This window comes from Hippoglossus stenolepis, chromosome 14 (assembly GCF_022539355.2).
Source record: "Hippoglossus stenolepis isolate QCI-W04-F060 chromosome 14, HSTE1.2, whole genome shotgun sequence".
In the NCBI taxonomy this organism is placed as follows: domain Eukaryota; kingdom Metazoa; phylum Chordata; class Actinopteri; order Pleuronectiformes; family Pleuronectidae; genus Hippoglossus; species Hippoglossus stenolepis.
Genome location: NC_061496.1, coordinates 5573764 through 5712416, shown reverse-complemented (window position 1 = coordinate 5712416; position 138653 = coordinate 5573764). Strand labels below are relative to the sequence as shown.

General features: G+C 42.9%; 3 protein-coding genes across 3 annotated transcripts in view; all 3 read right to left on the bottom strand.

The window, feature by feature from the left end:
* Positions 1 to 1067: 1067 nt before the first annotated feature.
* On the bottom strand, positions 1068 to 9397 carry si:ch211-262h13.5 (uncharacterized protein LOC571127 homolog). The gene is made up of 7 exons (XM_035176848.2): positions 9114 to 9397; positions 7318 to 7428; positions 6789 to 6876; positions 5523 to 5689; positions 4921 to 5028; positions 4121 to 4207; positions 1068 to 2142 (listed from the first exon to the last, which is right to left on the bottom strand). Exons 1-7 carry the CDS (start codon positions 9336 to 9338, stop codon positions 1642 to 1644), a joined length of 1287 nt encoding a protein of 428 aa, XP_035032739.1. The 5' UTR covers positions 9339 to 9397; the 3' UTR covers positions 1068 to 1641.
* A 36331-nt stretch (positions 9398 to 45728) lies between these two features.
* Positions 45729 to 117041, bottom strand: LOC118121441 (ephrin type-B receptor 1). The gene is made up of 20 exons (XM_047342961.1): positions 116201 to 117041; positions 101361 to 101476; positions 100355 to 100645; positions 98996 to 99214; positions 98716 to 98896; positions 89968 to 90123; positions 85130 to 85392; positions 83762 to 83837; positions 81906 to 82030; positions 73461 to 73626; positions 72973 to 73078; positions 72436 to 72494; positions 72161 to 72358; positions 66686 to 66933; positions 63042 to 63109; positions 62585 to 62732; positions 59975 to 60124; positions 53750 to 53946; positions 53504 to 53662; positions 45729 to 51110 (listed from the first exon to the last, which is right to left on the bottom strand). Exons 1-20 carry the CDS (start codon positions 117039 to 117041, stop codon positions 50990 to 50992), a joined length of 3888 nt encoding a protein of 1295 aa, XP_047198917.1. The 3' UTR covers positions 45729 to 50989.
* A 13986-nt stretch (positions 117042 to 131027) lies between these two features.
* Positions 131028 to 138653, bottom strand: part of LOC118121471 (glypican-1) — a 35833-nt gene continuing 28207 nt past the window's right edge. Inside the window, exons 4-10 of the mRNA XM_035177369.2 lie at positions 138467 to 138640; positions 136760 to 136925; positions 135873 to 136003; positions 135079 to 135216; positions 134397 to 134527; positions 132787 to 132962; positions 131028 to 132426 (exon numbers count right to left, since the gene is read on the bottom strand). Coding sequence (XP_035033260.1) covers positions 132254 to 132426; positions 132787 to 132962; positions 134397 to 134527; positions 135079 to 135216; positions 135873 to 136003; positions 136760 to 136925; positions 138467 to 138640 — 1089 coding nt within the window. The 3' untranslated portion in view covers positions 131028 to 132253. The remainder of the gene's footprint in view (positions 132427 to 132786; positions 132963 to 134396; positions 134528 to 135078; positions 135217 to 135872; positions 136004 to 136759; positions 136926 to 138466; positions 138641 to 138653) is intronic.

Below are 138653 nucleotides of genomic sequence, written 5' to 3'. Positions count from 1 at the left end.
AAAACACAACATAAATTGAGTATTTGGAATTAGATATGATTACTTCATTTTTATTTAATTGTTGTTATCCATCATGATAACAGTTTTAAACATATAAGTTGTTATTTGGCTTTAGGCTGCTAACTTCACACATGTCTGTAGTGAACGATGTATATTATCTACACATTCTCTGTATTTGACTTTTATTTGTTAATTGCCTATTTTCATTCTAATGCTGCTCTCCAGCGTGGGATCTGTAAAGTTGACTGTTACTATTTTCTTGGGCCCCAGTGGCCCCTGAATGGGAAGGTCGCCCTTGGAATTTTTTACCGACCCACCCAGAAACCTTCCAGAATACAACGGAGCAGTGGATCCGAGCAGAATATTAATGTAGAGCATCTTCCATTTTGTTAAAAGGACGGACATTTCAGCCCTGTTTCATTCATCTTTGTAACCATCTGTCCTAGAATGTGAACTCTGCTGTTTGAATCGTCCTTTAAATCAACACTAGCTGCTGCATATTGATCAGTTTGCTCCGTCTTCTCCATGTTTCCTCCTCTGATGTGTGGCTCTGTGTCGCTGCTGCCTGGTTCACTGCAGATCCTCCACAGTGCGACACAGAGCCACATGAGAGACGGGTCCTTCACATCCTCCTCCCTCTCGCTCTGCTCTTGCTAATTGCTCCGGTTGCTTTGCTGACCAAAGCTCACTTTGAGTCGCTGTGAGCTTTTAAAGCTTCAGATGTTTGCACTTGTCTTTCACTTCAGTGCAGTTTGGCACCGACTCGGCTCGGCTGAAGAGTCCGATAATAAACCCAGACTTCCACTGAACTTCTTTGTAAAGCTGTCCCCAGCCAAGTGCTCAAGTTCTCTTTCTCTGTAATGACTGCGGAGGGTGAAATGTTATACTTACCTCAGTGTAATGGCCACAACTATTAAAATAAGACTCACTTTGTAAAATACAATACCAGTATTTTCCTTTAAATCTGAGACATGACAACAAAATATTGTAGAACTTGGACTTTGTAGTTCCAGAAATTGATTTATAAGAATTTCTTACCTTGAAAAAATGTTTCACAGACAAAAATGAAGAGTGCTTCTTGGAGTTCGATCCAAGTAAAATACTATGTTTTTATTCATGCTTCTGTTCTTCGTTTCCTTCGTACAGAACAATTCTACACAATCCATAGATACTCAATTTAGAAATATATAAAATACACAAAAGTAGGAAGCCATCTCATTTGTGAAAGATTTATATTAATATAGTTTATGCACTTTTTTCTTCAAATGACTGAAAATAAAATAGCTTCAGATTCATTTCCCTTCACTCAGCTAATTGATAAAGCAACTAAGAAAAATCAAATTGTTAAATATTGATCCGCTTAAGTATTATAGTTCTTTAAAACAATGATTTACTCAAATTGTTCAACTATTTGAAGCCATTTTCTAATACATGTGTTTGAACTCGTGGCTGTTTTGTCTGCTTTGTACCATTTGCAGCAGAGAGGTCATTTCAGGGCCACGGGAAAAAGAAGGAGCTAGCATTCGTCTCATTAGCACAAATTATTACAAGCCTGCAGTGACGGGGAGCGCAGCAGTTTATTGCCGCACCGTCTCCGTGGATAAATTAAAGATGAACAAATGGTTTCCTAAGCAGCGTCGGTTAAACTGTGGTGTATCGAGCGGGACCGGGACAGGAGCGGAAAGGAGAGCGGCCACTGGGGAAATCAGACAGGAAGACGGGGCTGTGCGTGGTGGAAGTTTCCATCAAGGCCTGGCGTCTCTTGCGCTCACGCCGCTGGTAGTGGAAGTCAAAGGGCGGACGCAGCGCCAGGGGGCCACCAACCTCTTCAGAGGAGGAAGCGAACGACTCAGGAGCTGGTGCTGGTTGCTGTTGCTGGTCGACCAACCCTTCAGACGACTCGCTGGAGGAGGAGGAGGAGGAGGTGAGCGGGTTAACCGCCACCGAGGGGTCAAAGGGCTCGGGCTCAATGGGTGCGGGGTTAAACGGCGCTGGTTGAACAGCAGGGTGCGATGTCGGGTCAGAGGGAAGGGGCTGTGGATCAGTTGCTGGGTCATCGATCGGAGGAGCGAAGGTTAGGCTCTCAGGGTCCGGAGGGAGGTCGTGACCCTGCGGCTGCAGCGGCCTGAGGACGTCTACGTTCTGCACACAAACACACAAGGTCACACAAAGAGGAGATTTTACACTCACTCCACAAGCTGGAAAAAGTAAGATGGAGTATCAGGGCCACTTAACAGGAAAAAACAACGAGATTTTTAGAATAAAGTCGTAAATTTACAAGAATAATGCCTTTTGTTTCAGGTTTAATGTGTCACGTTAGAGGGAGAAAATCAGAAGATGAACCTGTTGTCTGCAGTAAAATGAGGAATGTGGAGAATATAGATTTCACAAATAACGAACTAGTTAATTTTTTGGGGGTTATCAGAACCATAAGTATCAGCAATTTAAAAATGTCTATTCCAAAGAAAGAACCAGAGAACTTGGGGGAAATTGTCTTTTTTGTGGAAATGTTCTTCTTCTGATTTTATTCTTGTAATATTACAACTTTCTTTTCATTTAAACTGCTTAATTCCAGATATATTAAAAAATGTAAAGAATTCTCATTAATCTTTGACTTTTTTCATGTAGTATTACTTTTTTCTAGCTAAATTATATCTTTGTTCTCTTAAAATTACAACTTTTTTCTCATCTAATTTCAACTCTATAGTCTATAGACTGCCTTCTCAATCATTACTTTACTTTTGTAATATTACAAAACTATTCTTGAAACCTCCTGAATTTTCCAGAATATGTCCTGAACTCTCCGTCGCACAGAAGCGTTTCACTCATGCAGTTTTAAATCAGACGCCACAAGTCTAGAAACAAGTGAGAAGACGACATAATTATAGCACAAGAGTCGTACAATTTAAAAACACACACACGAGCACAACACAAACTCTGAGACACGAGCACGTGGAAGATGTGACAGAATAATTATACGACTGGAAGCTTCCATTCAGACGCACAACATTCATCACAAGTAGGTCACACGGTGGCTTATTATCAACTTACAGCCCCACAGCGCGTCTCCTCTTTACTGTCGACTTTACACTGTGTGACTCACGGCTTTTATTTCAGATGAATGTTCAATTATTTCTCTCCTTCTTGCACAGACGCTGTTTTCTTTAATTAGCTATGAGAGTGAAATCTCTGCTGCTATTTTCCGGTCTGCGAGTTAAAAATCACACAAGGACGTGGTTGACAGCTAAAATATTATTTACTCTTCGTGTTTGTCATGTTTTATATTTTCGGACGTGTTGATTGTGTGTTTTGTTGTCACTTTGTGGTTTGATTAAAGCAACACTCAGCAACTTTTATACCTTAAATTAGCAGCTTTAAAAATGATTTGATTTGACTGAGAGTCACAGCTTCAACTGTCAGAATCAGGTTCAGCAAGTTGAAGAGTTAAACTGAACTTTAGATCAGTTCAAAATACAAAAAATCTCCAATATTCAGCAGGAATCTTTTTCAATATGAAGAATTCTGAACAGAGTTTGGTGGATTTGATACAGCAGCAGCTCTTTTGGTTCAGGAAGCAGAGGATCGTGGGTAATATCCAGCGTTCAGTCAGAGCTCCACTCAACACATTGAGAGGAGCCCAACAGAGATTAATCACATGTGTGGCTGCAGGGGGCGCTGTTGCTCTGTAAAAGCTACATAGCGTTGCTTTAAGAACAGCAGTCAGTAGAGCGGCACCAAATGACACACACTCATAAATATTACTCCCCTGAATATGTCAGATTTTTTTACATCTAGAACCATGAATTATTGAATGGGAAATCATGACAATGAGAAAACAACGACCATTGATTTAAAAGAATCCTGGAGACGCCCCTTTTTCCGTATTCACGCCAAAATTTAATGGGATCTTTCTTGATCCATCTACAAATTTCCAGAGAAATCAGCTCAGGAGTTTTGGGGCTTAATCCTGTTGACAAACAAACCAACGAGCAAACAAACAAACAAACAAACAGAAAACGGCAAAAACATAACCTACATGACTGGAGGTAACGACTGCAGCCATTTTGGTTCAAGTGGCTCAGATAGAAGAAGGTGAACGTTTCCTAACTGTGTCTCGTACCTGTAGCTTGAACATCTCACAGGACACCTGGACTTCAGGATGGACACTCATGTCACCTCGAACAGATCCGGCACAGAAACCTGCCGTCTGAGAGAAGAACATTTTATTCTTTAATTTCTTTTATATGATTAATAAAAGGGGCAGAATGAAAAGAGCAGAGAGGGGGAAAGAAATGTACAAATTAAAAAGGAGGAGCAGACGTGTCAGCAGTCGTTGATAAAAGAATCAATTACTGCAGCTCTTAGATTTAAAAGTAGAAATGAATCTGTCATGTCGTCAAGTAGCACTTCCCGGAGCCGCTGCAGCGACGGTAAACAAGACGCTGGCGGATCGATGTTTATTTGTGATTCTAGAACAACATTAATTAATGTCATAACAGTGTCAGAATGCTGACATTGCAATCTATTATTTTAAAATTAATGGTCCGCCTACAATGATGTTCTATGATTTCACTGATTTCAGCCTTTGTGCCTTCTTGTCTTTCTGTCATGTTCGTCTTTATGGATTTGAAATCAAAACTGAAAAAGTTCATTAGGCCTGAAATGTTGACTTTTTGTTTTTCAATGAAATTTATAAGCAACATGAGTTAAATAAATCAAATAACTTGAGATTGATATTATTAAATAAAAGTTAAACTTATAACTTATATGTTTGTGTATATATATTTATCTTAATTTAGCCTTTTTCTTTAATTATATGCAACTGTTTTTTGTACTTTTGTTTCATAAACATCTGAAGCTTAATGAACAAACAACAACCAGGTTTATTTGTCTGATTTTTAACTAGATGTCGACTCGTACCTCCGGGTCAGAGAGTGGTGAGCGTCCCCGGCAGCTGCCTCTCTCCGTCACTCCCTCTGGACACTCTTGGACGGTGTACTCCACAAAACTGGCTTTCTCCGGCACCACCTGAAATATAAAAATAACAAGGTGAGAGAAAGTGTAAATTGCACAAATGAGCACAAAGATCACATTTGCAGTCAGATACGGAGGCGACGAGGCTTCGTGCTGTAACTTAATGATTGTCAGTTTGGATTTAGAGCATTAAATAAGTTACCTAAGCTGGACAATCAGAGGCAAAGAGGAGCAATACAAGGATTATTTCAGACCCCAAGTGAGCGATTCAGTTTCTCCTTTGCCCGGCCAGACAGTCACGTCTGAGTCGCCGTCAGTAATCCTCTGCAACCTCTTGCATCATTATGGTTTTTGTGGAGCAGTAAAAGCTTCTCATCTGGTGCACGGGAGCTCAGGGGTGCAGTCGAACGTCTGCTCATTTACACCCAGAGATTAATCTCCAGTGTTATTTTCCAATAAACACATTGTTGTGTGAATGATGGAATTAGCCCTGGGAGCTTTCTTCTCTAATCAAAGTTCACAGCTGTGTGTCCTGTGTTTTTTTTTACCTGCGCCGCAGCTCTGGTGATCTTCTTCAGCCCGAGTCCTGCACCCAGCGTGGAGCGTCTCCTGTAGGATGCCAGGGTGACCTGCGCTGTGTTCACGGCCTGTGGGTTGTCTGTGGACAGCAGCAGGGGACATGTGGGACAGACCTGCTGCAGCTTCTCTGGGGGATCTGCAGGGACCACGCAGGCACGGGAGAAATGAACATTTACACTGAAAACACAATGAAGACAATATTGTGTGCAGATTGTATTTAGTATAGATTTCACAAATAAGGAAATAGTTAATCTTTTGGGGTTATCAGAACCATAAGTATCAGGAATTGTCGATTCCAAAGAAAGAACCCAAGAACTTGAGTGAGGAAATATCTAGAATATCTTAATTCTAGATATATTAAAAAACCTTCTCATGGAATTACAACTTTATTCATTTAATATTACTTTGTAGCTAAATTATAACTTTGTTTTCTTAAAATGTATTATCATAATATCATGATGATTATTTTTGCCTTCTCAATGAGGACTCCATTTTTGTAATATTACAAAATTATTCTTGAAATCTATTGAATCTTTCTTTGATATGGCCCCAACACTCAAGTATATAATACATGGACATTGAATTTTCTGTTGTTTGAGCTACAGGTATTAAATTACTCGTTAGGGTGTTCAGGTCCTTCAGGCGATCAAATAATAATAAATAATATGTAAAAACCAACGGACATTGTCATGTTCAACATTTTAATTTGTTGAAGTAGAAGACAAACAAGTTTAATAATTACCTTAATTGGGGATCATCATTATTAGTTACACCTATATGTTAGAAATTATAAATGTCTGTTTGATGGAAACATTTTCCTTTGCTTTCCTTCTTCCCTTCTCTTTTCTTTCCAGAGTCAGAGCAGGTGATTAACCAGAAGGTTGGTGCTTTTATGTTCTCGGGCAAAAACACTGAACCAAAAACTTCTGATGGTTCTGCCGACAGTGTGTGAACGACATGATAGGAAAGTGCAGAGTGAATGTGACTTGTAGTGTGAAGAGCTTTTTGTGGTCATGAAGACGAGAAAATATATATAAATACATCCGTTCTATAAATATTTGTCCAGTTCTTATGACTCTGGGTTTTGTTGAGGAATTCAAACCAGACGCAGCAGTTGCAAGATCCACAGCTACATGTAGATTCAAATACAATACATTACATTTAGAACATTGATAACAGGATCTTCATGGTGTTTAAACTCTTTTGTACAGAAGTGTTGAGTGTGTGGATGTTACCTGGCACCAGGGTGCAGTCGTAGCTGTACAGGTAGGAGAAGCCCTCTGGTGTGTGGAGGATGGTCGTGTTACAGTTACCAGAGATTTGCTGCAAATAAGAAAAACAGTGTTTGTCACAATCGACAATTATCACTGTCGTTAACAGAGGTGATGAAAACTAATGACTTGACTCTAATGTGTGTTTGTTCTTGTATTTATTGTTTGGAAGTGAAGATGATTGTGGGAAAGACTCTGGTGTCAAGTTCAAATTAGGTTTTAAGTAGGAAACTACATTGCATAAACAAGAGTTAAACTGTTATATATTCTGATTGTTGTAATATTTGCTCGTGTGACTTATGGATATTGTGAATATAAACCCTGACGCCTCCAATATTCAAGGCACTTGAAAATGTTACTTTCTTTAACTGCATTTTTGCAGTGTATGGGAATTCATTATGGCGGTGAGGGTACTTACAAGTGTAGTACAAAGTACAAATGTATGTTTGTCTCTGTGTGTGTGTGTGTGTCTGTGTGTATGTGTGTGTCCCACCGTCTCCATGAACGGTCTGACGTCACAGCGTTTCCATGGTTTCGGGCTGCCGATGTGACACTTGGTCTCCAGGACATCCAGGTCCAGGTAGTACACGTTGCCTGCCGGGCCCTGACGTGCACAGAGCAAACACAAAACACAGAGAGACGAGGAACAAACAATGTTCTGCAGTCAGAATTTTTCCAGCAGCGAGAAAAAAACATCCATCACAAAATATAGGAATTGCACAAAAAGCTCATGTAAATCAGTCACGCTCCTGAGTTGAGTTTGTGCAGATGCAGCTTCGGGGAACCATTGATGAGGTTCTCTGTGCTGGAACATTTTGGAAGTTGTGTTTTCATCCGTGTCCGTTTGTTTGTTTGTCACATGTTTGACATTTTTTGACATCTCTCAGAGAATAATTCATTGATCTCGATGAAACTAATGCAGAGTGATATTTTACTTTCTTTGTTTTTCCGCAGGATTACACAAAAAGCTGCAGAACACATTTCCAGGAAACTTGGCATAAGGCGAGGACAAGGCCCATGAAAGAGCCCATTAATTTTTTGCGTGGATCTGGAGAGAGGAGGCAGATCCAGGAATGTTTTTTATCACTTCCTTTAACGTTGCTAGATGAGGCGTTTATGGGTTTTTGTTTTTTATTCGATTTCCAGGGAATAATTCCTGGACCTTGATGAAAACGATCAGGCATATTTAGGGGGCTGATATCTGTGAGTGTGTAAATACAAATCTAGATCTAGAGAATTGAAATGTGGTTTCATCAGGGGTATAGGCGTAGTTGCAGCAGCTGTATGGTGACAAATGGGGCTAGAGACGTGTAACTAACACCAACGTGTGGCTGAGAGAATGTGAATTCACTCGTGCATGAACACTTTACATGTCTCTTCAACAGTTTAAGAACCGTGTCCACGTAAACATGACAGATTCTGTGCGGAATTGAAGGGGACTCGAGCCTCGGAGACGGTTTGCGCTCGACTGAGTGCCACTCCAGTTCAATATTGATTCGGGCTGCAGCACTGAAAACAAATGTCAACACTTTGAGCAGGTGTAACGGGGCCTTTTCAGGTCATGAAGCCGAGCTGAGCCTCTTAAAACTCCATCTATCCCACAGTCGGGCTACAACAGCCTTCAGCGGCTGACAGCATGAAGTTCATAAAGCCCTGTTGTGCAAGGTTTGTCCCGGCGGTGCTGGACCGGAATGACCTGGGACTTTATTAACTGTCGCCTCGGTAAAAGGCCTTTCTTCATGAGGCGTGAAAGAGGACGGCTTTCTCATTTCACGACAGAACATTATGTACTTCGATTTCTACGTCATATTTATTGGAAAGTGACACTCGCAGCAAAATGCAGACGGCAAATATTCATTGTTTTAAAAGTCTTCAGTGGTTTTGCACTGATGTACCTGCAGGTTTTCGTTCATGTCACTGATGTCTGATAAGTCCTTGACAAGCAGAGTTTAATTCTATCATCAGTTCCCTCCAGAGAGACGGAGTCCACTCATTGTGACGATGTCAGAGGAGGATTCCTGATTAGAAAATTCAACTGTGCACAGTCACAGCCAACAAAACATAAATCTTATCAAATGGAGTCCCACTGACATGCAGATTGGCCACGGCTGGTTACGTCCACCAGCGTGTGACTCTCTGCTCTCAATGTTTGGGTATTTCAGGGGGAAAACAACCTTTACACACCACAGCCTCTGTGAAACATGCACAAATCACCCCACTGCCACGATAGAACAACCCCCCCCAGGCTGCCTTTGCCCCCCTCCACTGAGCACTGCTGTTTGCACTAACCTGAGCCTGCAAGTGCACGTTTGCAATGCGGTTGAGGGCAAACTTGTAGCCGTCGGTGCGGTCCTCATTGATGTAGGTGAGAGCCAGACGAGACAGCTTCTCCACCGCCTTGTCATTACAGGGCACGGGGGCGAGTTCAGCCGGCACCAGCGGGGAACCCTCAGCGTGCACGGCCGACAGGAGGGACGACAGCAGCAGGAACATGGAGGGGGACTCGGTGGCCATGATGGCTGAGGTTCAGGCAGGAACTAAAAGACAGAGCTGTGTTTAAAGTCAACTTTGTTCTCCCGTGTTTGCCTTCAGTGACTTTTGGAATCAAAACAGGAAGGAGATTTTGGAACGAAGCCAAGGACAAAGTTGACCTGATATTTGTGAATGAATGTGCCAGTCGTTCATTTTCAGAGACAAAGACAACTCCCTCACCACTTTATAACACATTCAAATGACTGTATATATACACCTAAATATATATATATATATATACATATACTGTACTTATGTCATGTATTGTGGTGGTGATGTCAGTGCCTCACCACTAGGGGTCACTGTGACTCTGGTGTGCTGTAGTGAAGCTGCAGAACTGGGGTTAATGATCCACTGATCAATTTAACTACCTACAGAGTTAAACCTGCTGTTTTCTTAGGAACAGGAAACTCTGATATTTTCTGCATTGACTTTAGTAAAAGAAAAGAAAAGAAACAACAGCCCTGAATGTCACTGAATTTACTCCATCGTGGTAAGTGAGCATGGAAATTATACATTTTTAAACTGATCCACATCGTTGTGTTGCAATGTGCACAAAAAATAATTCAGAAGATTTTCTTTCACATGGGATGTACAGGATGTTTTTTGCAGCATGTTTATATACTGAAGTCATTGTTTTAAGTTTTATATGAAGACTATTATTATGAGACAACAGTTGATTATTTCAACATATTCACTTTTTAATGTGTTAAACAACAGTGGACATGTCACCTTTTATTTGAAAACAATTCAATTTGAATGAGCAAAAATACTAGAACATGCTACATGTGTTTCTTGTTATAAAAATGTTTAATAATACTATATTTCTACAGCCCTGATCCAACAAGGTCACAAAGTGCTTTATAAAATACATGAGAATAAAAGGACAAAACAAAAATCTGAAAAATAATATATAGGAGCATTTAAAAATAAACAACATCCATTTAAGCAGTTTAAAAACCAGTCAACATTTATACATTTAAAGGCTTGCAAATAAAAATAGGTTTCAAGCGATGATTTGAAACCAGGGAAAGTGCCTGAAAGCCTTATCTCCTCAATATGGTAAAAGTCTGTTCACCCTTAGTTCCCAGTCTTGACTCAACCAGGTTGTTGCTCAGCTTTACCTCTGAAACAGTAAACAGCTCTGAATATCTGCTCTTAGTTTGAGCCTCGTTGTTGACCCGTGAAGACTGCATGAGTTGTTTGAAGAGGATAAACCAACACGAAGACCAGAGAGCTGTCAACAGTAACGAGCCGTCTCGCTGTGCTCCTGCGAGAAAAGAAGGAAAAATCGATCCGACAATCTGCAATGTGCTGAAAGAGAAAGAAGCTCCTGAAGTACAGAGCATCAGCCATCGAGGAGGTCGGCCAAGGTCAACAACAACAGCAGCTGGTGACAGAGTGACGTCACCACCAGTGTCCACAGGGGGCAGAAATCCAGTCGAAGCACCACAAGGTACAACTTCCTCATCAGCAGGAAGAATCTGAAGCTCGTGATGGAATTTGAAGAAGTTCAGAGATGAGACGGAACACGTTTTTCTGGACTGAAGATCTGAAGTGACGGAAAAAGGCGAAAAGAAAGGATCTCCGCTCACGATCCAGAACAAACCAGCTGATCTGTGAAGCAGGAGCTGGTGACACACGACTGTGTCTCATTCAGCATCTCATTCATCTTCAGGGATGATATCACACATGATGATATCACACAGGATGATATCACACATGATGATATCACAAACGATGATATCACACATGATGATATCACACACGATGATATCACACATGACGCTCTGTTCGTCAGTTTAAAGAGAAATGCATCACACATCACAAAAGAGCAACTTCCTTCATGAAGCAACACAACAAGTGACTCAATCAGAATCAGAGTGTGAGTCAACGTTTACATGGACGCCAATAATCTGAATAAGACACTGTCATGTAGGTTGCGTTTTCTGATTGCCTCAACCAGAATAAGCTCATATACCTGGAATAAGTAATAATTAAATCAAAACATGTGAAATATTCCAACCTCAGTCGCATTATATCAACATGCACATGTCGTAAATCACATTATAACGTCCTATTGGAGTTTTCAATACCAACCGCGTGTAGAAAAGATGGAAAAATAAAAAGGGGCTGTAGCTGAAAGTTAGAAATCTTCAGTGAACCAACACAAACACACAAACACACAAACACACAAAGAGATTAGACTGTTTTTCTTCCTTCAGAGCAGTAGCGGGGTAACCAGGGTTGACTTTGTGTTAAAGGAGGGGTTCACACTTGTAGGAGTCAGACTGTTGTTCTGTTCATGTTCAGGAGTGATCACTGTCTGTGACTGCACACACACACACACACACACACACACACACACACACACACACACACACACACACACACACACACACACACACACACACACACACACAACGTTTTACCTCCGATAGACTAAAGCTCGATGCAAATTTCAGATTTTGCAGAGATTTGTTTTAATGTGAAACCCGAATCATTTCATAATCTAAAATAATCAGGTTTTTGTGGACAGTGTGGAACCGACGTGTGATTTACATCAACGCTCAAACGTTCTAGTGGAGAGTCGATGAGACGACTAATACCGTCGCCATCTGTCTGTTAAATCTGGAGGGAGGGAGACTTAAAGAGCGAAGTGGAAAAGCAGCAGTTCGCTCCGGGTCTGTCTAACACCAGCCTCTCTTTAGATCGCTTACTAATATGTTGTATCCTATTTGTTTAATCCAGAGAAATAACAGCTCTTCTGTTGCACAGGGGATTATGTGTCAGACCAGTTGTTGGCTGGGGGCATTGAGTTCAGCGTCTCCACTCGCAATGGCAACATATAATCCCTTGTAAAACAGTGAGTTGTGGTTTATGTACTTTGGATTTTTTGTGGATTAAACAAAAAGAAATAAGAAGTAATTATTATTTTAATCTATTATTATCTAATTATCTAATATTTAGGGTTGAGGGGCAGCTGCTCGGGCTGTCCAATCACATGGTACGATACATCACGATATGTCACAATATACTGCGACACAATACAATATATTACATATTGCGATATATATATACCAATACTCTACATATTTTATAATTGTTGTGTGTTTGGAAAATTTACCAGAGCCAACTTGATAGATTAATATGTACATCACATAATATTGATAACTTGCTGGACTCAATTCCAATTCCAATTTATTAGGAAAAACATATTTGCATTGCATAGTGTTACTGAACACTGAACTCATATGCACTTGCCAAACCATAATACAAAAATAAAGTGCATATTGTGCCACTTAAATGAATAATTCACAGCTGGGATGATGAGCTTTGAATACAATTTGAGTATTTATGCAGGAGAAAGGTGAAAACACATTAAAAATAATGCAGCATAACTGGGAAAAAACAGAGAACAAGGACTGTGTTATTCCCTTTTGCCCAAAAGATAGAAATATGTCAACACCCAGAATGCACTGGGCCCTTCAAGGCCTTTTGCTATTGGATGATTGACCTGAGATTGGGATATAATTACAAAAGCTGCAGAGCCGAGGTGCATGTACCGCTCAGGTGTGAAAAGAAACTCAGCATCTGTTTTTAGTCGCAGTGGTTTCGATGCACATTGTGGAGTGTAGTTCTCTCCAGCACGGATATCAATGGAAATGCTTTGGCTTTTAGGTGAGAGTCTATGTTCTCACCTAAAGCTCTACAGCAACAAAAAAAGCACATTTCCCTCATTTCTATGCAAGTCTGTGGTGTTTCTGCTCGGCTTCTTTGGTGCGGTTAAAATATTTAACATCAAATTGAAGAGTAGCGGTTTCTTTCTGCAAGTGTGTGTCCGGGGAAAGTCGTTTAATCCATTTCAAATATTCAGAGAAGCAGGTTCAGCTCCGAGCAGATGCTGGAGGAGACAGAGACAGAGACAGAGAGAGAGAGAGACTCACTCAGCAGAACAAATTCTACTAATATCAGAAGAAGGGGAAAAAAGAGCTGCCTCAATGTTGTGTGTGTGTGAGTGTGTGTATTCACACAAGAGAATGTGCACTGGTGTTTGTTGTGTGCACATTTGACCGTGCAGAGCCGTGCATGCATGCGTCAGTGTTACCGGCAGCCAGTTGTGTTGCAGCAGAAAACAGAAAAGAGTCTGTTGGGGAGAGATAAGAACGGCGAGGCTGCTCCAAGGACTCGCTCCACCAGCACGTCGCCAGACCCAAGTTAGACAAACCTCGTTTGATGTGAGCAGAGTAATCTCCTCTTCTGCTCGCTGCACAGAGAGAGACGCCACAATGTAGTGATGATGCCCGGGCACAGATAGGACGAGGCTGCTGCTGCTGCTGCTGCTGCTGCTGCTGCTGCTGCTGCTGCTGCTGCTGCTGCTGCTGCTCACTGGGGCTCCTTCTGTTCCCTGTGTACAGCCATGATGGGCCTGAGGTAAGAGAGGAGAGGAGAGGAAGGAGGAGAGGAGAGGAGAGGAGAGGGAAGTTGAAGAACTATTTAGAGATGGGAAAGGAGGAGGGCAAAGAGAGGAAGAGTTGAAAAGTGCAAAGAAAGAAAAAAAGAGGACAGAACAAGAGAAGAGGTGAAACACTAAGCAGTGTAACACCGAGCCGCTCTTCATGATTCACCTTTTCACCCAGAGACTGTAAATAAAGACGGATGATTGCGTCTCCACTTCCTCCCACGATGAAGAAATGAAGCAGAAACGTCCCAGATACGAACTCTGCCGTCGTGCACATGAAGCCCATTCACACAAGCAGAGAGAGAGAACATGCAAACTCCACACAGAGAGATCCGTGCTCATCCCTGCACGACCGTAGAAACATTTTACAAATCTTTTAATTGGCATTGGTAAATGTTCAATTAAAACCAATTATGTGTTACACCTCCTTGAATGCGCCTGCACAATGAATTAGCAATGTATCAATATGTAGATTGAACCTTTATTATGATAAATGATATTGCAATAATTACCTCTGCCAAGGATCCCATGTTTTCATGTTTGTTTGTTTGTTTGTTTGCAGGATTACCTACTCAACCAATTATCATGGAGTGGAAATTTAGATGTTGTTAGTTCGGATCCAGATCAGGGGCCGTTCTAGTTGTTGTTGTTTTTAACACAAAAAGAAGACGAGACGAGAAGAGAAGAAGTTTCCGGTGGAACCTGTTTTGAAATGTTTCCCCACCACAGTTACTCGTCTTCCTCTGACACCGTCTCTTCCAGTGAAGTTAATTAGTGTTGTTTTCAGTGGAGAATTTCATCCTTGTCAGATTTTTTATGTTCCACAGACCTTCCACCTCGCCAACAACACTTTTCTCGGGGAAATCCTGGCAGGAAATCTCCTCCTGTGTCACATCTCCTGTCAGCAGGAGCCGAAAAAGAATCGCTTTCTGTACCGAGCTGCACATTTAGCACATTTCTCCTCTTCCTCTTTCCGATCACATCCTACCTGGGATTTGTGTGTGTCACAGTCCACAGCATTTACATTTTGTCTGTTATCATCACTCCGTCCATCGCCCACCGATACGTGCGGATGAATAGAATAAAATTGCGGGACAGCAGCCAGCTTTTATCTTTAGAAAATCCCCCTCTTTATCTCCATCACACATTCACGTCCACACTTTCTGTCCTTTTTGCTTTTTACCTCTCGCTCTCTCTCTGTTCATTGTTTCTCTGCTTTGTTTTTTGTCTTTCACACGATGGGATTTCTTTATCATCTCATTGGTCACAGTCTGCACCGAGCAGAGGAGATGTTAAGAAGGTGGAGGGATGATTCTCTCATTTAATTGCTTTCAAACTTTTTCTTTCTCCCCTGTTTTCTTCACTTTTGTGGCCAAAACATGGACACTGATGCTGAACCCATTATATTTCACTGTAACTGGTCAGACTGGTGCTTATTCTCTTCACGAATCCCATCTTCCTCAAAGAAAGTCCACAGATTTAGACTCTTAATTTCCCCGTCATGCTTCTTTTCTGCAGCTGCAGGAAGTAAATGAGATGTGGACGCTTCACTGCAACATCAGAAGTAACACGAGGACTTGTTCTCGTTATCGAATCCTCATTTCGCTGTTGGTTTTCTCTTCGCCTTCCTCCCACAGTCCAAAGACATGCAGATTGGAGTTGGGTTAATATGGCACTGTGTATATTTACCCTGTGATGTGCTGAAGACAGGCTCCAGCCCCCTGACCCAGAAGAGCAAAGGGATAATGGACAGATAGATGGATGTTAATGTCCCCACTCCACTGGAGAAGAAAAATATCATCATCATCATTTATCTATATAATAACCCTGCCCCGTCTATCTCAAAGGAAATGATCTATCCATCTATCCATCTATCTATCTATCTATCTATCTATCTATCTATCTATCTATCTATCTATCTATCTATCTATCTATCTATCTATCCATCCAATTATGATTCAAAATGATATGGCATATTAATAAATACAGCATTTGCAGCCTGAATACAGAACATAACTTTGTAACATTTAATATTATGTTGCTTTTTAATGTGGAGGTGAAAGGAAGAAAGAAGGAAAACTGTACCTGTACTCGATCTCTCCTTGTATCAGGTAGATAAAATGAGAATAAATCAATGGAATAAGAGCAGAGAAAATACAGAAATAACTAAATAAAGCAAGGAAACATTTGAGTAGATAAATAAAAAGGATAACTTAGTTTAAATGAGAGTCTGGACTCAACTATTACTTAATGATACACAAATATTCTGTTCACCCCCGACACTGAGCTGCAGAGCGGCCGATCAGCAGAGCCGGAGCAGAGGGGGGTGATAGCTCCTGTCGACCCCCTGTCACCACGGATTCATTTTAAACATACATGTTGACGATTCAGTTTCCTGTGACACTTGGAACAAATCAGAGTGAGTGAGCAGAGGAGATCCGAACTTCACTGATTCAAACACATCCCAGACACACAAGACGAGCTGCCGGGCCATCAGCGCCGCCATGAGCACAGAGCGTCGGTTTGAGTCCCAGAGAGAAAAATAAAGGGAACACGTCAGGATGTATTACAGGAACCCAGAGCCGGGATGATGACGCACAGTGTGAGAGAGCGGCTCAATCACTGAATGTGATTGAAGTAGCATGTGTGCTCCTCCAAACTCTGGCTCTCTCGTGATGCTTTCCCCACTCGGCCTCCTCTGCCAGCTCGGACACGTGTCCCAACCAGTCACCTGCTACCCACCGGCACCTGGACGTCAGCGCCAGCCTGCTGACGGAACAATAATGATTTGGCAGTAATGTTGCTGCTGTTTGGAAAATGGGATCAGGTCTGTTTGGTATTTATACACCAGGCGCGTGTGTGTGTGTTGTGTGTGTGTCCAAGCTGCATGTGCTCAGATGTATCTGGGTTCAGTGTTGAGCCGTTTGAGCATCAAATACATTTCCTTTATATCAGCCGGAAGTTTCCCTCACTAGTTCAGCATTATGTGTAACTAGTGGAACAACGACACTACTAGTCAACCTTCTCCGCAGCTTAGTCCAGCTAGTTCATACACATGTGCTCAACTCACTAGTTGACTAGTTGGCCTCTGAGCATTAGAAGTTTGATCTAGTGGTCCACTATAGTTTGTCAAAAAGTTGACTAGCTGGGAAACTTTTGGTGACTAGTGCTGCAGCCAGTATTACTAGTACGGCCTGTGTATGAACTAGTAAAACAAGCTAGTTGCGGATAAATTAAGTTTGTTGTGTTGCAGCAGCAAAGACGACAGTGAAAAAAATCAGTAATCAGTCAAATTCATAAATAAGTAAACATGCACTATAACAAATAAGGAATTATAAATGTGTACACAGAACAGTGTGAGCTAGACTAGTGTGTATGTGTGTGTGTGTGTGTGTGTGTGTGTGTGTGTGATCAAGTCTCCAACTAGTGCTGACAAAGACCAGGTAAAGGAAAATGAAGCCAGATATCAAGGATAGATCTAATAATTCCATAAATATCAGTCTGACAGAATGTGGCTCGTATTTCTCAAGAACTGTCGATCCTGTCGGCTTCACACTTTGTGCGTGTTAAGGGCCCTGAACCTTAAATCAACAGGTGAGCGGCTCTTTGTGCAGCAGCTCTTTGTGCAGCAGCTCTTTGTGCAGCGGCGGTGGTGCAGCCTCAGGATTCTGTGGATTGGACTGAAGCTTGTCTTCGCTCAACACGGCTTAATTACTGCAGGTCACTTTTTCAGTTTTTAGAGAGAAAAGCTGCAACCAGCAGCCTCACCACAGGCCAAACAAACAGCCCATTCCAGACAGGCACTGCACCAAAGTATTAAATGATAGAAAAACGGCTTTTTCATGGTGCTTTTTGCAGTATTAAAGCCAAGTGTGCATGTACACTCCTGTGTGTGTGTGTGTGTGTGTGTGTGTGTGTATATGTGTGTGAGAGAGGAGAGAGAGAGAGAGAGATGGAGAGGGGTTAGGCAGAAGTCAGTGAGTCAATGCATGACCTTGTCTAACCGACTGGGTATGAAACTCATGACAACTAAAACTTTTTTCAGCCCTAAAGCCTATTTATACCCGTACAGGCCTCTTTGATGTCTGCACTTAAAAGCACCACTAACTCACCCTGGAGGAAGAGCCTGGCACACAGAGGATGCTCGGGACGTCTCAGCCTCTGTGTGTGTGTGTGTGTGTGTGTGCACGTGTGGGTGTGTGTGAGAATAGGTGCATGCACGTATGTGTGTGTGTGTGTGTGTGTGTGTGCACGTGTGGGTGTGTGTGTGTGAGTGTGTGAGCTCATCATCCATGTTCAGCTTCATGATGACAAATCATTTTTTGGACTTTCATATTTCTAGACTTTACATGTCTCTTCTCTTTCATGTCCATGTGCAACAACTTTGTTTGGAGCTGAAATGTTTCACTCAGAGTTTTAGTCTCAACCTGCACTAGAAGTAGTTCCTGTGTCTTCTCCTTCAACGAGCCACTGAGCTACCAAACTTCTTCGCCCATCTGGAAGCTCCCTGGCATCTCGCCATTTCAATTATCTCTCTCTTTCACTTTCTCCACATTAATCTTTTAATCTTTCCGCCATTCAACCTTAGTCTCGGCCCAGTCTTTGAAAAATCACACGCCATTTTCTTCCCTCTCTTTAAAGTCGATCAAATATTGAATCTTTTTCATTCCGACCGTGTGGCTTGACACAGCCGAACGCTTCATCGGAATATTCTCTGACATTTTCTTTTTCAAAAATATTGCTCTTCTTTATCTCTAATTGAAACGACGCCGCGGTAATTCAACCTTTAGCAGGTGTCGTGACGGCTTTTACATCCGTCGCCTCTCCTGGTGCTTGTTGTGATTCAGGTTTGACTGATCAGTGTGAGGTATTTTGTAAATTAGATTTTTCTACATGAATCAGAGGAGCGAGGTTCAACCACCTGCATGAATTTACACTTTGGGTAAATGAAGGTAGGAGCAGTGCAGAGGAGGAACGTTAACTCTGCAGATCAACAGGTGGTTTTTCATGTGGCAAATAAAAGAAGCACAGCAGCAAGCTGCAGAAATGATGAGGACTGCAATCTGAAAAATATGTCAGTCAAAGTATTTTACATCACAGTTCACATTCACGCACTGATGGTAGACCAGTCAGGAGCATTTTGGGGTTCGATGTTGCAGAAGCACTGTACAACAGACTGGAGGAACCAGGAATCAAACCACCAACCTTTCAATTTGTGGACTTTCCACTCTACCTCATGGGCCACCAATATGAAGGGAAATGTTTTGGGTTCCATAGAGAATATCTTTCCAAATCTTGTGACGTTAGTGAGCTTCTGATTCCATTTGGAGCCCGAATCTGAGCAGTAGTGATCATAGTGTGGAGCTGCGGTGTCGGGGTCCCACCATGACATGATCTCGACCATCATATATATCATCAAATAACAAATCAACCAAACAACAATCGGTGTGATAGGAGCAACCTAAAAAGATCTTTGAGAAAAATGTATTTGACTTTTTATTTTGGTCCATGTCCCATCTGCTAACATAGCAGAGTTTATGACCTCTGCTGTAGCACCCCCTAGAGGCGACTCAGAGGATTTGGCTTCAGTTGTGGGGAGTTGTCATGTCGTCCATCTTTAAATACAGTCTATGAACCAAACCTTATTGCATGAAAGGTTTATTTTCCAACATTTAAAGTCTTGTATCCGTGGCATCTCTTCTAATTTAGGAAACATTAAGAGAGACGAGGGCTAAATGATTAATCTGTTGGTTTAGGCTGGAGGACATGTTGTTTCCTTCAATTCAGCCGGATCGCTCCAGGTTTGATGTTTGACTGAAGACGGTCAGTCGGGGGGAAAATAAAAATTCAGGTCCCGGCACCACTCCCACACAGTCTGTCTCTTTGTCTCACTACCGCTGTTTGCTTGGCTGCCTCTGACCAACTATCTGCCTGATTGCACTCACTCTCTCTCTCTCTCTTTCTCTCTCTCTCTCTCTCTCTCTCTCTCTCTCTCTCTCTCTCTCTCTCTCTCTCTCTCTCTACCCATCAGATCAGTGTTGCTCACAGCCAGGAGAGAGGAGGTGTGAAAAGCTCATGCAGAGAGAGCAACCCCAGGAAATGCCAGCCAAAGAATGACTGAAACACAGAGAGGGTGTCTGCGGGCGTGTGTGTGTGTGTGTGTGTGTGTGTGTGTGATGTGAGTTACACGTCATGCCCGTCTCGTTTTCCACTTGTCTGATTTCCTTCAGTTGATGGATAAGACGCTCGGCCCGACAGCGTTATGGTTTTAATACCTGGCACGAATATGAAAACTCTGTTGTTCTGGTCAAAATGGGATTCCTTTCTATATATATATATATATATATATTTATACACACCCACACTCACATGCAGCAGAGTGCACAAGCTCCCACACACACATTCTCCGAATATAGGACACATTTACATTTAAGTGTAACAGTTGCATACAGCAGTTCAGGCCTAAACATGAAATCCATTTTAAGACGTGTGTGCAAACCTTTCATGATGCTCCTGAGGTGGTTGTCGTCAGTCGGGAGGTGCACGAGGATTTAAATCAGTTCAACACTTTAATCATAGATGTTTCAACACTTAAAAGCTGCAGGAGAGGAAATGGAGAAATGGAGAGCTGTGCCCTCTGCCAGTGATATTAAGCATTAATGGATAAGAAAAACAGAGTGTATACACTCACACACACACGCGCACACACACACACACGCGCACACACACACACACACACACACACACACACACACACACACACACACACACACACACACACACAAGCTCCTGAGAGGAAGAGTTCTCCAGCTTTATCAACCCTGAAATGGGAAGTGGTTTGTGGTATTAAAAACGAATACGTGACTGTGGCGAGCGAGTGGAGTTGGTGAGGAGGAGCAGGAGAGAGAGGGAGAGATGATCTGTGGGGTAAACAAGGTCCCAGTACGTCTTACCTACCCTCCCATGATGCATTATTCTGCTCAGGAAATGATGCCAAAACGTGGAGCGGCAGACTCCTGGCTTCACTTTCTACTTGTTTGTTAGGACACGTCACCCACGTATTAGCACCTTTAGTCCTAAAGAGATTTAAACATGGGAGGAGGTTCTGGTTGTGGAAGTTAATTTGATTTTACCCTTTTAAAAATCCCATTTTAGTCATTTTCATCATGGGAGAAATGCACAGACAAAGCCTTTTGGATAATAAAGTGATAACGGCTTTGTGATATGGTCACTGGTTTTAATTATTGTGAGAAAAAGCTGCGTCTAATATCGTTACCTTGCACCTCAATCGGAACAAAGTAATTTATTATGCAGGAGCAGTAAATTGACATTTGGGGATTTCAAAGGACAAAGTGCAGTAATATCACACTGAGTTGAAACAGTAAATATAGTGCAGTGTATAATACACAGTGATTACAAACACAGAAATACAACAAAATCAATGAATCTCAATTGAAGTTGATTTAAAGATGAGATGCTGATTATAGCAGCAAAAAAAAGCTCCAGTGTTGTTTATTCAAAAGATCCATGTTTAGCCCAAAAGATGAAATTACGTGTTTCCAATACTTGATTTAAGCTTCAAAGCAGCAGCGTGACTTCTTTCCCTAAAGTTTTTAGATACACAAGCTTGTACCTTTAGAATAAAAAATGGTGTTTCAAATGCACTTGTTCACTAACAATGTTTATTAATGAAAAAACTGCAAATTTAGACTTTTATTTGTACTTTGGATCCATGAAAAAGATCAGAATGACACATATTTCCTCTTACTAACACATTTACATTAACTGGATCCAGATTTGTAGTTGGATCTGCACCAAAATGAAAACACTCATAAATAACAAATCCCCTTAAGATATAATTGATCCATGAATTTTCTCGGAGAAATCAATGAAAATGTTGAAAAATGCCGTCATCTCACAACCTTTAAGAAGCTATTTCCCGGATTCCCAATTAAAATGTAATAGATTCTTACTTTTCTTCCACAACATATCACAGAAATTGATTGAGTAGCTAAATATCAAACTAACGAACTAAAGATATTAAGACAAAAACACAACATCTTTATTGGAGGTTTTGCTCCATTTACTTCTTGAATTGACTCTGAATCTGAACACAGACAGAATATCTCCTGGGGAAATTGAAATATGACGTTAATTCTTCCCCCACACTTTTACCTCAGGCGTCAACAAATAAAAAAACCGCCCTGCTCTTTTCACCCGCCTGTTGCCTGCGCTGCACAAACACTCAAACCTGTCCCACACGTTTGTAGTAAAAAGCTGTGAAAACACCTGAGAGTCCCGAACATCTCCAACCAGATGTTTATTTGAGGAGCAAAATGGCTGCCGCGGGGTTGGCGCATCAAAGTGCGACCACAGGTGACAAGACAAGGGGGTCGAGTGTGGTTCATTGTAATGAGCTGCGGCCATTATGCTTCTGCATGTATAATACGTGTGAATAATGCTGCTGAACTGAGTGGGCACCTCCCTCTGTGGGTCCCTGTGGAGCCAATCCAGTGCTCTCACATCTGGCTCCAGCTTTGAAGTGGCAGGTGTGTCATCTACATGCCACACACACACACACACACACACACACACACACACACACACACACACACACACACACACACACACACACACACACACACACACACACACACACACACACACACACACACACACGCTGGCATCACGTTGGCGAATGACAGTGGGAGCCAGGTCTTTGTTTGGCAAAGTACAAGGAGCATGCACATTGTCGTTTTGGTGTTCGGGGACAGTTTGTGATGGAGCGTAATCAGATTTGTGCGTCTTCGGTTGCAGCAGCTTTAACGAACAAACGGAAAAACGGGCTTAAAACCCACATGGCTGTCAGGTGTGAGTCACCGGAGACGAGCGATGACTCGACTCGAGTGTGAGAGACCTGATCTGACGCAGTTTCTCCTCCCAGAAGCACATCAGGACTTTATTTCTCACAGAAAGAGGAAATTTACACACATGCACACACACATGAAAAAAGAGGACGTGATGTTATGCACGAGTGAAGCGAAGCCACAGTAGAATAAGTCAGAGAAGTCTGGTGTCACTGCACCACTGAGGCTCTCGCACATCAGTCGTGTGTGTGTGTCGTGTTTTCAGGGCTGAAAAGAAAAGTTTGACTAAACTACCGAGCTAAACAGAAACTAGTTTCTCCTCCTCTGGAGATGCATAAATGTTGAAGCCCTGAAAATCTAATGTGAAGATTTTTTCCCAAATGTATGTGTTGTTTTTTTTATCTTCGGTTTATTTTGCATTGCAGGGACATAAAGGCTAAAATAATAAAACTAGGGTCTCTGAAAAACATCTATAAAATCTTTTTAATTGTCATATTACAAGTGATAATCCAGCACTCAAGCTGTACTTAAACAAAGTACAGAGCAATAATCAACTAAATGTACTCAAAGTATATAAAAAGTGCTCATTCTGCATATATTATTATACACATGGATGGATTATGAGATTGTTTTAGATTTTGTAGCTGGTCGAGGTGTCGCAGTTCTTAACTAAAGCACACACAGTTCAAAGTAAGAGGTGAGATAGAGATAGAGTAAGAGGAACACTGAGTTCTGCAAAACAGATCTGTTTTCAATTATATTTGCTTTTATATTTTTTTTGTGAAATACCGGAAAGTTTTAAATCTTTAGATATTGAAAGTTATTAACTTTGTTTATTAGAATTAAACCTAAAATCTTATTTTTATTGAATAAAATCTTCAGAAATGAACCTGTAAAATGAACAAGGTGTAAAATGATCATATAAACCAATTATTGGGACTCAATTAGTCGATCATGAATAGATTCATAAATACGTGGAATCAACAAGGTCCATATTATTCAATCTGTTTTCAAGAATAATATTTTCCAAGCTAATAACATTATTGTAGATAATCTTAATTTCTTACTTTGGGGGCCCCAGGCAAAAGGAAACTGGGGGCCCCGTATCAAACCAAACCAGTGTATGTGTGTGTGCGTGTTACTAATGACTCAGGGGCCCCCCTCTAAGTGCGGGGCCCCGGGCAATTCCCTGCTTTGCCGACCCTGTTGCCCACCCCCCCCCGGTACATTGCTATTTGCATACTGTGACTCCTCACCTGCCTTGTTAGAAACAATACACAACAAAGAAAAACAAGATGGTGGTTTCAAAACTGCTGTAAACTACTTCTGAACCTGTCGTCCACCGTTAGAGACGGGAGATCAGTAACTTTTTTTTATTTTACTGAACAGCCGGGCGATAACCATATGTTCTGCCTCTGATTAAAGGTTATAGGGAAAACACACACACACACACACACACACACACACACACACACACACACACACACACACACACACACACACACACACACACACACACAGACAGAGAAAACACTCTGAGACAGTAACCATGGTTTAAAAATAACCAGTCTAATTAGTTTTCTGCTTTGCTTAATGTTTGTGTGTGTGTGTGTGTGTGTGTGTGTGTGAGGCTGCAGCAACAGAGTAATTAAGAGAAACAAGTCTTTGATCTTAATGAGGTTTTTCCTCCTCGTCACAGAGTGAGGGAATGTGTGTGTGTGTGTGTGTGTGTGTGTGTGTGTGTGTGTGTGTGTGTGTGGTGTGTGTGTGTGTGAGTTCATACTTTCTTTAAAGAAACAACCCCGTCTGAAACGAACAGTAAACTCCAATCCTTTGCGAACCAGCAGGAAACTTTCATCTCCGCCCGCTGTGGTGACTCTCTGCGTTTCTTCGGTCGCAGCCTCTGTGTCACTTCTTTGAAAAAAAACAGATTTGGGTCATTCCGAGAGAGAAAAAGAAAAAAAAGAAACATCCTCCGTCAAATCTTTCTTCTCAACTTCATGACTAATTGACTGGAAGATCATTTGAATGCTGAACAGTGGCGGCGGGTGTCCAGTGCGTTCAGCGGTGAGATTGATGCATCTGAACAACACCAACAAATCTGGCCCGCAGTCCCTCCAGAGGGGCCGCTCCACTGAGAACATCATTACACACGCCGTGTTGTCTGCTAAATCAAAGCATCTTCCTCGGCTTTGATAAAAAAAAAAGAGCCTGATGCCGACCGGGGGGTGGGGAGTTTGCCCGCTGGGTTTACCCACATGGAAACCGCTCGATCGTGCACCAATACACCGAAAGAAGAGCCACGAAAAGAAATCTGTAGATTCCAACACGTGGAAAAGGTTTCTGTGTGGTCATCAAGAGAAAGGTCCGGTCGAAGCCACGAGATGATTAGTGAAGCGATGTTCAAATCAAAGAGAATAGAATAAGAATGGAAATGTTCTGCGCAGCCCTTTCAAACCGAATGAAATATGACAAAGTGCCGGAACTGAACAGGACCTGGTGAGTTCAAGTTCAGTTACCAGTTATTTATAAAGCCAATTCAACACAAACGTCCATCTCCAGGGACTTAATGCGGAGATAAAAACAGAGAACACCTACAACGCAGCCAATCAATAATCAATCACAGGAAGAAGATGATGCAATGCAGAGTCCAACGACAGCAGAGGAGCAGGAGGAAGCACAGAGGGAGTGTGGAGGAGTCGGTGACGTTTAAAGAGTGGATGTTCATGCTCTCTAGAAAGACAAGTAGAGAACTGTTCCAATCTGGAAAGAGGACATGGTGTCACATGTGAATTTTAAAACCAGGACGACTTGGACAGTTAGTGGAACTTCATTGTGCTTGTGACAACAGTCAAGACTTGGTTAAGGCTGTAGACTGATAAGGAAAATGTATGTTAACGTAAAAACCTCAGATAATCAAAGTCTATGATTAAAAATATTAATTGGACAGAAATGAATGGTTCAATTTAACTGCAGGAAACATTTTAGGAATTCGACTCTGACGGCAACTTAGTTTTGAATCGATAACAAACGTAAGGAGAGCAACGTAAAAACATTCTGTGAAATTAATTTCCTTACCATCTATCCTGAATAAATATCCCAGCATGTACATATATTCATTAGGACAAATAAAGTGTGTCTCCACCTATTTCATATAGAAGACAAGAAATATTACATAGACACAATGGAAGGAAACCAGAAGCCAAAAATGGAGAAAAAGACTGAAAAAAGGAATTAAGCTTTTTGGCTCAATAAGCCAAATTTACCCAACTGAAGATTATTATTATTGGCCACTTAAAACCAGAATCCATGTTAAATAGAGGGCAGCTGTTCTGAAACTCATGTAGGAAATAAAGTGGGTGAAGTCGAACATGAAGAACTGAGTTTCTGCAGCATTAATTTTATTTGACCACAGTTTGTACCAAAAATATTAGACTCATAATGCATGGAAACCTCTGAGACTCTATTTGAGTATTAGACGATCATTTTGTTGTGAATGATTTCAGATTGTTTCACAGGACAGGAGATAGTTTTCCACTCTGCGTGTTGGAAACCACCACAGAACCTGGTGGACAGGACTTGAGAAATCGATTTCCTGTGCTGCGATGACAGTAAAGGTCGTGAGGACTCGTCTAGAGAAGAGATGAAGGTTGAGAGAGAGAGAGAAAATGTTGCTGCTTCCTTAGTGTGTCTTTACACTAATTTGAAAAAAACTAATATTTCATGCACAGATTGTATTTTCACTGGAAACACGTGAGTACTCGGTGATTCAAGTTCTCCTTTCAAACAGAAATGCTCAAACAGAGTGATTTCCTGAGTGCATGAGTGTGAAAGTGCACAGACACACAGAAGCGTCCTTGGGTCTCTTGAAATGCACTTTATAAATTCAAGTTATTATCATTATTATTATTATTAGATAAAGCAGTACATTGACACAACAGGACGATGATGTACTGGAGGGAGATTTGTGACTTTGACCAGTTCCACAGTTCACATCAACAAGGACAGAGGCCACACACAGCATCAGGCCACACACACACACACACACACACACACACACACACACACACACACACACACACACACACACACACACACACACACACACACACACACACACACACACACACACACACACAGCGTGTCGCTAAGCATGACTCACACACTCATTGTTGGGCCGTGCACAGACTCCTGTAGCGATGCATCGACCAGGACTCAGACCTTCACCTGCATCCAGCTGCAGGTTTCCATGTTAATGAGCTTTAAACTGAGGCAGGAGAGAAACTCTGGAGAACTCCTGAGCAGAGAGAAGCTGGTATCGTCTGTCACATGTTAAACATAATGTAGATAAATACTTAAAGTTGTTATAGTTTAATGACAAAGTGAAAAAGGTTGTTTGTATCAATGGACCTACAGAGATATTATCAGCTGCTTCCCCTCGGTTTCATCGGTTTATCATCAAACTTCAGGCAACTGAACTCAAGGGAGCATTTGACAGCTTGGGGGATCTAGGGATATGATTCTCACTTTGAGGTTCGAAAGGGTCCTCGGTTCAAATCCCAGACGAGCCCACACACAGTAACCACTTTACTAAACAAGAAAAGTTCGATATAAGCAAACCCTCACATATGGCTCCTGGCTCTTCAACTTTCAACTTTTGTTTCTCAGGTATTGATGGTTGTGTTTCACTATATATCAACTCGGTGGTGGTGGTGATGTTCAGTTGTAGTTCACAGGTTTTAAAAATATTTTTTATTTGCCCTGAAGTTCTAACTGACCAGAGCTATTTTGGTAAATTTAGGAAACTGCTGCTGAATTCAGCTTTAAGCATTTATCATTATTCACTGGTTTGTTTGCAGCTTGAATTGACAGAGTTTACTCAAACCTTTATTTCCCTCATGTTCTTTGTCACCTCACTGTGTTATCCAGTCTCCTATGGCTGTGGTGTAAAGGTGCACAGTTCCAGTCCGTTGTCAGTGTGTTCAGGGCTGAACTGATGTTGTAGAGAATCATCAGAGATGATTTGAGCTTAAAGGATGAAAAAATGCAGCGCGGCCGCTCAGAGGACATTTAGAATACGTCATTGTTACTAAGAAATCATAATAGGATGTAACTTTTGGTCAAATGTTTATTTATTTTATTGTTACGCTGATGTAATCACAGTTTGTGCCTTATGAAATTGACGCCATTTCATCTCACCACAGTCAATGGAATTAAAGATTTTAAATTATCACTAGTTCCCACCTCTTTGCTTGAGGACACACACAACACGACCGTATTTCTAATTCACGAGGTCACGAATTTGGGGACGTAAAAAAAATTGCTTGTTAAAAATCCGGAAGTGAGATCTTATCGTGACTGATCTCAGAACCACAGTTTACATTAGAAAACACACTCTGATTATCTTCTGCAGAACGAGGCAATCGATGTCTTGGGAACAAATATTCACACGCTAACTAACACATTCAAACTTTCGAAAACACATTAAAATACTGTGTGAAGCGAAGGTGTCAGTGGGCAAACGAACAAACATTTCTCACTTGTTGAGAACTTGACCTTTTATGGGAGTTGCAGTTTGTTTTGTGGGACGCAGGAGACGGGCGTCTTAATCAACGTGGAGCAGTTGGTCCGGGCGGCCACTGACAGCTTCAGACAGTTTCTCATTACTGAGCTGGCATTTAGCATTTAGTCATTTTAACATTCAGTTCCACTCCCGTCTGCTGAGTCAGAGCACAGTCTGTACCCTGCTACTCCAAAGACACACACACACACACACACACACACACACACACACACACACACACACACACACACACACACACACACACACACACACACACTACAACGGGTCTTTAACAAGGTCTGAAAACACTTAATGAAACGGTTATTAGTCATAAATATGAAGAGTGACAAAGTTTCTTTTGCTTGGTTAGTTTTTCTTTTTGGTTCATTCGTTTAGTTAATTCACTTGTTTGTGGCTTTCCCTTTTAGTATTCGTACATGCGTGCGCACACACACACACACACACACACACACACACACACACACACACACACACACACACACACACACACACACACACACACACACACTTGCTCCCCTTTTCTGCTCTGAAGAATGTCATCATATCGCTCCTGTAACCCTTCGTTCACGCTGCCATCAACATGATCAACAAGTCACTGGAACAGTATCAGTTTCCTGTGGAGCTGAGTAACCAAGCTCGGCCGCTGCACAGTAAACAAATAAACTCGTCAGGAGCCGAAAATAAAAGTTGGTCACGACTGAATTCCTGTCAATCAGCGATCAGAGTGTCGACAGCCGACGGACAGAACTGACAGGAAGCTGATTACAACCAGTCAAAGCTTCCCAGCTTCCCACCGCTGTGACCTGCAAAGTCTACAAGAAGATTCTGACACTCGCAGAACGACGGCAACGATCACTGACATCATTTTAATGGAAATCTCAACTGTGATTAGAGATTTCACTCATTTCCTGCTTTATCGTCATCTTTTGTATGAAATATCTTCCTGTTTTCTTCATTAATATTTCAAAATACACACTGTTGTGCGTTGTTATCATGTACAAAGGCAACACAAGTCCTCTGTAATGATTCCTACAATGTTACAGTTACATTTTTTTGCTGCATGACCCTTTGCTCAACTCCTCTGCGTCCACATCTCTCCCTCATTCTGAAGCATGAGGGCTTTAACACAGGGAATCAGTCTAAACGCAGCCTCACCCCCGGTGTGGTTTCATCAAGGCCTTCCCAGTCCCCGCCTCTGATTTTGGAGACAACAGATTGATCGGATTTAACACTGGAGGTGAGGCCTTTGAAAGATTTGGGCACGCACTGGGAGATTTGCACTGGGAGATTTGCACTGGGAGATTTGCACTGGGAGTGTTTAATATAAAGGATGCTTTTGGTTGCATTGTGGGAAACGGTGGGATTAAGCATTTCCGGATCTTGACCCGGAGTAGGGGCTGGAAATCAGGACCCCGACATCCGCTTTGGTGTTGGACATTATTCTATCGTGGTTTTAATATGATCAAAAGCTTCAGAGCAGCCAGTGAATGAAAGTCTTTGTAAAACTTACTTTTACTTAGAGGTTGTTCCCAAGGTCAAGAATGAACTCTGATTCTCAGACACTGGTTTATTTATATGACTAAGAAAAGAGAGACGACCAGAAGTCTACAAAAGATTAAACCAAAGATCTGCAGTCAATTTCTCCCCTTTGGTCGAGCAGCGGATGAAAACCTGGCATTGATGAGTCAGGAGAGTGATCCCTCTGCTAAAGATGTGCAATGATCGTATAGTTCTTATAGTAGAAATATAAAAGAAAAAAGAAAAGGGCCTGATAACCTGAATTATTTTTGTGCACTGCTCCCTGACAAAAATGTGGAAAAATGCGAAAGAAAACAAATCCTAGATCTGCCATTTATCCCACAGCAACATTTCCCGGGTTCTTCCCAGGCCTCCACCTCATCCCTCCACCAAGTTCGGCGATAATCGGTTTAATAGCTTTTGCGTAATCCTTCTGAAAAACAGACCAACCAACAGACACATGCAGGTAAAGATGCAACCTCCTTGGCGGAGGTAAACATAATCCATCCAGCTCAGTACTCTGAACCTCTCCTGCTTCCACGTCTCACAGCGACTCAGTCGGGGGGAGAGCTTTACTCGCTGCACTCTTGTTGGTGACCCCTGCTTCTCTCAGGTGCAGTAATTTGAAAAATCCCACAGCAGTGAGTCCGTCTTATTGCCAGGAAATGGGACTTTTAAATGATTACCAGACGCTTCCTGCCCCGTGCAGCCCTGCTGCTCGACAACACAGTATCAGGAGATTATCCCCCGGCGTACAGTGAATCCTTATCTTTACGTTGCAGTTGGGAATATTTTATTTTTGCACAGGGTTTTGGAGGCAGCGGGAGGGGAGAGGCATCGGTAATGCAATGAAAGCTCAGCCCATAAAATTAAAAAAAATAGACTGGACACCCATTAGGACGCTGTATCATCAGATTTTTCTCCAGGTCGACTGCGAGAACATTCGGCAAATGTAATTTTTTATGGAGGTCAGATTTATTTCTCCTGTAGACACAGCACTTGACTCAGCAGCGACACAAGCAGCGACTGGATCCCTGAGCTGAGAAACTCCTCTGGCAGCTCATCGGGTTCCACAGGAGAAACGTAAACCAAGACGGGTGGAGATGTTTCAATCCAACATGCGTCGTGTGAGCAGGGGAGTTGTGTATTTATCAACTTGTGTGTGCAGCCCTGTGTGTATATCTGTGTGTGTAACAGAAGGGGGGAGCTTGACTCCCAATAGATGTCATTATTTTGCACTTGCACACTCTCATCTCAGCGGGAGTGCAGAGGTATTTTTTATTATTCTGTCTGTGTTTTTCTGCGCTTGTGGTACTGGGAATGATGGGGGACATGCATTTATCTGTGTGCAGTTATGCGTAGGCGCGTGCTTCACAATATTTGTGTCTCTAAAAAAAAAAAAAAAGTTCCAGGCACTTTCTGGTGCTTTGTGGTTGGCTGACGAGTGCGGAAAATCAAATTTCCGACCGAATCTTCTTCTGCAGCGAAGAGGCCACGGTGCATCAAGTGTCACAGCGTCAAGGGGAATCGGTTCAAGCCACCTCCACGAAACACAATCTTTCATCTCGTTCGGGAGCGAGCTTTTGAATTAACTCCGCATGTGGCGTGACTGTCTGTCAGGCTGGCAGGACAAAAGTCTCGTGTTTTGGAGAGTGGGATGGGATTCGCCCCCGCCCCCCCCGAGAGGAAAGAGACGACACGATCAGTTGCGTCAGCGGAAAGGTTGCAGAAGGCGTTAAAGACAAGCCGCACCTGGATGAAGGCAGCCGAGCGTCTCCGAGTCAGCTCCACGGACAGCACCCTGCTCGCTGCACCGTGACCTCGGCTCTGATCCCTGACGTTCATCTCAGTTTTTGACCGAGCCGTCCAAATAGATTCATTAAAGGGGGAAGATTAATGAATGCATCCGAGGGTCTTCACAGCCAAACTAATCTCCACATCGAGTGCGAATGCTGCTGCAGCAACTCAGAGCGTTTAAATCTTCCCCGTGGCAGCGACTCAGGCTCCTGTCAGCTGATATTTCACCTGAACAGAAGGAGTGTGGCGATCGGCCCAGTCACTCAGAACCTGAGAGAGTCCAGCTGTGAGGTGTCCAGCCTCCTACGGCGAGACACTTCACTTAGGGTCAATGCGTTGACTGTTTCAATATAATTTTGTCTCTGGCAAATTTCTGTGAATGTGAAGGCCCTGCAGAGAAACTTCAGATGTTGTACCTGGAGCCACTCTCCCAGTTTGCAGGTCACAGCCTCCAGTACTCCTGTTACCACGGGGACCACTTCCAACCTCAGCTTCACATCTGTTCCTGTTGTTCTTTCAGCCCCTGGTACGTCTCCATCATCTCCTCCTTCTTCTGCCTGATGTTACTGTCAGCGGAGATCTCCACATCCATCACTGCTCCACTCTCTTCTGCTCCTGTCGACGATGTGTGGATGGTTCACCAGCAGCTGTTTGTCAATCTGAAACTTGAAGTCCCACAGGATCTTGGCTCTCTCTTCCTCCTGATGTCTCCATGGAGGATCCTGGTTTGATCCTGGTTTGATGCTGGATCGTGGCTCTGACTCTCACCAATCCTCGTCCTCCTTCTTCTCTTTGCTCGTAGAGTCTCAGGAGGATGGACTTTGGGAGAAGTCCTCCATGAATTGTGAGGAGATTTTGTATTTTTGAACACATTTACCTCCACCAATGACGTTTTGTTAAAATTTCTGATCAGATTTCCTTGAAACTTGGGTGAAAAGAGCCAGTTAAATTTTTTTGTAGTTCCGCAATATGGGGGATATTGCAGAACTTTTTTTTTAACAACCATCTCGAGGGCGTTTTCTACATTTTCACAAAATTCTCATTAATGGATCTTTTATGGGACCCATATCTTTGAGTGTGTGAAATATTTGGTGCAGCTTGATTGGATTTCAGGCGACTGTTTAGCCTCTGCAACTCTTTTGGCCTTTTAAAGAAGCCTACCAGGGTTTTCATTAAGGACAGTAGACTCAGTGGTTTTTAGGCGTTTTGAGGACCTGCAGACGCTCCGTATAAAAAAGAATTAACTTGTCAAGGACGGCAAATAACATTTTTTGTGAATCTACTCTCTCAGCGACCCAATTTGCATTCCTCCGTCCTTTCTCTCCACTTTTATTTGAGTCTCTTTTGTATCTCTGCCCTAATAACTTCATAGTTTGTGCTACGAGTCGTTCCCATTCAGATGAAATTAAACTCAATGTCTCTTCTTTCATTTCAGCTCGAGTCAAATCAAATAAATGACGTTCCCGGCTATTCACCACCCGGTTAATGTTTGTCGAAGGAACCAATGCGCCGAGGTCTCTCCGTGAAAAACACAAAGACGAGAAGATGAGTTTTTAAACATCCCATTTAGCATTTCACATCAGCTTCCATTCTTTTTCCGGTGGAGTTTGAGCTGTAATGACTTTGACGGCCCTTCTCCCATTCAAATCAAGGCTTAGAAGTTATTTTACTTTGCTCTGAATCTTCAGGAAATAAAGAAGGAATAAAGTCACCGCGGGAAACTAAAAAGTGAGGGAATGCTTTTCAAACCCTCCTCACCCTCTACTCCATCTCTCTCTGTCTCTGTCCGCCCCTCCGTCTTTGTTAAACCTGCGACCGGCTTCATGCCGAGTAACTCCCGGCATCACCGGGGGCGACAGAAAGAGACGGACAGAAAGAGAGATGAAGAGAGCAGAGTCAGCGGAGAGAAAGGAGGAGAGTGAGACAAAAGGGAAGGAGAGACACAGTGAGATGGATAATGAGGACAGACGGAGCAGAATACTTTTCACCACTGGAATATTTCACACTTCACATAATATTTCATTCTTACCATCAGATTTCGGGGGGTTTGAGATTCTACCCAGGGCAGACGGATTGACAGACTATTTTTCATCAGCCGAGCGTTTCCTCCCCAGCTCCAGCGACTGTAAACCTCCCGCTAAATGACCGCCATAAATCCTCCACAAATCCACACACATTTCTGCCCTATTTCTGGCAACAGCTGATTATTTCTGCAGCGTTTAAAGTGTGTGTTCAAAACTAGTATTAATCTAAGTAATGAAATCAAATCGAAAGGGTTTATTATTGCTTCGTGTGTGTGTGTGTGTGTGTGTGTGTGTGTGTGTGTGTGTGTGTGTGTGTGTGTGTGTGTGTGTGTGTGTGTGTGTGTGTGAGTTCAGCTGATATAATAAAGTACAACAGGTCGTTTACAACACACAATAATTCGAAAGAAATATTTCCTGAGCTGGAAAAACTTAAACATTCCATCAAAATGTGTTTAATTTATCATTTGAAATGGTAGAACTACAGGAAAGTTCCAGCAAAAAGTAGACTTCCTTTTGGCTAAACCTATTAAAGTGTATATTGTCACACATTTACAACTAGACTGGAAATAAAGACGCACAACAAATCTCCATTTCCTCTCACTGCATGAAATGAAGCCAGAATATGCCGGATACTGATGCTGCCATCTTAAATTAACACTTGAACAAACATCAGTGTGATCATAACTACACCTAAAATGACGTAATCAACCTTTGGGGAAAATAATTTAACTGTTTGACTTTTGATTTTGGACCATTTCCCCTTTTCTAACGCACTGCTGCCATCCACCAGGGGGCGATCAAGATAATTTGGCTTCACTTTTGTCATTTGGTCCATCTTCATATTCAGTCTGAAACGTAATGAATGAATGAACATCCCTCTTATCCATAAAAGACATTAGAAATAGAGACATTTGTCTGAGCTTCAGAAATCCATCCTGGAAATCATAAATAACAAAGTGAGATTATTATCATGATGAGCTGCCTGTCTTCTTTGACCTTTGACCCGTATTTTACCCCTGAAGCAACACAATCCCAGGAGACCTCATTATAATCTGAAAGAGCAGAATTAAGAATAACTCCGTATAATGTGTGATCTGGTTTTTTCCGAAGTGCTTTGCTGGATTTCGTCCTTTGTCTTCCACTCAGCAAAACCTTCATGACAGCGTCTGGAGCTTATTGTACAAATCCAGAGCTAAAAACGATGAAGTGGTTTCATGAGAAGGTTTAAATTCTTTAAAAAAAATCATTCAATCGTTTCAAAATAATCGGAGACAACCTCGTTTAATTCCCATAAAAAGGATGATTGGTTATCAGACCAGTGCACCACTCGTGTTTCTGTCTCTGCTAATGTTTCTCTCTAAAAATTTCCCACAAACCAATAAAGTCTAAATCTTTTCAAACAGGAAGATAAAGTTCTTCTCATAAAGAAGATGTTTCCTCTGCAGGCAAATATTTTCTGCTCTTCTCTACCGAGGAGGATAAACAGCTAGGAAGTGTTTTTTTCCGTCTGTTTTTCTCTTCTTCTACCATCTGCCCGGGAAGAAATGAAAACTTTCAGCGTCTGAAGTAATAGAGACAGTATCCTGTCAGATTTGACCCCAGAGCCTCACGGTGTGGAGCGCAGCATCCGTTGCAGGCCGTCAGTCTTCTCACTCATTTACGGTGAACGTCCCAGGAAGCTGCAGCTGGACGTTGGCGCACTCGGCTGTTTCGGCACCAGGAGGCCGAGTGTGAACCAGCTCTGTATTATCTGTGAGATTTGGTTTGGGGGTTGTCATGAGAATCAGATCCAGTTAACTGCACTAACGCAGGACTCACACATGAGGCTTCAAACCAAGCACTGCTCATTCAGTTTGTATTGGGGGGGGGGTGGACAAACACTTGAGCACTGGCGTTATTCAAGAAGGAAGAGAACGTGGTGTGTGTTCATGTAGTTGTGTATTTTATTTCCCATTTACTTCTTTTTAGCATTGTATATGACCTCGACCTCGACCTTTAGCATGTTGTGTGTCCCCAGAATGAAACTGTGATTGTTGTCGTTATGACGACACATCTGGAACAACATCATAGACTGTTAAGAACATGACGGCTCCCAAAAAGGGAAGCCAAATCATCTTGATTGCCCCCTGGTGGCTGGCTGGAGTATAGGTCCTAAATGTTAGCAGATGGGACATGGGCCAAACAAAAAACTAAATATTCTGTCATTTAAAAATTCGGTGATTAACAAACAAACTATGATGTCACCACTATTTAACAGACAGGACTTCAGGCCGTCTCATTCACAATATGATTAAAACTACTTGCGTCATCAACAAAATAAAGTCTGTTTTGTCTGAATCTGTAGTTCCTATTTTAAATCACTTTTTTTTTTAAAGCCGTGCTGGCTGACCCTCTCTCGTCATGGTCACAGTCATGGAGCCACATTGGAACAATCAGTGTGTCTCTACTCGAGCCCTCGGATGAGCTGGTTAATATGGAAATTGGGTCCCGGAGGTTAAATGAGGAGAAGAGTTTCCTTTCGGGAGAAAACCAGCCGTCTGCTCTGGCTTCTAAGCATGTGAAATATTAACAAGGCCTGGGACTGAAGAGGCTGCACAGCCCTGGCCTCTGCACAGAGTCAAGATAAAGAGACGGCACAGAAAAGAGACAGAAGATAAAGGACAAGAGAAAGGGAAGAGAAGGAAGCATCTGACGTCAGTGTGTTAAAACAAAAATGACATAATTCAGAGATGGGAAAACTTTAAATAATAGTTTTATGAGTCACCCACAGACCTGAACCATCGTCTCAGAGAGTCCTATACTGACTGAAGTGTTCAGCAGGTGGTCAGAGATTTAAACGTACAATATGTAACTTCAGCCACTAGGGGTCTCTCTATCAAAACATTGACAAAAAACATAGTTCGATACCATTGTGAAGCAGCGTGGGATCATGGGAGTTGTTGTCTAAACCACCATTGCTGATGAAAACCGACCTGACGTCATTCTCACGGATGAGGTGACGTATTAAAGGTGTATTCATGTTATGCTGCGAACATCAATGAATAATCATGACCCATTTTACCTAATGCCATTTCTGCTTTCCCTTATGCTAACCCTTAATTTCTAACTATTTTATTTGTTGTTCCTTTTCTTTGTTCGGTTTATTTGTGTGTTTTTCCTTCGTCATACGCTGTTTACCCTGGAAGTTACAGAGACGGGCAAAGCTACGGCTAAAGCAGATACGACCCAATTCATATCGAACAGGACGAAACGCCTCTTTATCGTGAATTAAATTTGGGATTTCTGAGTTTAAGCTTTGTTGGAAACATTTTGGATCATGTAAGTGCACAAGTCAACAAAATATACAAAGATTTTTAGACATTTTAATAAAGAATTTGTACCCATTGTATCTTTGAAACTGATTAAAAGAATTCTTCCGAGTCCCCAGCATGAGTCAGTGTGAGCTCAGCCGTTAAGTCAACTCCAACATGACGCAACAGTCCTGCAACTGGAACACACACAGTTAAATATATGCAGAATACCCTGATTAAAGCATTAATCATTCTTCTAAATCATATCTTGCTGGTATTCGTTTTTATTTCTCTTCAGTGAACCGGAGGCAGACTCACTCCTGATGTAGCATAAAGGCTGCCCCCTCGAGAACTTAGCATGATGCTCGTATCAGCGAAAAATGTTGGCTTTCTCAACTGCTGCAAAGCAAAAACCTGAATTCATAACAAGGTTACTGGACATTTGTGTTGTGGAGAAAGAGAGAGACGAAGATGGAGATAAGGGAGAGAGGAGAGGAGAAGAAGACAAACTATGTAGATTGGATTTCAATCCATCATATTTAAAGTTTACCGTGTGCCGGTGATTGTTGTTTTTTCCTGCTCCTGCTTTTAATCTGGACTTTTCTTCCAGCCAAGATTCAACAAAAGAATCCACGGACTTAAATATCGAATTGAGCCTGCGAAGGAAACCCAGACGTCTTCAGGGAGCAGACGTTGACTTGAGAGCGAGAAGTATTCTGTGGTACACACGGAGACGGGGGGGCCAAATGAGGCAGACTGATTGCTATTCTGAAAGGTGGCGTTGTGCAGAGAGAGGAAGACAAGGCCAGTGCGGAGAGAAAATCTATACGCTGACAAAAGAGAAAGTGAAGGGTGTGTGTGTGGGGGAGAGAGAGAGAGAGAGAGAGAGAGAGAGAGAGAGAGAGAGAGAGAGAGAGATAGGCCACAGTAATTGTAGAGACTCATTCTCATACTCAGTCTTTCTCTCTGTGTCTCACACTCACACAGATATTGTCACTGAGCCGTCCCAGCTTGTCAAAGATGATTTAAAAAGAGATTTAAACAGACGACCAGATTTCTCCACCATCCCATGTTGCTATGGCGATACCTAATTGAGTCTCTCCCTCTCTTTGTCCCCCTGTTTCTCTCTCTAACTCTCCGGCTGCTTGTTTTGGTCAAATCATCAAATCAACAAGTAAGTGTAGTGCTGAACACAGAGGCAGGGTGTGTGTGTGTGCAGGGTGTGTGTGTGTGTGTGTGTGTGTGTGTGTGTGTGTGTGTGTGTGTGTGTGTGTGTGTGTGTGTCCTGTTATCTCGCTGCTTCTCACTTGCTGTTGTTGTTGATTTTATGCGGCGACAATGATGCCGCCTGGATGAGTCAGTGTGATCTGATGTCAGGGGCTCCCTCCACCCACTCAGCCTAACGAAGGTTTATTCCTCTGCAGTGGTGCAGCACAAGATCCGGGGCCCCCTGCATCTGCAGCCTCAGTGGGGCCCCTTCATCTTTGAATGCACTGGCTGGTCATGCGTTCAGATACTGACAATAACAGCAGGAAGACACAGTGGTTGTTTTCGAGGTAAACAACAATGAAGGGTTTCATCAATTGATTTTCAATCAATATGCTGAAATTGCTTTGGAAAGCTTTAACTGTGATGTTTTAGAAAATTACAAACCATGATTTATCTTTTTTTGATGTGATTATAGTCAAAACCAAAGAAAAAGTGGGAAAAAAACTTAATACAGAGGCCGAACAACCCAGAAAGGATCAGTGTTATTAATTTTCTAATCTAATTTTACCATTTTAAATGAACTCCTCAGCATAAGCACAATCATTTTGTCCACCTACAAGTTTTCTATATATCTTGCACTTTGTGGATTCATGCATACACTTCATATATATTTGATTTATTAATTAATTTAATATTTACAGTAACACAATGTAGTTTAACAAACTGATAATTGCTCCTGGAGTTGCACTCTGACATGTCGTGCAGGAACACTTGTGACATGCTTTACATCAAACAACACAACCCTGCCGCCTGCAGAGGATGGTAAAAACTTAATAAACTGGATTATTTATTGGGCCGTTGTGATTTGTCCCTGTTCTGCTGTTGGTGTGTTTGTGTGAGAGTTTAGCAAAGAGGGACGTTCACACCTCTACAATCAATTAGCATTAGATTTCATGACCGACTTCACCACAAAAACAAACACACTATACATGATATCTGTGTATTATCCTGTAACATTCACCCTGTCAGTCGACATTGTTACACCGTGCTGCTGGAACACTGATCTGTTGATATGTAAACCCTCAGTGGGTTAGAAGCTTCCCTGTGCTGGGGACTGTGTTGGTGTTCGGCTTACAGCAGTGACAGGTTTCTTCTTCAGAAAATATAATTCAGTGAAGAGTCTCGGTCCGTATAAAATACGATTATACCAAACTACTTCCTCCCAACACTGAGGGCGACCTCGGAAAGCAACACAACCACTGATCCCTCCAGAAGAATCACGTCTAAATTTAGACTTCAGAGGCGTCGGGGCAGAAAAGAACAATGGATGCAGGAAACAGAGGGATGGTGGGGGGGGGTGTAAGGTGGGAGGAAGAAAAGAAACCGGACTGAGGAGGAAGGAGGAAGAGAAAAGTGTGAAGATGCAGACAGAGCAGAGACGAGGAAGCGTTTTGATCCTTGACACTGATTCAAACTTTTTTCTTGGAATGGAAACATACTGTCGAGACAAATGCTCAGTATTTTAATCTCTAATATCACAGATAGAACACGTCTAAAGTTTAAATATTAAGCAATATTTAAATTTTAGAATAAAAAAAAGTGCTGCACCTGAAATAACAGGTTTATTTTCACAGCGTCGTCCCATCAGGGCTGAAGTTGTTTATCTTACCTCCTCATCGACTTCAGGGATGCTTTAAGGGGATAATAAATTCACATGAAGTTAAAAGAGTCGAGCATCAAAGTGAAGTTTGACCTACATTTTTCAATTCAAGATGCTTCAAGCTAAACCCTAAAAATATGCATTCGTTCCATTTGGTTCTCGTGGCACGTTGACGCTGCTCAAACTGCAGGAAAACACTTCCTGAATTCATTAAGGTGCTCGTGTTAAAAAGTTTCCTGCAGAGAAAAATTGTACAAGTAACCTGCGTGTGTTTGGATTTTACCAAAGTGATTTCCACCGAACTTGGCGTAGGGATGAGGCCTTTGACAAATAAAGCATTTGGTTTATTAGATTTACTTACTTTTTCTGTTTTATTGCTACTATAACAACAAGATGTGTAGGATTTTGTAGGAAAAAGTCCTAATATTCAGTTGTGTTTTGACACATTTGTCTTTTACGTGTATGGAACCTCTTTTTAATCCTGAGATATTTGTCTTTTTCCGTTTGAAACTGTCACAGATGTCACGTCTGCTTGTGGTGAATTCTGCAGACATTTTCCTTCTGTATTCTCACGTAGGTTCACTCAGACATTGGACTTGGGAAATGTACCAAACAACTGACTCTGACATTTGCGTTCTCATATAAAGCCCCTCTGGGAAATTTCAGGAAAATGTCCGGACTTCAGTGCAAGTTAAACCATTTCTGTTTCATCGGCCGAAGAACCACCTCTCTGCAGCGATAACTGGTTTGAGAATGGCAGCAACACTTTGCCGTTATCATACCAAGCTGAACTGATGTCAGGAGCCTAAAAATGAATTTAAGGAGTAACACTGCAAATGACACAATGTACTCCACCATTGGTACTAACACTGCTGGGAGAGCAGAGATGTTTACACACAAACACAGCGACACAACTCCAGCACAAGCAGCAGCCCAGAAGTAGCATCGAGGTTTTTGATTTGCTTTCAGTGGAACATTTTGTGCCTCATTATTTACCAAAAGTCATTTCTGAGCTTTTTTTTTTGTACCTTTACTGAATCCACTGTGCTTCTGGGGGGAAAAATCTGCATAACTGAGCATGAAAGAGGTTAAAGTTTAAGATATTAAATAACAGGTCAAAATATCAGCACCTCCACTTTACTTCTTCTTCCGTTTGTACCTTCACTTCAGTCACGACCCTGCTGTAAATCACTGGACTGAACTTTTTACCGTCTCACCGAGACATGATGAGGTCAAGAGTGATTGAAGCTCCGACGTCGCTGTGGAAGTTCACAGCTGAAAAAGGCAGGAGCGCCGTAAACTTCAGCTTTTTTCTAAACGTGGTGTTCACTTCCTGCTGGGGTCCAGTGACCATGAACTTACAGCGTTGTTGTTGTTGTTTGTGGAACTTCCTCAACACGTCTCCAGAGGTTCACACTGGAATGTGAATGTGACGCTCTAAAACAGTGACGTGAGGTTTGTCCATCACATCATTGACCCCCACAGAGTTGGAATTTTCTGGCGTCTGCCATTTGAAACGTGTGTGTGTGCAGCCCCGCCCTCGTCGGTGCACCTGCCTTCATCTGTTGTCAACAACATGATCGATCAGAACATGCAGGGGGATAATTATTAGTCACGGCTCGTGGGTTGTCGTGTGATTTCACGGGAGCGTAACTTGTGTATGGATTTAATGAACGACTACTGGAGTGTTTGTTCTGCCAGCGCATTCAGCTGAGCAGCACCCCCTCATTAAATCTGCCACCAGGCAACATGTAGTGGAAACTGCTCATCCAGATCTCACACACATTTGTAAAGAATGTTTCCCTTTTTATTTCAGCCACATAAACAAGGTTTTGGACTAATACTTTTTCACTAATGATTTTTTCCCACATCCAGGAACTCCACAACTGATTAAACTCCTGATCCCCAGATTGTCCACAGTCCAGACTCGTCATTTACAAGTCCATCAATTCCTGAATCTGACTCCTCTTCACCTCACGGCTGTTTCCTTCCCTCCTTCCCCTCCCTCTTCTCTGTTTGTCCACATTTACCTGGGTTTGGATTCATAGTTCCCGTTTTTCCTCCAGCTAACGTACACAACTATAATCCCCAATCAGCTACTTGAATAAAAACCTGGGGCGTGTCTGAAATCACCCACTCGTTCACTAACCCCTACTTTACTATATAGTGACTTCTATGTAGGGGACTGTATAGTGAGCCCCTGGTCGGGGAAGCTAGAGTCATCTGAGCTTCCAAGAAGAGCCACGTCTCTCAAGACAGCGTCTGATGATAAACTTGCGTCTGGGAAATCTAATGCAGTAAATGCAGAAGGTTCAATGACAGAGATGAGGGAATATCAACATTTTCCTCAGATGTGTTTTTGAGTTGGAAAGAAAAACTACACACGACTATGAAATATGCATTTACCATCCAAGAAAAAATAAACTTCCTTTGGCCTCAATCATTTCTGCAAATGTTAGAAAACATGTAACATTCAGAAAAGTGTGAGCTGCAGCACGAGTGTGAGCTGGGAGTGTAGTACGCACACTTCATGCTGGGGTCTGAACAAAGAGAAACCAAAACATGGAAACAAAGATGGTGCTGTCAACACAGAAGTTTCTTTCCTTTCAGTCACTCGAGTTTTTTTTCCTCCACGTGTGAAGTGATACTGCACAACAACAACAAGAAGAACAAAAAAAATGATTTACTAGTTGCTTTGAACGACGGTCTTGGCCCGGTTTTGTCTTCGCTGGTAAACGTGTAACTCTGAACGCTCGGCGCTCAGAGAGCTCAGTTCAAATGTGCAAATCTCTCCAGTGCTGTGTCATATTTATTTCAGCAGCCGAGCAGAGAGATAGCTGCTGCTGACTGCTGCTGCTCAATAATACATAGACGCTCATTCCTTTTTAAAAAAAAAACACTCACTGCTCATTGTTTCCTGCAGAGAGTTCTGCCGGAGACAGAAAGAGAGAAAGAAAAATGAAGAATTCAGGAACGAAGACCTCAGAGCAAAATGCCTCACACCAGTGGACCAGTGTCAGAGAAGATCGTCAATTATTTATCCAGCTGGAGTTTGTTGGGGGAGGAGAGGAAAGACAGATTTGTGCTGGTGAGGTCGTGTGAAGATGACTCACTGTGTCTCACACACACAAATAACACACACACACACACACACACACACACACACACACACACACACACGTAGGATCTGTTGGCTTTCATTCGCCTCCTCCTTCCTCCGACTTCTTCCCTCAACCTCCTTCTGTCACTCTCTCTTTGGGCTCATGATGAAGTCATGCCACCGCGCCCCGGTGTTGTGCTCCCCCCACCGACATGCCTGGCCAGGCTTCGGTCTGTTACCACTGAAAATCATTAACCCTTGAAGCACGGGGGGGGGGGCGACCCACACAACACCACTCATAACACATGAAGTCCATTTACCATCTCTGGCCTGTTTCCATCAACTCTACAGAGACTGTGTAATCGAGACACAGACGGCATCTTAAAGTAAAGTAGAGATGAGTGGTTATAAGGTGAAACTAAAACTAGACTAATGTGGTTCAATTTCAGTGCCTCAGTGTGATGTCAGAGGTTTTCCACTTTGCTCTAGAGCTGCAACGACTAGTCAGTTAGTCATCCATCCATTATCTATACCAATCATCCTTTAAAGCTAGGGTTGGTAATCCTGGAAAAGATCACAAGAGCAGGTCACACTTAGAAAAAAATGCAACCCCTCCCCCTTCAAAGCCACGCCCCCTGTGACTCGCTCGCTAACTTCTGACCATCTCTGCTTCAGCGGTGTACATCTCTCTGGCGGATCGACTCCGGTCTTGCAGCCAGCGGATTATTTTCATGTTTATTCCAGTCCTGCCTGGGCCACAGACAGTCTTTGTTATTTCAGACGATTTTCCATCTTTATTTACTGATAGCTATCGGGACGTGAGGAGGATTTATACCAAGACAACCCAAGCTGGCTTCGGGTGAGAGGTTCACTCTGGACCGGTCACCAGTTTATCACAGGGCTGACAGAGACGAACACCAGAGTGCCCACCACACTCAAACCCCACATAGAAAGACCCTGGCTTATAATAATCTGCAACTATTGTGATACTACAGTGGCTCGCTAAACAATCACATGCCTGGAAGAAAATGTAAAGACCATGATGATGAAATTAAATAAAATAAAATGAATACTGTAAGACATCTGACCAGGTAGAGAGTGCTAAAGGAAAAAGGAAACTTACTGTCTGCATGTTTGCAGGAAGGAAGAAACCCAAACTCTCAATGCAGGCGGCAGAACTCAGGAACACTGACAGGACCGATACTGTCGAGTTAAAAGTGACAAGAAGGACTGAGGACACAGAGACTGAGACACCAGGGGAGACAGAGATGACTGGACACAGGTGGAACACATCAGGGAGAAGCAGAGGAGGGAACAGGTCAAAGACGGGAAGTAAAAAAATGATAAAATAATATGAAACAATACGTTTAAAGTCCAAATCAAAATGTGCAATAGTCCCTGTGATCTCCAAACAAAGGGGTTTAGACTCAACAGTTTCTCCTACCGACAGTTTCTATTGTTTTCTTTGAGTAAATTCAACTTGAGAAAGTCACGGGTAGCCGTGGCTCGGGGGATAGAGCGGGTCATCCACTAACCAGAAGGTTGACAGTTGGATCCCAGTCTCCCCCCCGGGGGGCAAAATACTGAATCCCAAAATGTGCAAGCAGAGTGCAAGTGATGTGTGGGGCAGAGATAGAGAATGTGCTGCACATACACGCACTGCGTATGAGTGAATTTCAAAAACTGTGCCGTGAAGACTAAATCCAGAGCATTCACCCCCAAAAGACAGGATGTGGCAAACAGCTCCAAGCTCCTTTGTTTCTCTTGAGGTGGGATGTGAGTCAGGGCGGCATGGTGGTGCAGCGGTTAGCACTGTTAGCGCCTCGCAGGAACTATCTTCCTGGTGCGAATCCCTGTTCAGCCAGGGTCGTTCTGTCGCATTGTGTTTTCTCCAGATACTCTCTCAGAACTGGTTGTTCCTCTGTGTGCGTTGGCCCTGCGACATGTGGTGACCTGTGTGTGTCCCACCGCTCGCCATATGTCAGCTGGCGTTGGCTCCAGCTCCCCGTGCAACCCTCAGCAGATAAGCTTGATGTTCACAGTAATGGAATAAATAATTTGACTGTATACGGAAGAAAACCGGCTGTAGAGATACACAGAAATATATTTACTCAGGATAAACAAATGTTTGGCTCCAGTGTAGAATACTACTATTACTGTTTTAAATGTTCCAGTTATTTATAGAAAACCTGGAAGAAGAGATGATCCCATTATAGCTGCAGCACTTGATCAGAAAAGCAGATTTTTGATTTGTCATCTTCGGCAGCTTCATATCACACAAGAGCTGCAGTTTGACTTGCATATTTTAATATATCTTACAGGCTTCACTTCATTGTCATAAAATATATTTCACCATCACATAGTGGCAGGATTTTGTCGATCATTCTCCTGACGTGTTTACGAGGAACTTCCTTTTATTAGTGAATCTAGATTTTAATGTGATTTAATTCACCCTCGTGTTTTTTTATGCATCTTTTGTAATTTCTTTAGTTGTATTAAATGAATCCAACGCTGTGAGGAGACACTCGGTATAATTCAAAGTCCTTCTCACAGGTTGTAAACTTCACCGTTCATCAATGAGGAGTCACAATCGCACTCACGCTAAAAAGACTCTCGCTCCGCTGAGTGATTACTTCCGTGTGCTGGCATAAGAGAACTCATTATGGAGTTTAATAACCTTTTTTAATTACTTTTCTCAGTGCAGATCGTCTTCTGAGCTCCTTTATCGAAGAGAATATCATAAAACATCACACAAAGAATAAAGACGACTTCTGTTTATTGTTGTTGTTGTTGTTGTTGTTGTTATTAGTGATGTGGCTCAACCGTGTCCCGACTGAAAATGACATGTTTACCAAAGCTGATCAGTTTGATTGATTTGTCTTCTTTATTGACAAACAGTGCATTGTAAATGTAATATTCAGAAAGTTCACGGCTACAAACTCACACACGCACAATGTACAAACAAGTTACTGTACACTGAACAGCACGCACACACACACACACGCAGGCGTGCGCATACTTACATTATATTACAGTGTTATGATACATTACAGTGGGATGCTCTGACTGAACGAGCACTAGAAACACATATAAACAGAAAGGCAGACGACAGCAGATTAATGAGCTGTTTTTCTTTTCTCAAGAGAAACGAACATTACGTACAAAAGTATCGTCATAGAAAAGCCAATAAATTAACATTGAAAATAAAACAGGAACAAGACCGAGCTCTTAAACCTTCGTGTTCACAGTTTTGAGATTTAACTCCTCAGAAAACTCAAAAACAACTAAATACTGCAGTAATGTTTTGTAGAGACCAACAAGAGATAATACTTCAGCACTGCTGTGTTTGAGCTAAATGCTAATGTCAATATCAAAATTGCCAATGCTTTCTTAATGATGTTTAACAAGTAAACGTCTTTGCTTTGGTGGTATCTGGTTAAACCATGTATGTGTTGGACAAAATGAGATGTTAATTTGATCGTGACATCACAGGAAAGATTAAAACGTCGCACGTGGACTGAATATAAAGATGGACGACGTGAAGGCTCCCCGAAAGTGACCCCCTGGTGGCTGGCTGCGGTATTGGTCGTAAACCCCACCCCTTCCATGTGAGCAGATGAGAAGTTAAAAAGTCCCACACTATAAATCAAATATATATTTCTCAAAGGTTTATTTAGGTAGTTCATCTCATAATACTGTGTCTTCAAGTGTTCATGTTTCTGATAAGTTTGGTTTTAATGAGTCATCATGACTGACAGCTGAGACTGACTTGAGGCCACACCTCCCTGCTGCTCCAAAACTACGTCACCAGCGCAAGATGGCGGCGCCCTTATCCAGAATATTTTGATTTCATTTTCGTTACAGCGGCAGGAAGTGGAGACACGTCGTCCATCTTTATTTACAATCTAAGTGTCACGAACATGTCATCCAACAGGCATTGAGACATTTCACTCATAACGTAACAAGTTAGCCTCATGGTGGCGCTGATGAAAGCTTTAACGTTTTGGGATCTTGAATCTATGAACACAATTACATCACAATCCATCCAGAAAAATGTCAGTTTCAAGAGGGACGACAAGAAGTCAAGTTGGAGTTTGATGAGCAGTGTGAATGTAAAATAAGAACATGTAAGGTAGAGAAAAAGTATCGTCTTGAAACTGAAACTTTCCAGATATACTTCAGATGCACGTTGAACAGGTTCGTGGAAACAGTGCATCTGAAATAGAAAGATTGCTCGACTTTAAAAGCCACTGTCGAAGGCGCCGGTGGAAACGCAGCCTGGAAGCAGAGCGAGTCGCTCAGAGAGGTTCGGGGCATCAGAAGAAGAAAGAGGACGGCTGGGTCGAGCAGGGAGAAGCAGAAGGAGACAAAAAGAGAAAGAGTAATCTCTCCACGCCCCAGCCTCATTTTTATTCAAACACCAGAGTCAGGCTTTGCCTCTCGTGCCCCCCCCCCCATCTCCCTTTTCTCTGTTATTGTGCTTCCTTCCCGTCTCCATTACCTATTCCCTTTCACTTTTCTCTTCTCTTCATAACTCATCTCCTCTCATCTCCAGCCTCCCCCACGGTATCTATTACAGCAGAGCAACAGGAGAGAAGAGCCGGGTTGGTCCAGCTTCCAGAAAATAACTGCAATTAAACGATCAATCCACCCAAAAGCACTCAGAGGAGCTGCCGCTGATGCACCTTGCATTTCGGGGGCCTGTTTTGCATCAAAGTGGTCCATTTGTCCCATTGCCGCGCTTAATTGGCCAAACATTATGCCACATCATGTTGATGTATGTCCAGCACGGATACAGTGGAGTCTGGATGTAGTTTCTTTATCTGAAACATCTGCAGTAAATGTCAGGTTTTGGTGTCAGGCCCTCAGAATCAAACACTGAGCTCTTTTGTCGGCTGCTGCCGCTTTTACCTCCGTTCAACGATGAATGGAAAGAAATCCATCCATCGACAGTATGACCCCAGCAGACCAGAATACAATAGGGTTTTTTACAAATGGTCATAGATATGGTGGCAAGTTAATTTGGGAATTCAACTCAACATATTCAGGTTCATAATCCTAATTTGTGTTATTACTTAAAAAGCTTTTCATGGTCTAATGCTCAGAAAACACTTTCCTCAAACTGTCCGTCGCTGCAGCTCCTCTTTTCAGCCTCTGTCTGAAACACTTTGAGGTTTTAGCTCCTGTCTCTTTAAATTTAATTCATCCTTTAACCAGAAATGTTCGGCAGTGATATAATCTGACCGTTCATTAACACCGACTACGATTCATCACCTAAACCTGTATCTGTGTCTTAAGGGGCTGAGGCTGGATTTAACGTGGACATAATTAAGAAAACTCAACTTCAAAAACACTTTTTCTCCATAAACTCTTAAAGCACTTCATCTCTATAGTGCAGGATTTAACCAGTGCAGCAGCGTGGACAGTGTATACCTGAGATATTGTCTCTGTGGTAAATATTTGTGCTCGTTCGTCGCGTAAATACAAGATGTGCTGTGCGTCGTGTCGTCTTTTTCACAAACACTGACAACGTGAAATGTCTGAAGAGTCACATCGAACGTCGTTAAAAATACCAGAAGACAATAACACGGTATGAAATGAGGAATAGACACTCAGCCGCAGATGTTACATAATGGATTAAGATTCATCTCTGTGTTGATCGCCTGTTTCCTGTGCATGACATATCTGTTAAGGTGGTGTTTAATATGAGCTTTTAGGCACACGACTCATCTCACTCTTTATTAAACCCCCGAGCCAGAGCTGAAACTCTTCTTCCAGAAGCATCTATTTACAACGAATTAAGCCTCTGAGCCACTGACTCGCTCCCAGTTGATCTCAATACTTTCTGATAAAATTCTCAATAAGCTATCGTTGCCAGGGCAACAAATGCAATTGCGGCCAATGCCGGCGTTTTCGGGCCGAAAAAAGCAGAAAACTGAAATGCTTGGAGGGTTTAAAATAACTGCGGACCTCTCAATGTCACAACTTTCATAAATAAAAGTCGTTGGGGGCGTCCCAGCAGTCGAGATCAGCGGCGCGAGACACAAACACACAAACACGTCGTTGTGTCGGACACGCCGCGATGAGAGCAAACAACCCCGACGCTGCCACTTCTCTCATTGTGAGCACGGCTCACTGCGGATGACAAACAGAATCGTGACATCCAATCAGTGCTGCAGGCGGGTAATCCTCAGGATGTGGGTGCACACGCATGACCAGAGGTTTCGGTGGCAGAACGGGCCGGCTGTTGTTCCACAGCTGGTAATCTGCTCAACGCTGAGATAAAAAGAGATCTCCCATTGCTGCTCCACCCCGAGCGCCCTGCAGTGAGCTCAGGCCTTCATTATATCATATTCCGTGAAGCCTCACGAGCCGGACGTCACGTTTGAAGTATTAACGCATGATAAATAACCCCCGCTGGTTTCCTTCTTGACCTCCAGCATTTTGTATTTGCGCTGTAACATCTTTTTCTCCCGACGCGTCTGAGGAATCAATCATTGTGGGGTTTGCGTTGAAAAGGTTGTCGCGCGCAGATGAGAAACACGCATAGGTCGCGTCGTGTCGTTTCATCTACGAACTGACACAACGGAATTTAATCAGCGCTGTCAGTTGGGAAATGTGACTGTCAAAACAGAGTCGGACGACGGTGACATGTCTGGCAGCCGATGCATAACAAAGAAATACAGATGAATTAACACCGGGGACCCTGCCTGCCTGCGTGCGTGCGTGTGTGTGTGTGTGTGTGTGTGTGTGTGTGTGTGTGTGTGTGTGTGTGTGTGTGTGTGTGTGTGTGTGTGTGTGTGTGTGTGTGTGTGTGTCTGCTGCAGAGCGATGATTAGCATCTGGACAGCAGCCATGCACTTGATTCCAACGCGTGAACAGAACACGAGCGTTGGTTTGCTCGTGTGCTCAATGCTCAACTGGCAGCCGGCGTCGGAATCCGCAGCCAAATCACAATTTATTTATTATTGGATGACGACACATTTTGCTTTCTGCGTCCGCAACAGGTGCCTCTCAGCAGCTGGTAACGCCTCCATACCCACAGTCCTTCTCTTCTTCTCTTCCTCTAAGTACGCGGCCGCCTTCCTTCCTTCCTCGCCAGGGAAGTAAGTTGTCACGCCGCCGTGGTGCAACATTTCCCTCGGATTTTGATGCTGTTTTCTGATCCATAATTGGCTTTACTCGAAGGGCATTAGTGCTGATTGTAAAACATCATCCATCAGGAGTTTGCTCTGAGGACTCTGGGTATTTAAGTAGGACAGGCATCTCTGGCTCTCTGCATGGAAGAGTTTATCCTTTCATGGCTGCATGGAAAGTACAAAAAAACCACTATGAAACCTGTTTTCCAAATTTTTTGTGTGTGCGCGGTCCACAGCACTTCAAAGCCGGTTCCAGTGATGAGTCAGGCAGAGGGAGATAATCACAGGGAACTCACAAACACTCCAGTGACAATTAATTGTCCGATGCTGTTGGCAGACGTGAAAGCAAACGAGCGTATAGGAAATAAATATCCCAAAATTACAAGATGTACAGACTCTTCAATATGAAGAGAGATTCAGAAACATGCCGTTAAAACCGTCGACTCTTGTCAAACGGCGGCGAATTTCACCAACAAACTAAACAGAACAGACAAGAAGATATCAGAGCCTGTGGAAGGTCTCGTGTCAAGAAGCTTTGTGGAACGCGAGTCAGGCTTTTCGGTCCAGTTTGCTCGCCAACATATAAACACCTGACCACAGTCTCTTCACAGTCTTTGTGTGGGTTATCCGTAAATAAAAAAAACAGGCCAGTTCATCCTTGAATCAAACATGTCGGTAAAAAATGGTTTCATTTCCATCAGTAAAATGTACAGAGTCTTCATGGGAGTGGATGTAACTGTAGTCACTGAAGAAATCCAAATCCTCTTTACTCCTCTTTTTTTTAAGTTAGGAAGCCACGTGGCCCGGAAGAGGTCGGTCCGATGATTAAAAGAGATCTGCTGTCAAATCTGCTGTCAAATCTCCAGGAGCAGCACTGAGCAGTGTGCAGGGGAAACACAAGTGTAAAGACAAAGTGTAGAGTCTGGTTGTTCCAGACTGGGCACCCGGTCACAATATTCTCTTAGTGCATCACTCCTGTGTGGTTACACTGATTCAGTGGGAGACTGGTCGTCATCGTCGTCGTCGTGATGCCTCATCGACTGAACACTGGTCAGGATCTTCTTCTGGTGTCCGGCGAGAGACACTCCGATTCTCTGGAGATCTCTGAAGGAAGACAAAAACAGACATGAGGCGGCTGCATCTGCATCATCACATTATCAAAGGTGTCATGTGCAGGATTTAAGGACCACAAAGTCAATGTTACAATAAGAGTAAACAGTGCTTGAAATGGAATAAACTAAAATTACTGCCCTTCTGTTGTATGCCTCTACCAACTGCTGCAGTTTCAAGCAAAATAAAGATTCCAGATTCAAGGTCACTGTGACCTTTGACCCCTGCAATTGAATCAGTTAATCTTTGAGTCCAACTGGTCAAAATTTGAAGAAATGCCCCTAAAGGCGAACTTGAGATATCATGTTAAAGAAGCCAAAAACATGTTTATTTAGCGTGGTTACCTTGAACTTTAACATTCGATCACCCAAATCGAACCAGTTCATCCGTGAGTCTACGTGAACATTTGTGACAAATTTGAAAGGATTCTCTCAAAGCCCTCTTGAGATATTGTGTTGTATTGAGTATTGTAAGATAGGCTGTTTATTGTAGCCCTTTGTGTCGTCATTCTAATAAAATATACATCTCACATTATTATATATGGTTTTAAACTGTTAATCTAAAAGGTATATTCCTCTAACTGGAGGAGCAACTGTATGCTTCACATCATTCATTTTATTTTACTGATCTGATTTGGCATCTGGGGAAATTTGCTTCCAAGCACAGCGACGATATAGAACGTTCATACATTCCTCATAAAGTCAAATGTGGTCTGTGTGGGCACATAACTTTTCACAGGATCTGATGTGGGCTTATATTTCTAACACAAAAAAAACACCCACATTGAATTTGTGTTTGCAAAGAAAACTATTTAAAAACCCAAAGTGGTAATTGTCCTCATACCAAAATTTCCCCCCAAGTAGTGGTGCATTCTGCATGAAAAGGGTCTGACATCAATTTCCCCACCTCACACCCGCTCTTATCTGCCGTCTCCACATGGGCACTATGTTAAAGTCGACTTTATTAATCCCAGTGGAGGAATTAATCCTCTGTGTTTGACCCGTTCTAACTAGTGGGGAGCAGTGGGCAGTCACAGGGCCGAGCAGTGGGACCGACTCCGAGTCTGTCGCGGGTGCCTTTAGTCAGAGGTGATGACAGGAGCCTCTGGTGGACAATTTATTGACCCAGGAGTTTGGAGGCCGGGGCTAACGGCTCATTTTGTATCCGCAGAGTCAAACCACACGCTGCTGCAGTACTTTCCTCCTGTGAAGGTTTGTTCAGCCAAGAAAAATAGCGATCAAACCATTTACTGAAATAGCTTTCGACAAAAGCACATTAATTGCTGAGTAAACGAGGCTTAAACTCACGGAATTTCCCACCGTGACAGATGGTGTGGGGACTTCAATAACACGAAAAACGGATTATTTGAAAGACGAGACACATCAGGCAGAAACACAGACGTGCGAGGTTCTGAGAAGATGTACCTGGAAGCTGGAGACTGTGGGAAAGACGGTCCTTGATTTCAGAAAGAGCTGCTGATACCACTCAGATGACGGTGGTTTCATTTGTGTACAGATCAGACTATTTGTCGCTGGTTATTTCACAGTGAAATATTGATCTTTAATAATCGTGATCACAGCATTTTTACACCGTGATTTAACCAGAATTACTGTCTGGAGTGAAGTGTTTATCCCAGTTCAATTGACTTATGGGATATGAAATGTCATTACCTTATCATTTTATCTTTATCGAACATTTGTGTGAGATTTTGTCGAATTCAGCTCATAGACTCTTAAGAAATGTGCTTTTTGAGTTTTGAGTCATCAAAAATCCAATAAATTGAAGCTGTAGACTGCAGAGAGCAAACTGAAAGGAGACGGTCTGGTCTACGCAGGATTTCCAGTTCGCGTCTCGCTCTTAGTGTTGCATCCTCAGCTACTCAGCTTCCCGCATAGCATTAGCTTCGTCAGTGGCACGCAATAAATCGTGGGATAGGTTGGCCCGAGAAGGATTCACCCTTTGTGATCATTCGTAAAAAAAAAAGGAAGGAGGCATTTGTCAGCCGCATTTGAAGGAGCCTTCAAAATGGGAAAACCTGGCAACCTGATGTCTTTGTGTGCAGCCGCTGAAGGAGGCCGCCCCTGAATTGAGACTCAGCTTTAATCCTTGAGTCCAATTGACCGTTTGAACTGAATTTTAAGTGATTCCCATCGGGCGTCACTGGGATATAGCATCCACAAGAATTGACAGACTCCTCCTGCCGTGGCTGTCGCTGGCGTGAAGGCATAAAGAGGAAGAAAGGATGAGATACAGACAGACGGTACACATGGACCGATCCGTCAGCCAACCAGCTGCCCTGCCACTCATCCAACTAACAAGACGCCGACTTGGCAGGTGGGCGAGAGACGCGGGCAGAGAGAGAGAGACACTGTAATGAGTCGACTTACTCAGCTGTGATTTGTGTGACGAGCGGCAAAGACGTGAAACCGGAGCCCAGGAAGGAGTCACGATACTGGGTCATCTTCAGAGCGGCCAGCCAGTCCTCCACCGAGCTCAGCCTGCTCAGGTCCGGAGCTCCGCGGTCTAACAGGGGATGATGGGACGGACTGGAGAGAGCGGAGATAAAGAGCTCAAACACCAGCGTATCTCTGACTGTTTGCGTATGTAAATGGACTTGTTGTATCTCTGCTCACCCAGGGGCCATGTTGTTGGTGCCGGCTTTGAGAGAGGCAGGGTTGCGTATCATCTTGTCCAACATGCTGACAATATCGGGGAACTTTGGCCGAGCGTTCCTGTCCTTCTGCCAACAGTCCAGCATCAGCTGGTGCATCACGACTGGGCAGTCCATCGGCGCCGGCAGCCTGAAGTCCTGCTCGATGGCGTTTATCACCTGGGACACAGAGGGAGAAAACGGGATGAAAACAGAGGAGACAAGAGGATTGATCGATCTATTTATGTTTCGTTCTTACAACTTGCTCCGATGCCCACAAATTAAATCTTTAGCTTCCATTATGTGACAGAAGTATTCATTGATTTGAGATGTGAAAGTGGGGTTTAATTTATAGAGGGATTTGATCGAATGATGCAGTGTTGTGTTAAAGTGGCCATTACATAGTGAGTGAGTGAGTGAGGCTGCCTCCACACTAATATGTTTTAGATTTAAAATATCAATCAAATTTATATTTCATGATTATCAACTACACTGAGCACGTGTGTACCTGTGTAAACAGGAAGTAAGCTTTTACTGACTGTGTTAACAACGCTTTGATGAGTAGCAGACTTCAGTAACTTCACAAAGCATCGAGCTACAGCCACTGACTGTCTGATAAGACCCAACCAGGAAGCGAATGCTGGACACGGCATCATTATTTCTAAATGTCACGTTTTTTTTTTACTTTTTCTTTGATTGGACACATTTGAGTTGTTTTAAGAGAAAGTGGGGAGGATTCACAGGCAGCTTTTCAAAGGTTCTCTGTCTCAGAAACACTGACATTCTGGAGTAGTGAAGACACCGGGCGTAAACGTAGCAGACGTGATGGGTTTTACAACTGAAATATTTAGTGCGGGTGTAGCAGGCTACATTCTGGAGAACCACAGCTGAATACAACCCTCTGTTCACACATAAAGGGATGTCTGCCTCCATCCACACCTCCATCACCGATGGTGTTGAATCAGGAAGCAGAGCGCAGGGAGACATGAATACATTGGAATCATCCGTGGCCGTATCGTAATGTAATGCATTTGCAGCATGATAGCGAAACAAATACTTCCAACCTGGGATATTTCCCGGCTACAGCAGTTTCCATGACAGAGTACAAAGTGTGTTTTATGTCACTGAGGGGGTTCGCTGGTCGCCCCAAATTGAGGTTAACTCCTGTATCCCTGAGTGCAGCAGAACATACAGCTCACTGCTCAGGGTACGGCCCCTTTGAGATTGTGGCTGATAAGACCGGTGTTTATTTCTTTACAGAATTTGCATCTGAACGCTTCCTCCTGACGCAGCGTGCCGTCAATCAGTGGATCCAGATATTCATTGCTAAGCAGCAGTGACGCCTGCAGCCGACTCTGATGTGAAGGCAGGTAGCTGCACAGAGGAGCTTCTGATTTCATCGTGCCAGTGCAGGCGCTGATCTTTCCATTTATTTCCGTCCTGTGAAAACTTTTAAAACAAGAACTCTGTATTTCAGAGAGGTGGTGCTAAATATGGCAGCGTACCTTTGGGTGTAATTATCCTGAACATCACAGAATTCAAAAACTCCTTCCAGTGAAAGAATAAGTAGCTTCCTCGTCACGTACCAGCAAAAATAATCAAAGAGAGGAAATATTAAGTTCAAGGATTATTGTCTCCAATTATTCTGCCCTCGGTGCCGGGAATATGAAAACACTTTTTTACACGTCTGCAACTCTAATTGTGATGGTTGCAATAGTTAAAGTTCACATTGTGCTGTGGGTGTGATTGGCTCCAATAGCAGAACTTAACATGGTCTGTGTGTGTGTGTGTGAAAAAGCTTTCAGACTGTATCTCCACACATCCCACATCCGTCTTTTCACCCTCCACTTAAATCGCCCCCAAAGCCAACACCACACTTTTGCATAAAAAGAGCAGATATTCCAGATGTGCTATACAATATGTGGCAAAATGACACTTAAAGCTTTCTGTGGAAGTTTCAAGGAATCGTAATGGAAATGACATTCATGCAAAGATGTGCTTCACAGCATGAGAAGACAATACATCAGACTTCAGTGGCTTGCATTGTGCTGTGCAGAGCGCATAATGGATAATAGAAGCATTATGAGTCTCAGTGCTGTGGTGTGGCTGAAGTCCTGATTGGAGGACAACATTGTTTTTGTAATTATTGTATATTTAGACGTACGATATGTAACTACAGCCACTAGGGGTCACTGCAGCGTGGGATCGTGGGAGTTGTTGTCTTACCGATGAAAAAACTCAAAACCATGTTCACAGATGAGCTAATGTATTTATTATTATGCAAATAAAAGGCGACCAAAATAAAAACGTCCGGTTACCTTGAATAGAATTGGGGGTTTCTTTGGGTTTGAACATTGTTGGAAACAGCGTTAGGTCACCATTGGCCATCTTGGTTTATTGAAACTAGACGTAACCATATTTGGAGTAGCGGGGGTGGAGCCTAACTGAGAGCTCAAGGTCACGCCGCGGACACCCATACCATTGGATGGTAGCAACTGTCAATCAAACGATATCCACGCAGTGCCTTAACGTCTATTTGACTCTAAAGGATTTAGAAAATTAACATCATGCTGTATTGAAAAGGATGTGAAAATACAGATTGAGATCATAACGTCTTTATGAAAATGTTTTCTGACGTAAATCAAGTGAGAAGTCATTTTCTCACAGAATTCTACAGAGAAATAACTTATTTCACCTTCTGCTGGTCATTTGAGACAAAACAGGTTTCAGGCCCTTCACCATTGGCTTCATTTTCCCGACCCAGCATCTACTTTCATCTTTCTAAACAGCGTAAGCCTCGGTCATCCCTTCATCACCTGACCTCCACGTCCCCCTGCACACCTGCTCCTCATTATCCTTCCTGGTTCACCGGCATGCGCTGTGGCTGCAACCCTGCCAGATTTCTTTCTGCCAGAGCATTCCAGCCTTTTGTCTCCATATCCTGCCTGCTTCAGTTTATGACCTTGTTTTCCCACCATCCCTTTTCACCCGCCCCCCCCCTGGACTTTCTCTGCCTGTCCTCGCTTTGATCGTTGACCTAAAACTCGTCTCAACTTCCCCCTTTTGCTTTGAGATTCAAGAATCCAAACTCACTGTACTGTGTATTTTGAGTTTTTGGTACTGGGTCACATTTTTTTTTACCAACGGTGAAATGTCGAAAACCTCAGCGCTCGCCACTTCTCGTAAAATGTAAAACTTGTGCGACCGCGTAAGTGCAAGTGTAAGCCTATTTGACGGTTAGCTGGGGAGGGGGGGGGGAATTGCTGTGCTTCTTCTACTGTACCCGCAGTGCCGGGGCTTTGTCAGCTCGCAAAGAGTGAACTCTACCTGACCCCGACACACTTCTCAGGCTTTGTGCCACATAAATTCTCGCTAAGCACTGCTGTCAATCACAATAGCAGCGAGTGTAGTGAAACATCACAGGTCTCTTTCATGATTAATTCATGTCGAACAGAGCACCTGTGGCGGCTCCGCTGACAATTTCCCCCGTTCCATGTTCTTTGAAATTGTGTGTGAGCGAGTGTGTGTGTGTGTGTGTGTGTGTGTGTGTGTGTGTGTGTGTGTGTGTGTGCCCTTACACGTCTACTTGCATGTGTGTGCGTGTGTGTAGCATGTGTGAGTTTAGGGTGTCAGGTTCATGCATAGTTAATGCCCCAACAGATCCTCGTTAGCTATAGTAGCAACGCACACACATATACACATACACACACGCACACACACACACACCTCTCTCTCTCCATCATTATACATTGTGCCATTATAAAACTGTCTCTGTCATTATAACGACTCTCTGCCATTACTGCTGCATAGGCTGCTTCTACTCCTCTGGAGCGTCGGTGGGGGGGGGGGGTGAGCCGGGTGGAGCTAAGGAGTGACAGCAGGGGGGAGGTGAGAGACGAGGAAAGTGTGAAATAAGGGGGAAGAGGTGGAAGAAGGTCTGAATGTAAAACAGGGAAATGCTTCTTAGCAGAGAAAAACTGTTTCTTTCACTTCAGACGTGTTGGAAAGAGGATCTCGCAACTGATTAACTCCTCATCAGTGCGATAAGTAACCAGACTGAGAAAACTCCACGTGTAAGTTAATGAGGTCTGGAGGAGGTTAAACATTTCTGAAGTGGAGCAGACAACATCTAAATTATTCCTCTCAGACTTTTACTCCAGCAAGTTCTCGAGGTGGTAAATAGAAGTGAAGTCACTCGCTGGTGCTTTGGCAAATTTTCTGCGGCAAACAAAAAGAAAAATATATTTTTAAGCTGAAAGTTAAAGTCCCAGGCTCCTCTCCGCGTGTCACAGACATTAGACATTTAGTTTTAGAAAAGCAAGAGTTGGGATTTAGAGCCTCGGCGCTTTGAAGTGGGGGTGTTAGTGCCAAAACTAACTATAATCTGTGTATCGCATTACTTCTTAGAAACACAAAACCTCAAAATAAAAACGTCAGCGGTTCTGGAACCTCCTCTTTCATGTACGTGATCCCCTTTTGGTTTAAAATGAAATACTCAGCCCACAGGACGGATGAGAGAGTGGTTTTAACGTCATGTTAACACAACAGCAGCAGAGAATTGTGTTGTTTTAAAAAATGATTATTCCTAGTCTAAAAAAAAAAAGGATAAATGTAATTTCACTACACATAAACAATGAGATGCCTACAAAGACCCATCCCACGGTTAAATTACTGGTTCTGCTCCTTATCCAAAAGACAGATCTCTATCTACGCCTGAGTGATGGTCGGGGGAAATGCCCGTCACGTGCTGCAGCGCTGTGCAACAAACACACACACACGTGCACCCACACTGCGCACAATGGCAGCACAAACTAAATGTTCATAAGAGTAATTACACATAATGAGCATGATCTCAAACTACAAACTGTTTTGTTCAGAGCCACGAGGACGGGTTGTTTAATTATTCTTATATGTCAACAAATGTGAAAAAGGTTTTGTTTAAATCACTTTATAAGTGACTTTGATTCTTTTCTCTGTCTCACTCTATGGTTACAAACATTAAGTTACATTTCATTAAGCCGACGCTTTTATCCGTCGGCTTAACAACAAGAACAAGAATCAAGAAAGTACAATTTCATCAAGAAAGCCAAACTACAGAGTGCTGTAAGTAAGTGCCATCTACTGACTATCTAATGGAGCGGGTTGTCCACTAACCAGAGGGTCAGTGGTTCGATCCCCGGCGCTTGAAAACACCTATATCCATTAACCATGATTACAAAGTCATGCAAAGGTGAAAACACAAGGATTCTATCGAAACCTTGAGCAAACTCCATCACAAGTGGGGAAATGCAAACTTCACGATTCCCTAGCTTGTAGTTTACATCCTTGCAGCCTGGAGTTAAAAGACTTGGGTTAAAACATGGGTTAAACCAGCTGATTGTTATTGGTGATCATCACTTACTTAACTAAACTAATACTTTTAGTTTAGTTTGACACTGGGTGGATTTTCATGATTTGGGGGCTGCAGGCAAACTACTGCAAAGTAAAAGTCCATGACAGTGATTTGTTTAATGTGCTACTCAAGAATGTTAATTTATATACAGTGTATACGAGAAAAAAAACGATTTCTTGAAGTAGATAGATCCTAACCACACCCAACCCCCTATGCCAGGATCAAATACAAAGTTACAGAGGCGACAGCAAATTGATCACACTGTGCAGGTAATTGGAATAAAGTTGTCAGGGAAATGAAATGATGCCTTTTGGTCTGATGTTCCCGGGAACAAACACTTCTGTGACACTTAAAATTGATGTCCTCATTTTCCGTGTGTTTTTCTCGACATGCCGACTCCCTGCTGTGAGAGACGGCAGAGGAAACAAACAAATCACACCTACAACCCCCTCACACACACACAGACACACACTAGCATACTTTAGAATGACAACTAATGAAAAAAAGGTAAATGTACACAATCCTACACAACTACAGTGAAAACAAAACATCAATGTCAGCCCCTCTCGCTTTCTTTATCTCACACACACCTCAAGAAAAAAGGTAACTATACACAATCACACAGCTACATGCCAGGGTCGCTCTCTTTCTTTACCGCTCTCTCAAACACACACACACACACACACACACACACACACACACACACACACACACACACACACACACACACACACACACACACACACACACACACACACACACACACACACACACACACACACACACACACACACACACACACACACGATGACTTACATCTTGGTTGCTCATGTCCCAGTAAGGTCTCTCTCCGTATGCCATCACCTCCCAGGTGACGATCCCATAACTCCACACATCTGAGGCGGACGTGAACTTCCTGTAGGCGATCGCCTCCGGAGCCGTCCAGCGCACGGGGATTTTACCGCCCTGAGGGAAAGAGAGAGAGAGAAAGGAGGGGAGGAAAGAGAGGGAAGGGAAAGAGAAAATTATATATTTGGTGTTTTTATAGTTTCACTCCTCACGTGCAAACACATGCAGTACATGTTTTTAAAGAGAGGCCACAGGCAGCTCATATATCTGCCATGCTCCGTCATAAATACCAAGGTGAGGACTGACTATTAATGTAACAGTCATCCCAATCTACAGCGGACACAGTGATGAGAAATGAGTCCACGCTTGATGTCATGCGCATTATCCATGAGTCACCTGCTGCACTGTAGCATCACATACAGTTTTTAAGGTTTAAAAGATAATGGTGGATATGATCGATTTTTCTACAGGATCTTTATTCCCACAAAGAGGAAGCAGCAGATGGTGATATCTCAGTGAGATGGATAAACACACCTGCTCCACTTACAGCTCTTTTATATTTCTTGTCTTTTATAATGAAGACAAAGCAGTGACTGAACAAAAGCCTTGTCCTCACGGCTGCTGATTTTAAAGTCTAGGAGAATGGGAAATACTACTTCATTCAAGAAGTCTGCTGTCATGCTGCAAGAATTACAAAAATTCATCCTCAAATCAATTTGTGCCTGTTGTAAAGATTTACACAGGAGGATATTCAAACGTAAAAAATAAGCAACCATACAGTAAAATCTAAATATGAGCAAAACAAGTATGAAATAAAGTTATTCTATAAAATTTAAGTAAACACAAGGTAACACGGGTGCAAAGAGCATATAGCACCGGTAAAGTATAATAAGTATAATATGAATATTGCTCAGTTAATTCAACTGCAATGACAAATATGATAGTTACTGCACAGTAGTTTGAGGCTTTAAGATTATACACATAAATATATTTTCATGCTGCTTTGGCTTGAATATATTATCTTTGTAAACCGTAATCTTTTACACTTTTTAAAATTTAAATTAAATATTATGAGCGGCCTCCTAACAGATGGGGGCTCTTAAGGTAATGACTGATCCTTCAGTCTGTCTAAAACGTAGTGATGGATTCACATTAAATTTGGCTCAGGCATTCCTGGTCCTCGGAGGATGAATCCTTGTCTTAGTGATGATGAGAAGTGAGTCTGAATGTTGGATTGTTAGTTTTAGAAAATACTCTGACTCCTTCCAACCGGACATCAGAAACCTGTTTCAGCAGGAGGTCACAGAAGCTCTTCAACCATCCAACAAGCAGGTGTGATAAAGTGAACCAGTCCCTTAATGACCTCTGACTTTTTACACGATCCCAACACTTAGAGTCATGGCAACATATCAATAAAACTAATGACTGAGTGAAGGACAACGATTAACTGTCCACGGGGCACGAGGGGAATCATCCATCCATCTATTAACTGTACTGTTTATCCTTCTGAGGTCACGAGGTGGAGGACGATCCCAGGTGATATCTTGCGAAACAGTCGGTGAACACAGCGGACGGATCCCCAGTCCATCACCAGGCTGAGATACAGTGACAACCAGTCACACTCACAATCACACCGAGAGTCGCAATTTAGATGTTGCCAATTAACCTGAGCTAACCTGCATGTCTGAGAACACACATACATGTACGTGTGTGAAAAGAAAGAGAAACAAAAGCCTTTAAGACTAGAGATACCAAAGACAAGTATTTTCTTCCACGGGGTATAAAGATTCATGTCTCTCAACTGTTCACATGTTAATATGCTAACATTACCATCTGTTAAATAGCACAGCTGAGGCTGAAGAACTGAGTGGGACATCGGACGTTGATTCACCTTCTTCCCTCTCTGGCACCACCTTCAGGACATTGTGTTTACTGTCCAACTAGCTAGACAGTAAATAAAGATGGACGACATGACAGCTCCCCAAAAGTGAAGCCTAATCATCTTAATCGCCCCCTAGTGGCACTCTGCAGTATAGGTCGTAAACCCAGCCTCCTCCACCACTAAAAAGTCAAAGCACGTGTTGCCATCCAAGTGTTAATCAACCCAAAAAATCTGGTTTTAATTTGATGCTATAAAATGTAGGTGAAAAGTAATGATTGACAGCTGAGACTGACTCATGATTGGTCAAGCGGGACCTTGATGATGCGACTCCAGACCACGATCACCACTGTGCAGACTCTCAATCCAAATGACTTTGAAAGTGCAAGATGACTGCATCACTATTCTGGATAATTTGGCTTCATCTTTGCACAACGGGAGGAAATGAAGACGTCCATCTTTATAAACAGTCTATGGTCCCACTCATTGTCATCAGTTGCATTATCTCATGAGAACCAGGCATCATAGTTCCACTAGGGTCCAGCCTCCTGGTCATGAAAATCTCCATGGAGACAGGAAGGCAGTTTGCCATCTTTTGGCCACGGTAAGATGGCAGCATCTGTATCCTCTTGAGGGTGTGTTTATGTGTGCACGCCTGTCCCATGTGTGTGTCTGTGTGTGTGTGTGTGTGTCCTTACCAGTGAGCTGGTGTAGGTGGGGTCAGACGTGTCTTCCTCCAGATAGCGTGAGAGGCCAAAGTCGGACACCTTACACACCAGGTTACTGTTCACCAAGATGTTTCGAGCTGCCAGGTCCCGGTGAACATAGCTCATCTCCGCCAGGTACCTGTTCACATCAACAGGATTTATTGTGTGAATGTGTGTGTTATCTGCTCCCAGCTACCTGGGCTACTATAAAAAGAAAATGGGATTTAGTCTGTGTGTGTGTGTGTGTGTGTGTGTGTGTGTGTGTGTGTGTGTGTGTGTGTGTGTGTGTGTGTGTGTGCACTGCCAGATGCCGTCAATAAAAGAGGAATCGGATTAAATGTTTGTGAATATGAACATGTTTGTGTGTTTTCACAGCCAGATACCTGAATAAAACACAGATAGGATCTAATGTGTGTGTGTGTGTGTGTGTGTGTGTGTGTGTGTGTACCTCATTCCAGACGCGATGCCCCTCAGCATACCAACCAGCTGGATCACTGAGAACTGGCCATCATTCTGCTGCAAAAAAAAAACACAAACCACCAGGAGGATTTTTATTTTTCCGTTATCAAACCTTTTCACGCTTCTTATTTAAAAGAGTTGAGCGCATAAAAAAAGATTGTTCACAGAAAATGTCACAACTGGATCTATAACAAACAAGAAGTTCCTTTCCCCACTCAGCCGGCGGAGGACTGAGTGTGGACTTTCTTACAGAGACGGAAAACACGGATGAAAGAATGATAAAACCCACTCTGATCATTCCCATCTGTGGAAATGTCATTTTTAATGGTTTTTAACTCCCAACTTTTTTACGATTCAATTCTCTATTTTTCAGGCCATTGATCTTGAGTTAGTGTTATGGCCTTTTACAATGTGTGTTTTTGAGCCGCCGAAGACAAAAGTTGACGATCATGAGAGAAATATGGAAAAAATGGTTGCACGAGATCGCAGACACGTGCACGAACGGCCGATTTGAAGCCCTTAGCAACCGAACACAGCTCGGAGCAGAAATGTGGGATCAAGTTCTCTCTGAGTGAATGTTGTGATAGCTCAAACCAACCAATCAATCAGAATATGACATTCAACTATGCAGAATACACCAAGAAATTTAATAAATGTCATTTAAGAATTCAAAAAACAAGCCCAAGTCAACACTTTTCACTTCTCTTGTAACTTCAGGCATGTTTTAGCACTATGGACAATTATTGTGTTTCTGTACTTTCAAAATAAAAGCATGTTCTTGAAAAGGTGCCTTGATGTCACATCCTATTTTTTCCTATCTTCACAGCGAAGGGGTCAAATGTTCAATGTGAGGCCAAAACAGTATTTACTTCAGTCTGTTAAACATAACTCAACCTGTTGTGTCTGAGGTCTGTTATTTTTCTAGTAGTTAATGAGAGTGCTGGTAAAAGAAAAAACTAATTAATGCAAATATGTGGTTTGCTTTGCACTTGAAATATAATTGATTTGTTTTCCAAGCCCAATGTTTTCATGTTTATTTGTTTTATCTTATTACATTCATTTAATTTTGTTGATATAAGGTCATATTTATTAGGATTATTTTTTGTTTCACTGTTACCTCCAGAGTTTGTTTTAATATGCGGAAGACAAAAGGGAGAAAAATGCAGTTTTAGCTCAGAGGCCGTAGTTTATGAGTAGAAGATATTATTTAATCAGTTGATATCATATAACTTTAAATAACATTACGCAGCAGGACCGGTGCCAAACGGAAACTTTAAAACAGACCTGCAGAGTTAAGAAAGCTGGAGTTACTTTGGTTGTTTTTCCTTTTGAAGAACAGCACATTTAACCAAAGATCTTTTAAGGTGTAGTAAATTAATCAAGTAAAGATTCCATGTAGGAGCCTCGGATGATGTTGGCCGATTGGTTTTCATGTCCTTAAGATATATCTCTCTGATGCTACAATTGCAATACTGCCTTTCGGTATGTGTACCAGTTTAATATGAGAGTGTGAGACTAATTAAAATCATTAATTTTATTAGGCCAAAGCTTAAATCTCATCTCAAGCATTTCCTCAGTGTGTACGAGCGAAGTTGACGAGAGCTGCGTCTCTGTTGTTGAGCCAAAAACATTTGCCTTTTTTGCGTTTTTCACCTTGGGGCCGGACTGTTTCTTATAAACATCACTAACATCCCCTGACATAGTTGCAGTCGAAGATGTGTGTGTGTGTGTGTCTATTAATTCACTTTGTGCATCAAACCGTGTCTTTGATGCTCCTCTGGCCTAATCCTCTGCAGGCAGAACCTTGAAGGTGCACACAAACACACAGCCGCATTGATCCTCAGGGTCTGGTGCCTGCAAGATGGTCACGCTAGGACAGCAACACCAGCGAGATCGATCATTGTGTTTGTTTGTGTGTGTGTGTGTGTGTGTACACGCGTGTATGAGTCAGCGGACGATTTCGGAGTCAAAAGGGGTCACGCTGTGCGAACAGAACATCAAAGAGCGTCTCTTTCTGTTTTTAGAGGCGCCTCGAAAGGAGGGCAGGATCAAAGGTGCGGACAGACAGACAGGATGAGGAGGAAGGAAGGAGCAGGAAGGAAAAAGAGGAGAGAGAAGAGCAGGAGGTTGTTTCTGTCTTTGTTTCTCTGGAAACGTCGTTGTTAAAGTTTTGGTCACTTTAGAAGTTTAGTTTCTCATCATCTGATCGTTTCATTCTGCAGCTTGACAACCACCTCAAACTTATGATATCGGCCTGATAAATGTTAAAGTACGTTTTAGCTTAAAACAGCAGCTTTTGGGGTTCAATGACTTAGAATATGGAGAATGTTTCCTCGTTCATTCCCACTCCTCACCCTGAACGTGAGTGGGCTTGATCTCCTGTGAGAAGTGTGGAACTGACTGAGAGTCACAGGTTCAACCGTCAGAATCAGCTCCAGGAAGACGAAGAGTAAAACTGAACCGTAGATCAGTTAAAAAGACTCAGAAGTTATTAAAAACCAGAGTTTATCTCTAATATTCAGCAGGAAAACCTTTAATTATGAAGAAGTCTGGTGGATTTGTTACAGCGACAGCTTGTCTGGTTGTTTCAGTTCAGTGAGCGGGTCCACACAGCCAGAGCTCCACTCAATACATTGATACACTTTGTTTTTTCTCTACATGAAAGCAACCTAATCACATGGAGCCCAGCTGAATGAATCCCCACGTGTGGCTACAGGGGGCGCTGTTGCTCAATAAAAATGACACTGTTGCTTTAACTAGTGATAAAATGTGCTACGTGCTGTAAACAATTGAATTAAATTAAATTGCAAAGTTAAAAGTCCTGTTTCATAAATTGTCATAAAACAAAGTTTTCTATTTCAATCATGTTTGTTTTTTCTCTTTGCTGGAATCTGTTATCTATCTCACAGACTTGACGTCTGACTCCTGTAAGATATCGTCTCCTATACATATATATAGCAGGACGTGCATGTTATTCTTCATCACGTCAGTGTTTTTGTGTTATTTTTGGAGGTGCAGACTTTTTTTAAGGAGACATTTCTGCCATCGAGGACCTTGTGATATGATTGAAAGCGAGAACGTGGACCTTAACTAATGAAGACACATTTCCTCAGTCGGCTTCTTACGATGACTGATGGGTCCTTCGTGATCACACTGACACTTTTTTTTTGTTGCTTCACTTCTGAGACTCTGTCTCTTCTTGCTGGTTTGAAGTCGAACATTTGAAGGGTTTGTTTTTACATTTGATTGTTGCTTATTTATTCATGAATATTTAATGGTATGGTGGAATTTTCAAGGGGCTTTAAGTTGAGACTGTTTTGTCAAATACTATTTTTAGATTAACGAATGAACTCATTTCTTTAGTCCCTGAGGTGCTTCGGAATCATGAAAAGTATCTTAACATCTACATTTCCATGGCAACTGCGCAAATTCAATCTGATGAGGACCAGGTGATTGGATAGAAATCTCCAGAATAAGTTCAACTGTTTGGCCTGAACACTGTGAGCTTGTGTCTGTCCGCTCTTGCAGAAAGTCTGACCTGGCACCTGAAGACAGGTTGGACCAATCACAGCCTTAAATATGATATAAAGTGCCGGAGTTCACTGCGTGTGCTTGTGTGGATTTGTTATTTACCCGGAGAAACGAGTCCAGAGCTCCGTTCTCCATCATCTCCGTGATGATCATCGTGGGCCGGCTCTTGGTGACCACGCCCTCCAGTCTGATGATGTTCGGTTGGTCAAACTGGCCCATGATTGACGCCTCGGACAAGAAGTCCCTCCTCTGCCTCTCGGAGTAGCCCACCTTCAGGGTCTTGATGGCCACGGAAATTTCCTTTTTCCCAACGGGCTTCAGGCGGCCTTTGTACACCTCGCCGAACTCACCTAAGACAAAAATGACAAGGTACTTTTCAGAGAACAGTGACCCTGTTACATTTAAAAGTCAAACATTATGATGTAGAACGGGTCAGTTGTGAAATCAGATTGTAACAACTGGTGCAAGCAAGGTAGACAACATCGCTGAGAACAGGACCCACATATACTGGCTGAGAAAAAGCAAAATGCAGTTTAGTGATTTATTTCAAAGTGAAGACAAGGCCTCGGGGAAGGTGAAGCAGTAAAGGAAGCTCCAAGACTAGGAAACAAATCCAGGAGGCAGAGGCAAGAATCCAAAAATCCACAAAAAGCAGGCGAGAAGGTCAAAATACAAAAAATACACACAGGAACCAAGGAAAGAAAGTTGAATAGAAAACGTGAACGCATCTGAGAGGGAGAAAGACAAGGAGATGTAATGAACTCATCAACAAACCAGACAACTAAAGACAGGAAATAAAACTATAAATAATCTAACAAATAAAACAGGAAAAACTAAAGAGATGGACTGAAGTTCACATTATTTGGGCACCTTTTACTTATATTCTAAATGAAACGATTCATCTAACTGTAATGACGGTTCTACAAGTCATGTTAATCACACGAACCACTGATGAGGCAACAGCCACAAAACCATGTTTTAGTTTGGACATTCTGCTTCCTGTTTACAGTGGCACGCACATAACCAGTGTCGGTGAATAGTCATGTGATATGTGCGTAAATATCATTGGCTGTATGAATCAAGGTTTGAAAACTGTCTTCTCTTGAATGACCAGCAGAAGGCGACTACACAGGTTGCAAAAAAAAAGAAGCAATTTTATATAGAAGTCTATGAGAAAATGACTCTTCTTCTCATTTGATTTATAACGTCAGTAAATATTTATCCCATTTAGAGTCAAAAAGACGATTTACAGTCTGCATTTGGGCGTCGATACTGTGATTGACAGCTAGTACTGTCCAATGGGTGCAGGTCACAGGTGTAGGAGGGCTATAGTGTCCTCAAGCTCCTTAGTTAGGCTCCACCCCCTGGTCCCCCAGGGGAAAAAAGGTGACTTCTGGATTCAAAAACCAAAATGGCGCTAGACGCAATGCCAATGTCAAAGCAGCAGCTCACAATCCAATGGGCGGCGTCATGGGGGGTTGTCACTTGGTTAGTGTGGACGAGGAGTTTCTGATACAGAGCTAAGGAACTTGTCCTGATGGAGATAGTTTTAGTTTTTAGACGAGACGGCTGAGACGAGAAGGAGAAGCTACATCCTCAGTCTCACACTGAGCAGCTCTGTTGATGCAAACTGAAGTTTTTCGCTCAGAGGCACATTAATGGGATGTTTTTGGAGACTGAAAGAACAACAAAAATGAAATCCCCTCAAGAACTACTTTCAGGGATAAGAGAAGTGCTGCGTGGCAAATGAAATAAAAGAGACAGAGTCAACAGTGTCATTATTATGTCTACGGTTCTTGGTTTTTTTCACGACACAACCATCAGTCACGTCTTGTTTTAAGCAAAGGCAGCCAGGTGCCCTCGTGGAGAAGCAGAAACAGACTGTACTGAAACACAAAGTTCACGAGTTCAACCCCTGCCTGCAGTTTGTCTTGTAGCTAAAACACTTTTATGACTTGTACCAATAATATATTGAGCTGAGATCTCTGTGGCCACTGTATTTTCTAAATAGGTAAAAATCTAGGCATTCGATTCCTGACCAGAAATAACTCTTAGGTCATAAACATACATGCAGGAGAGGCCAAGACTGTGAAACTCCCCAGTGTTAGTTATTTACTTATGAAGACCTTGGTTAGTACTGTCACCTCACAGCAAGAACTGCTGCCTCCTCCCACACTCCAGAGACAAGCAGATTGGTATTAGGTTGATCTGAGACTCTTAAGCCCATTTCACACTTGTTCTGAAGTAAACAGATTCGCCAGAGAATTTGTAAATACACGTCTTGTTGGAAGAAACTCAACACAGCAGCATAGAAACTCTACGCCCACTAGTGTTTTGGTGGTGTAATTGCAGGGGGACGCACACGCACCTATCGGCTACATGCGTACCTGCGGCGTAACTTTGACGCAAAACCATGAATCGGCATTAAATTGACCGTAGGCTGTGTCCAAGGTGACCCCCGCCGCTCGTCCAATATCAGCAGGGATTTCCAGCCCCCCCACAACCCTTAAAGCACGAGCTGCACAGATAATGGATGGATTGATGGTTACAGAGACTTGCTCATGTGTCGTGTTTCTTTATGCAATGCGTTTAAACCTCAATGAACTTGCTCGATGTACAGAAAATGTCCTTTCTGTGCACACTCTTGATGTATTTTGTCACAATAAACGCAGCCATATGCTGCTCGGGGATATGAAAATTGAATATCACTTCAAAATAAAAGTCCTCATCGCCGAGATAAAAAATCGCTGCGTGAATAATGGATGAGTGATGGGAATTGGATGACAGGCTGTGTCGTCCTGTCTCTGTGTGATCTCTGCTCCGCATCTCACTGCTCATTAAAATATATCTACTGTCAGTGCTGTAAACCAGGAGACGGAGGGAATGACAGAGGGAAAAATAAAAGAGAGGACGCAGGAGGGAAGGAGTGAGATGAGAGGCGGTCAAGGAGAGGGTGGAGCACTGGAGAAAATACTGAGTATAATAAATCTCATCTTAAATCTACAGTATTTCTAAATGTACTGTACTCAAAGTAAATTTGCGGAGCTGTCAGGTGAGATATAATTGCTTATTTCTACACTTCTTACAGTGGGAGTGATAGTAACAAGGAAGGAAGAAAGGAGCGGGGCGTTTTCACAGAGGAAGAGAGAGTAAGGTGAGATATTTTTATTATCTCCTCAGGGTGCTGTCTCCTTTTTATCTTCCCTCCTCAATCTGTTGTTCTATGCCCTCCCCACAAAACCCTGCTTCTTTGTTTTAGCATTTCTCTCCCAGCAAACAAGCTCTGAAACTCCAGAGACGCTGAATCATAGAGAGGGATGAAGATAACAGGAAATAATCAAAGAAAGACGGAGAGAAACCGTCGTGATGGGGAAGGGAAGAGAAAGAAAGGGCGGGTTCACTTTCTATCACGGCAGAATGGGAGAGATTTCAGGCTTTTAAGGGCTCACAGTCCGGCCACATCTCATATCACCCCGGCCTCATATTTTCCCCTCTATCCCCCCCCCCCGTCGTTTTCATAGCTCCTCTGTCACCTCTAGCTGAGGTGAGAAACCTTCCCCTGAGAGAAATAAAGCGAGAAACGGAGGGATTACAGAAATCCTCTCACAGTGGCTCAACAGTCCAAAGCCCAGAGCACACACCCGCAGCGCTGAGGGTCTCAATCTGGTTCGTGACCTTTTTCACCCAGAGCTCCGCGGCCATTTGGGTTTGATTGGCTTCGGTTTAGAGAAAATAAGTTTTGAGATATCAGGGGTATAACATGTGAAGTAAAAACATTCCTCCATCTAAGATGGGCTGAGGCCAAAAAGAACTCGCCTTGAATAGAAAAACGTGCAAAAGTTCAGTAATTACTTTGATATAGCAAAAGTACGCAGTTGTTTTTTCAGATTAAAGTATATTTGCAGACACAAGCTGTTGTGGAAAAAGTGAAGAATATACTGGAATGAAAGAATCATTGGCAGATGCACTGTTTGCAGTCATGTCTGCCTGCAGCCAGCGGGAATATACAGAAGGTTTAACCCTCCTGGAGCAGCTGCGGTTTCGACTCAGCCACAGGTTCGATTCCGACCCAGGCCACCTGTTCCTTTGCTGTATGTCTTCACTCTCTCTCTCGCTCTCTCTGTCCCTCCCCTCATTTCATTTCCCATCAATAACGGTATAAAATGCCTAAAAAACATCTTAAAAGAAAACAAATTAAGTCTCAACCTGGACAGTAATTTTTAACAGCTGTGGTGAAAACACATTGACATGTCTTCTCTTTAAGTTTCAGTATTTAAGAACAGAATGCAGCAATTAAACTGTTAAGATGGCCTCATATACACAAATGTATTTTATGTGTCGTTCTCCAAGACTACATCTGTACTAGTGTTGTTATAAAACTAAAACCATCTCTGTCCAGACGAGCACATCACGTGACCACTGTCCACTGGACAGGCGGGTGTGTGTCTTCTACAGCAGCTGGTTGAAAACTTTGAGTTAAACTAATGAGAAACAACAGTGGTGAAAAGTAAGAGTGAGGATTTCTGAATTGAGTTTGAGTAAGTGAGCGAGTTGTTTAAGTTTCCAAACTAAAACTTCTTCAGTATTTACAGCAATAAACTAGTGACAAATACAAAGATTATATAAAGCTTTAAATATTTAAAGTTGAGATTATTTGAGAGCACCTTTGTAATTTAAATTTTCTACATGTAGCCCAAAAGATGATATCCTGCTTAATTAATGATAACTGGATTTATTCCAAAATTGATGTTGTGCTGTCACTGGACGTTCACACCGTGCCCACAGTGAACTCATCTCTGACCTTGTGATTTTAAGAATGTTTTCCAAATTTATATTTGATGTTTGTTTTGTATGTTATTATGTTTAAAGTTCATTATTCGGGGATCAGAGGTAAAACGAAGCACTTGTTGCTCGGAACTGCACATTTCCCCTAATTTTTCCTTTCATGCTTCCATCTCTTTTTCCCCCCCTTTTCCCATCCAGCAGATGAAATGCAAAACTGCAACTGCACCAAAAATATTCCAGGGGAAGCTCTGGGACTTCACATCCAACATTTGCCGAACATCACACAGCATTTTTACAGTGCGAGCGCGGATAGCCAAAGAGAATGCATGAAGACAGTTTTAATTTATTCCTGTGAAAGTTTTCCGCATGAATAAAACATCTCTCCTGACTTCAAAGAGAAAAAAAATAAAGCAAAAAAAATAATAAATCGGGATTGTGCGTTTCCAGATCTTTTCTCATCGACACAAAAAGTTTGGCAGTCGAAGAAATTGATTAATTTACTGAGTATCTGCCGCTTCATGTGACAGTTGGTCTCATTAAGGAAGCCGAGGTTTACTCTTCTAACTCAACCCCTTTGATGCAGTTTAAAGTCGCTGTGGCCTGCGACTTTCTTCTCACTCTTCAACTCTTCAACGCTCTCGCACAAATAGAACGAATGCACGATGTTTTTGATGAAAAATAATCAGGCGATTGTTGAGTTTTTCTTCAAACAGACGATTGAAACACCACGAGACAGAGGAGTCAGAGGGTAAGCCAGAGGTTTAGGGATATTTTGTCTATGAATATCTCTACCTGATCCGACTACTTCCTCTATTTTCACACAGGACGGGTCGATTTCCTTGGCAAACTCCCGCACCGCCTCGTTGGGGTCCTCGTAGGTGAAGGGGTCGATGTAGATCTTGACCCCCGGTGAACTGTGACCCTCAGACAGGGTGGGAAAGGTCACGGTGGGGGTGGGGCCGCTGAACATGTCAGGCCTCAGAGTCGCCTCTGAAGAGAAGATGAGAAAGTTCAAATATAAAGGTTGATGTGTGGGAGTAGATGTTATTTAATAAGTGAACACGTACCTCCTGTGTTGTACTGCGGCAGCTTGTCACCGTACAAACTCTCCTTCAGCTGCCGTCTCCTGCAGACAACAACGTGCACGGAGAGATTTTATGGACAAAAGTGGCAAGAAAACAGAAATTTAGTCTGAAATGTAGTTTCATTCTTTCTTCAACTGGGTCGAGATAAAATAAAGAGTCTAAAAAAGTTTTTTAGTATTCATTAATATTTGGTGACTGTACTGTTCCGTGTGTGCTGCTTTTATTTTGGAATGGAACCAAAGAAATGCATTGCATCATGCTATAAACAGAGGAGGCAGCGTGTTGCTCTTCACGGGGCTTCACAGACTTCAAGTGTTTCACAGAGTGTCTCCACTTTAAAACTGTTATGCAATCAAATGGAAAAATAGAAGTGCACCACAGCGATTTCATTAGATCTCCAAACTTGTGCCTCTAATTCTGGGGATTATACATTTATACACATGTATGCAGAATGTTCGGTTGCATATGTAAAAGATGCATGTGTGTGTGTGTGTGTGTGTGTTTGTGTGTGTGTGTTACCTGGAACAGATGATGGCGATAGCAACCAATGAGACGATACACACTCCAGCCACTAAAGAGCCGGCAATCATGGAGAGCTGCTGTCCAAGCTCTGACTTATACTCATCTACACACACACAGACACACACACACACACAAGAAGACAAATTGGATAGAGGGGTATTATTTTTATATTTTTAAGACGCTCTCACATACACACAACCGAGAATATCTGGAAGGCAAAATATACACCTGGCAGTTTCTCCCTATAATACACACATAAAATATCATTACAGGCCACAGACAGATTTTCACTCTTGCTCAACCTCACACAAATCTCTCTCTCTTAGTCCTGCACTCTTTCCTCCACACCATAAAAACATACTCGCACACACACACACACACACACACACACACACACACACACACACACACACACACACACACACACACACACACACACACACACACACACACACACACACACACACACACACTAACCCACTTACCGTCGGTGAGTGTTTGGAAGAGCATCTCTCTGCTGTAGGCTCCGTAGCCAGCCACAGTGCGGGCCCTCACCTGGACCACGTAGCCGGTTCCAGGCCTCAGTCCCTCCAGAACCATGTTGGGCGCCTCGCTCTGGACCACTGAGCTGTTCAGGTGCGATGACTGGGACTGCAGGACGGCGCAGAGACAGGTGGTCATGTTTCACGGTCGGCCAAGACGCAGTATAATACTAAAGGAGACTGAAGATTTTGGCTTTCAGCTGAGACGAGATTAATTAGTTCGGACTTCAAACTCTACAGAAACCCTGGCAGGACCGAGCAGCTGCAACATCTGGAGTTTTAATTCAATCTTAGATCTTTATCACACCAAGCCGGTCTCTATCACGTTCTTTTTAATTTCCCCAATTCTTTCCAACAGTTAAAAAAAAGGACAGTTGAAATAACTTCAACTACTTTTGGTTTCTAAAAGCTTAAAGGGTCTCTGTCTGTCCCAATTTATATGTTCATACATTTAAAAACATTGCAATAAAATAAAGTTTTGCATTTTTACCCTGTGGTAGATTGTAGATTTAAAAAAATTAAAGTTTATCCCGAGAAACCAAGTTGTAGCAACTATTAATAAAAGATGCAGCTAAGCAGAGTCTTTATTGTGACACATTTCAAAACAGAACCGTTTGTGGCTCAACATGAACCAGTGAAGTTCACTCTGATCCAAACAGAAACCACCTCCCTGGTCAGAGGCAAGTTTCAACACCTGTAATTTCGGTTCAGACTAAACTGAAAAGTCAGAAGGTTCAGACCAAACAAGGCAGGAGCTAAAACCTTTTGGGTTGAAAAACACAAACTGATGCTCTTAAATGCAGCTTACTGACCATTTCACAACCTCTTCCCTTCGTCATCACTTCATCTACCCTCCTGTCATCATTCATTTTGCCCCTCCACCCCCTTCTTCATATTTCTCTTGCCTAATCCTCTTAAATCCTTTCTTCTTTCTCCTCCTTCATGCTGCTTCCCATCTCCCTCCTATCCTCTTTTCATTCATTCCCCTTTTTTCCTTCAAACACGTCATCCCTCCGGCGCTCTGTGGTTAATTAGCTGTTGCCCAGAGCGATGGGTCTACCTGAGCGTCTGTCCCCCTCTCCCCCACCGCCGCCCTCCTCCCGAGGTGGATTAGCCATCAGACGTATCAGGTCCATCTCATAAAGCCTCGGCTACAACGTTTTACCTCCATCTCCGTCTGCCCTCCTTCTGTGCTTCCCGTCACCCATGTCTCACAGATAAAAAGGTTTTTACTGCGGCAGAGTCGGAAGCGGTCCAGAGAGAGACAGATATGGTGTGATGATGGCATGAAAGGAGTGGGAGCGAATCAGGCTGCGAGGATGAAGGAGGCGGAGGGGTCGACAGCAGAGCTCGGAGGAGAGGAGGAGAGATGATGAAGGTGATGAGGAGAGTTCATCGGGGGGGAAAAGTGGGAAGAGAGCGATGGTAGGTGGAGGTTAGAGAGAAGGAGGGTTATCAAATGAAAACTGGGTTCGAGACGATTGAGATTTATTAGCGTTAACATTATTATTCTTATTAACAATCATCTTAATACTGTGGTTATTATCATATGAGATGTCAATGTCATTGCTGCATACACACAGGAGCTTGATCTATGGAGGATGACTGTGGATTAGGAGGTAGAGCCACAGGCGCTGCAGTTTTTTATCTGAGAGAAATAGGTAACCAGAGGGTCGGTGGTTTGATCCCTGCCTCCTCCCATGTCAAAGTGGGCAACACACTGAATCCTAAATGGTCCCTGAAGGCTGTTCCATTAGAGTAGGAGTACGGCTTGATATAAAGAAGCTCTGTGGATAGAACACAGAAGACATGAATTAGGTCCTTTTACCATATAGATCTATGTATAGGGTTGGGTACCGAAACCTACCGGATCAAATCCCAATGCAGAGTTCGGTTTAGCACCAGTATCCGGGGAAAAAACCCAAAACGAGAACAAACCCTTTCTCTATATACGGAAAATTGTACGACAACCAGACTCGACTAATCCTCCTGTGATAATAAGGACGAGACAACTGTAGAGTTGCTGAGGGGGAATAAGATATAGAGAGTTATATTTAGGAGTGACCACAGAAATGGGGAGTGTTGTGTCAGGGTTGGGGTTTGGAGGTGTGTGTGTGTGTGTGTGTGTGTGTGTGTGTGTGTGTGTGTGTGTGTGTGTGTGTGTGTGTGTTTGAGTGATGGGGGTGGGGGGTTGGCTCTATGCTTGCCACAGCGAAGAGGTTAGGGGACAGCCCATCTGGGAATGTCTGGTAGCCAGAGATAAGTAGTGGGGGGAAAATCCTGCCTCCCTGCACCATATCAAATTTACTACATTAAAACCTCATTATCTACAGAGTGGCTAAGAGGGTAGGAGGAGGTGAGGGAGTGGGGGTGGGGCTGGTGGAGGAAGAGGAGGAGGAGAAAATGGAGAAAAGGAAGGTGGAGAAATGACAAAGTAGCAGAAAAAGGAGGTGCGCTGCAGTTGTCTGGCTTATCAAACTGCTCCCTGAGGACGTCTTCACTTGGAGCCAGGAGCTAAAATTAGTCACTTTATGCCTTCGGCTTGTCTACGGCGTAAAATACAGCATTTCTCTCTTCTTCAGATGAATATCAAGGAAGAAGAATGACAAGAGGAGACAATGAGAGAACAAACTTTAAGTCTCTGAGTCGGAATCTTAATTGGCTTCCATGTTAAATAACCTGAAAGCAAAAGGCTGCAGCAAATACGGCCGACTTACAATAAAGTCGCTGCCCTGATTTTTTTTTACTAAGTGCTGGTTTTTATCTGTGACTGTCAGACTGCAGCTACAGTTCATCTCCCAGAGTGCACTGCTCCACTCTGTCCTGGACTCAGTCTAATTGCTCTCCAAGAGGCAGAGTCCCAAACTTTTTTCGCTTTCTTTGTCTGCTGCTCCTGGAACTTTCTCCGTTACCAGAACTTTGGAATATATGGGAGCTAAGCAGCACCCCCCCACCTCGTGAGGAACACTCGTATTGTAGAAGATTCTTCTCCTCTTGTTTACACCAATATCACCGCGTGAGATCTTTTACCTGTTTTCATTATTGTGAGGAGCAGTACAACCTGGTTTCTAAGTGTTTTATCTGTTCTGAATTGTTGTGGCAAGAAGGTTTGAGGAGATTTAAACAGACACTCCAGCACAAATAAAAAAGCCTTGTTTAACTGCAGTTTTCAACATATTTAAAATATGTAAAAAGTGTATTGTCATGAGTTGGGACTTATTCGGACTAAAGTAGGCTACATACTCAAATACATTTTTTTTTATCATTTTCAACAACCAGAACTCTTCCCTAAGACGTTTCGCAGCAGGCAAACTACTTCAGCTTTTACTCTTGAGAGGAGACTCAGTATTTTCATGACAACAACAAGTGACTCTTCAGAAAAATGTAAACAGCTCATTCTACGACTTGCTGAATAGTTTTTTCTGACAAGGACAATCAGCAGTGAGATTGAATTACAGTGAGCTCTGCACAGAAGGATCTGCAAACGTTTCCCTCTTGGAATGATGATAAAAGGCATAAATCCACTTCACTAATTGTAGATGAATCCCACTCAATGAGCTCTGGAAGATCTCTTTGTGTAACATTTCATAGTTATGACCTAGCTTCCATTGCATCGCACATTAGACACTGGATCTGCATGTGTTGATCATCTTAAGTAGCATTTCTTAACATAAGAGTCAGATGGAGAAAAGCCTGGTTGGAATATAACGTGGTTAAGACTTTAATCTCATTAAAATACATACCTGTAGGAGGCCAAGGTTATGAATGATGATTGCAAACAAAGATTATTGGTTAATTTGCTTAAGTAGTTGAAAGCAATTATCCAAAGCATCAACATACATGTTGGGAGGCGTACCTCAGAGTTGTTGTTTAATTACTAAGTGATGAATGGTTGTGTTACTGCTGTATTTAAACAGTCACATAGGATTTTACATGAGGATACTGATCAACGCCACGATCTCCCGAAGCAGCGATAATATCCCCAACAATAAAAACGACACACAAACACATTTTCTCTCTTCCTCCTGTGCAGCGCGGTGAAATCACAGCCACATACTCCGTTGTGCAGGAAAATTGAAATCTGTGAGCGAGCCCTCTGGAGTCATGGACTTTACTCAGCGTGCCGGAGTGTTTTCATCAAAGAGAATAGATAAGAAAGAGAACTGACGAGAGTCTCCAGCATTTAAAGTTTGCACTTTCTGTTTGGAGACTTTCAGCGAGTTAAGGAATGTCAGTAAGTATTAAGAAAAGGAAAGAAATTAGTGCAGAGAAATGATGTGGTTTCCCCCAAAGAATGCCAAAAACTATTTTCTGTAAAAAAGGAAAAAAAAAACTAAGATGGCAGGGATTCAAAATGTGGGCAGTGGACGAGGAGGCATCTTGTACCTTTCTGTGCATCCTACACAATCCCTCGTAGGTGCTTGGCTCGTTGTCTATTTATCCGACTGCGGTGAAAGTCGATCCGTCTTTGCAAGCAGTTGGCTCGGCTTCAGAAAAAGATGAGGATATTCTGGGTGCCTAGCTTTAGGTGATATAGATACGCTTTTAATTCTTCTTCTTCAAACAGGCATCGCTTTCCATTGACTGAATAACAAAGAGAGACAAGATGTGCAGCCACAAATTGCCGTTTCTTTTAGGTTTTTTTTTCCCTTCTTTCTCCGAGCAGCATGTCTTTGATGGGAAAGCAATCAGGTCTTCAACGATTCGCCCCCTGAATCAGAAGCCGTCATTGGTGCCCCAGGTTTGAAGGTCTTTGATCACTGCACTCTGACAGCGTTCTGCGCCGCCGTCTCCTGGTTCTTACAGGTTTAAGACCTTGTCCACAACAGAACAGCTGGAGGCCTGATTGCTTCAGTCAGACAGCCTCACGGAGCACAGGAGTTTAGGAGCTGGGATTTCAACAGCCTCCACTACAGCAGAGATTGTAAATCGCTGCTTTAGTCTTTTTGTCGTTAAGAGATTCAGATACGGAGATAGTGCTCTCAAGATGTCTGGAAGAGGGGGGGGGGGGGACACTTTTCATCATCGCATTCATGTTTTATTCTCCTTTGCAAAACACTGAGGGGTTGATAGTTACTGTTGCTGCTACAGGACCTGTCTTCCATCTTCCTTCAAATCTGAACAGGAGCCTGAGCAGTGAGGAATCAACATGAGTTACGGTGAGCCGCAGTTCATCAGTGTCTATTTGTGGAAGTGGTGGGCATTCGTCCTGGCAGCCTCCAGATTCTTGCTGTTGATTTCTCCTCCCTGGTCCGGCTCCAGGGGGCGGCACTGGTCTCCCTGCCGTGCTGGAGCAGGCATCTGGTGTTTTTAATTCAGGTTCGGGGAATTCACAAAGGATGCACAAAGTCCTCGACAATGACAAAGTCTCAGAAGGGGCCAATCACAGCCTGACACGCCTTGAGCCAATCACCTGTAAGCTGTCAAAGTATAAAATGTTCAGTTGAGTACCACGATAGATGACCCATCTGCACCACCTCAACTCAGAATACGTGGTCATCTCCTTTTCAAACCATCCAATCAGAAGCTCTCATCAGATGTCCCATCTTCGTGCTCCGCTCCTAATCACCACCACCAGTGTCCTTCATATCCAAAGCACCTAATTCATAGATAGGACTTCTTCCACGGCATCCTACTTCCCGCTGGGGTCTGATTTATCCATTTCATTCCAATTCTCTCTTTTTCACTTGTGTCTCTAGAAGTCTCTCTTGATTGAAATGTGGCTGCTACGGTGACGGTGAAGCTCTTAATTTGACCAGTGTCTCCATGTTCTAACCATGATCTACGATCACGACCTTCGAGCAGTGACTGAAAGAATGAGATCATGGATAAAAGTGTCAAGAGGAGTTTTGTCCATAAGGAGGCTGCTGTGCTCGTCCTTAGAAAGAGAGTAAGGAGGTCAAACATCTGGAGGGAGCGCCGAGTAGAACAACTGCTTGTTTGTACTGAAAAGAGCAGTCGAGGTGCAGAAACTTTATAAGGATGTTTCCTGCCTCTCTGGAGATTTTCTAGACATATCCAACTTGCCACATCCCAATTAGTCCCACCACAGTTTCACAATGATCCAAAATTGCTTTACACTCATAAAACATACAGTTTTTACCATCCACTGCAGGGGGAGCTCGGCATTAACACCTGTTCTAGGTAGAACCAGTGGCTTGTACTGGTTTCAGCAGATACTGAGGTCCAAACAGAGACTTTAACATTTCTCCCCACGGACTTGTGCAGAATATACGCAGCCATCACCACACAGCCAGAAACCATAATGAAAAACTGCACGAGAGCAGGAAGAACATGTCATGGCATCACAGGGAAAATGACTGGGACGGCTGATGTATTACATTCCTATAAAACAGCTATTAAATATGTAGTTTCACCTTCTGCCGCTTGTTAAAAAAAAATTATAAAATATTTAATGACTCAACTAGGACGGCAACAGCAATAAAACATCTGACTGAGAGAATAAACCCAGCAAAGGCAAAAATATAAAACTTTCTTTGTAGGTTTGTGGGGGTTAAAAGAAAATGACTGTCCATAATTGTGTTTTTAAACTTTTATGAGCTAATGTTTCTTCTAGCGATTGAAGTGAAGGGGAGCCGGCAGAAGACCCATGAGATGTGCACGAGTCCTCACTGTTTCTTTTGTTACTTTTTTTTAAAGATAATTTAATTGCACATCCTTTGGCCCAAAGCTGCACTTTTCTTCCAAAGTTCAGTTTGACAAGAGCTCACTGGAAACCAGATGCTAATGAACCAAAGCTTATTTTTTCTGCGTGACTATTATCAGGAGTTTATCTGTGCTGGAATAAAAAAATAATAAGAAACGGCTTCCCGTCATTGTACAACCTTGTCAGTGTGACTGCAGGCAACATGAAATATGCATAATAGCTCCAAGACTAATCCTGACTTATGAGGAAATAATACGGTAAAAAAAAAAAAAAAGATGATACATGAACTCAACTCTTAAATTAGACATCTGGCACAAACGAGAGAGGAAATAAATCAATTACAGGAGTTATTAATCTAAAACAGAAGCAATGTGTTGACAGGGTTCTGCCTTCAGCCGTCATTTATTAATCATCGTGTCGCGTCTCGAGAGGCACCGAACACTTTCCAGCTGCTGAACTCACAGTAATGATGATTTCTTTAATCAACCAGTGGTTTTCTTGTTGTGACGAGAAAGTAACGACTTTGACCCCCAGTGTTTCCCACTGATGTTAATACCAATACCATTATCAACATGGCTACTGCTAGCAGCTGCATTAAGAAGTACATCAGGCTTTGTAACTTATTGATCTAGAAGAAGTGAGGCCAACTGAATGTTGCTTAAATCCATAAAACGATACGTTACTGTGTGATCATTATTATTTTAAGTGAGGTTGTTGTCGACATACATCTCTCATTGTTTTGTGTGTGCGCAGTGGACATTGATTTATTTAGTCTTTGGTAAAATAACTGGAAAGATTTATCGCAACATCCTGCCATCAAATATTTATTTAAAAAGCAACTTTTTTCAAATTGGGGTGATTTTCTCATGGAAGAAAATACTGCATTTATTAAAAGGTTCTTTCTCCTCGTTGACCTGCTGCATTTTTTAACAGCTTTTGAATGGTTAGAGTTACATAGATGATGTTGTTGTTTTATATAATTGTAAGAACATTAGCATTGGATGAGTTATAAACACCAGGAGATGGTTAGCTTAGCTTAGCTCAATCAATAGAATGACTCTGCCCAGAGGTAAAAAAAATCTGAGTACCACCAACTCTAAATATGCTTATTAAAACGTTTAATCATATAAAACTGACAGCGACAATTTTCGGTATTATGGGGCAGTATTTCTTTGACTTTCAGAAATCTCAGCTTGTTGCCTGGCAACCTTACGGCAATGACAGGACTTGGGTTTTTGCATCGATTAAAGAATGACACACAACGTGTTATTAGACGACTTCAGACATGGTCGTGGATTTTATTACCTCTGCGAAACCCAGCATGTTGCGCTAAGCTAAGCTAGCATCTCCTGGCTGTTGCTTCCTCTTTAATAGACACATTGAGTTTGGTGGCTTGTAAATCTTTTCATCTGACTTAGTAAAAAAATACAGCATCTTAATCGAATCACCCCGATGGTTTTGTGTTTTCGTGCATCCCTGAACTAAATCCTTGTGTTTCTCTGACTGGTTCATTTATCCTGCATCTGTGTAAAAACTAATGAACTGTTGTGTTTTCTTGTAAAAATCTGCTCCCCAGGACGAGTCTGGATAATAAATGACTTTGACGCAGTTGATACTGATCACCTGTTTTATCGACTCTAATGGATTCCTGGCTGTGACCATAACAACAACACAAAAAACACACAAACAAACACACACGGGCGTTAGTCATCCCACTCTACCTTGTCATAGTATCGTATCTCGTAGTCGAGGATAATTCCGTTGGGCTGTTCAGGCGGTGGCCATGACAACGAGAAACTGCGGCTTGTTGAGCTGACTTGGTGCATTATGGGAACTACTGAGGGAGCTGTAAAAAATAAAACACACACACACACACACAAGTACACAATCAGTTAGACAGTGAAAAGATTTGCCGACAAGCTTAAACGCCACAAATCCAGAAGTATAGATATAGAGTGTAATGTAATGATGTATTGTCGAGGATTATTTACACCCAGAGGAGAAAAACCACTTCCTTATCCCGGGCTCATGAAATCAAATCACAGCACTTGTCACTGATGGAGAAGCAAGAGTTATGTCTGCAATGTGTTTTCACTCATAGTTTTTTCGGAACTGGAAGCTGTTAGCTGTTTTTTATGTGATGGTTTTCATCTGAGACGGAGAGACCGACACTACACAAGTGTGAGAAGCGTCAAATTGATCCAAACTCCATTAACAGTGAGCATCTTAAAAGGAAACTTGGGGAACTTTCACACCTTGTTTGGGCCGAAACTTCGGACTTTTCAGTTTTGTCCGAACTAAAACAATCGACCCGTGATCCAGACGAACTGACCGAAGTTTTGCCCCCCCCCCATGGTTCAGTTTGTTTGCTGTCTGAAAACATGTATTTTGATAGTTTGGACTTTTACTACCAATTGAGACAGCATCAAACAATGGGAAAATAACAAGAGCTCACAGGATGGCTTCTAGTTTCCGTGTTTCGTGTTGATTCCTAAAGTTATTGAATACAACAGCCCAATTGACAACACAACAAAGTTAAACGCACGCCCAGACAACGCAAGTGATGACGACAGGACGTGGATATATCATGAACAATTCTTTAGTCCTCTCCAAAACTGCTGGGAGATAGTTTGAATGTGACACAGCAGAGTCATCAGCATCATGTGACTCCCATAATCCTCAGTAAACGCTGTCACACATCAAGAGCCACTTCTAGTGCAGCCATAATACAACAGGATGAGCTGAGCTGTCACCTGAACTCCATCAGGTGACATTACCACAATAGGCCGCCTCTTAACGGTAGCTTTCACTTCCTTGGGCTCAACGAAACAAGCTCAAAAACGAAAATTTAAATCCCCACAAAGTGAAATCAACCAGAAAATAAATGACTTCTTGTTGAGTCCTAAAAGATTTCAGGAATAAAAGAGTCCTGTACCCGACTGCGGAGGCATATGTGCTCAGTAAGCAGCAGCAGCAGCAGCAGCAGCAAGGTGAGAAGGGATTATGTTTTGATAAGGAACAAGCCCGGGCTGCCGTAGATGAGGTAAATGATGTGACGAGGAAAGCAGCTTTCAAATCTAAATCTGGGCGGCGGTGGAAATATCACTTGAGTCCGTCTCTATAAAGAACTGATGTAGCAGTAACTCAGCTCACTTTATGGTCTCGAAGAATCGTAATGTCAAGAGATTGAGTGAGAGGAGGAGGGGGTGGATGGAGAGGGGGTAAAGGCTTGAAGAGGAGAAGTGAGAGAGAGAGGGAGACGGATGGAAAGAGGGAAAGAGGATAAAGGCTGTTGATGTGCAGGAGAGAAAAGGAGACAGAGGATGACAGATGACATGTTTTATGAATTAAAGGACTGTAGCTCAATTTCATTTATCCCCGAGTCATCCCTCCTCGCTTAATCCACCATGCCCCAGGGTATCTCACTCACACACACACACACACACACACACACACACACACACACACACACACACACACACACACACACACACACACACACACACACACACACACACACACACAAAATTAAAGTTACACACAGCATCACACAGCCACTGCCCTCCCCCCCACTCACCAGCCTGATTGGTTGTTATGTTGATTGACAGATGCTGGGCGGGGTAAGGGCTCTTGTTGGAGACTCCATTGATTGCCTGCAGAATATAAAGTGTAGTCAGTGATTCCACCTCAGAGGCATTAACATTAATACTTATTGTAACAGAACACTTAAAGTCCTTTACCCCGTTTGTTTCTGTTGCTACACATCTGAGGTAAACTCGCTTTAAACCACACGTAGACAATCGGCTAAATCATGAACATATTGAAGTGTCAGTTTATTTGTTATTTAGTTCTTTGTTTATTGTTTATAGAAATTCTGGAATCAAGAGAACAATAAAGTTAAGAACGTAAAGTACAAGAGCAGAATCATAAGTGAAAGCTTTACAAATAAAAACTGAAGATACAAAAATGTGTGGAATATGTCACTAAAATGTACAGAGCTGTTGGGTAAATGTGCAAATCATTAAACAAAAGGCAGGAGATGAGTGAAGCTTTGGTTTCACAGCTTTTATCAACTCCATTCTTTATTACTTCAGTCCACGAGGCTCTGTTTTCATTGATTACTCAAAAAAACTCTATGAGAACATTTGTGTGCGAATCCGAATAAATGTGCAGATATCGGAATTATTTTTGCTTTCTTAAACCTGGCGAGATAAGGAGTTAGCCTTGGAGGTGATATTCACGCGCTACATAAAACTAATTCTGCAAGTTAAGTTCTTAAGATGACTTTGGCTTGTTGGAGTAGGTGTCAAAAGTGTAATAATTCATCTCTTTCTACAGTAAAAAAAAAATACTCTCAAAACATTCATAATCAATAATGTTATTCTACTGATGCATTCATACATCTGTATTGATCAGTGCATCCCACAACAGATTAAAAGGAAGATGAACCCGTGACAGGTCCAGGCCACATTATTCATCAGCGTCTCTCAGTGTTAAAGATTTTATACTTTAAGTTTGAGTGGATTCAAAACAAAAACAAAAATGTAATTCTCTGTAATCGACCCACTGAACTCTGACTTCAACCGCTTTATAGACTTCTGTGTGTTTTCAGACGGCATGATAAAACTGCAGATTGTGCACAAAAGAAAAATATATCGATGTAGCCTCAGTGTGCTCGAGCATCATGGTAAATATCTGCGGCTATTTGCATTTGAAGCAAAGAGTTGAACGCATCAAGGAGCCAATAGCTGGTTGTGTATGTAGCTGCAGTTGTAGAGAAGCTATGTACAGATCAACAGTGGAGAGGTATGTGTTGCATGGGATTCTGGGTAATTTGAGTCCACTGTGAATCCAGGATGAATCCACCTGTGATCCTCCACAAAGCAGCAGCTAAAAAACATGTGAACCTAAACAAGCTCCCCCCCCCCTCTCCTCAGGGACCGACCTGTACGTCGAAGGTGTACGACGTGTGCGCCCGCAGCTTGCTGATCTCCGCCATCGTGTCCCTCAACCGCCGCTTGCCTGGGACGAACACCACGCTGTCGTCACACGGCTGACACGCCCGGCGCTCGTTGCTGTGGCACCGGCGGCACACCACGTTGTAAGACAGGTCGCCGCGGTGGCCCGTGTCCCGCGGCGTGTGCCACTCCAGCAGCACCGACGTCTGGTTGACGACTGAGACCAGATTGCGAGGAGCTGAGGGGACACCTGGAGAGAGATGATGGGAGGATAAGAACAGAGTGTGTGTGTGAGTGTGAGTGCCACAGTGATGCAGATATTAATCCGGTGAATCGGCTCAATGCAACACACCTGGATGCAATCAAACTTCATTCTGGTGCGACTCAGTAAATCATTTGTTCTTTTAATGAAGTGCTTCGTAGTAACTGCTTCCATATGGATATGTTTATTATCACAAGATGTGGAGTAAACTGTTGCACCAGCAGGCTGCCATTTTGTTTAGGTGTTGTGTTTTGGAAATGTTTCCGGTTAATACAACTTTCACTTAAGATAAGTGTAAATGTGAGTATATGCCATATTTGATTTATTTATTAATTTATGTATTTATTTATTGTAAGCAGGAGTAGTACAGCACATGTTCCCCATTAACACATGTGTATCTGACATCTGGATCGCCCCCTGGTGGCTGGCTGCAGTGCAGGTCATAAACCCTGCCTCCTCCATGTTAGTAGATGAGACACAGACCAGACAAAAAGTCAACGTGAACAATCAAGTAGATTTTCCCAAGGCAGCGGTGGCGTGGTTTCAGAGTCCTGCAGCCGGTCTCAGCTCTATTACTGCAGGTCCACTTTCTTCATGTTTCATAAATAAAGCTGCAACCAGCATCACCACAGGCCAAGTGAACAGCCCATTCAACACACACAGGTTTAAACAGGGCTGTGAGCTATAGTACGTCTCCACCACCAGTCAGAGAATCAGAGTCCTTTCGTCTCTTTGTCTTTTCTTTCAGCTCACATCTTTGATGTGAGCAGAAACTCTGGTTTTTACGGCACTACAACACAAAACCCTGAGTTTTCACAAGGTTACACAGAGCGGCTTCACTTTTCCTTGACTGCTCACATGCATCTCAGACACTCCGACACACAGACAGACAGCACGACATGTCGAGACGAAAAACTGCCGAGATAAAATGGGTATTCAACCTTGGCGCAGTCAGTACTAACAATCAGTAGGGGGGTGAAAATCTAAGCAGCATGATCTTCTGAACGTTCCCGCTGAGAGAGACAGGACCCGTCAAAAGCTGTGCATTCATAATTATATGCACACGGGCGCATGCGGTGTGCTGACACAGATACTCACTCAATCTTGTTTTCATCTGAACAGAACAAAAACAAATTCTTCAACGCAGTCAGACACTTAATATCTCGCAGCACACACACGCATTCTAATTCAGGAAAAGTGGGAAAAGAGATTACAAACACATTTTTACTGCTGCGACAATAAAACACCATTTCACACACTTCAGGGAGTTTGAGACACAAACTGCACTTTCCCCCTGTTTTCTAAATTGCTTCCATCGTATCAATCGGCCCTAAACACAAATATACACTTAAACCAGAACGCGTGCTCTGCAGTCGTATGCATCAGTCAACCAGAGTCGTGTCAGTCACTCCAGGTGTTCCTGACACACTGCATTCACGATGATGAGGTCGCCGTGACCTTTGACCACTGAAATCTCATCTGTCGATCTTTGAGTTTAAGTAAATTTGAGGATTATCTCGATGCGATCTTATGGTTATGTGTCCACGATGAAAAAAAAAGGGTTTTGTATGATCACAGTGACCTTTGACCTTCGACAGCCAAAGTCTAACCAGGTCATCCTTCAGTCCAAAACATCTTTTACCCCAAAATAAGTGGCTTTAATTACGTTTAAACCCCCTAAAAAGGCGATCGACTCCTTTCCCATTGCCTGTGTAGGAGCTGGTCTTTCTCTTTACCCGTGAAGAGTCGTTGACCCAGGAGTGAAAGCCGACTGTATCCATTCCAATTGCATCCAAAAACTAGAAGATAGTTGTTCTTCTTGACCAGTGAACGTTTGCACTAAATTCGAAGACATTTCCTCAGATTGTTTTCTTCACTAGACCAAAACTGCGTTCACCAAATTCAAATCGGTTCATCTGTGAGTCAAAGTGAAGGTTTGTACCAAATTTGAAAAGATTGTCTGGAGGTGTTCCTGAGATATGGCTTTCACAAGGCTGGCCTTCGACCACCAAAATGTAATCAGCTCATCTAGTGATTAAACTGAATATTTGCACCAGATTTGAAGGAACTCCCTCAAGGTGTTTTAAATATCATGTTAATAAGAACAGGTCACATCCTGGCAACAGCACGTTCACATATGCAGTTCAAAACACACACCTGCAGCCCACGAGGTTCAGTGTGAGGCAGGTTTTCAGGCAACTACATCCACACTCTTCATTTCACTGATCTGATTGAGTTCGTACCAAACAGAAAGTGAAGCTCCTTCATACATTCTAACAATAAAAAACTACATAGAGCACATGTACTTTTCTGTCTTTTTATACTTTTCATCCATGAAAAAAAATGTTAACCTCAATTTGTTTTTGCCTTTGAATTAAAGGTCCCTCTGTGTTTCCCTCCTTTCCCCTGAGAACGATGTTTTCTTCTGTCAGCATCAATTCAAAGGTGCTGCTGTTGTTTGAGGTGAAGCTTTTCATGGGTTTGCTTTGTTGTCGGAATAAGTTAACCTTATAAATTGTTTCATTACTCAAAAAAAAAAAAACACTTCTAAAATTGCCACTTTGAGGTTTAGTATATTGTAACTGAATAAAAACAACTTCAAACATGTAGCCCTAATTTTCACCTTTTCAGTGTAAGACATTCAAAATGAGCTGTAAACCCTGTAAGTGGATTAAATCTTTAGGTGGATCTCTCTCTCTCTGCTGGCTGGCTCAGCTGCGCTTGAACATTTTGTGATCTTGCTTGTTGCTTTTGCCTCTGTTCTAATCCGTGCCCGTTCTCCATTCGTCTTCAGAGCCTGTTCCCCTTCTGCCAAAAACTCACCTGTCTGCATTACACCAGCCACACGGACTCCAATCACTCACCTGATACATTAACCTGGATTTTCAGCCTCACCACGGAAACCCCTGGACTCCCCAAACCCCCCCAGCAATCTCTGTGTTTCGATAAAAATAAACCACTTCCTCATTTTTACTCAGAACCCAGAGTTTGTCTTTGTCTGCATTTGGTTCCACGCGTTTGGTAAATTTAACACTCACGACCATTTGCTTTTGGTTCAAACAGGCTGGTGAGGACGATATAAATGTAAGTGTGAAAAGTTGTCTCCTTACTTCCAAGTGTGCTGTGGTTTGTTTGTGGTGTGAAAGCAAAGCGAGCTGCAGAATAGTGTTGTAACTAATTGTGAAATGTACCTTTAGCTTTATGTATGTTTCCCAGATTAGACTTATTATCTATACCACTAATTCTTTTGAAGAATTTGTTGATCTCACAGAGTCACAGAGGTCTGGAGCTGATCCCAGCTGACACTGTTGGTGGCCCCCTGGACAGAGCTGACATATAGCGATAGACAAACGTGTTCTCTGTGGGAGGAAACAGGCGTGGAGAGAAAACGCACAACTCCACACAAAGAGGAACTTGCCTGGCAATTGGTTGGAACCCCAGAACATGTGAACAAAGCAATACCACCTGAAATCATGAGGGGCAGCGTAGCCAACAACTTCACCAATGGTGGAAACCTTTTGCGAAGAGCCTCAGCCCATTGGTAAGTTGGACGATTTCCAACGCGCTGTTTAACGTCTTTCCTAAGAAGCACATCATCAAAACCTCGTCCACCATCGCCACGTTTGTTGTTGTCAGAAACTCTCTGCTCTGTGCTGCCCTCTAGTGGATGTAGTGCTTAACAACCATGCCAATGTAAAGGACGCGTGCAAGTACGTGGTCATTGACGTCACATTGTTTGAAACAGACGCATCTCTTTTCATACATAAAGGGGAATAATCAGTAATGCATTATTTAGTCAACATGAGGAGATGATTCCCAACTCAAAGTTAATGAATGTAACTGTAAAATAAAGTCCATCTTGTGAATGAGAGTTTTTCGACACTGCCCAAAAAAGAATCGTCTATCCAGGTCACCAGGACGTAACACACACACACCTACCTGTGCACACACACACACACACACGCACCTGTGCACATACACACACACATGCACCTGTGCACATACGCAGCGTGGCCCACGGTTTGAGACGAGCTGCACAGTCGCTCGACAGTCCAAAGTGATTCATGTTTTAACCTACTTACAGCGTCTCTCTGTGGAACGAGGAGCCTGCATTTGTCTGACTCCGTGCCTCGTCTTGAATAGCAATGTCGCCTCTTCAACACACTAAACACATATTCACCTCAATGGAAACGCCAGAGGAACGTGGCAGCGTTATTACTTACTGCTCCCAAATTCCCCAAACGAGGGCGGGGGAACGCTGCGGCACACTGACTCCGAGTGAGGCGCACGGAATTAGAGTCGGAATTAGAAATGAGAAGCAGATATTGATTTTTTGTTTGAGTTGTTTAATATTGAGCCGTGGCAGGGCCAGTAATGTCGAGCATTGATAAGCTCTAATACGACAGCTATCGGTAGCTTGAGACCAAAGATCATGTGTTCATGAACCTGTATCGGTCGTCCTGAGGCAGAATCACACCTGACTGCACTATTGACAGGTTTATTGTGTTTGTGTTTGTTTGTGTGTGTGTTGCCTTTGTTTGACAGAGAGACAGACGGACTCACTGGTGCACACGTCCTCAGGTTTGTCCATGTCGCCGCGGTAAAAGCCGTTCCAGCAGCCGCAGAGGGTGGCCGCCTCGATGGTGGAGCGACTGTTGAGCGGACACTGCTGACACAATCCTCCCCCCTGGAAGGACTTAAAGGTGCCCTGAGGACAGGCTGTAAAGAGAGAGAGGGGGTGTGCATTAATAAAACAATACACAACTCTGCATCAAGAACATAAATAAAATGTAATGAATGAGTAAATGTTTTCCCTGCTCCTGTCACGTTTTGTGTGTCAGTTATTTATCTATTTGTCTCGAAACGTTCCCTGAACTTTGTTTTGTAAGGACATCGGAGCAGCGGAGCTATTATTGGTGCTCAGAAGTTGACAAAGCACAGAGGGGGGGGGGGATTTTCTGGGATAGCGGCCCATGATCTTGTTCTGACAAGACACACAAACAAACATTCTGTGTGGGTCCACAAAATGTGTGTCGCACTGATTATCTGCGGTGTGGAACGGGGGTTTCATTTCTCCAGCTACCTTATCTGGGTCAGAGTCATTTCTGTCTGTAAATTTGTACTGAATTATCCTTCATGACACCAAACACATAAATGAATTCTTAAAGACGATGTCCCCCTTTCTCTCCCTCCCAACTTCTATTCACGCAGGGACGGCTCATGCTGAGCTTGAAGAACGTTCTTGTTATTCAGCTTGCCTGCACGCAGCTTCATTATTTGCTCTGCAGTACGCCTGCGACGAGACTACAGTAGAAATGGAAATCAGACTCCGTGTGGACGCGATGCCTCTGTTGCAGTTACAGGATAAAGAAAAAGAAGATGATGCATCCAGCCGACAGTTTGTGTATGAAGGTCATCCCTTCCTTTTCACTGAAGGCCAGCTAGTCATCTGGAGATGGCAGGAGAAGTATAGTATGCAGCCTCGGAGCGCATCTCAAGACCCAACACCTGCTTGATCCACATTCACACGCTCATAAATATCAGTCCCCTTGAACGCCTGATGTCTTTTTAAACCAAGATCCTTGAATTATTCTCTGAAAAATCTAGAAAAAAGAAATCCTGAATCCTCACCAGAATTTATTGTGTTCTTTCCCGACCCAAAGCGAATCCCCAAGTTTCATGGTAATCCATCCCACCGTCTTATTTAAACATGCTTTCGTAATTAGAACGTATAAAACAATGACATATTAGAAAATGGTGGATTTTAAGTGTAACTCCACAAAACAGGGTTAAGTAAATAAAAATTGTAGATTACTGTACTTCCCTACACTCCAAAAATATTCTGCAGAACATTTAAGATTCATGTGTTTTTAATTGCGTGTAATATTTCCATCCGTGTGAATTACACAGCTTTAACGTAAACTAATAAACTGAATTTGAGGCGCGTTTATCGGTCAAACTTAAATAAAACACGTCAGTTTGAATGAACCCACACACAGAAAGCATTTTAAACACATTGAGCTTTGTGTCTCATATTTGACCTGTTTTGTAATTTGACTGACAGATAAAAAACACATTAAAATAATAAGCAGGTGAAACTTTCATTCTATACCACAAACAGCAGGTTTCTGACGCCACACATGGATGCATCACTCTCTTTACTCCGGATGGTGAAGCACAGGTACTGTTGCATTTTTAATTTTGACATGAATTTTTAAATAGCACAATGGCCTGACCTTTGCCTGGACATGATGTCAGAGGCCAGAATCACCTTGCTGGTGTTACTGGGTGAAATCTGTATCTATTATACTGGACTTTGAACAAAATATGCACATTATCTGAGCAGCAGTGGTTTTGATTTGTGGCAGCAAGTCTCTGTGACTTCTGAGATGTTTTCATCAGAGTGAATGGAATCTTGAGATCAGGATTTTAGCCAAAATGACAGAACAGTTGGAAAATACAAGGTCAGAATCAGGTCGAATTCGGAAAAGGAGAAGTTGGAATTATTTTCTTTATTGAAAATCCGAACCTAAACCAAACTAAAGGCAGGTGAGAGTTTACGTGTCGGGCAAAAGTACTTCTAAATTATTTGTTAGTTGTATAAATACTGTATAAGGGAGCTGAGGTAAGCCGTTAAACATTTCCCCGCCGGTCAGCAGCCGAGTCCTTCTAAGCCCCAATATTTGCAGAAAGAGTCACTGCCCCGACTTCAGCACGACGCCGACTGGCTGTGAGACTGACAGCGAGTGTGGGAGCATGTGACAGGTGAACTATAAAAAGGTCTGACATCAAGTCTGAAGCCAAAGTGAAAAAAGGTCACAGCAGATTGACTTCAAACTCAAACGTAACATGAAGACAAACATGCAAAGTTAAACAGATCACAAGTACAGTCAGAGGATGTTATATACGAGGTTTTAGATTCAAACATTACATTAGTGCCTGTTGTGAGGAATCATTCTGAATTATCATTCTAAATTAAGACAAACAGTGAAGAGGGAATTTAAATTAAATGTAAGACGGACAAAAACAAAAGCTCTGCCGAAAGACTGAGGAAAATCCAAATGATTTTACTGTTTTGCAGTTCTGATTTATCTTTAACATTTTTCTTGTGTTGTGATTAATGCTCACGTCACCTCCTGGAACGTTTTAGATGATAAAAGACCAAAATGCAAACGTTTAATAGAATGTAACTTATAGCAGGAGTCGACACAAACCTGGTATCAACATCCGATGCTGAACTGACGCGTAGGCACTGCGTTAACATGACGAGGGGCGTGCCCAACACTTGGAGCCGGCGTGATCGCCATAACAACACCACATGACACTTTAATGCTCCGGACCAACAACAAAGCTGGCTTTCATGCTAACACGCTATTCTAGATATCAGTACAATGTTAAAGAGAAGTGCACGGAAAATTAAAATCTGCACTGAAAACACACGCTTGTTCACCAGCTGCCTCAACCTCCTCTGTCGCATTAATGTGATGTGATTGGCCGGTGCAGGAAAGAGCAGCGCTTTGGTTGACACCTCCAGGAAGAGACATCCGATCACAAGTACAGGCGTGAACACAGCCGAGAATAATTGGGGACACATTAGAGATCCGATCACCACATTGGGACGTGGTCTGGGACGCATGTGGCCTCTTCTAACGGAGCCTTTGACAAGATGTGGAAGGGGGGACAAGGAGGTTTCTGTATTTCCTTTGTGAAGTTTGTCCTAATTACTGTCATTAAATATGAGGTTCTTTGAGGTGATGATCAAGTCTGGACCAGGTCTCTTTTGTACGAGCTCTATTTTTACCTTTCCACGGCCCTGTGAAGCACTTTGTGACTCCAAGTCTGTGACGATATATAAATACACTTTACTTCCGCACTTTCTCGTGGTGTCAAACGAGGTATTTCTGAATGTGCTGGCCTTTTAAATAGCTGGTTCAATCTAATTAAATCCACCAGACCTAAAAAAACAATAATGTTCACCACCAGTATGACTGGACCAGGGGCTGGGAGGAGGACACACGTCAGACACACCAGGTTAATCATCTCAGTTTCAGAGAGTAGAATCCAACTGCCCCCAATCCAGGAAGGTGCGGGCGGTTGTTTCCTATTGCGGTGGAAGCGTCCCGTCACTTCCACAGTGCAAACCTGTAAAACTCCGGGATTAAGATGCCGACCATGTAGCACGGCGTCCCGGCTTGACTCCAGCCAGAGGCCCTTTGTTGCAGCTCTATCTCCCTCGTTGTATTCCCAACATAACAAAAAAATACCCCCAAAACACAGAGCGCTGTGAAATGCACGTATTAAAAAGCTCTGGTGGGTCTTTGCATGCAACCGGATCAAAGTGGTTTAAAAAGAAATAAATAAGCATTAAGTCGACCAATGCCGCTTTGCTTAGAGTCGCTGGTTCTGAAGCGTAGATAATACTTGAAAGAAATATATATCCATTATGTTTTCTCATATATTTACCTTCAGCTACAGCTTTGTCCAGGTTTTCCTCACTTTTTCTGCGAGACACCTTTTTTCTTTTTTCTGTCCGTCGCTGCTAGTTTCTTTGTATTCAGACCTTTTGAAGTTGCATGTCAATGCCTTGTGCCTCTTTTGTGTGTGTGTGTGTGTGTCTGTATGTGTGTGTGTGTGTTTGTGTGTCTTGAATACGCAGATAGACATCTGGCTTGTCAAGGTCACTTATTCAACAACTGTCCTCATACACATGGGGCGTGTCACCATGGCAACAGGTCTTGCTCCCGCTCTCTTTCAGTCGTCTCCTGATACCTCTCTGTATAGTTATCTCTCTCTTTCTGTCTTTTTGTGTCCGGCTGTCAAAGGATCTGCTAACATTGCAAATGCACGAGGATGATGTGCGTGTGTGTGTGTGTGTGTGTGGTTGTGTGTGTGTGTGTGTGTGTGTGGGGGGATTGTACCCACACTTGGACCATCAGTAATAATTTTAATCCAGAACAGACAGAAATATTGACAATAGTCAAATTTTATTTAAAAGCCTGGAAGAACAAAAATCCATCTCAGACATTTGACTCAGAGGTTTACAGAGAGAAAGATAGTGTTTAAAAGAAAAGGGACAAAGAGAGAGAAATAGATCAGTTTCCCTCGGTGCCTTCAGCCGGCTGTGGAGTCATGTGGATAACAACCGTCTGAAGTTGGCATATACGGGCTCGCTGGTCAATTATTAAAAACGAACAAGAAAGTGTGTTTGCGTGTCTATCTGTGGTTTGTGAGGACAGAATTGTTGAAACGATCAGTGTGGGGGTATTTAGGTCAGCCCGCACAACTTCAAAAGCCTGTTGGAGGGTTCACACTTGGTTTTAGAGTTAGGTTTAGGATTAGGTTCAGGTTAGGATTAGGGTAAAGCACGTAGTTATGATGGTTAAGGTTGGGGGGGATAGGGAATAGAATATGTCAACGAGCGTCCTCATAATTGCAGAAAGACAAACGTGCATGTGTGTGTTTGTTCAACGCCTGCAGGTTTAAAAAAAAAAATCTTTGCATTGTCGGGGTTCACAGCAGGGGTGGTTTGTGTGTTTGTGTGTATTTGATGATAGTGCTCACATTTGTAGAGAGGAGCATTTGAAGTAAGTCTTTTGAATATTTGTCGACTTTCCACACACATGGTACTTTGAGGTTGAGCCAGCTTTGCCGAATGGTTTGCACAATACGCTGGTTTGGTACAGAATTAAAACCATCTCTGAGGCCTGACACACACACACACACACACACACACACACACACACACACACACACACACACACACACACACACACACACACACACACACACACACACACACACACACACACACACACACACACACACACACACACACACACACACACACACACACACCAGTCTGTTCTACTGGTGAGTCCAGTCTCCTGCCAAGTGGTTATCAGCTGATTGGCAGACGAGCTCACCAAAAAGATGGCGGCTGGGTGCAGACAAGACGGGACACGCTCCGTCCCACGACACACCGGATCACAGTCTAAGCACAGGAGCTTTGAATACAGCACGTCGCAGGTGTGTGTGGACTCGGCACCACAGAAACTGTCACGTCATGTCGACGGAGCGTGTTTGCAGTCTGCACACTCCAGCCGACACGTCCCCATCCGAGAATACCCCGGCGCGTTCTGCCTTTGAATGAGGCTTTGACTCAAATCCTCATTTTAAATTGTATGGAATCCGCTCTGACTTTGGAAGGGATTTAAAAACAATGTAAACACCAATCGCAGTAGACGTCGTCCTCTAAAAGAAAATGAGAAAATCTAGTAAAATATCAGCAGGTTGCAATTTATGACATCATCCGATTAACTCAACCCCCAACACGGAAATAATGAGCTCACGTTGCGTGACGTATGATCGACTCAGTGACTGTCCAGAAAAATTCACAGTAAGCGAGTGGGCGTGTTGATGATGCTTCTACGTGACTGACGCAAAACTGTAAAAGAAAACAAAAAGAATATAAAAATCTCAGGATGAGGAAGAGGTTTCAAACACGTAGAGGAAACAGACGAAGATGTCGACTTGGATTGACAACGAGATTTAACCGTTTTTGGCGATAAGGTCGGACGCCTCTGAAATGTGTTTCTCCTGTTGTTCATGCATCAAGCTTCAGGTTGGATATGCGATCACGATAAACGTGTGTCTGTCTGTATGTGTCCGTCATATCTCAAGAACCGTTCATCTTATCGACTTCAGACTAGGCACATGTGTTGTTAAGGACCTAAGGAACCACAGTATGGAATATGGAGCGGTTTGGTCAAACAATACGTTCAGTATCAATAAACTGTGTGGCAGCTTCTCCTGGGACTCGTCTTTGTTCGTGACGCTGTCGATCGAGACAATACGAGTCCGGCAGCGAGTTTTTTTTTTACCGCGGCTCAATTACTGAAGATCACTTTTTGCAGTTTCAGTAATAAGCTGCAACCACCACAGGCCAAACAGCCAATTCCAGACAAATCATGTTTAGACCGTCCACTGCTCTCGTCTATTGATATGAAAATGTAATAATTTCCTCTTTCCCATCTCTACTTCCTCGCGTTCGTTTTCAAGGGCAACGACGACGAGCTAAATAGTTTTCAGGCGTCCGTAGCAAAGGACTTTGGACGACTTAATGATTTTTTAAATTCCACCTTAATTTCTTTTTGCAATGACAATCAACATCACTGTAACATTGTCAGACTTAATCACCGTTTCCCATGAATCAAGTCAGGCACGTTTTTTTATGAGCAAAGAGCCAGAGATTCAAAAGTCTAAGCTTCCGTTTCATTCGGAGCATTTAACATAGAAGGTAGAATATTATTATTATTATTATTATTATATATTATTATCAGTCGTCTCTGTTCGCTCTGCTTCATCTCAGCTGTGTTTTCTACCTCTCTCTCATTGGTTTGTCCTTCTTTTACTTTCTTGCCCATCCTTCCCTTCAGACGTCTCTTTCTCTCTTCCTCCTTACTTCGTTCCCTCCATCATTCCTTCCTTTCTTTCTTTCTTCGTCCATCATTTTCTCTTCCCGCCTTCCTTCCTGCATTGTTTCTTCCTTCATTCCTCCCTTCACTACCTCTTTCTTTCTTTCTTCCATCCTTCCTTCTTACTCCCCTCCTTCCTTACCATTCTCGTTTCTTCCTTGGCTATTTTCTTCTCTACTTCCTTCCCTCCATCATTCCTTCCTTGCCTTCTTCCTCAGCTCCCTCATTTTTTCCTTTCTTTCCTTCCCTCCTTGATTCCTCCCATCCTTGTTCCTCGCTTCCCTCCATTGTTTTTCCCCCTCCATGATTCCTTCCTTCCTTCCTTCCTTCCTGATGTGATACTCCTCCGTCTCCCTGACACTCTCTGACAGGCCAGGACTAATTTACAGAAGACTAATCTGGCTGGAACACGCTAAACTAATTAACATGGGATGGAGCGCCCTCACTTATCATTTCACCATATGTACATACATCACACACACACACACACACACACACACACACACACACACACAAATTGATGAGACTCTCCAGGGAAAATAAGAAATGATGGGTTTTACTTTGGAGAGGAAATGGGGAAGGAGGCCAGATATAAAAAAAGAAGAAGAAAAAGAGGTAGAGATACTGAAGAAGCTATTTCTGTGCCTCGCTCAGCCAAGTCTGCCTCTACTAACATTAACATACTGAACATCGTGGGCTGCACCCTTGGGCATAAATACATCTAAATGTAGACACGCGTGTGCGTATTTAACGAGGACTGCCACAGATGACATGCTTTGCTCCCCTGGATACAACAAACATTTGCATTTTCTACATAATTTGACTCAGCAGTGTCTCGCAGAGCAAGTCAGGATTCAACCGTGTCAGATCTCTTACAGCAAACAACAAACGAGATATTAAAAAGATAATCTCAGTGTGTATTTCAACCATTTACATCTGAACTAAAAACATATATGTCATTACAGCTTAGTGATGCGGTTTAGTATTTCCATTGTTGCTGTGGTGTATTTGTGATGTTGGCTCTTGTGTGTTTGTTGTTTGCTCATTGAGATGTTGCTGAGAAGCACCTTGGCTGGACATTGATCTTCTGTCATTCAGGTTCTGTGGGTTCGTGCTTCAAGACAATGTCACGTGTTTGTGTGCAAGGTCATTAAAACGCCATTAATTCAGTCTCCACGCGACTGTTTTCACTTTTCATTGATTTTTCTTGCTTTCATTGAGTGCAGTTTGAACTAGAACAGCCTCGTCACCTCGGTCGCCACGGAGGTTATGTTTTCACCCCCGTCTTTTTGTTTGTTGGTTTGTTTATCAAAGCAAGATTATGCAAAAACTACTTTCCGCAAAACTTAGTGGAAGGAAGCAGCACGGCTCAGTAAAATGTTGGTATGGATCCAGATATTTTCTTTTACTTTCTTAAAATCTTGAGATAGGACATTTTCAGTGATTGTCCAGGAAATTATTCATGGATCTTGATGAAAAACAGGAATATATATTAAACTGATTGATGGGTTTGTGCTCCTTCTTTCCTAGTTTGTTTGTTTGTCAGCAAGATTATGCAAAACCTACTGAAGAGATTTTTCTACAAAATGGAACATGGACCAAGGATCTTGTTTGTTACTTTCTTTTACACTGTGAGAAAGAGTTTTGACATTTTCATATATTTCCCAGTGAATAATTTAAGGATATTGATGAAAACAACCAGACACATACAAGGGACTTTCACTATGAGTGTGTGTGTGCACTGTGGTGCAGCTTGATTGAATTTAAAAGGGACTTCTAGGCCTTGGCAGATGTATGTGCTCTACTGACTGCCATTCTAGTTAACATATAGATTTACCTCTACACACGTTGCCATTGTCCGGTTCGTAACCCGACTTGCAGCTGCAGCTGCCGATGGGAACCATCCACTCTCCATCTCCGTTACAGTAAAGCTTTATTGGCACGTCCACCTCCTCCGCGTTGGGAATGCAGCTTCCTCTGGCAATGACTAATGAGGTGGACTCTGCTCCAGTCAGCGTCTACACAAAAGGGTTTATAAACATGTTTTTGATAACAGCTCTTCCAAAGTCGGACGAAAGCAGCAACACAGCTTGTGGTGAGACGTGCTTTCTACGTACCTCTGGGAAAAAAGCAAAGTTCTGCACCACGCTGGGACACTTCTTGTAGAACACTCTGACAGCCAGCAGGGACATGCAGGCCCCCAGATCCTGGAAGGCCAAGTGGAAGCCTCTGCCTTTGGACAGCGGCCCAAAGCTCCGCACTTCTGTGTTCACCTTCATTAGCCTCCCTCCGAAATCAACCTGGGAGAAACTCTCATCTGCTGCGATGGTGTCCACCTGGCAGCGACGCAAATAGAGAGAGAGAGGGACGGAGGAGGCGAAGGAAAGGAAGGGGGATGAGAGAAAAGTAATAAACAGACAAGCTTGTGCGTGTTCTTTCTAGAAGGGTGAATATTTGGTGTATTTTAGACCTACAGTCTACACTACTGGGGATATCTTTTTGAACGGATATTTTCCTTTCTGTTAATTAAAAAGTCTCTGTACACTTGACCTACGTTTTACAAAATACCTCAGCGACAATCAATTACCGGAGAAGAACGCTGCGGTCCAAGTAATACAGGGCGAGGCAGGCGACTGTGAATGCAATGACACTAAATTCAGCTGCAAAATAGAGATACAGGTATATAGCCGCTATTGTTGTTTCTTAAACTCTCCATTTGACATACTGAAACTGGAGGATTTTTAAATCTGAGCATAAAAATCTCTGTTTAATGACGCAATAGACAGTTTGCATGTGGACGAGGAAGCTTCAACACCGAGGAAAATGTTTTGGGGAAGCTGCTGTAAAAAACTGAAAACATGCCTTAGAGACCACAAACCGTTTTATTTAACTAGTCATGAATCGCTGAAAACCCCACTGATGGAAGGAGGCTGATTTAAACAGGAGGAGGAGGAGTGACTCAGCTGCACTGACAAAAGTTTTGAGTGTTGCCTCTCGATTGCATTTCGCTTCCGTCACATAAAAATCCTGCATCTCCGACAACTTTTAATGAGCTAAGAAATACGAACCCCCGTTATCAACTTTACAACAAATACAATTTCAGACAGTCCAATGGGTTTATTGAGTCGACAACTTCTTCAGCCCAAGTTTGGAGACACCAGTGCTCAGAGGAGAGTGACATGTCGTAATGAATGAGCAGAGAACACCAGCCTCTGGCCTGCGTTTCCTCCAGAGCAGCGACTGATTAGAGTCTGGGTGCTACGGCTCTTAACACTGTTTAGCATACCAAAGTCAGAGAAAATGTCTGACTCCGTGCTGAACCCTTGGCATAACACGGCTCAACAGTATCTGTGTGCAGAGTAACACTGAGATCGTCATTAAAATGTACTTTGAAATGTTAATTCACAGCGAGACTGCTGACAGAACTCGGCTTTTCCCGCTTCGCTCCTCTATTCAGAGGCCGTTGTTTCTGGTACCTTGAGAAAAGGCGCGTTGGCCCAGTACTCCACCCCTTTGATGCCCTCAGACACGGTCCTGTCCGTCTCCAGGTAGTAGAGGTTGAACGTCTCTTTGCAGGAGCCCAGGACGCTGGGGATGGAGGCGCAGTCGCGCACGGTGAACCGGATTTCCACGTAGATGCGCTGTGCCGCCCGCCGGTCGACGTAGGTGGTGAGGAGCCAGTTGTTCTGGCTGGGCTCGAACACGTTGCACACCTGGTACGTCCGGATGGTGTTGAGGTTCTCATCATAGCCGCTCACCTCCTCCCACTGGGGAATGTGCGTGGGTGAGGGAAGGGCAGGGGGTGTGGGTGAGAGGGGAGAGGAGAGGCTAAAATGATTAATGGGTTTACAGAAAACTGACACAAATTAAACTTTCTTTCTCCCTTGCTCCTGTTTTGTCTCTCTATCCTGCTCGCCTCCCTCATTTCCTTTTCCCCTCTCCTCTACTTTGTTCTGTTCTGCACAGGGACAACCATTCATCACAATTAGAGCGCACACACACACAGACCCCCCCACACACACACACACACACAGAGAAAGAGAGCCGACCACTGTAAACGCTACTTGCCAAGCCAGCATTTAAAAACTCTGCGGAGTTTCCGTGGCTGGAATAACCTATTTGGTTTTATTCAATTATAGTGTATTCAATTTATTCTGATCTATTTGTGTGTCTATTGCGAGTTGTTGTGCGCGCCACACATCTCGGATCTATCGGAATCCGTTCTCTTCTACATCAGTGGTGGTTCAATGGTGTCACCTTGCATGTGTAATTAAGATTTTGACAGACAGTTAATGACGCACTGTAAGTGTACTCTAACTGCCTCCCCCCAGGGTACAGACACACACACACACACACACACACACACACACACACACACACACACACACACACACACACACACACACACACACACACACACACACACACACACACACACACACACACACACACACACAGTATACTTTGGCACATGGTTCTTACTCCATTGGCAGGGAACGATATCCAGCCGAGCTCAGCTGTCGCCGTCCTCGTGTCCATCACTGTCTCTGTCAGACAAAAGGAGAGACAGGCAGAGAGAGAGGGGTGAACACAGGGAGCTGCAGGGAGAGGACAGGTACGTCTCATTAAGAGTCAGCTCCAACAGGAAGCTGCACAGTGATGCATGTCATTCGAATTCCTAAAATCCCCCTTCACACCTTTTTTCTGCGAAGCGTCTCCTTTCCTTCTTCTTCCCACATACACACACTACGATGAAAGAGATGAGTGGGCCACAAATAAAAAGCAGCCCTGTGGTTATGCTAATACAGTATAAACAAAAAGATGCAACCCAAAGACAACAAAGCTAATCCAGGTAGAATAAATGTCCTCATTTTACCTTTTATTTACTTTGGTGTGACGGTTTTGTTTTCGAACTGTCATCTGTGAACATTCGACCTCATCTATACAACAGGATACAGTGAAATGGTTTAATTTGAAATGCCTGGTCTATAACCCATCTATCAGGAAAAGGTTTACTCTACTAATACTTAAAGAAAAGGTTGGAGCTGCAGGTGTTGTACCAAACAACGATCTGCGTCTGCCAGGAAGCAGCTGCCATTCGTCTGAAAACGGGTTTTATGCCGGTTAATTAATCGCCACTTTAAACGTATTCAAACTGGTAAAAAGCACCGGCTACAATTTAGGGCACGAGGTAAAATAAAACGTCATAATTGCAAAGAGATAACTGTTTTATTCATACACAACGCATCTTTAAATCATGTTGATGACGGTCTAACTTCCAAATATAGAAAAGGAATAGAAGACATCGCCTGTTACAATCTAAACTGCAAGTGTAAATGTGATAATTCGGATACAAGTAAACGTTAGAATTTCACTGAAGTTTTACCACAGACGTGAAGTTAAGTGTGTGTAAAAGTTAAGACTGTTTCCCAGCAGTTACAGGAGGAAACACTGCGTTCACGCAACAACAAAACACAGGAAAACCCCTGTGACTTGGGACGACCATGACGGATGAGGGGCAAGTTTGATGCTACTTAGCATTAGCAAGCATCATAAGCAGTCAAAAATGCAGTGTAGGGAATATTCCGCTACAGGGTCTTATTTTACCTGTTTAGTGAATAGTTACGCCGAAGAAATAAAACCTTGAGGTGAAAGAGCTTCACTGGGACAAAGTGAACTAAGAGACAATATAACTTCATAAACCATCCAGCAGCCAAATTAATGAGGCGGTTTTCTGGCCACAATCTTAAAATATTGACTTTTCTTTGGACAAGTGCTTTGATTTGTGAGATATTCTTTTCGGTTCTCCATAAGCGTTCCGATTCATTTTCCAGAAATGTTGTTGTGAACCCAATTATAATTGATATTGTACAATAACACAAAACATACTCTTATATATCCCTCGCTCCTAAATGCACGTCCTGAATTCCAGTATGCTGAGACTCATTATTACGACTCTTATCTGAAATAAGCAGGCGGATCACATTGCAGGTAATTTAACGAGTTAGTGCATTGCATTGTCAGTGAGCGTAAATTAAAGAGTAATTACACGCAGGTGAAATCAGTCAGCAGCAGCAAATAGCCTTTAATTGACGGCTCTGTTATGCGAGTGTGTGCAGGTATTACCCGGCTGCTGTCGGCGCCACTACTGACTTCATGTCCCCGCTTGAACCTACAGCTCAGCCCGCCGCTCTAATCTCACATACTTACCCGATATACATTGATTTGATCACAGCTGGATGACGCGCTGTCACAGCGCCGAACATCACAAGGATAATCATACCTGCTCCGATGGGAACAAAGCTAAGTGGAAGATGAGAAGCAGGCCGATGTGACAACTCTACAACAAAGCAGCTTGACAGCAAAATCCCACATGACAACTTTCATTGTGAAACACGTCTCTTCGTATTATACATCCTGCTGCTTTAATGGGGATATATTTATATGTCTGCGGCCCTGAGAACTATTTCCAGCATCTCTCTGTCTGGCGTGTACAAAGCCTGACGGGCCGGTAAATTGGAAAAATGAGACACATGTAAGAGATGAATGAAATGCATGAACATACATGGTAATGCAGCGAGCCGGAGGAAAACAGAAAGATTTGGGATTGTGAAGTCAAATAATGGAAAACCCTTATTTTTAATTACTGTCATAGTGCAGACAATCTGATAAAAGTCAGAAAAATTAGCACAAATGCTAATTCCACTGAGACAAAAGAACCCACCTCATGAAGAAATTATTATTATTATTATAATTAAGTTATTCAAGCAACAGAAACTGCCACGCGTTGCTCTCAACAGTCACAATTAGAGAAGACAAGTCAAAACGCGAGCGTAGCCATAGAAAGACCTGAGAAATATAATTACCTTCCGCCAAGAGCTGTGGTCCTTTGTTAGTAAGCAAGATTACACAAAAACACCTGAATGGATTTCCACAAAACCTGGTGGAAGGACGTGGTATGAATCCAAAAAGAACCATTTACATTCTGGTGAAGGTCCAGTTCTCTTTCTTAAACAGTGAGAGGCATTTTTCAGCATTTTCCCAGGAAGGAATTCAGGGATCTTGATGAACAAATTCACACACATTTAGGGAACTACTATGTAACGGAGGTATTTTGCCAAATTAAGTTTTTCCTCTGTGTTCGGGCCTCTAATCCAAACAGGGCTTTAAGTCACTGAAACTGAGATTTTAACAAACACCTTGAAAACACCTTGGAAAATGCTGATTTTTAACAACTTAAACAATGACATCCCAGTTTACTTTGTGCATGCGGCTAAATACCAGTTTATCCACGTCTGGTTAGCACAGTTAACTCTAATTCAGATGTAGCATCACTGCACCTCATTCACAGGACTCGCCCAGTTTCACTCGGACCACAGGGTTCTTCTCTGGTAGTTGACAGATTGTTGTTGATAAAAGTAAAACAAAAAAGGGAAAACAGGGTTTCTCCTGCATAGAGAATTACGCCTCCCAACAAAATTCTATAGTAATCTATCTGTAGTATTTTGACAAGGCAAGGTGTGTGAAATATGCAGCAGCTAGAATGAATTTAAGATGTATTTGAGACTGTAAACACTTGTCAGTGGTCATCAAGACTAGAAAAGCTCTATATAAATACAGACCATTACCATCTCGGGCCTCGCCGCTCTCTCTACCATTCTAGTTTTCATTTTCGTGGATCCATCAGGGATTCCTGCACAGTTCTGCAGTATGAAAAGACGTCACCTGTGCTGCTTCCTTTAATGAACTTTTCGACGACACCACTTTGCTCGAGCAGTGTTCTGCTTCGGGTGAACGATGCTAAATTAACAGCGACACAATACATCAGTGGACGAGCGTCCGACGACGTGCGTCATACGCCACGCTGACGACAACAGACCTCAACACAGACCTCAACACAGACCTCAACACAGACCTCAACACAGAGCCCCTTGTAATAAAACACGGGGAGAAGGTTCCACGACATCACACCATGAGGCAGCCGCAGGCTAACAGCCCCCCCCACACACCTCCCCCGACTCTTGACATGCTCTTGCACTCTTTCATTCTGTCACCCTGCCTCTCATTATCAGCCCTCCTCCTCCTCACACCCCCTCCCCACCTTCATCCTCTCCTTCCCTCTACCTCCCCGTCTTTTATCCTCCTCCTCCTCCTCCTCCACCTTGAGTGCTTCTTTTTTTGCTCGCCTAATTACAGCCGAACCCAGTTTCTCCGCTCTCCCCTGGGAGTGAAGGTCGTTTGGGGAAATGAAACGCTTGTCGAGCAGAAATGTAGCCGACTATCAAAATCTCGGACCAAAGCTTATCCAAACGGTGACAACTGTCACTGCCTAATTTGTAGCTTCTGTGCGTTTAGTGGCATGTTGTCAACATAGATTTTCAAACGCCCAAAACCGCAGCAGAAGATGGAGCTGGTTAATTTCTACCTTGTATGTTTTCTTCCTATGCGAAGGTCTTTGAAGTTTTGGGGGGGTGGGGGAAAGAAAGGAGAAGCGTGGTGATAAATCCCCAGTGTTGGTAGAGGAGATGGTGGAGCAGCTCGTGGAGTCTCACACGTTTCACCTTCCAGCAAAGGCTTGAAAGAGGCGACTCGATTTAGGGCTTTTGTTAGAAAAATAGAACAATGGCTGTCATACTCCACCCTGCCACCATCTTTCTCCATCTGTACGCCGCGTTCCGGGCTCACACTTCGTCTCACAATGGACAAACTTGGCTGGTAATTTTTTTGTTTATTGGAAATTGATTGCACCATCGCACGCAGGAACTCTTGGGAGACTGCGGTGATTCATCATTTCATGTTATTAAATCTCCAGCACAGCTTGAGCATTATGATGAAGCGCAGGGAGAGTAACGTGGGTGTGAATATTAAACCATGAAGCCAAATATCTTTATTTTTTTCATTTTTTAAATGTGACCAACTTCTAAATTTGTACTGACGGAATTCGAATATGAACAAGTATTTTCTCAATTATCAATAAATGTTTTAGTCAGAAAACAGTGGAATTTCTGATTAGTGTTTTAGCGTGGCTCTGCCCCCACCCTCTGGAATTCCCCCGCCAATAGAGATTCTCAATGCCACATCCTGGGACATTCAAATAACTGCTTTAAAAATGCATATGACCTGATCTGATACAATCTGTCCTTGTCTCTGTCTCCAGAAATATGTCCTTCTCCTTCAAATATGTAAAACGTCCTTGGGTCCCTATAAAAATGTAAGTTATTATAATTGTTTAACACACTCAAACTGCTTATTTTGTAAAACCGACACACGACAAATTAAAAAATACTTTTAGAAGCTGGCACCATCGAATATTTTGCATTTTTAGCTGAAAAATGAGTGAAAGAAGAAATGATTGATTGAAATATTTTTTTAAATCGCCGAATCCATTAATGAGCTTTTATTAAACAGTCCTCTTCATCGATTTGTGCACATTGCAGGTCCACAGTGAGACGAGCAAAGCAGCAAACATACATCCCTCGATGTAAAAAGGTATAAGAAGTCTAATGAGAAGAAAAGCAGTCTCGTGGCTGAGGGTCTGCGTTGGGCTTATTAGCGTCGACTCATCAGTCTAATTAACAGCACGGAGCGCACACACACCTCTCCGTGCATAATAGGGTATACTCTCCGATCAGCCTAATTACTTTTGACATATTGGAGGCTGTGATCGCTGCGATGTGGGGCCGCCGCCCCCACAAGCGCTGCACCTCCTCAACCAATGCAACACGACGAAATGAAAAAAAAAAGAAGCAGTTTTATGGCGGAGGAAACAGCAGGTAAATCTGCACTGTTTCATAGCAGTCAAACAGGCTGTTAAAGCATTGTTGTGGCCCACGAGAGGGAAATAAAAGTATTTTCATCACACTGATTTAGAAGTAATTTCACCGTTTCAACGCCTGCTTCTCTCTTTACCTGTTTTCATAAGTGTGATGTATGAAAGTGGTCAAACACCAAGTGAGCCTTGGTTCTTCTCGTCCTAATTAGCCAGCGGGTTCTAACCAGATTAGTCTCCTGCTCCGAGACGGCAAGTTACTAATGTTGTTTTATCCCTTTGTGTGTGACTGTGTGTGTGTGTGTTCTGTACTGTACGTGCCTCTCAGAGAAAGAAAGCACACCTGGGAGCATCACACTCATGGTTAAGGAAGCACAACGGAAATAACACGCGCCCTCACACAAGCCAAACGTACACTAAAAGGCCTCCCGCAGTGAAAGACGTCACACGGCCCTGCAGGGACCGCAGTGGACCAATCAGCCGCTGGAGTGGAATGACACTTTGCAGGACGCATCACGAAAGGACAACTCAGTGGAGAGCGCACGCATCCAGACACAGATGTGCACCTGCACAGATCGAATACACAGATGTGTGGTCTCTCAAAAACACACACACACACACACTTGGCAGAGCAGCTCTTCTTTTAATCCAACCCCACATGCCCCCCAAATCAATTATGGAGACAATTATCAGGCAGCGCAAACTGCTCAGAGAACCTAGAGGAGAAATAAGGCAGAAACTCCACATGAAACAAGAAACCTGGGACATTTGTACTTTTACCACAGGAAACTATGTGATTAAACTTAAACACGAGGAATCTTGGGATAGAAGAAGAAAAGAATAAAGAAAGTTAGTGGTGCAGAGCTTTTTTATGAAGTAAAAGTAGCCTATAAAAGGAAAAGTCCTGCTTTCAAATCTCTACGTAAGTATCACAAATAAAAGTATGTCCTCTTTTACAATGTGAATTATATATGGAGAATATTACTTTATTAGAATAACACGCACATTACAACATGTAAGCAGCATTATAATGTAGCTCGTCAGTGTGGTGAACCTTTTAATTAGAATATTTCATAATTTAGATCCTCGTAAACTGAATATTTTTTTGAATTTTGCTAAATAAAACATCTGAAGACTCAAGCAAATAAAGTATATATATACATGCAGTTAATGTACATAGACGTATATTCCACCAAAGTATATAGATATAACTAGTTTTAGCTCCTGGAGAATATTTATTCCTGCGTTAGACCCACAGCAGCTTCACTAGTTTAACACTCTGCTGTGTCAGACCCGCTCTGATCTGCAACACAGTGAATTCACAGGCTGCAGATTCTCCCCCAATAACTTCCACATTCAACATCAATCTGAGGGACCGGCTAATGGGTCGGCCCCGTTGTCTTAAAAGAGTCTGCTCAGCGGTTTAAAAAACACATTGTATCAGCAAAAGACACAGATAACTATACGACAACAGTGGATTTACACGAGGAGATGCACATGTTGCAGGCAAAATTACCATTCCCCTCACCGTGGCGTGACACCGTCGTGTCGTTAATTAAAGAGAGAGTTTATTTGTTTATCCACTTATCCGGAGTGGAAGGAACACGTGCATACTGCAGTTTGAAGATACACTGACTGGTGTGTTGTCGTCAATTCACAGTGGGATCAGGAGCAAGTTCACCTCGAACCCAGAGGAACACAGATACTGACTTATTTATGTGCATGCTGTAGTTTACATATCACATATTACACAAGATCCCTGCTCCATGCACCACCCACAGTGATACTCGAACGGCAGCTGAGGATACATTATCATAAATGTTCAATTCTTGATGTGATACACATCCAGTGTCAAGCCAAGTTTGACACGTATCTTTCTTACAAAATGCAGATGGGCTTGTGTCTCGACAAGTATTTATTTTCAGGTGTACTGCTGCAGTTTAGCAAAGCACCTCTATATTCTTTAGACACTCACAAGAGAGACAGGTCTATGACAAAAAACGTGGAAAATAAAACATATCATATCGAGTTTTTGTTCCAAGCATAGACTGAAGACGGAAGACGCGTCATCTTGCGCCGAAGACGCCACATAGGACCAGAGTCGACACAGGAGCGATCGGGGGATCGGGGCTAAAGTATCGATGTCCCGACAAAACATGCGCTTAACCAATCGCAAATCAGTCTCAGCTGTCAATCATGACGTTTTTATAGCATCATACATAGTAATGTGACATTAAAGGATTTTGAAAACATAATTGTCCTCAGCAGTAAATACCCTGAATGACACACACACACACACACACACCTGCTCTCTGCTGCTATTTCACAGCGACATGCACCACTGCACCGTGCTGCCATCGGTGTGTTGCTGCGTATTTCTGATATGTCGTATGAAATATGAATATGAGTGATGTTGTTGGAGCCGAGCTGATTTAATTTGTGTGTACTGTACGATTCAATCAATATTTTCATATTGACCGTGAATCAAATGATGATGTGGGACGTGAAAACTGTTGGAGCCACAAAGAGTCATCGTCCGACTCTGCAGTTCAGCTGTAAAGTTAAATTATCTGTCAGCTCAGTATTTACGATTTACAGTTGACTCTTCCCAGTGCAGACAGTTCAGTCATTATCGCACTTATTTTTTGGTCACATGGACGCTAACAAGTCTCCAAATGTGAATGTTTCTCTGTGTCTGACTGATGTGAACATACATAACCTCCTCCAGCAAGAGAGCTATGTTGTTCTGCAGGGTTGTGCAAAAACGACTTCACGGAAATCCACGAAACTTTGGTGGAAGGATGGGACCAAGAGAGAATCCATCAAAGTTTTTTTAAAACAAGGCAAATTCGTATAGTGTCCAGATAAATGAGGTCAGGACATTATACGAACATTTCACATATGAAATGAAGAACACTGCAGGACAAGTCAAGATGTAAAAATCGTTTTTTGTATTTTCCAGCGTCACATGTAGGATATACGATCATCACGCCCACTTGAATTCGACGGCCATTTTCTGGCTGAATTCTTAAAAGGGCTCATTCCGACATAGTCTGGGGGGGCAGGACGAGAACATTCTGGAAAATGTCTGGAGAAACAGACATTTACATATACAGTTATATGTTTTCATATACAGCCCCTCAGGATACTTTCAGGAGAATATCCAGACTTCACAGCATGTCTGAGAGCAACTCTATTTACTAAGGGAACTGATATCTATGTGCAATCTGGTGAAGCTTGACTGAATTTAAGGGCACTGACCGATTTCACCTACAGGAGCTTTCATGACAACCCACAGACATTAATATGGAGTTGCTCTCCCATTCGCAGCCATAACAGCTTCCACTCCTCTGGGAAGGCTTTCTGTGTGTGTGTCTGTGGGAATTTCGGCCCTTTCATCCAGAAGAGCATTTACGAGGTCAGACGAGAAGGTTTGGGTCGAAACGTCCGTTCTAGTTCATCCCAGAGGTGTTGGACCGGGTGGAGGTCAGGACTTTGTGCGGGCCAGTCCAAGTTCTTCTCCACCAAACTCACCCAACCGAGCCTTTATGGACCTTGCTCTGTGCACTGGGGCAGAGTCATGCTCCCACGAACTGGTCCCACAACGTTGGGAGAATAGAACTGTCCAAAATGTCTTGGTGAGCTGAAGCATTAATATGTTCTTTCTTAGGGGCCTAGTCCAAACAATGGCAATGGGACTGAATGAAACTGAATTCTGGAATGCTCTGCCAATGGAGACTCACAAAGCCACATCCCTCTGGACATTCAAAAAACCGATGAAAACCTTTTTTAAAAAAGTAAATGACCTGATTTGATACAATCTGTCCTTGTCTTTGTCTCTGTCACCTTAAATATGTCCTGAAACATGTAAAGCGTCCTCGGGTCCATTGAAAGGTGCTATAAAAAGTTATTTACAGTTCATCGAGCTAACTCCCAAGTGGCCGACAACCACCGGAAACCATTATAGTGAAGCAAGAACAGAAGATGACGCAACACCAGGTGGCAGACGGACACTTTCAGAGATGAATGTATTTCAGATTTCATCCGTCCATCAGAAGGGAAACCAGTGGTAGAGGTGTTCGGGCCAAGTGTGCCCACAGGGCGGTGAGGTCTCACAGCGACAGATCTTTAGGATCAGACGTGTGCACGAGTGTAACTGATGCCCTGAGGTACCAGGTTGTTTCTCCTCGTCGCTGACACGTCGTTGTTGTTGTGAATGGAAGCTGGGAAAGGCCGTGTTAAAAACAACAAGCCAGCTGTCACACATGAGCACTTATCTGTGTCACCATTTCTTATTGAACAAGCAACACACACAGAAACACACACACACGTCTCCATGACTTCAGAGGACATTACACTGACGTACATCCTGGACACTAACTCTTACCTTCATCTAAACTTAACCAAAACCTCTCCTAACCTTCACTTTAAACTTAACCTTACCATAGTCTTAAAAAATGCTTTTAGTCCCCATAATGTGCCTGTAAAAGAATAACAGGAGCAACACCAGTACCACACACACACCCAGTTTCTTTGTTTCCTCCTGTGCGTCTCTCTCTCTCCCTCTGATTTCACCTCTCCCGTCATTCCCCGCTCGTCGTTAACAGCCTTGACCTAGAAAATGTGTGGTGTCACGATTTTGTTTGATGGAAGAGGCCTTGTTCGTCACTGTTGGGCAAAAAAAAAATGAATTTCACATCATCGCTGCGCCACAGAAACCCTCAGTTTTTGACAAAATGAAAAAGAAATGTCCGTTAAATGTGGCTTTTGAATCCTGCACATTTTTGACAGTTTACAGCTTTTACAAGTCAAGGACGAGAAATGCTCGAACACGCTTCTATGGCGTTGGATTTCTTTACAATAGTATTGTTGGATGACGATGTCACTAGGACAGATCACACGTTAGATAATTCAATACAACAGTAAATCAGGACAGACCTGTCAACGCGCTACAGCGGTTTTAAAAGAAGCAGCGCAGGTTTGTGGCTTTAAGACACAGAAGATATATTGTGGTACTTCAGAAGATGATTGCTTGTCACAGCAGAGGCTTGTCACTATAAATATAACTGCAGCACATTGAGTTTTTAGACAACAGGGTGTGTGAGTCACTGTAAAATAAATAAATAACCAACTTATTGTCTTTTAAAAAACGGGGAACGGCACAAAAATTAAGGAGAACATATTGGGTTCTTATTTTTAGAACTGATGAAGCCTGTCTCTCTCTCTCTCTCTCTCTCTCTCTCTCTCTCTCTCTCTCTCTCTCTCTCTCTCTCTCTCTCTCTCTCTCTCTCTCTCTCTCTCTCTCTCTCTCTCTCTGGATGAAAAGTTAACACGACACTGCCACTACTACAAAAAGAACGTGCACACGCACATGCACACGCTCGCTCAGAGACATGAGCGCTGCGTGAAGCCTCCAGTCTGTCACTGTGGCAGAATCCTTTGTGCCATTGTGATTAACACAAGAGGAACATGCCCCTAACTGACATGCTCTGTTTTAAAGGAGAGCGACGCCACATCACACGTTGTTTGGTGGGCATGGGTGAGGATGATATAGCTTCTGTAGGCACAGTCTAAAAGGTTTGTGAATAGGATGAGGAAATGTCCTGTTTAATGGGAATATAAAGAAATAGCCCCTTTCCCACTGGTCGGATTCAGTTGCGTTTGTGACGTTGACGTACCAGGTAAAAAACAGAAAGTCTTCCTGTGGCAGTATATTTTACAGAATCAATAATACAGAGTTATTTACAGTATTTGGTTGTATGTGTGTTTTCTTTTAATTTATAGTTATTTATAATAAAGTTTATACAAGTGTAAATGTGTTGAGAATGTAAATGTGTATATTACATTTTTTAATTAATAAGTTAATTAGCAGAGGAATCAATAATACAAATAATTGTGCGTTGCATCTCTAATCTCGTGTCATAAATGAGCTTGTGATGTGATATTGATTCAGAAATGCACTTCTAGTGAACTCACTTGCATTAGTTGCTCAACCTTTAATACGACGTGTCGACTTCTCCGTATATGAGACAACTAGTTCAGCTGTCATGAAACTCACAGACTCACAAAAACCACACGTCGAAATCCACCAAGGATTTAAGAGCATCAAGAGATTTCCAGTGTTTTTACTGTGTGCGTCTCCGAGCTGCCAGTCAGGAACGAAAGACGAGTGGGACACGAAATAAGAACTGCGAGCTTCTCACTGAAGTATTAAAACTCCAAACACTGAAATGTAATCTCCAAGCCCCAACATCAAAGCCCCCCACCCCCCACTAAATTTTCATCAAATACTTCTTAAGTAAATATACTTCCACTTTATATTTCTTTTCGCATTTTCACATGTAAACTGACGTTAATTTCGAAAAGCCACAGAAGTCAAAGTCAATCAGAGTGGGGTGAAGAGGAGAGAAAGCCTGATTGAAAAGGGCTCGGCAGCTGAATAGAACTCCTGTGAAAGGAAATGGGCCACGGTGAGAACTGTGTGTGTGTCTAAGTGCATCTAATGCTGCATCTCAAACGGTGATAAGCTCATCCTATTCACAAAGAATACACCCACAGCAGCATGACAGCTTCAGTGCACGAAGACGGTGACGTGGAGATTAGGACTGAAAACACCTCATGTCCACGTTTCTGAGACTCGATCGAGCCAAAACATTTCCACCAATGCTTCATTTGCACATATTTGTACGGAGAAACCGATATTTTTCAATTGATCTGAAAGTGGCCCAGTTAGAATGATGATTTGAAAGATACATTTAATACGGACAAGCTATGTATTTAAAAAATTCTATTATATCTTATACTTATACAATAGATTGTATTATAAACCATCGGAAAACGATTTTCCATAGATAGTTATATTTAATTAGCATTTGTTCACACTGTAAATTGAAAAAAGTCCCTTTAGGGGGTTATTTTCCTAATTTGGTTCTTTTGTGTACATATGCAAATCAGTGTTGCTGATCTTATTGTTCATTAGCAAATGCCGTCTTGACGCCGTCAATGTTTGTGCTGTGGAATGCAATTCAGCGAAAAACATCAACGATGGAAATTGAGAAACTGAAAAAGAGACACTGTGCCTTCAAAGTAAAAGTTTACGGTTGTGAGCTGCATAGGAGTTTTAAGTGCAAGTCTTAAAACTCCTCAAGATTAATACATTGTTCTTTTTGGTCATTTTATGCGATTGGTTGGCAATAGATTTATTATTTTATAATTATTTGTAAAAATGCACACACAAAAAAGCCACTCTTAACCTAAAAAGGAGTAATGAGTCCAGTTTCCTGTGAAACACATAAAGCATGCCACCAAACTGATGTCCTGGTTTAATATAATATCTGGATATACATTAAGGAGTTTTAAGCAAGTTAATTAAGTCTGTCTAATCATCTCATTTCTATTCTCTTAAGGCAGACCCTTAGTCACAGATCTGTTCATCACATGTCAGCACGTGTCCCCGCTTGTCTCCCAGGAGACGTCCAGACACAGACAGTGGAGAACAGAGAGAGGAGATATCAGCTGACCACATGCCACCATGGCCCTGCTGCATCTCCCCTGACAGCCTCAATCTACCAGCGAGTCAGTCCGGTGACACGTGTTCTTCCCAAACCAGCCTGGAAGACATCCGGTAGCTTGGTGAGACGCCTTGTGCCAACCCGCTATGAGGCTAAGAGACACCTGCTCGCACAGTGAGAAGTTCGGTCACGTCTGTGTGGAGCCACACATTGACACACTGCCGACCACAAAGGCTGTAGGTGTAACCCCTGAGACCAAGGAGACTTTGCTGAGCTCTGTGTTGCTGCTGTCTGTTTTACTCTGTTACCTCCCGGTCTGAGGTTTATGTATAAAACATTAAAAAGTGGCTTTCTCCCTTGTACCTTATAGCATCTGGTCATGTATCTCATCAAAATGAATGAATTTCTGAGGTCACTTGTGGTGAATCCTCTGGACAATATCCTGCTGTATTCTCACCTGGAGGACTGGCAGGAAAAACTAGGAGAATGACCACAGCAACTCACGGCGACATTGTTGTTCTCACATACAGCACCTCCGGATCATTTTAGGGAGACTACTCAAAGTTCTGCGCATGTCTGAAAGCAGCCAGAGATATCATTCCCCTAAATAATGTAATAGGTTCCAGCAATCTTTGCGTTATCTTGCTAACTTTCAGAAACTACGAAGTTTTGTCTCTTGGTTCAACCAGCAGACTCTGATATTTATATCCTAACTAACCAATCAGAGGCAGAGTAAGGCGGGAAATGCTTTTGCTGCCCCTCGGAGAAAATTGGCTTGCAGGACACGAAGGAATGAAGCGAACAACAGGCGATTTAGAAGTGGGTGTACGGCATATGCCTGATGCCTGTGTATACCCTGCACTACACTACTGATGGTACCTAGTCATCTGCATAGCTTCGCCTAAGTGTATTCACACACACACTCAGAGTCTGACCTGCTGTCTGACCCCAGTCTCCTGGATCTACCCCGAGGACTGTAACACATCAGTAGCATCAAACTCCACTTTTCCTCTCTGAATCTCTGCTTCTCTCCCTCTCATCTCGACCTCTGCTCCTCTCATGCTGGTTTTTTAAAAACCTTGTCTGGAACTTGGACACGATGACACGATGTACACCACTGACTCATTTTTTATAGATCTCACCAGTTCTTCCAGTACTATGCATGTAGATTGATTGCTTGGTTCTTCATACTTTGTATTATGAGTTTGTAGGTCGTTTGTTGGCCATGGCCATTTTTCGAAAACAATTTGAACAGTAGGTCTTGACCATTTTCTCAGACTCTGCATTAAAAATAGTCTATATGTGATATATTATGTGCTGCAAAGTAACTATTTATTAACAGGAATATACTGAGTGAACAAGAAATACAAGAAGAAGGACATCATATACCTTGGTGGATGTAGCAATAAGATGTATACTGACTTATAAGAGAATATTCAAATTCAAAACAACTTTATTTGTCCCCGCAGGGCAATTCAAAGGCACATGGAACACGTCAAAACACAATTAAAAACAGGAAAGAAAACAACGATGACAGTGCAGTGACCACGGACAGTTATAAAACAGTGCAGTATACTGAAATTCAAGACTTAGAGAAGTGTATATGAATGTAAAAGGATGGTGAACAGGATAACGGCTGTTATACATTCATGAATATACATTTATGTATATTTATTAGGACTTGTCAGTCATGCTGGTTTAAAAACTGTCCATGAATCAGTTTGTGACATTGGCTGTTAAGGTATCAATACATGTAATGTTGTAAAAAAAAAACATAAAAACAAACAGTGCCTTTGCAGTTTTTGGGCTTTTGAAGGTCCAGGGAAATCAGAGTACCCGGAGAAAACCTCGCAGACATGGGTAGAACATGCAAACTCCACACAGAAAGAACCTGGATTCTAAATAAACTTGCCGTGAGTGGAAAGTGCTAACCACTGGCCCTCAGTGCCACCATTCAATTCAAAGTTAATTTGTGTAGGGGAAAGGTCGTAGTAGGCCGAGCAGTTTTCCAAATCTTCTGTATCAGTTGTATTTGCCCATACCATTGACTTGGTCCGCCACAAGCCTGAGTTGTAATCCCAGCTCCTCTGGAGTCACTCTCAGGGACTGGTTTTCTACCTGTAGTTGCTGGACTTCTCCCTGGAGTTGCTTATTTTCTCTCTGGAGTTGCTGGTTTTCTCTACGGATGTCTGGGTTTTCTCCCTGTAGTTCCTGGTGGTTTCCTCCCTGTAGTTGCTGAATTTCTCTCTGGAGATGCTGAATTTCTCTCTGGAGTTGCCTCTTTTCTCTTTGGAGTAACTTCTTTACTCTCTGGATGTCTTGGTTTTCTCCCTGTAGTTGCTGGTTTTCTCTCTGGATGTCTTGGTTTTCTCCCTGTAGTTGCTGGTTTTCTCTTTGGAGGTCCTGGTTCTTTGTCTGGATTTCATCCTTTTCTCTCTGTACGTCCTGTGTTTCTCTTTGGAGGTCCCGGTATTTTGTCTGGAGTTCCTGATTTTCTCTCTGGAGGTCCTGTGATTCTTTCAGGACGGCCACATTTTGTCTTCCGAGGACTTGGTTTTGTCTCTGGACGTGCTCTTTTTCTATCTGGCCAGATAGGTGTTCTCTCTGGACTTTCTGGATTTGTCTCAGGAGATCCTGATTTTCTCTCTGGAAGACTTGGTCTCCTACCTCAAGGGTCACGTTTTCTCTCTGGAAGTCCTGGTGTCCTACCTCGAGGGTCACGTTTTCTCTCTGGAAGACTTGGTCTCCTACCTCAAGGGTCACGTTTTCTCTCTGGAAGTCCTGGTGTCCTACCTCGAGGGTCACGTTTTCTGTCTCGATGTCCTGGTTGTCTGTCTGGAGTTCCTCTCTCGCAGCCCAGAGCAGTCTCTTAGGCTCAACCATTATTATTTCTCCTCTCTGTCAATACAAAACGCTATATATACACTTGTATCAACTTACAGCTGTGAGTAATTCATACAGTATATCCTGAGCTATTTCGTATTAGTATTAATAGCAGTATCTCTAATTGTCGCTTGTTTAAAATGCTGTAACTTGTTGTTCTTCCATTGGTTTAAAGTTATCTACTGCCTTTTTCACAAATCATTCCACCTTTGAAGTGCAAATGCTTTGATCATGTCATCAATTTCCTATAATAATGTAACATCAATGGAACTTTTTTTGTTCTCTTTGATCTTAGCCTCCGCCCCTTTTTTTTGTTTTCTTAAAAAAGTAATGAAAAGGGAGAGAAGTAAAATAACACATGCCGTACATTCCTTTTTGGACATTGGTTGCAACCCGTCAATAAACCGAACTTAGAAAATTTGTGATTTTGAAATATTAGAACTACCCGTCGTATCTCCAGCATTATGGAAGTTTTGGATTTGTTAAAGCCCTGGTAGCACAGGAAACAGTGAGTACAGCTAACCACTGAGTTCATTGTCTCTGTCTTTACATATTTTTAAGCTTTAACTCTTTTTCTACTTGTCTCCATCCCTCTTTTGCTCCCTCCATCTCTCAGGAGGTCTCTCTATGATATGTGCTGTCATGCAGGGTAAAACTGTCAAATGAACTTGCCCTTGTCAGCCCCCTGCCCGTCTGCTCTCTCCTGGTTTCTGCTTTGCCCCTGTTGTGCTGGAACTTTGGTGGAGGAGAACAAGAGGAATAAATATAACCACAAAAAAAAAAAAGGTCTGGCCTGTGGGGCCACGATAGATGTCAGACATGACCTCCGGGTAAAAAATCCAGAGAATTGGGTTCGGAGTTTACCCAGAGTTTGTCTATCACACGTGCACAACGCAGCGGGAGGTGTGATCTATCTATCTATCTCCTCTCTATCTCCATCTATATACTGTATATGAAAACCCTTTCTTTGAGGCGCCATCATTAGCACACCACTATGCTCGCAATAATTTACAGTGTTAGTCAGACACGTTAAGAACAGCTGACAGAATGTTATTATATTTGCTTTTCTCTATTTAATGCAACTGTAAATGACTTTGTTGGCTGGTTTCTTACTTTATAAAAAGGTCCAGTGTGTAAGATTTAGGTGAAATGGATCTATTAAATTGAATATAAAATCATTCTACTGATGTTTTCACGAGTGTGTTTCATCTAAATTGTTAGAATTGTTGTTTTCTTTACCCCCCGAATGGGCCCTGTATATTTAAATACTTTATATTTCTGTCTGGAGCGGTTTCTCTCTACGTGGGTAAGCCATGTTTTTTACAGTAGCCCAAACTGGACAAAGTAAACCTTTTGAGTTTCTATGACAACTGAAGTTACCACAGGTTCTCGTCCATGTTTGGAAGGGGAGGGTGAGGTGAGGGGTGTTCAGCTGCAACATGCAACTTCACCACTAGATGTCACTAAATTCTACACACTGAACCTTTAAGATATAATCTTAGGCTCTGGGAAACTGGGATTACATTTATGACCTATTTTAATAAAAGCAATAGATTGAAAGAGTACATAATTAATAAACCACAATCGGGATTTTTGTTTGTTTGTTGTTGCAATAGTTTCTCATCTTCTTTGTGTATTTTAAGATTAGTGTAACATTACTTTGAAATCTAAACTGATTAAAATGCCCAGTGAGGCATATTGCCTCCACAACCGTTTCAAGGTGAGGCAAAACCAGTGATGTGCCTCAGTCACTACATCCTCGCCACCCGTTTTCTTTTGCTACAACAGTGACACAGTCCTTAATACCCAGCATGGCTATCTGTGAGACCATATGTCCACAGCAGGAACCCTGAAGAGGCTGGCAAAGAGCCCACTCTCAACCAGCAAATAAATAATGGGCCATTATGTTCAATCATATGCTGAGCTATAAAAGGTCTACAGCTCAGAGCAGCAGCATGCAGCATGCACTGTGGTGTAAGAATAGAATGGAAGAGAATAAAAGGCAAATTACAAGGGCATAACTGATTCGAGTCTATTTCTTGAAAGAAAAAGACATGGAAATGATTACAAAGTAATCTCATCAGATGACTTCAATCCACAGTGTCTCATGCAGCGACAACAGATGCAAATTAGCTGCAGGTCCCAACAGTCCCCTTATTAAACCACATTTAAATTCACTACATCTGGATTTTTATTTGGATCCGCAACAAACACACATAAATATCAGTCCCCTAAATACGTCAGGTATATATTGTTTTTATTAAGATCTATGAATTATTCTCAGAGACATCAACAAAACATGATCCAGCCCCTGCTTCCGGATCCGCACCAAAATTAGCAGGATCGTCCCTGAGCCATGCAACATCCTTCCACCACCTTTCATGATAATCCATCCAGTAGTTTATCTTACAAAAGGACATGGGTGAAAACATAACGTCCTCCTGACAACAGCATGAATATCCAACATGGAAGCCTCTTGACAGACTGAAAACATGTGCAACTTTCTTAGCCTTTGTGCTAATATAGCGCCTTCAACTCCATGTTTTATTAATGAGTTATGAGGAAACACCGGTCAGCTGCAGGACTTATGATTAGAAATCAAAATAGTTAATACAGCCATGTGTGAAATGAACCGTTGATTTATTATATTATAATAATATTAATTTAATGGGCTCTTCCTTGGCTAATGCCCCACCCCTCTCCATAATGTCAGGGAAATCGCATGCAATGCATTTAGAAGCACATGTTTCAGATCTGCTGTTTTTCTTCTCGTTGGTCAGTAGGTAGAAGAGTCACCGAGGCCTGAGGGCAAGACAATATATTTATTGGTGAAGAGGGTAGAGAAATCATTTTGCCTTTGCCTAAACAAAGGCTAATTGGTGCTATTGTTAATTCAATCAATACAGGAGACAGAACACCTCGAGCAGCATGCCACGGCCGTCTGTCCAACTTTGAGGCGTATCGACGGGCGTCTCTGAGCTGCAAATTAGTTGAAGTGACTGTATAATGGGCCTGAGTCAAAGGAAAAGGAGAATTTTAGGCGAAAACAAAAGATTCTTTCATTCCCTTTATGCCCACGAGTGATCTGTTCTCCGACAGTATCAATTATACTTTCATATCAGGAAATATCATCTATTTAGACTGGTTTGTTATGCAAATAACCTGAGGAGTTTTGAGTGGTGAAGTGCTTTCTAATGTGCGAGCCGTCTGCTTCCTTCTGCAGCTAAAAGCAATTTATGCTTTTTTAAGCAGCAATGGCAGCTGTGGAAGACAAAGAGTGATTGTAGCCTAATGTCTGTAATGGTGGTTTAGATGTTGGCTGTTGATATAAATAGTGTCGTCAGTGAGCAGGTTGGATACAGCAGGGACCGTTCACTGAACATTCTACATGTGTAACAGCTTGCAGTACCTCCCAGTCACACCAGCACAGATTCAGTAACTTTCCCATGTCCAGCTTAACGCTGCGGTCAGTAGGTTTTCAAAAATAGCCCAGACAGAATATCTGCGTCTCAGATCAGGGGCCACATCCTCTGGATTTTTATCTAACAAAAAACACATTTCCACCTCACACTGGAAAAGCTGGAACAAGAGAATCAATCGATCCATTGATTAACTGACCAATTGTCTCAGGAATACATGGCATCAACCCTCAAGGTCCCTGGTCTGTGTCCAACTGTTTTCCTTCGTTCAATGTGGTCTCCACCTCTCTCTCTTTCTATAAAATAAAATTTTAAAAAGGCATATATATAGCCCTCAAAAATATAAAATCAATAACCTTCATTTAGGTGCAGTCCTGTTATACAGCACAGATTCGTCTGTAGACCTGAGAAATACAGACTGAACTTTACATTTCACAGGAACCACAAATTGAACACACAGTTTGAATAAAACTTCTTAACTTAAGTTTTCTTTCAGGATTATTTTCGGAGCCAGAGCTCAGGATCCTCATCGTCAGATTCAATTAGCTCATAATAGTTTAGTCTTTTTAAAATAACTATTTCCAAGGTCAATAACAAGATTTCAATTTCAAATATTAACAAAGTTTCAAAAGGAAATTATCAAAATGCTGTGTCAGTTTATTGGGCAGTATTCAAACACTATAAACCATTTCAGGATATGTTATGCAGACTACATGTGTAATCATCAGCATGGGATGAACATTGACCCAAAACACTTAATGTGCAAAATGCTGCCAGTTAAATATACATTAAACATTTATCATTTCTAAGACTCATCACTGATTCTGTGGATCAACAAGTTCTTCGTCAGGATTGTTGAGTTGTGTGAAAATTCACAGCCAAGGTGTGAAGATTACAGTTTATTTTATATAACTTATTAAATCACTAGAGCGGCACCTGACCATCAAATTAGGCAGTTCAATATGAATATTTTGATGATTTGTTCCTTTTTGTCATGAAGACTATTCACAATGCTTTATTGAGCTGTCAGATTTTTTAAAAGGGGGTTCAGTGAAATGTCCAGAGTGACAGCAACGCCCATGTAATATCCAAGCGGCATCCCGCTGTGAAGACACCAGTTGGTTTGAGAGCTGCTGTTTTGAAGTCTTGAGTTTGGAGGTGCAGAGGGTGGAGCCTAACTGACAGCTCGAGGACACACCCACACCTGCGTCCATTGGACAGTAGTAGCTGCCAATCACTCCATATCCACACCCCAGTAGATATTTGTTTTTATCATTTATTTGACTCGAAAGACAAAATGAACATCAAGCTGTATTGAAGAAGACTTGAAACTTAACATTACGTCTTCCCCAGGCGGACGGGGCGACTCGAGGTAGAGAAATTATTTTACCCAGAGAACAGCATAAAAAAAAAAAAAGAGGAGCGTTCTTTTTCTCAGCTGCTTCTGGAGACCTAGAAGTCCCCTGAGGTGCACTGCTCACTGCCTGACCAAAACAAAACAGCTGCTTGAGTTAAAGAATCTCAGTCGACCGAGGAGTCGCCGACTCATGATTCCAAACGTCCACTTTAATGGTGCAGCTCTATTAATCACACCTCAGTAAACACTGGGCGTGTTTGTTAGAAATTACCTCCTGGACCACTGAAAACTGGCATAGTGAACTATGACAGCCTGCGGGTAGAGGGGTGCACGGTGTCTTATAGAAGACTGACTGATCTGAAATTGCCTCTTGACGCACAATTCTCTGTGGGCGATAAATCACCAAAACCCAGGAGTCTCTCTGCGAAAAGTAAATATTCCCACAGGTTCCGGGTGCCTTTCGGGAGAAGGAAACCTGATTTATTCTGAAATATTTTTTAATGCTGTGTGGAAATAAATATTTAAAACTAAAAGGGGAGGCCCCTAAAGGAAAAATAGGCTGGGAAACACTGGAGTAGAAGTCTCAGGACCGAGGCGAAGGATCGTCTTTCACGCGCCTACTTTCCCCCGGTTAGACTATCTGTCAGTCACATCGATAAACTGTCAACAGATGAATATAGAAACCACATCTTTAAAACATGAGCTGGCAGAGCATGGTGCACGGTACAGTGTGTGTGTGTGTGTGTGTGTGTGTGTGTGTGTGTGTGTGTGTGTGTGTGTGTGTTATGCTGTACCCTGTGTGTCATCTGCACATCCCTCTGCAATAAGTGCTTGAGAGGTTTCCCCCCGAGGAGATCATTTGTTCATTATTTGTTGCAAACACACACTCACACAGACACACACTCACACAGACTGAACAAAGTCACAAATTGCAGCGTGTCATGTTAATAGCAGCATCTTAAACGGGATCTACCATGAGATGACAGACGGGCCACAGCGTGCACGTGTTCAGGCTCCGGGAGAAATCGACCGCAAATGGTTTACATGTTTGATCAGAAAATAATGTGTGTAACATGCATGCTTGTGGTAAAACCAGCAGAGCACAGATCCAGGATTTCTAAAACCAGCAGGTCTTGAATGAAAAAGTCAAAAGAAATTAACTCCTCGACCTCGTGACACTCAACACTGACACAAATCAGCAATTTCAGTGACAGAGCCTGCTGCTGACTGGGCGATACCTCCAGACCCAGAGGACTCTGCCCCCCCCTCCCACCCAGGGCTTGTTTTGTGGGACTACACCAGCGAGCACTTACACCCAACAATATCCACTGGGTCTGGGTTTGAATTGACTTTCAAAATAGCCGGGTCGAATGCTGGGTTACTGTGCAGATTTTGTTTAAGGGGGCTCTATGTGTAGCTGCAAAACCTGAGGGAAAGTTCAGGTCATGGAACAGTCTCAGCAGGTTATGAAGCTATAGCCTGAATAATGTATAGCACAGTAAAGTTTTTCATAGCAAACTTTATAAAAAAACTATTTTGGCCTGTTTTCCTTCACCCCCCTACTCATGATGAGGAGAGGCTGCCTGACTTCACAGTTCAAACCAAGCTGCTTATCAGGGTAAATATCGATGAAAGATATTTCCACAACAATCAGAAGCATTAGAGGGGAAACAATAAACTTCAAGACGCAGTGAAGAACAGACGGAGACAGATACTGCAGATAAACACTGGAGATTGACCAATGGAGGATTGAAGATGCCAATTGTTCAATTCCTGAAATATTTGTGCGTTAATTGTTTTCCATCCAGCTAATGAAGCTACGTTAAAGTTCAGTCAGGAAGAACGTCTTCTTGCATTATCCCCTTCCTGCTACTCTAGGTTTCCACCTCATTCTCAATTTCCATCCAATCACAACCTGACAAGCTCGCCTCGGGCCAATCCCCTGCAAGCTGTCAAAGTGTAAAATGTCATTCAGCTTTCATTTCAGTGCCATGATCACTGAGGGACCCGCCTCCACCTCCCTGCACCGACTCATCTGTGAGTACCATCTTCATTCAACCGTCCAATCAGACGCTCTTCGTCAGACGCCCCGACTTTGTGCTTCACTCCTCATCATCACCAGCAGCAGTGTGCAGACTCCTTCATATTGAAAACAACTTATCTATAGGACGTTCTACTTCCAGCGAGAGTCCAAGCACCAACATCTATTCCTCTTCACATTCACATTCATTTGATAGACTGATTATAGAAATATATAGAAATAGACTGATTCAGCTCCATTCTCAACTTCACTGGAGATTAAATGATCGATATCACAAATACATCAAACCCCCAAAATCAAGGCAACGAGAGAAACTTAGACCGAAATATATTTAGATGTAGTCAAACTTGAATAAAAGAGAAGTGATGAACTAAACTAATCTACAGCTGAAAATATTATATTATATTATCTTTGACCAAACAATCTCTGGAATATTCTCTGGGAAATAGAGAACTTTAAATTTAATAAAGAAAACATTAATCAGCTAATCCCAAAAAAAGGTCAAATTACTTGGTAATTAATGTTTTTGTCAAGACTGAACGTAATAATATACATATATAATAATATAACATAATAAACATTAAATTAAGCTTTGTGTTTTGCACAAGCCTGTTTAATTAGCATCTAATGAAATTTGGATTAGAGCTTAAACAGCCCTTCACATCTAATTAATCTTTACGTATTAATTTAAACTTCCTCCCTGCTTTATATGCAATGGCCGCTTTTCCCAAAATAGTACCTGTGGATTACAGCGGACACTATAAGTCCATTAATCAATAAGTTGGTTGGACAGAAAATGGATTAGCAGCAGGTTTGATGGTTATTTAATCATCATGGATGAGAGACTTGTGGTTTCCGGCTCCTCAAATGCAAAGATTGAGAGAGTTTGCAGACGTCCTGGTGAATCGGTCGATTAAGAGGCTCTGAAAGTTTGCAGAGGACAAGTGAACACAGAGCGCAGACAACAGCAGCGAGTGGATTTTACACCAACAGGCTCAGATGAGCTTGTGCATCAGTTCATTAGGCACCTACTCACCGTGAAAAGGCCACCGCGACCACAAACCAACCCACCACCCACACTGCACCTATTTGTCTCTACTCTCTTTATCTTAACCTCACACACACACACACACACACACACACACACACACACACACACACACACACACACACACACACACACACACACAGACAGAGTTGTGTTTAATCAAAATAGACTTGTCCTTCAACACATTTGCATGTCCCATATTGGGGGGTTCACTACGGAGCCCAGCATTACACGCAACATTAAAACACAGCAGTAGGCTAATCTAGCGCCTCCACGAGGGATGGCAGCAGCAGCAGCAGCAGGAGCAGGAGGAGAAGTGACAGAGGACGGGAAAGTAGAGGATGAAAGAGGATGCTACAAGAGGAGGAGCGTCGGGCAGAGGTGTGTGAAGTCTTGTTTATGCAGCATGAAAGTGGGGAATATGAGAGGAGAAGGGGAACTTGAGGATGAGAAGGAGCAAGGGGGAGGAAGAAGGGGAAGGAGATGGAAGCAGCAGGTGGTAGTCGGGGGAGGAAGGAGAAGATGGAGCAGGAGGAAGAGGTGATGCTCAAGGAAGAGCAGCAGGAGAATAATTAGATGCTCGGAGAGGTGCAGTGGCTGCAGGAGAAGCAACAGGAGGAACAGGAGACGGAGCAGCAGCAGCAGCAGTGAGGGATGCTCAGGGAGGAGCAGCAGGGGTTGAGTCTACGTGAGGAGCAGCAGAAGCACAAGTAAGCGATGCTTTGTGGGAGGAGTGGGAGGAGGCCATGCTTAAAAGAGGTGCAGCACAGGAGGAAGAGACTGATGTTTGGGAAGGAAGGAGCAGGGGGTGATGATGCTTCAGGGGGAAACAGAGGAGCTGATGTTGGGGAGGGGCAGCAGGTGGAGGATGAGGAGAAAGGAGGTGGAAGCAGCAGGTGGTACTTGGGGAGGAGTGAGAGAAGGTGGAGCAGAATGTGGAGCTTGGGAAGATGAGCAGGAGGAGAAGGGGGAGGTGAAACTCAAGGTGGAGCAGCAGGAGTATAATTAGATGCTCGGAGAGGTGCAGGAGAAGCAACAGGAGCTGAAGGAGAAGGAGCAGCAGTGAGGGGTGTTCAGGGAGGAGCAGCAGAAGCGTATATGCTTCGGGAAAAGTGGGAGGAGGCCATGCTTGGAGAGGTGCAGCAGAGGAGGAAGAGGCTGATGTTGGGGAAGGAAGGAGCAGGGGGTGATGATGCTTCAGGGGGGAGACATTGGGGAGGAGAGGCAGGGGAGGTGGCAACAGATACGCAGAGTCACCGACTACCTCTGAGCTGTGATGATGATCCAGACGCTGCTCCAGGTATTAGTGGAAATGAGAGTATTTCAACGACAATAACAAAGTGGAGCAAACATCATATAGAGGAGCACACACACCCAAAGCCTGCAGCTCAGTTTATTCCTATAGTTCCATGCATTTCTTCTCCATATGTGCACAGGGACGTCTGAGCAATGACCTAAACCCTCCAGTGCAGCACAGGAGCCTTCACGTCCCAGTTCAACTGTTGCAAGGTGATCGACCATCACTCAGCTCAGTCTGATGAGGGGGGGGGGGAAACTTCCTGTGATAAATCGCAGAGGGATAACACACACACACACACACACACACAAACTTAAACCGCAGCCACTGACAGGACCGTTTGTGGGGTTTGAAGACTCTACACACGAGGACAGCTCCTCCTTGGCTCGTGCGTAAACGCATCCAAAGCTTTGCCCCCCCCCTCTCCTCCCTCCTCCAGTCTGCCCCAGCCGATGCCAGAGAAACGTCCCCCAGATCCACCTACCTTCCAGGGCGCACACCGACGTGATCACCACCAGCAGCAGCAGCAGCGCCGCAGCCCAGCAGGTGGCCGGCGTGGCCAACACGACTCCCCGCCTGTGCGCTGCCATCATCCGGGTGTCAGAGACCAATCCACACTGTATTCCTCCTCCGCACCTGCAGTCACATCTCAGTCCTCTGCGTGTCCGTGCGTGGCGAGGGTGCGTGAGCGTGCGGCACCTGCAGACTCTGCGGGGACTGAAGTGGATGGAACCGCTGGTGGATCTCTCTTTCCTCTCTCTCTTTCTCTCTCTCTCTCTCTCTTTCCTCGTCCCCCGCTTCCTCGCACCTTTCTATCCAATCAGGAGCGAGCTTAGGCGGCTCTTAAACCAATCACCCGTTCTTTCCCACCTGACCCGCGCGTAATGCCCAATGGTCCGGTCCTCCTCCTCCTCCTCCTCCTCCCCGCCGCCCCCCCAGCCCCGGCGTGGTGCTGGCTCCGCGACGGGACAGTGACACCCAGTGGTCATAAAGCAGTCCAGCAACCAGCCTGTCACTGAACGAGCAGGGGGATCACCAGGGTAGAGATGAAGATGATGATGTGCAACACATGTGTTTCATCCATTAGTTATACTGCTGATCATTGGGTGAGAGGCACATCCTGGGTCTACCTCTGCAGCACCAGGTCTCTGTTTGTCCAATAAAGCCGTCAGACTTTCCAAAAATCGAGTCTGAACAACTTTGATAGGAAACACATTTTGTTTCAGTATATTCCACAACAAACAGCCTCGTGTTTCATCGTTGCGTTGTCATCTATGGTGCAGAACCCAAACTGCGTCCACACGCCACCTCTCACATGCTCTGGTGTCATGGTTGTCCACTCAGGATGGCTTTGCTCGCTGGTGTCGTCCATTTTCATGGCAAAACTACATAACATAGCTGGCTTGCTCTAGGTCAGGAGGGCATGCGATAGGTTAAGCTGACAGTGATCGCCCTCTGCTGTAAAACTCAACCCATTTATCCATTTATCTGTCTAGCTGATTCTGCTGTTTGTAGAAGCAGCGTCTGTAGGCGAGGGACAAGATTTTGGGGCCTGGAAGCTTTCTGCCTTCAGTTTCTAGTTTGACCAATCATGTTTGAAGAGGCTTTGGTTTCCCAAAGGAAAACAGTAGGTGTGGAGAGCATAAGAGGCAGAACACAAAGTCTGACACACTACAGCTCACCTATCCATCCATTCATCCATCGGGGCTGGAGCCAATGCCAGCTGACACACCCTGGACACGTCGCCACTCTGTCGTAGGACCGATCCATGCTCACATTCACACCTAGGAGCAAATCAGAGTCTCCACATAACCTGCTGCATGTCCCACAATTCCTTCCATTATTTCAATCTCTCCCATAACTATGATACTGCACTGCAGAACATTTCCAGATTTGCTTTTCTCAATTTTGAGTAACTGTTCTCTTGATTCTTTTTAGCTATTCAGATTCAAAACTCTGTATTCAAAAGCGATTTTGAATACAGAGTATCCTTCACCTTAAGCTTTTATTACTTGTAATGGTATAGAGGCTGATCTGTCTTCCTTAGACATCAGAGTTTTAGCTCCCATGGGCTCAAACATCCAGACTGGCCTCTTGATTAAAGGCAGCTCACTGACCTTGCTCATGAAAAGCTTCTGATACAGAAAATGCAAAAAGCTGCGAAGCAAATAAACCTGGCCTTAGACTCTCCATCAGTCAAAAGAAGTTTTAAGTGCATGTATCACCCCCTGCGGTGAAAGCCTGCTGGAGGCCAGAGCTGCACAGGAGGTAAAAAAAAAAAAAAGATCCATCAAGGAATTTGAATGAGACATCAGAGACAGATCAGGTAATGAGCGATGGACACAGCAGGGGTCTCTTCAGCCAGAGTGAAAACACCAGTGTGTGCGAGTGCAGCTCCTGCATCAGTCACCTCATGAACTATATGAACAACTTTCACCCTTCAACACACACACAATTGAAACTAATGGACCATTTGTGATTGTGTGTCCTTCATGTGCATTTGGACTCTTGGAGGATTTTCAACACTGTGTTGTTGCCATATTGTTAAAGTTGGGAAACGTCATATTGTAACTGAAACACATCTGACCGGTGCATATTACCCATGATGCCCGGCTTCCTGAACCAGAAGAGCTGCTGTTGTAACCAATCCACCGAACTCTGTTCAGGATTCTTCATATTTTAAAAGTTTCCTCGCTGTATATTGGGTAAATGTTGTTGTGTTGTTCCTCATCTCCTTCATCTTCATCAGCTTCTGTTCTTCTACTCTGTCTGCGTCAAAGCTGCTCAGCCACACAGCAGTACAGATGACTGCATTTTCACGCCCAGACAATCCAACTGCATTTGTTTCTCAATCTGACATTGCAACTGTCAAAAGGTTCCATCCTCACAGCAACGTTCATACGGGTGCTACTGCGTGCAGGTACACATTGACCAGGATGTAGAAGAGTTGTGTGTCGGTGAAACACAAAAAGAGACGGAGAAGCTTCGTCTTTTAAAGCCGGCAACTAGAAGCATCTGAGGATTCCAAGAAAACACATTATCAGTGAGTTTACGTCTTTTAAACCGCAGGTGCAGACTTAGAAATCGATTACAGGCTCGTTGGTTGTCACACAGGCTGAACTATTATTTTTAAACTGTCTCCAGACGGTTCCCTTGAATGCTTGCTGCAAGACTTGTGGAGCCTTTTGTTTGACGGCAGCTGCTCACCTCGAGGGATTTAATATGGTGCGTTTGATGGAGGACAGACAGTTCAGACACTGTGCTAAACGTCAATAAATCGTCCTTGTGTCTGTACACGGCCCAGTGAAAATCAACTGTGTGGCAGGACTGTGACTGTCAGTAACATTCAGTTCATTTCCACATTGTCGACAATTACAGAACAAGACACATTTCAGGAAAAGGCGTCGCATGGAAAAGGCTCCAATTAAACCTACCTGTTAAATCGGGTCACCGTCATTCGTTGAGATATGAAATGTGCACTGAAAAATTCAAGACTTTCTGTCACTCGAAAATAGAAACCTGTCATGAACTCTTTTGCCTTTGAGTGTGTCTGTGTGTGTCTGTGTGTGTCTGTGAGTGTCTGTGCCTCCTGCTCCGTTTCACTCTGTTGTATCAGATTTTAAACATCAGCATCAGGAAGATAAATCATTCATTAAATCCAAACCCCCTGACTGGTGCAGAACTGTCATCCACCCACACAATCTGTGGCCTGGTTTCCCCCCCCCCCCCAGCAGGCCCAGACGAGGCTCGTCACCGCCTGTTACAAAGAGCTATAGGTTTATTTATAGTGCTGCATGACGAGTGCTGACAAGTTGAATATCTCAGGAGAAAATCCTCCTTGATTTGATGTTGAAAAGTCTTTGAGTAGGTGTGGCACATGGTGATTAGTCCTGCCTGGCCCTGCAGTGGAACCAGGACCAGTGGGTAATAATTACATCTGGTCGCGATGAATCATCACTCACAGACAGTGTCAAGAGAACAGTTCGGATGTTTTTATGGATTTTTTAGAGCCAAAGTGATTCCAATATCATATATATATATATATATATATATATATATATATAAATGAAACATCACTCATTATCTACTCACCACTATGCTGATGGAGGGGGTGGGGGAAGTGTTTGAGTCCATTAAAGTCTTGACCATTTTCTCTAACGTATGTATAGTAACTTATCAAATGAAGGCTGAAATTTCCTCTGATGTATTGCAGTAGAAGTATAAAGTAGCATGAAATGGAAATTATCAGGTAAAGTACAAGTACCTAAAAACTGCACTGAAGTACAGTACTTGTAAATGTCCACACCTACTGAAAGGATGTAGCCTAAGTAACAATCCTTGTCTTATGTTGCCATCTAGTGGATACTTTCTGATCTGCACTGCTAGCTGTGGTAAGGGCGATGCCAACATTAATTTCTTTGTTTAATAACAACACAACTAGCTACAAAATAAATGCTCTTGATTTGCTGAACCTTAAATAAAATATTATCTGATGACTGTGTTAAACCAGTGTTAATAACAACTGGGAACTGATACTCCCAGTTAACTTTATTAAAACAATCAAAATGATTCCATTTATTAAGGTTATTATTCCAAATTTAGTCATTTTTCAATTATTATTAGTAAGTCTGAGCTTTTTATGGAAAATTAAAGGCGATTAAATATAGTTTTTTTCAAACAATCGAGACTTTCTCTTACGAAAGGGTATTTGCTGTCCTCCCTCTCTGATCATCTCCCCAGGTGAAGACGTCAGCGGCTCAGGAAGCGGGATGTGCCGAACTGCTTCTTCATGAATAATAATTGAATCAACTGTCCACGGCAGAATCCACTGCGACAATCAAACAGAGTTTAATGAATGAAATGTGCGATTCAATACACTCATGAAAAAAAAAAAATCAGCTTGATACACAACCCCAGTGTGCGTGTGCATGTGTGTGCAAGAGGTCGGCTATTCGTGTGAATTCTATGTTTGGTATGTACCAGTAGAGTAGTGCAGACCGAGAAGCAGGCATGCCGGGCAAGTAACAAATCACCAGGGTAACGTGTACATGTTGTCAATATTTTTTGCAAATGTCCTGAACCGTATGTACAAAACTGAAAATCCTGTTATTCATCATAACATCATTCAATAAAAATCCTGGCGTCAGTGTCGCAAATGCTCTTGATTTAAGGAAACTCCACGACTGTGCTTGTTTACAGATGCTTTCATGAGGCTGCTCATTTCTTTACAAAGGTGATGAGGTGGTAAAAAATTAAAATAAAAAGTTGTCATCTCCTTTCTCTTTTGAAATGTTTGGCTTTACGGTAACAATGAGGTAAAATCCTGCAACCACGACATCGTCACTGCATTTCAGGAGCGGGATCGTTCGTCTGCAACCTTTCAAATGAATCGTACCGACTGCATCTGTTTAATGCCGACACACAAACACACACTGAAACATCTGGACAACTACATCACAGATTATGGGGGATTCTTTTGCCAATATACTGTGAGTATCATACTGTACATTCAAGGCTGAGTATGACGCCAGTCTCTGAGCTAATGCACACAAACATTTACAGCTTACACAATGTTCCTTAAGGTCCACAACTTCCAGCTAAAAAAATGAAATGAGAAGTGTTCTTGAACGCACCACGCATTGGGCCACTAGACATTTCCTCACTGAACTAGGCCGCCTGCTGACTGGACACTGGAGCTAAATGAACCTGATAGAAAGTCAAGAAGTCGTCGTTTATATCCTCATCATCTTCATCGTTGTCAGGTTTCTTCTCGGTCGTCTTCATCTCCCATAATCCTCATCCCAGGAATCCACTGGAACCAGCTCAAGAAACCGAATCACACAATCAACATTTGAAAACCGAGCCGAACAAAATAAAGAACATTGTCACTGTCAGTTTTTTCGCTCCTCTCTGAAGTCAAAGAAAATCTTGTCCAAAATGTCTTTTTGAACTTTTTTTTTGGCAAGGTAACTTTCCAACCTCTCCCAGTCCATACCACAGTTCAGCCCTGCTGTAGACCTCAGAGTCTGATTGGAGGCGGCAGCGGTCCATCATCGCTGGAAGAGCAGGGCGACCAATGGGAGCAGGAGTAGGAGGCCGGTTTGAGACGTGGCCGCGCCTCGGACTCGGTTGTTTTCTGGCGAGTAGGCGTACAATCCCGGCCTGCCCCGAGGACAATGTCCACCCACGCACATCCCGCTTCCTGAGCCGCTGATGTCTTCACCTGGGGAGATGATCGGAGAGGGAGGACAGCAAATACACTTTGTAAGAGAAAGTCTCGATTGTTTGAAAAAAAGGACATTTAATTGTGTTTTTAAAGAGACATCGCCTTTAATTTTCCATAAAAAGCTCAGACTTATGAATAATAATTGAAAAATGACTAAATTTGGAATAATAACCTTAATAAAAGGAATCATTTTGATTGTTTTAATAAAGTTTAACTGGGAGTATCAGTTCCCAGTTGTTATTAACACTGGTTTAACACAGACAATCAGGCCATTAATGAATTGTTTTGTGGGAGACAGCTAAGTTTGTAATAGGGACAAACATTAATAGTGTAAAAAAATATTTGAAAAACACGTACTTGCATCCTGGAAGTCCACGTCGTTACCATCGATGGCGTTTTTCAGCCTGTTGCTCATGATCTTAAGTTGCATGATCTGCTGCCGGATCGTCATGTCTGGCTTTGTGATGTCGAGCTCCACTTCTGGGTTGTTGATCTGATTGGCCAGGCCGTCGCCCATCGCCTCTGGAAGATATCTGATTGGAGGAGAGGAAGGACGGGGACGGGATGTGAGGTTCAAAACTTTAGTATGGTTCTATGTAGAGTGTAAAAAAACATGACACTCACACCTACGGTCACTAAACTCCAGTCTGCGTGTGTTTGCACTGTGGGACGAAGCCAGAGAAAAACCCACACAGGCCAAGCTGGGATTTGAACCGAGAACCTTCTTGCTTGAGAGTGCCAACCACCACACCACTGTGCCGCCATTATTTAAATTAATGGCAAAATAACATATATACGTTTACAGGACTGTATCACATATTCCACTCCACTAGAATTTATTAGGGCTGAAATTTTGCCTGTGACATTTATTGAGCTCTCTTGAAAAACCACTAGATGTCGCTGTAGCTTTAAGTTCATCACAGTAATGATTCACTCTCTGCCACACACACACACACACACACACACACACACACACACGCTATATTTCATGCTGTATATGACCGTCATATTTCTGGTGTGCTCTGCTCAGGATAAATCTCATCACTTGGCTTTAATCCAACCGCTTTCGTGTGTGTTTGTGTGTGTGTGTGTGTGTGTGTGTGTGTGTGTGTGTGCACAGAGGGGGATAACATGTTTGCTTGTCAACATGGCATCAAATTGTTTTATAATCCATTTATACATGGATTAATGGAGGCTGAGACAAACATCAGGGGCGTGTGTTTGTGTGGCCATGAATGCTTGTGTTGCAGGATGTGAATGTGGAATAAATTTAAACTCTGAATAAATTCCCGTACGCGATTATTTTCAGCTTGTCTGAGAGGAAACAGCTTCCTGTCTCTGGCAGAAACTGCATCACAGCAGCTTCATCGTGAGCTTCTCCTTCACCCTCTTCCCCTCAGAAACATCTTTTAGCTGTTCGGTGTTAAAGAGCACGTGCTTTCTTTTTGTCACGAATATTTCTGTCTGTGCTGCATGAAAGGCAACGTGTGCAGAACAGATTTCAGAACAGGAAAGTGTTCAGAGTGAACTTCACTCTGTTGCAGGAAACTTATCTCACTTCCTACAAGATGGAAAAGTAGTAGCCTCAGTCAAGTCCCTTTGAATTCAATCGAGCTGCACCAAATTGCAAACACTCATAGATATCAGTTCCCTAAATGGGTCAAAACATGCCCTAACTTTTTTTCATGTTATTTCAATATCGGGATTGGTTGCTCCTTCCCCGCTTGTTTCTTCATTGTTATGTTGCCGCTTGGTTTGTTTACCCAAGTCACACCGCTATGAACTTTGGGTGATACCCTTTGGAAACGTAGTAATTCTGACTTACCGACAGTGAGCATAAAGGGATCAGAAAGTTTCTAAGCGAGAAAACATTCCTTAGCCCTCACTGATTTACCAGGATTGCAAGTCTGTGAGTCCCTGAGGCAGAACACTGGCACTCGGCCTGTGTCTTGTTTTGTCTTCCTCACCTGGCTTTGGAGATGCCGTTCCAGCATTTATCCTGAGCGGCGCCTCCTGCTGCCAGTTTGCTGCACAGTGCCACCGGGAGCTGGACCCAGTACTGCCTCATCTCCCTCAGTTTACTGGAGAGGTCCGATACCTGAGGACAGAAAACATCCGGGAGTGAGGAAAAAGTTTTCGTCTTGAAATTTACAGGTGCCAAGATCCCCAAGTTTAAAATCCAAAGAAAGTCGTAATGTGTTTTCATCACATTGAAAATTTAAAAAGCAGAAAACTTATTAATGTCCATTTTTAAACGTTAATTGAACACATGGATAACCTAGACACTCATATAACCACATGCTCTGTATCTATGTCAGCTTGTTTTACATGTACAGTGCATCCTCCGGTACATTTGTATGTAACCACACGTCGCTCTGAAGGACGTTAAATTCCCTGTGTGACCACATGTGCTGATGTTGATGCAAAGTACAGTAAATCACCTGGGATCTCATATGAACATTAAGTCATGCAAACATTTTGAATTTAAATTCTCAACCACCACACAACGACATCAGGGCAGCATCTCAAATTCACTGATTCAGATATTCAATGACGTTTATTGATAATATCGTCACTTTTTAAAGGTTCTTTCTTTTAATTTATCTTTTTTTTAAGAGTTTTTACTTTGAGTGTGGATCATGTACACACCTGCATCTCCAGCCTGAGCCCAGCAGTCGGCGAGGGTTTGTACTCGGAGGCCGTCAGCGAGCCGCTCTTCCTCCTCTGCTCGTGGGGGGCGGGACTTCCTGTGTCTGGTTCCCCTGGTGTTCCACATGACTGGTAAACCTACACACACGCAAACACACACATTGCAGTTCAACACACATGCACTGGAAGCTGTGGATGTGACCTCACACACCTCTGGTCTGATACTCTGCACAACACCAGATGTGAGTGCTTAAATGATCCACTAGATGTCACCAGAGACGAGCATTTCGAACCCTAAGGTTGCTTGGAGTTACAAAGAACATGTGGCTCAGGTTGTTTATGGATGTACTTGTCCCATAATGAGCATTAACATACACAAAGGCTACAGCATGGACATTTACTAAATTATGGGATCTTAGCAGCATATTAATGTTGCCTCGTGACATTAGAAGGATAGAAACCGATGGAAATTAGAGCCGACGGGTTAAGGCCACCACCACTGGAGGCCATTATTGAGCTCTACCCCCAATGATTTTTTAAGGATAAATATTTTGTTTCTAGATGATTTTGCGTTTTCCCAAATGATCTTTGACCTGCAAAACTAATCCAACCATGAACCCGATGGAGGCGGGTTTGACAAATAAGAGCAGCGCGTGCAGGACTGCAGACATAAGCGTGAGCTGGCATCTTACTGGAGTTACAACGCTCCCTGGGAAATGTGCTCGGGTGCTCGTCTGCAGTGAGACTGAGCGATGACACAAACTGAGATGAGGACTTGACTTGAGATGTCTTACTCTGGCTGTGAACGTGTCCATGTTTTCCTGCTGGTAGTGAACGGCCTCGTAGATCCGAGCAGGGATGGAGGAGAGAACCACGTCGAGGCTGGGCTCTGTGCTGAAACTGGCCACCACCTGGATCATGGTGTCTGGAGGAGAGGAGAGGAAGAGGAAGAGGAAGAGGAGAGGAGAGGAGAGGAAGAGGAAGAGGAGAGGAGAGGAGAGGAGAGGAGAGGAGAGGAGAGGAGAGGAGAGGAGAGAAAACCAAGTAAATCTTGCTGCAGATCTTGATCTTGAATTTTCTTTCACTTTCTTAAGAACGTTTTTCAACATTTTCTTTGTTTCTTTAGGACATAATAAATGGATCAGGTATATTTAGTGGACTGATATTCATGAGTGAGTGAAATTTGGGGGTTGGTCTGAGTGTCATTCTAGTTATAAGTGATACTGAAAAAGAAAACAAGTTGTATAATTGATAATACAACAGTCATTTAAATAGTTCCTTTGAAACGTCTTCAGCAAATCTTGACTGAGAATCAGAGATTTTATAAAGATATATTAACATTAATGTGCTTTGAAATTCAATGTGTGTGGTTATTAATGTGTGTAGTAATACTGCTTTTATCCCTGTGGCTGAGTTCCTATCTGCTTTATGTGTGATTAAAACTTACCCTCAAAACTTTTTAGTACTTGTATCTTAATCTCTGTGGATGAACATAGTGTGAATTGCTTGTTTCAGCCTGATGAACATCTGTTTGTGAGATTCATCATCAGTATAATGAAATATGACCGCCTGTTCCACTTTACACTGGGTTTGTGATATGAGATATTTTATACAGATCCAGTGTCGGCTCCAGGAATCCACTCAGACTTTAAATGTGGTACTTCCCCTTTCTGAATCGTACCTATGAGGTTCTGCCACTCGGGGTCCAGGTCGGCCTGGTTGGCCAGGCAGCCCTTCATGACGTTGGAGCAGTAGTTGGAGCAGGGCTTGACGGAGCTCATGCCGCGGCAGTGAGGGCAGTAAACCAGCCTCATCAGGGCCTTGGTACACTCCACACTCAGAGAGACCTGGTGGAGGGGAAGAGGACAGTTAGAAACCTCATGGAGGGAGAGGGTCTTTTCACGATGATGGCCATTTCCTGTTCCTTCCATTCGTCCGTCATTGGGGAATCTACCTGATGATATAAATATGTCTGGGGGAGGACAGAACCGTAGAGGGCGCTGTTGTGACATTAGAGGAGACGCAGCCTGAGGAAGACGGCGATGATGACAGCTCATCTTGTCAGTCTTTCAACAGTACATGGGTTCTGTTACACCTCCTGGTCATTTACACACAAGTCATGAAAGGTGTCCAGTTGCACAGTCATTCTACACCCCCCACCCCCTCCCAAACCAAAGAAAAAACTCCAAAGTAAGAGCAGGAGTTCAGGAAATTGATGGGATGTATGGAAAGTTTCAAACTTAAATCAATGCTTTAGAGTTTTACAATTTTAGACATTTGGATGCATTTCCCTTCCCTTGCGTCGTTAAATCCATTCCTGTCAACATCAAGTCTGCGTCGATTTGTGTCAGCGTTACATTATTATTGTGCAGTGAAGTGCTGATCAATTCATAAAGTCTGCACGCATCACAACTATAATGCAGCTTTGACAAAAATGAATGCAGACTTCACTGTGATGGACGACAACAGAGGTTTTCAAAGTGGGAGAGTCAGTGACTGGAAGTGAAAAATATATTAGTTATTATTAGATTAGTTATTACAAAGATCTCCTTGATTAAGGAAGTTGCAGGAATTTGATTTCATTTATTTATTTGTTTTACAAATGTGGGTGGCGACTCATGGACGTCTGCAACTATGAGAGGAAAACATTAAAATTTGCAAATGTCTGACACATTCTGAGCTCTGTAACGGGGGAAATTGGGTTTAATTAAAATATACCAGTATGATCCCTTAAACTGTAGAACTGGAATGAACCCATTATTTAAAAAATTCGAATAAAGCTTGAATAAAGTAATGAGGGTGTAAAAAGTAAAGTTGTTGTGACCATTGAATCTCATTCAGAGTCGTGAATAAGAAAACAAACACACAGTCACACTGAGTTTCTGGGAAAAAATGCATTAAGAGTAAAAAACATCGTAATTTGACATCATCAGTGTCATCGCTCTGAACGAGAGCTTTGTTCCGATATATAAATATTTGATGATCTTTGCTTTTCATTTTTAGGGTGGAGATGTTTTTTTTCCTTCTGACAGTTACAGGGTGTGACGCCGACGCATCCATCATATCTGCTCTACTGGGACTTAGCCAAACAACACACACACACACACACACACACACACACACACACACACACACACACACACACACACACACGCGATGCTTTCTCATTACGACACAAACACTGCATCTTGAACTTTCAAACTTTCACTTTCTCTAACTCAACACACCATGTCTCTCTCACTTTACCTCTTCCTCAGTCTATCTGTCAGTATCTCACACAGACACACACACAGCACACACACACACACACACACACACACACACACACACACACACACACACACACACACACACACACACACACACACGCGCGCACACAGTCACTCACCTGCGACACCTTCCTGACCACCTCTCCGCTGACTGCCAGCCCCTGGACAAACGACCGGGCTGTGACAAAAGCCCGGATCACCTTCGCCTTCATGTCCCGAGGGACGTCTCCAAATGGCCGCAGCGTCTCCTGTTGCTTAGCGACACATTCAAGGTAGTCCTCTGATAGGCTGACCTTGTAGACAGAG

Bases quoted from the DNA above. Each gene is read 5' to 3' on its own strand.
- LOC118121441 (XM_047342961.1), bottom strand. From the start codon at position 117,041: ATGGTTGAGCCTAAGAGACTGCTCTGGGCTGCGAGAGAGGAACTCCAG. The intron at 85,393-89,967 runs GTGAGTCCGTCT...ATCTCTCTCCAG, and splicing joins ACCTGAGGACGTGTGCACCA to GTGTCCCCTCAGCTCCTCGC. The intron at 63,110-66,685 runs GTAAATAACAAA...TTTTTTTTGCAG, and splicing joins CTCTGGACTCGTTTCTCCGG to CAGAATGATGGCCAGTTCTC.
- si:ch211-262h13.5 (XM_035176848.2), bottom strand. From the start codon at position 9,338: ATGGCCACCGAGTCCCCCTCCATGTTCCTGCTGCTGTCGTCCCTCCTG. The intron at 5,690-6,788 runs GTAACATCCACA...TGGTCCCTGCAG, and splicing joins CGACTGCACCCTGGTGCCAG to ATCCCCCAGAGAAGCTGCAG. The intron at 5,029-5,522 runs GTAAAAAAAAAC...TTTATATTTCAG, and splicing joins TCACCAGAGCTGCGGCGCAG to GTGGTGCCGGAGAAAGCCAG.